Source organism: Protopterus annectens, chromosome 3.part1 (genome assembly GCF_019279795.1).
Source record: "Protopterus annectens isolate FY-2018-M chromosome 3.part1, PAN1.0, whole genome shotgun sequence".
Classification (NCBI taxonomy): domain Eukaryota; kingdom Metazoa; phylum Chordata; order Ceratodontiformes; family Protopteridae; genus Protopterus; species Protopterus annectens.
In genome coordinates this window covers 159287405-159425761 of record NC_056732.1, presented here as the reverse complement: position 1 = coordinate 159425761, position 138357 = coordinate 159287405, and the positions used below count along the sequence as shown (strand labels likewise).

Below are 138357 nucleotides of genomic sequence, written 5' to 3'. Positions count from 1 at the left end.
TGCATGAGACAGCCCACATCCCAGATTGTCTCCCTTAACATTTTGGCGGGAAACTTATAAAAACTTGGGGAAAACATTCTTTTTGTCAATAGAGTAAAATATTGTATTCGTAGAAATTATTATAAATCATATTGGATAGTTATGCAGATTCTCAGAAACACTTGCATTATTATATAAAAAAAAAGCCATCACACTCACACACACACATACACATACATACACACACACACACACACACACACACACACACACACACACATACACACACACACATATATATATATATATATATATATATATATATATATATATATATATATATATATATATATATCTGATCTCACTGAGTTGTGTCTTTGTTGAGCACTATCCTACTTGCTGTCCCTAGAATAAATCTGTCTGCTTTATACAAAATAATGCACAGCAAACACATTTTAGTAACCAGATTTTACAATCATGCTAACCTACTGCTTTAAAATATATCACATGACATTTCTTCCAGAATAGAATTATAAAATTGTTTATGCTTGTCAATCAGATGAATTAAATGAATTATAATAAAGTATATGTTTGGAACAGAAGTTTTAACACAGATTATTATGCTGCTGTTAAGTAGATTTTCAAAAACATTTAAATAAATGTTTCATTTTCTATGCCTTCTAAAATAAGACATTTACTTACTACAAGAAACTACATCATTTAAACTCATTATAACTGACATTTTATGAATAGAGTATTTTTCCTGAATCTGTGGTGTGTCAGTATGATAACTAGGTCAGAGGTTATACTAACTGCTTTCAGTTTCTCTGTGAGAATTCTGTGAGTTGAAGCTTTTGAAGTAGTTCCTGGACACTGTGCATGAAACAGCCCACATCCCAGATTGTCTCCCTTAACATTTTGGCGGGAAACTTATTAAAACTTGTGGCAAACATTCATTTTGTCAATAGAGTAAAATATTGTATTCGTAGAAATTATTATAAATCATATTGGATAGTTATGCAGATTCTCAGAAACACTTGCATTATTATATAAAAAAAAGCCATCACACTCACACACACACATACACATACATACACACACACACACACACACACACACACACACACACACACACACACACACACACACACACACACACACACATATATATATATATATATATATATATATATATATATATATATATATATCTGATCTCACTGAGTTGTGTCTTTGTTGAGCACTATCCTACTTGCTGTCCCTAGAATAAATCTGTCTGCTTTATACAAAATAATGCACAGCAAACACATTTTAGTAACCAGATTTTACAATCATGCTAACCTACTGCTTTAAAATATATCACATGACATTTCTTCCAGAATAGAGTTATAAGATTATTTATGCTTGTCAATCAGATGAATTAAATGAGTTATAGTAAAGTATATGTTTGGAACACAAATTTTTAACACAGATTATTATACTGCTGTTAAGTAGATTTTCAAAAACATTTAAATAAATGTTTCATTTTCTATGCCTTCTAAAATAAGACATTTACTTACTACAAGAAACTACATCATTTAGACTCATTATAACTGGCATATTTTATGAATAGAGTATTTTTCCTGAATCTGTGGTGTGTCAGTGTGATAACTATGTCAAAGGTTATACTAACTGCTTTCAGTTTCTCTGTGAGAATTCTGTGAGTTGAAGCTTTTGAAGTAGTTCATGGGCACTGTGCATGAGACAGCCCACATCTCAGATTGTCTCTCTTAACATTTTGGCGGGAAACTTATTAAAAACTAGTGACAAACATTCATTTAGTAGTGTAAATGCATGTAAACATGACAAAACCTTCACAATGTATTCCACAGACCATTACAGCCTCTTACTTCTTTTCAGAAAGAGAAACAAATTGAATCACAGCTTGCCATTAAATCTTCAGATATTTTGACTGGTTATGAAACAAAACATTATAACTGACATATTTTATGAATAGAGTATTTTCCTGAATCTGTGGTGTGTCAGTGTGATAACTATGTCAAAGTTTATACTAACTGCTTTCAGTTTCTCTGTGAGAATTCTGTGAGCTGAAGCTTCTGAAGTAACTCATGAACACTGTGCATGAGACAGCCCACATCTCAGATTGTCTCTCTTAACATTTTGGCAGGAAACATATTAAAAACTAGTGACAAACATTCATTTAGCAGTGTAAATGCATCTAAACATGACAAAACCTTCACAATGTATTCCACAGATCATTACAGCCTCTATGTAAGTGAAATTAAGCCCAAAATTACCAGCAAGCAATAAAACTCAACATTCTTCTCCCAACTCAATTTTCATACAAATCCTATTATTCACTGTGCCCACACAATCAAAAGCATTTCTATATATTAATAAAGAAAAGAAAAAGAGAGTAGAAAATAAAAGGGAGTGAGGCAGAAATAAAAAATGTAAGAGAAAGCTGTAAGAAGTATATACAATGGAATGTTACTTACTGTTTATATTAATAGAGTTTAAAATAAAACATATTATTTACTCTTATTTAGTTCTGATTATTATTAGTTAAAGCATAACAGATTATTTACAAACAGGCATAAGCAGTATAATCAAGAAAGTATAATTAGAAATAGCATTTGAAGAACTTATAAAAACTTTTACAAGGAATAAATATGTTATTATTCTATTAATGATATTTTCATTACTGTTCTCTCCCTGCCCTGCCCCACCCTTTACCCACTACATAATCTAAATAGAATGTCATTGTTTAAACAAAGAAAATAATAAAAGGAGAAGGAAAAAAGGTAAAGATAAAAAAATGTATCAAATTACTAACCTTACTTCTTTTCAGAAAGAGAAACAAATTGAATCACAGCTTGCCATTAAATCTTCAGGTATTTTGACTGGTTATGAAACAAAACATTTCTTTGCACATAGAGAATAACTTTGATTAAATCTTTTCCAAAATATTTGTGGCTTTCTGGAAATGCAGGAACTATATTCAAAAAGGTTAATAATGAACTAAAATGATGTGAGAGAAAAAAAAACATATAACAAATCATTTGTTTTTTAGTCTCTTCTTCTTCTCTGAAGTCTTCCACGAAGCTTCAGTTGCCAATCTCTTTAATGAAGAACTAGCCCATTCCATTTCTTCTATTTTATCCAAAATCCTTTTTTCTTTGACAAACAGTAAAGCAGAGTCTAAATCATCGAAAACCTTAGGACCATCAGGAAGGAAGATTTTAAGCTTGGCAGGAAACAGAAGGTATGTTTTAAACTGTGCTTTTTAAGCTCCCTTATTAGTGGCAGAAAAACTTTTCTTTTAGCTATTACCATGGAAGAATAGTCATTGTCAAAACACACAGTTGTCTCATTAATCTTAACAGGAGCTTTAGCCCAAGCAGATTTAAGAACCATCTCTTTATCAAAAGATGATAGAAATCTAACTATAACTGATCTAGGATATTTTTTGTTAGAGTTAGTATTAGCTATAGATCTATGTGCTCTTTCGATACCAAAAGAGAATGCTTCTGGTAAGTCTAAAGTTTTAAGGAGCCAAGTTGTTAAAAAAGAAGTAATATTGTTACCTTCAATATTTTCTGGCAGTCCAAAAATCCTAATGTTATTGCACCTAGATCTATTTTCCAGGTCATCCAGCTTTGTTTGTAAATGTGTATTTTGTTTCAGCAGAAACTCAATGTTGATTTCCTCTTCTTGGATTCTATTTTCCATGTCATTCACAGCTTCTTCTATGCCTGTCAGCTGGTTCTTCTGTTGTTGCAGGTCTGTATGTAACAGGTCTATTTGTTTTGTAGTTTTTTCTATGAAGGTGTCTATTTTAGTATCCATTTTATCCATTTTATCAGTAAGTTGCTGGATTATAATTATCAGAGACTGAAGTTCTTTCTTGATGCTGGAGTCTTGAGAATTTGTCTTACTGGAATTCATTTCAAACTGATAAACTGACAGGAAATTTTCCACAGTGATTTCTGACAGGAATATTGTTAAGATTTCCTTTCTTTTTTAGATATAGTTCAAGAACTATATAAAACAAACGTATTTAGAAAGAAAATTACTTCAAAAATTATTTTTTTAAGTAATTAATTCCTGTCAGTGTAATGAAATTGGTGGAGCTGAAGAAATCTGCTGCTATCCTGTGTTCATCCTTCACAGCTATGCTTTTCTGAAGGAAAAACAAATTATCTTCTGTGTTTGAATTTTGTGATGAGATCATTAAACTTTAGAAATTTTACACTGTCTCTTTGATAATATGTATGTATTTTTCTACATTTTGTCACACTATGCTTTTAAATGTGTTTCTGAGTAGTATTCCACATTTCAACTGAAAGCAGGAAGAGTTATGAGTAATCTGGTATTCACATTTTATGCTAATCAAATGTCTTGATTTTTTTAGCTGGATATTCATCTTTTTCAAAGTACTTTGTTCCTATTTTCATTGTCTTCAGGCTAAGAAGTATGAACAGACCCAGTATTGCTGCAGTGTGTGTTGGAGTCAACATTTTGATACTTGACACACCATCTATGCTGAGAGTTCTGGCTTAATGAGCTGAGTGCCAGGTAAAGTGTCAGACTGACTCAACTGGTAGACTCTGGTAGACTGCTAGGTGAGCTAACAGAGTGCTTTGGCCAGACTTAGCTGACAGACTTGAGTAGTGTTGTTCTGGGTGTCATGCCAGCTGGCACAACATACACTCCATGCCTGTTGAAGTCCTGGGTGGTATTCAGTTTGAACCAGCAGAGTGCCATGAACATGCATAAGGATTACATAAGTGGACCTTTAGGTACAGAGTGCTGGGTGGACCACCGATGTCCAAGTGGAATGCTGGGTAATGTTTAGGGGGGTGATATGTTGAGGCAATAGGTGGAGTGTCAGTTAACACAAGCACAAAACGACTAATGGCTGGTTCATATATAAGTACTAGCCTAGTTGCCCTTGCTAGCCAATTTAAGCCTAGTCAATTTATTTTCAAATATGAGACTCAATCTCTGTACCTTGTGACTGTGAGGTAAACATATTAACCATTATACCAACCCCCCATTTATGTGCCAGATAGAGTACTGGCTGACACTAGTACAGAATGTGTGCTGGGTGGAATGTTGAATGGCACCTACAAAAAATGAATGCCATCCAGGTAGATTCTGACTGGAGTGCTGGGTGGAAGCAGTAGAAGAGGAATGCCAGTGGGCACCAGCAAAGAAGGTTGTAGTGCTGACTATAGTGCCGGTCAGCACACGTTATACACAGAAAGAGTGTCTGGTGGACTGACTGTGCAAAGCAAGCTGGCACTGGTAGGGAAAATGTGTTGGAAGTGCCAGTCATACCTCTCAACCTCTTACAGCAAGAAATCTAGAAACCCCCCTAAATAATGCAGAGACAGAGATCATAAATATGGACATTTTTAAATATTGTCTTACAAACAGAAAATTGGTTTACGAACAGGTTTTGTATTAGCATGAATTTTGCCGAAGGATATGAAGTCTGAACCTTAAAAGTCTGTCATTGTTTTCTGACTTCATTCCTCAGTGATTAGCCCAAAAACCAAAATGTTGTGAGAAACAGACCAAAAATATGAGGCAACAATCTGGAGATTCTGCAAAAATCTGGACAGTTGAGAGGTATAGGGATAGTGTGTCAGAAATGCCGAGTACAGTGTCGGTTGGCATCAGCTGTTTGGGTAGGTTCATAGGTAGGTACTAGGCTATCTGCCCGAAGGCATTTATAAGCCTAGCCAGAATGTGTTGGCTTTTGCCGCCCCTTAGATTAGTTTCCTATGCCTCCGTCCAGCAGAGCCACTGAAGTGATCCCCAGGGTAAACTTTGTTTCTCATCCACTCGTCAAGGTTTCTCTTGAAGAGTGTTAGTGAGGAGCTCTGCCTAATGTAGATTGGAATCTTGTTCCAAAGCATGGGAAGTCTCTGGGACAGGAATCTATCCCTCCAGCATGTCCTATTTATTGTTGTGGTGAGGTTTAGATCCCTAGAGCATGTGGCTCAAGGGGATAAGGTTTTCTTTAGGTGGAGCATGTCACTCAATTCTGGGTTGTACATGGCCTTGTATGTCAGGCAGAGATCACCTCTGAGTAGGCAGTATGCAACCGAGTACAGCTGGAGTTTCTTCATTCGAGCTGCATAGGGCATCTGTTTGAGGCCAATGATCCTCTTGGTGAGGTACTTCTGTGGTCTTTCCAGCTGTTGCAAGTGTCTTGTAAGGTACATTCCAAATGGTGTGTTGTACTCTATGATGGGTCTGATGAGTGATGAGTAGAGGGGCTCAATGACCTCTTGTGATCTGGATGCGAACCCTTTTGTGATAAGGTGGGCTACGTAGAAGGATTTTCTAACCACTTTAGCAATGTGGTTATCAAAGGAGAGATTACTATCTACTTGGGTCCCCAGATCTCTTATTACGTCTTCCGTATTTAGGGGACTACCACCTATGTGGTAGTTTGTGGGTACTTTGTTTTTTCCAAAGGGGATGACTATGCACTTTTTGACATTTAGCTTGAGGCCATGATTTTGACACCAGGTATCCGTCTCAGTGAGACCCTTTTGGAGGATGTCTGTGTCAGCCGGAGAGTCAGTTATAGCCCCTATTTTGCAGTCATCTATGAACATAGTCAGCCATAGCCCTCCTGTGCTTGCCTGTACCTCTGAGAAGTATATGCCGAACAGGAGGGGTCCTAGGACTGAGCCCTGGGGAACACCGCTTGTAACTGGTTTAGAGTCAGACTTAGCTCCCACAACTCTTACCATGCGTGTTCTGTCCATGAGCCAGTTGGCAACCCATCTTGTGATGTAGGGGTTTATGTTCAGGTTGGTGAGCTTGTCTATAATACCAGAATGGGGAATGGTGTTGAAGGCCTTTGCGAGGTCTAGGTAGGCTGTGTGTACCACCTTTCCCTCATCTTTTAGCCTTGGTAACTGTCTCAAAGAAGTCCACCAGGTTTAGGAGGCATGATCTCCCCTTAACAAAGCTGAACTGGGTAGGGTCCAGTGTTTGGAGGCTCCTAATGTCTCTCTTAATGAGTTCCATGATGATGCGCTCCATAGCCTTGCAGACCAAGCTAGTCAGGCTTATAGGGTGATAATTCCCGGGGTCTGTTGTGGCTCCACCTTTGTAGAGCGGAATAACTGTTGCTGTGCACCACTCTATGGGTACGTAACCTGTGGAGAGGCCGAGTTTGAACAGTGTGTTTAGGTGAGGGGTTAGTTCGTCTTTGAGCTTGTGTAGGATGCAGCCTGGGACACCGTCCGGTCCCACTGATGCTGTGTTTTTGGCTTTGGAGAGGGCTGTTTTAACCTGAGTGTCTGTGATTTCAGGGGCTCTACATTCTTCTGGTATGGTTATGGGCCCTTTTGGGGGTGAGGGGGGGTGAAGTTTGCGCTGAACCTGTCTGCCAGGATGTTAGCGATATTGGTCAGTTTAGTATATTTTGTGCCATTCTGCACTAATTCCGAGCAGATCTGAGCATTGCCACTTAGATTCTTGACATAGCTAAAGAATTCCTTATGGCTATCTTTGGAGTCCTTGGCAATTTATCTTTCGAAGCTCACCTTGGATGATTTTATGAGGGATTGTAGTTTCTTGCTGATACTGATCAGGGATGTCCTCCCTTCTTGGGATTTTACTCTTTTTTTTCTATACTAGTTTCCTCCCTCTATTGTATAGCTTGTTTATGGCAGGAGTCCACCAGACTGGTTTCCTTTTCTTGGAGGAGTGAGTCTTGGTTTTGGTTGGGATAGCACGATCCATCCATTCTTGTAGGTGCCCATAGAATGCATTAGTAAAGGATTTTGCAGCTTGGACAGCATTATCCTTTAGCATGGGGTCTTTGAAACTTTCCACCTCAGTCTTAAGTAACATGAAGTTTGCTTTTGAAAAGTTTTTCACGGTGGTTTCCTTATCCGGGGGTGGGGGTGGAATGTGGATATCCAAAGTGATTTGTTTGTGGTCAGATCTAACCAGGGAGGGGTTGACCTCCGGTGTGGAGCACCAGTCACCCATGTTGGTGATGACCAGGTCCAATATGTTGTCCCCTCTGGTGGGAGTGTTGACCAGTTGATCCAGGGCGTTTGAGTTTATAAATTCTAGGAAATGTTGGGAAATGGAGTTAGTACTTGAGTAGTTCTCCCAGTTAATGTTTGGGTAATTGAAATCACCTAATATTAGGGTTTTTGGTAGGACCTTTATATTTCCCACTGTTTCCAAAAATGCGGAATGGGGGTCCTGGGACATGGTGGGTGATCTGTAGCAAGCTACAATTTGAAATGCAGTTTTGCCCGTTGTTAGTTGCACGTGGATGATCTCTGAAGCATCGTGCTGTGCCACTAACCTGGAGGTGTGGGTATCCTTGATGAATGTGGATACGCCCCCACCTTTTCTATTTCTGTCCGGGTTCTGTGGCCAAAATGTATGGTATGAGTTGTAGCCTGGTAGTGCTGGGGTGCTCTCTGGAGCCTTAAAACAAGTTTCTATTACTGCACATATATTGATTTTCTCCATACTGAGGAGCGCCTCGAGTGCATGCATTTTGAGGTTTAGACTTCTGGCATTGAGTAGCATTACCCTCAGTTTTTTTCTTACTTGTGCTATTTATGGCGGTGGGTTTGTCTTTTGAGCCTTGCCTAAAAAAGGCACTAAGGGGGTGACAAGAGCCTTGGCCAGTATTCGAAAGCCTAAGGGTGACAGGTGCAAGCCATCTCTAGCGAAGCAGTGTGGCTTGTCGAGCATGTCATCCCAGGTGGGCAGACACTGGATCCCCTTTGAATGACACCAAAAACTTAGCCACTTGTTGAAACTAATAATTTTTCTTTATACCGTGGCATCATTCTTGATGAGGGCAGGATGCTACTCAGGGTCAGGGTCATACCGGCCTGGGCTACGTGATCAGAGAGCTCTTCCATGTCTCTTTTCATGTAGTCCAGGGAGGTAGGGCTCAGGTCATTCACACCAACCTGGACAATGACAGAGTTGTATTTGTACTTGTTCTGGAGTGACCTGAGTGCTTGTGTTATGTGGCGGATCCTAGCACCTGACAGGCAGCTAACAGTAACCTTCTCCTTATTCATCCTAGTGAGTGGGACATCACTGTCCTGACTATAGATTCACCTATTACTAGTATGTTGGGTATGTTATTTTGCCTTAAGAGCTGTGATTGCATGGCACACTGGTTTTGTGAAGTATGTGTTTCATGATTTGTGTTGGGGGGTGGAGGTTGCTTGAATGTCTGCTTTGGAGGTCTCTTTTGCTTTTGCAGATTTTTATTTAGAGCCTCCGAGTATGTTTTCATGTATTTATGTGTGTTTTTTGCCAGTGTTGGTTTAATGGGTCTATGTGAGACTGGTGGTGTGATGCAAGTATTTCCCTTCTCCTCTTGACTGTCTGATCCAGCCTTGGGTTGAGAGAGCTTAGCCTCCAGTTTGGCTGTATAATTGCATCTCTCACATATATTAGTGTTTGGTAGTAGGAGGAGAGGGTTGTCTGCGTACATGAGGCAGTTGTAACATTTCCTCAAAATGCTCAAATTCACCAGTTGGACTGGAGAGTACGCCTGAAACTGCCCTTTGGACATGCCTGGATAGGTACAGTGAATTGTTTTACTGAATGGCTGGTAGGGTCGAATAGAGAGCCTTGTCCTTCTGTACAGTATAGGAAGGTCTAGTGCTAGGGTTTATAAGTGCTTGCTATGAGTTTTGAGCAAATGCTGGGCTGAGAAATGAATGGCTTGAGTGCTTAAGTTGAAAGTTTGTCTAGTTCCAAAGGAAAAATTGAAGAGGAGACTTTGTGGAGCTAGCAATACTTATACCCTAGCTAACCGCCGCTGCCCAATGCACAAGACCAGGCAAATATGGTATTTATAGCAGGGAAATGAAAGCGATAGAAATTAGCCCGAAATGGCCAATAAACTACTAATTTCTGGGCTGAAACCACTCCTCCAGTGACAGATAGGCTGCTCAAAGCTCCCCTCTCTCACAGGTGAACAGAGAAACTTCCTTCTATCCAAGTAAGGTATGGGCAAACACAGAGATTTGTAACACAGCCCTGAATTCAGCACTTAACCTGAAATATGGACTATAGTAGCTTAGAAAGGTGGGGAAAAGTACAGTTGTGTACTCTTACCATAAATGTAGATGTTCGAATATGTTCACTGTTACAGTCATTACTGTAGGGTTCTTCCTGCTGGCAGCAGACCTCGATCGGCCAGAGTCCCAAAGTCGGGTCCGACGTCGGCTGAAGTCGCTCCTGCCCTGACATCAGTGCACCAGGGGTATAAAGGCCCCAGCCGATGCCATTTTCCCCAGTATTTCTTGCCCCAGATGTCAGGTGCCCAAAAATAAAGGCCAAAAGCTTAATCAAAAGAATAAGCAAACATAAACCAGAACATTCCCAAATATCACCAGCAAAAATACCTCAGAGAAAAAAAAAGCGTCAAGGAGACACAGACAGCACTCAAAGAACAACAAAAGAGGGGACAGGAGGGAGGGTAACCCAGACTGTAACAGTGAATATACTCGAACATCTACATTTATGGTAAGAGTACACAACTGTACTATGTTCATCGTGGTTCACTGTTACAGTCATTACTGTAGGGTTGAATCCCAAAGCTAAGAAAGGGTGGATGGAGAAGGAACAGAAGGGGCGGCTACAAAACCCTGCAGGACTGCAGAGGCAAACAAAGCCTGCCCTAGATTTAGAATAGAGAGGGAGGTTGTAGTGCTTAGAAAAAGTATGCACAGAACTCCAAGTTGCAGCTTCTAAGATCTCCTTGGTAGGAACTCCACTGAGAAAAGCTGCTGAAGTGGCAGTAGCTCTGGTAGAATGTGTTCTAACATTAACAGGAACTGGTTTACCATTATGAGAGTAACAGAACTTGATGCAGTGGGCAATCCACTTAGAAATAGTTTGCTTAGTGATTGCTCTCCCCTGTGAAGTAGAAGCATAAGCCACAAACAATTGGTCAGATTTCCTGAAAATCTTGGTCCTGTCCAGGTAAAAACAAAGCTGCCTGTGTATATCTAAAGAATACAAAATACTTTCCTCTTCACTTTGAGGATTAGGATAAAAGGTAGGTAAATGAATAGTCTGATTCAAGGCTACTTTCGAAACCACCTTAGGCATAAAGGTGGGGTTAGTCCTCAGGGACACCCTGTCCTGATGAAAAATAATAAAGGGTTCCACAGCCATGAGAGCTTGTAATTCCAAAACTCTTCTGGCATAGGTAATAGCTAAAAGAAAAGCAGTTTTCCATGATAAAAACTTTAAATCTGTGGAAGCTGCAGGTTCAAAAGGAGACAAAGTTAACTTTTCCAAAACAAAGTTGGGATCCCAAGTGGGAACTGGTGCTCTTAAAGGGGGCCTTATATTCTTTGCCCCTCTGAGATATTGCTTAAGTAACGGATGAGAAAAGATTGGGGGATCGGTATTGTAATGTGCAGAAATAGCAGAAGCATGAATTTTGATAGATGAAAAAGATAGGCCCTTATGTAACATCTCTGTTAGGTATTGTAAAATCAGAGGAATGTTTGGAACTGCAGAATCAAAACCCTGGGCCTGAGTCCAGGAGCAAAATCTTTTCCATTTACCTGCATAAGATTTCCTGGTGCTGGGCCATCTAGCTTCAAGGATTACGTCCAGTACCTGTTTGGTAAGGGTAGAGCTGTTTAAAGACCATGGATCTGCCAGGCTGCTAGATTCAGAGTTTTGACATGGCTGTGCAGGATCTGGCCATCTCGTTGAGACAGTAGATGTGGAATTTGTGGCAAAATCCAGGGTGGACCCTGAGCCAGGTTCATCAGGGTGGAATACCAGAATTGCCGAGGCCAGTTGGGAGCCAGTAAAATCATTTGCGGTCTGTCCTGTTTGATTTTCAGAAGTACCCGTGGTAGAAGAGGCAAAGGAGGAAAAGCATATACTGAGAGGTGTTTCCAACTGAATGAAAGGGCATCTACTTTCCATGCTAGCTTGTGGTAGGTCCTCGTGCAGAACGTTTGAAGTTGATGGTTTTGGGGAGATGCAAAAAGATCTATGTCCGGGCACCCCCACACCTCCGTTATCATCCTGAATATCCGAACATCCAACATCCATTCATGTGGATCCGAAAGATTTCTGCTTAGACTGTCTGCCAGAGTGTTGTCCTTTCCTGGCAGGAATTGAGCTCGCAAGTCCACCTTGTTGGCTAGTGCTGTGTTCCACAGAGCCATGGCCAATCAGCACAGGGGGTAAGAGTGAGAGCCTCCCTGCTTGTTTATGTACCACATCACCGTAGTGTTGTCCGTCTTTATCAGTAATTGCCCCGGCAGAATAACATCTTTGAAGGCTGTCAGGGCATTCTGTACAGCTAGCATCTCCTTCAGATTTATGTGCAGATGCATTTGGTCCTGTGTCCAGGCACCCTGAAGACATTTGCCTTGCATGTGGGCTCCCCATGCATAATCCGAAGCATCAGTCGTTATGACTTGATTGGCTGGAATGGGACAGAAAGGCCTCCCCTTGTTCTGGAGACAGGCCTCGGCCCACCAAAGAAACTCCTGCCGGAGACAAGGCAAAATTGCGATCACTGTTTCCAAACAGTGGCAATGCTGAGACCATAAACTCTTGAGGTACCACTGTATTTTCCTCATATGTAGCCTTGTGTATGGTATTAACAGAATGCAGGATGCCATGTAACCCAAAGCCTGCAGAATTTTTCTTGCAGACAGCTGACTCATTAAAGCCAGATTTTTGAAATAAGAAGCCAGCTGGACTTTTTTGTCTGGTGTCAAATAAGCCATCTGGGTTGCAGTGCTCAGAAGCGCACCCAGGAAAGTAATCTGCTGCGTGGGCACCAGGTTTGATTTCTTTAGGTTCACTTTGAACCCTAGGCACAAGAGAAGATGCTACACCAATGCTAGATGCTGAAGTAAAGTCTCCTTGTTGTCCGCTTGAATGAGACAATCGTCCAGATAAGGGTATATTTGAATTCCCTTCTGTCTGCAAAACACCATTACTGGTGCCAGGCACTTTGTAAAGACCCTGGGCGCAGTAGATAAGCCAAAGGGCAGCACAGAGAACTGCTAATGCTTCGAGCCCACTTTGAATCTCAGGTACCTTCTGCACTCTTGCCGTATGGGAATATGCAGGTAAGCCTCCTTCAAGTCCAAAGTCACCATCCAAATGCTCTTGCTCAGCATAGGCAGCAGCTGCTACAGAGTGAGCATCTTGAATTTTGGAATTTCTAGGAAGGTGTTCAATACGGAAAGGTCCAGGATTGGTCTCCATGTGTTTTCCTTCCTGGGAACCAGGAAAAGTCTTGAATAAAACCCTTGCCCCATTTCTGAATCTGGTATCAATCCTATGGCCCTCATATCCATGAGGGACCGAACTTGCTGTTGTGCCTCTGCCCATTGATGCTTTGGCAGATCTGGCCATCCATTTGATTTTGGCAAGGTATGGAAATGAAACCTGTAACCCCTTGAAACTATGTCCAGAACCCATTTGTCTTGGGTTATGCGGCTCCAATTGTGATACAAAAGAGAGATTTTTCCTCCCAAAGGTGCATCCAGGAGGGGAGCCCCTGGAGCTAGTAAGGGAGAGTCATAATGACTATTTCCTGTAAGGTTGTGACCTATCTTCCCCTCCCTTGGGAGAAGGGGCACTCCACTGCTTATTTCTGAAAGGGGGCTGTGCCTGACCTCTACCTCTGGAATGCCGGCATCTGCCTCTCTGAGGTCTATCTGAGCTCGGAAAGGACCAAGGTTTAGCTGGCCAATTCCTGCTAAATCTAGGGGGTTGTACCTGTAGAAAATCCTTAACCATCTGCATAGATTTGTCTTTGTCTTCCATTTTCTTCAATACCTCCTCAGCTTTGGCCCCAAACAAAACATTGTGCTGCAAAGGGGCATCTAAAAGCTTTGCTTTAACCTGCTCAGGCAAACTTTGCTCCTTAAACCATGCACGCCTTCTAATAACTGCGCCAGTTGCTGCAGCCCTGCAAGAAGCCTCCAAAGAATCAAAAGCACAGTGCAGGGTATGTTTACCCACCTGCTCAGTAGCATGCAATAAATCCTGTAATTCCTTATTGTCTGTACCACCAGAAACAGCAGACATCTTTTGCTTTAACACAGACAAAAGGTATTGCTGATATTTCAACATATGAAATTGACAATTCAAAGCTCTAATAGACAATGTAGCAGAAGTATAATGTTTTTTGCCCCATCTTTCCAAGGCTCTGGACTTTGTCAGAGGGAATAGGATTCTTAGCAGAGGCCACTTTAACACCCTTACAGCCCTGAGAAATAGTTTCTGGATCAGCTGAAGGATTCTTAAAAAGATATTTATGGGAATCTGGAACCCTATAATACCTATCCGGTTTGACAGGAGCAGGAGGAAAAGAATCAGGAGAGAGAGATGCCTCTGTAAAAACATCATCCACAATGTCCAATACAGGAGGGAATAGCCAGGGGTCTATGCTGTGGGAGCAGAAGAAAATCTCTAAGCCTTTTCTTAGATTCAGAGTATTCCTGCCCTTCCCAGTGAAAATGCTCTCTCATGTCATGCAAAGTTTCCCCAAATGAATAATCCTCAGGAGGAGAGGCCGAAGGAAGGGATTCTTCAGCATCAGAATCCTCATAAGGAGGGAAGGAATAATCCTGCTCAGAGGAAGAAGCAGAAGAAATCGAAACTTGATCTGAGGAATCATAATCTGGCTCTAGCCTAGGTCTGTTGTCAGGAGGGGGGTGAGAACCTCTAATCATAGTTAACAGGTCTTCAGCCATTCTAAGCATCTGTCTTTGAGGTCTAGGGCCCTGAACAGAAGGTGCCTGTGCATGCTGCTTTGTCTTTGCCGGAGCCTTAGTCTTTGCCTTTGTCCTTGACTGCAAAACTGGAGTCATCTTTACATGAAGCTGTGTAGGCCTAGAAACTCCCTCAGAAGCCGGTGCCTGCACAGCGGCTCCGGACCCATCTGAGGGAGCATTATCCGGAGGTCCAATCCCTGAAAATTCTGAGGGCCCCATCGGCTCCTCACGGTACAGGCAACCGGTTCAAAAGTGGCAGACGACAGGGGCTGCGAAAGCACCTCACTGACGACCGACGAACTGGCAACTGGCTCTGGTTGAATAAAGTCGTCCACTTTGGACCTCGGAGGCCTGTCTTTATCCTTGCGCCTCTTATACACTGCAGTAGCCGGATAAGAATCCGACTACATATTGTAATTAAATCTTTTTCCAAAATAATGGAAGGCAAAATCGTACCTACGCCTAATACTGCGTTAATTAAACTTAGCACAAAACCTACAATTAGCTACGTCGTGGTCAGGACCTAAGCAAGGTATACAGTAAGAGTGAAAATCCTTATGAGGTATTTGCTTCCCACAAGAAATACAGTTATTAACTTTTTCTGACATCGGACTGGAGCAAGAAAAAGGTTTTCCCAACGGGGTACTTAGCTTAAAAGAATAAGTCTTCAATACAAAAGCCACCGACCGGCACTTGCGAACTGCTTGGCTACGGGCACCACACGGCAAGAAAGACTGGGGAAAATGGCATTGGCTGGGGTCTTTATACCCCTGGCGCACTGACGTCAGGGCAGGAGCGACTTCAGCTGACGTCGGACCCGACTTTGGGACTCTGGCCAATCGAGGGCTGCTGCCAGCAGGAAGAACCCTACAGTAATGACTGTAACAGTGAACCACGATGAACATCAAGTATATATATATATATATTTTTTCAGAAAATAAAAATAAAGCAGATACAATCAAAAAGACACTTTAAATGCACAAAAAAAGGATATTTATTGTTATATATCTCAGATCAGAGTTGTAGTGAATGCCCCTAGTAATAAAGTAGGAAGAAACACAAATACAGTAAAAGCAGATGAATAAAGTGCAAAACTTTTTTTTTTTTTTGCTTGCTGTCGTTTGGTTTACTGTCCGGAGCAAAATGCTGTTTGGAAAAAAAAACTAAAAAACACAGTAGCACACAGCAGCATAATTTATACAGCATACTACTGGAATCCCAATGTGTGGGCAAAGCCTAAAAAAACACACTGGCGCACCCAGAACAATAGTTAGTGGAAACTACTAGTAGTCACTTATTTCTAAAAGCAACATGTCAAATCCTTTTGCTGTTTCGGAATTGGAAACCGCTTGATACCATTGCGAAAGCAGTCTATACCGTGACGCGTGAGGACGGTCCCATTAGGGACAGCAAAACTAAAGGGCGGAGACTTACGGGCAGTGAAACCTAGACCAGGTCGGAAAGGCCTGATGGAAAGTACACGCCCACTACACTGTGAGATGCAAACAAGTCTTGGGTTACTTAGGGATTGTCAGTAAACGTTCAGCTAGGACCGGAGGCCTCATTAACTGCGTTACAGAGTTCCTGCAGTTGTCAAGGGCGTATCCTGGCATACTCTTTGTACTCTGCTGAGTACATTCTTCACATCGACATGAGTTTTTCAGGGCATGTTATGTGTACAACTGTCTAAGTGAAAGCTTTTAACAGCAGGTGAAATATTGCCAATCTAAAAACAATATTTTAATACTTTTAGGAGGAACAGCTGAAAATATTGCTTGCATTTATTAAACTGCTCGGGGCAGCATTTTGAAAGATGTGTCCATTTTTAAGTGAAAGAATAAATGTATTATATGTTACAGCATTATTTCGTATTCTCATGCTGGCCAGTAAGAAGACGTTGTCCTTTAAACAGTTCAGTCTTTCCTTGAGTAATGATGGATTATGTGATATCGTTTGCGTCCAAAACTCTTATCACGTCTCCCAATTACCTGTGATTTTGACTCGCATTCTAGCTCTGTCTCTCTTAATCCCTCAGAAAATGGATGACTTTTTGGAGAAAAAGCGCTGAATTACACTTAATAAATAATGACAGCAATTAGGGTTATAGACTTTTTTTACTTCACAAATGTATACCAATTCATGCTCTCCTATTCTGTCAGTATTTCTAGTTAATAGCACTATGATTATGACACCGTCCCTGAATAGTTCTTGGATTTCTTCCTGATTCGTTGAGAGCTACGCATCCAACCCTCTGACAGTTGTCGCCAGAATACATTGTTTAATTACTTCTGACGCATGGATTAAACCCTGACATCAATTAAAAGGTGAAAACCCAGTTGAACTGTTGCCCCACAAACCTGGCCCAGGTGGCGGACGTACTGAAATTCCGTAGTCAAGCTGCTATCAGAGGAAACCAAAAGTCGGGGGTGTCACATCAGCTGACGTGTGGGTGTGGAAACAGAATGTGCTCTGTGAGTAATCGAAACATAAAACTTCACTTCAGTTAATACTTTGGACTGCAGGCTTCAAATGGACAGAAACTCGGGGACTCAGTGACAGTCTCGGTTGCATGCTTTAGTGTCAAGTGTGTGTTAGTCTGCTACGACTACTTGTTGGGAGAAGTCTCAGGTCACCCCAAACGATGGGCAATAGCTGCAGCGACTGGAAGAAGAAGCTGGACATTTGGATTTGGTGTCTGACTCTGTCCCAGCAGGGTATGTTCTAAAGGGTCTCGGGGAAGGCGGGCAGAGAAGGACAGTGCTTACTTACCTTGTCTGAAGGTAGGATGTTAAAGCTGTTCAACAGAAAAGAGTTTTGCATTGGCTTTTGCTGATCTTAACGCACACGCGTGTTTAGGGCAGAATGTGGACAGAGCAGCAAGTAGACCTAAACCAGGGAGTGATACTGAAGTTGGTTGGACGACAATAACAAGTGTATTTTTAAATGGCTATAGAATAATTTATTTTACTGAAGCTTACTGCAAGTAATATTGACGGATTAGTTTTTGTGACTGCGAAGTGCTGGAGGAGTATTATGACCAGGTTCTTAGATCACGCATTTGGATCCCAAGTTGCACAAAGTACACCTCAGAAGAAGCTGTGTTGGTAAATGTCACGTGAACACAGCATCCCCAAGTAACTGCTAACTGCACATCGGCGGCTACCAAACCAATTTGTACCCGACCCTGTTATTATATATGTCGCGGCCCCTTTAAAGTTGAGACATTACTGTCTGAATCTGGTTTGTTTTAGTTGTAGGTACATTGTATTCCACGTTTCCCGTGAAGCCACTTGAGTCCGTCAGCTGATTATGTATATTTTGTCAAGGAGTAATTCAGGATAAGTCCTTATTTTGGGCAGCTGTATCCTGCGAGAAAAACATGACCAGCAAACATCCTGAGATTTTAGTGCAGACAATATTGCATTATTTTTTTCTTTTAATAATTGCGTAAAGTTTTTATTTTGTATCCGTAATCTCTAAAAGTTGTATAAAACCGCATAAATACCTTGCATTTGTTTTGTATCTGAAACCTCTAAATGCTGAAAAAAACAGCATAAATAGCGTGTATTCTACAATAATGAGTTTTTATTTCAGGGGGAAATTTTTTACAGCCCTATAAAGTCTCGTATTTCTATAAAAAGTGTCACTCTTCAGACATTTGAAAAGGTGGCAACCCTAAGAGTGGGATATTTCTTAAGAGAATGCTTTGAAAGAAAGCCTAAACATTTAGGTAATAAAATATTTTCACCGTATTGAAAAAAAAATGCTGCCGTTTTTCCATTTCCTTGCAAGTATTTTAGTTACAGCCATAAGTTTTCTGCAGTATTTATGAGAACCGTATTTGCTTTGTTTATAATGGACGTATCGGAAGCACCTATTCTATTTTATTTAAATTGTGAAATGGGGACACTGATAACTCTGCACTAGATGTGTTATGAGATTAATGGCAGAACTGTATTAGATTGTGAAATAGCGTTTTCCCGCAACTGTGTGCCTCGTACTGTATGCAAGGTTATTAGGACGGAAGGAATGTTTGGTATGCAGATTAACAGGGATTGTGGTGCACTATTTGCATAGTCAATACTACAGGATTTACTGGCTGATTTGCATTCAAAGGGAGGAAGCTGCCAGGAGGTGTCACTAAAATGTTCTCATCTTGTGTAACAGTTCCCAGGCAAGCCTGCATGCATTTGTAGCAACATAGCAAAATCACAAGGTGTGTTCACATTGTTTTCTGGTGTGTTGCTAATGGTTTGGACAGTGAGGATGGGAATTGAGTTCAGCCTATTAGGCTATTTGCGGCAGGGCTTCGGAATTTTTCTTGTCAACATTTGGATGTTATCTGGCACATCCACTGTACTTGCACCTCTCAATTTATACGCCTTCAAAATCATAGCAGAGGGCCATCAAAAATCGTAGCACGTGAAGTTTGCATATCTCACTAACACTTGCGTGGTGTGGAATGTCACACCTCTAGCAACCTACACACATCTTGTTTTCCAGAGCATTTCTGAAAGTAAACTTAAAATGCATAAGTCGAATGAATGTATTTTGTGAACAGTAAAAGTTATTACAACTATAAATAGCAAACTTATCGGTAAGAAGTATACTTTACAGTGATAGTAGTCGGTGCATTCTTAGTCTTTTTCATAAATAATATAGTATATTATAATTCACACCCCCAAATTATATTTTTTGTAAAATGTTCAGGAACAGATGTTCATATTTTGAAAACTGTACAACCTAGACATATAGTGACTTCTGCGGTGGTGCAGCTGTAGCGTTGTTGCCTCACAGCAAGAGGTTCTCCCGTTCGATTCTCGGCTTGGGTTGGGAGTGCCTTCTGTGTGGAGTGTGCATGTCCTCCCCGCTGTCAAGTGGGCATTCGAAAGACATGCGTTGAATGGGCATGCCTTCGTTGAAAGTTGGGCATTGGACTAGCAACTCGACACCATAAAACCAATTGACATTCATTAGCAGACCGGAGTTCCACTGTGGTGACCCCTAACCGGGAAAAGCCGAAAGACAAACAACAACAACATAATGCACACAAACCCCCAAATTATATTTTTTGTAAAACGTTCAGGAGCAAATGTTCTTATCTTGAAAACTGTACAACCTAGACATATATTGTTAGGACATTTTTTTGTTAAGGAGACATAAGCTTCTACATGATAACTGGAAATCCCTCCATAAGTGCATATTTATTGATGAATTTACAGAAATATGAAAACCTATTTTTAATTGTGTACTTAGCAAAACAGTACTGTATACCTCTCCATTTGCAACTTGCAGTGCAAATAGAGGCAGTTTTCTTTAACAGTATCTAAAGTTTCACTTAATGTCATGAAACAGTTTGTAAGTTATTGAAGTATTAGTACATATGGGAATATTGCTTATTTTCTTAATTGCTAGCAAACAACTAGCAATATTTCCAGTATAGTGTGATGTAAACCAGTATTGACAGTGAATTGTCCTGTATCCCTCACTGGTGTTTTTCACTCCATTCACCTCAATAGCATGTAGGTCTCTTAGTTATGAAAATATGAACATAAATTTGAAAATAAGAATAATAAATGATAGACAAAGATTAATTTCTCCACTGTAGGACATCCTAGACTAACAACCTTAGTGTCATTTTGTTAACAACTCTTTGCTGTGTCAAATACTGCCTACTATTTTCAGGTAAGTCACTTGGTTAAAGAAACCAAACCCCAAAAAGTTTTGGATACCATAAGGCGGTATGGGTGTAAACTGAAGTATATAAAATGGTGTTTTAAGCTTGTGAGATACATGTAAATCAACCCTTTTACGTGGTATAACCTGTAAAATGAAAACCATTGTGGTGCTAACAGATGTATACTTACATAGCTGTACCAGAAAAATGTAGCCTTACTGCACTGTAAAAAGAGACAGATGCCTATTTCCTTGGGCTGGTATATGTTGGGAGGTTGGTATAATGGATAAACTGTTTACCTTGTAAAAGAAGGTGCAGGGTTTGATTCTTGCATAGAATAATTTGCTAGGCTTAAAATGGCCCACAAAGGTAGTTAGCCCAGTACTAATCTATGAACCTATGTGTCAGGAGTAACTGTAGTTTACTTTGCATAGCATAATTAGTGTAACCTTTGTGTAGTCTTATTTGATCAGGATATCATTTTGGAACTTTCATTAAACACACATTTATATTGTGGATAAATAAAAACACAGAAGACACCTCAGCCTAAAACTGAACCTAAGGTGCAGTCATTAACAAAGCCACACTTTTTTCTGTGATTTCCCCCATCTCCAGAAAAAAAAGATGTTTTATTTTAGTTTCACTCAATATGTAGATCATTTAGATCAACATTACAAATTTGTTTTGCCACTTGAATAAAATATTTCCAATAAGCCATTACATTTTTTTAAATAATGCATTGTATTTTTCACAGCCCTGTATATTCCTTGCTTATCATAACACTGTAAAAGTTTTACAGTGTATGATTACACACATACCCAGGTATATACACTCCTGGCATCAGTTACAGCCACTTTCACTGTATATGTCTGTTTGAAATCAAATTAAGAAATAAATGCATAAATAACAGTCCAGAAATATATTTTAGTTTACTATTGTCAGAACCATACAGTGTAACCCACTGTATCCCCCATGTCCTTTCAACCACGTAGCTCTACAATCAGTAATAAATACCCAAAATCAGGGACATATTTTAAATATTGCTCTTCTATTTACAGCGCCAATGAAACCATTATGAAAACAATTGTGTCTATCATTGGCTACATGAACATTACTCCCAATTCCACCACTCTCGCATATACATTTCTTTTCTTTTCAGTTTTATTCAGTTTCTTTGTCAACCTTGATACCGCTTTCAGAAGATGGCACCTTAAGTGTTTTTTGTCCCCTCCCCATTGACCATAACCCTGCCCTCCATGAGTGTCAGTGCATTCATTACATAATGGTGATTGTGTGGGCACTGACTCAGGTTAGAGCTGACTTAAGAGAGCTGTCATTCATTTAGCTATGAAAGTTGTTTATGCTGTGGCTGTCTGTGGTCCATCAGCTTTCTCTAGATGTGAAAGTTGTTTGTGCTGTGGCTGTCTGTGGTCCATCAGCTTTCTCTAGATGTGAAAGTTGTTTGTACTGTGACTGTCTGTGGTCCATCAGCTTTCTTGCAGCCAACCATGTCACAGACTTTCTGCCCTAAAAGGCCAGGTTTCTCACAGGGGAGAGCTGAAACACCATTGATCGTCTCCTTTCCTTTCTCATGCACCCACTGCTGCAACTTCTCTCAGCCTGTCCAAGAGCCTACAGAAAGCCCTCATTCGCACAGGCAACCAGGAAATTTTTAGTAGTCCTTAACCGCTTCCCTATGTCTCTGGTGTGAACATCAGCAGAGGGGGCATATTATGTCTTTTATGAACATATGTGTTATCACATATTCACAGTTTACATGTGCATCATATTTTGGTCTGGTTATTTATTCATTTTTTCTGTATAAATGTATCTTGTGCTATATGTTTCTGATTTTGTATTTTGATTTTGGTCTGTTCCTCATAAAATTTGTGTTTTTTCCTGGAAAATCAATGGAGATTGCAGACTTAACAACCTTCCAAAAAATAAAAGAATACTAATGCAAGCCTGCTATTGTACCAAGTTTCTAAATATATAAAGGCAGTCACTGTTCCTGATTTTGGTCCTTTGTCCACCATTATTTGTAGCTTTTTTCTTGATTCTTGAGATAAAAGGTTTTGACAAATGAGTGGTTGTGCACTATACTGACAGCATTGAGTTGAGAAGATAAATTTCTCTGTGGTAGTGTTTATGTATTTATTCAGTGATTTAATGTAGACAAATATCTGATAAATTTAGTCACAGTCCTACAAGTGTCTGTAATTGATGACCATATCTGTGTGTTTTAGTATGTGTATGAGCACAGACGTGTAGGTGTAGGAAGGTAAAATAAATTACTATTGCCAATGATTACTTTTTATTTTATAAACAAACCAAGGAAAACAGCAGACAAGTAATATAATAAAACTGCCACGAGAAGAGCGAAGAAACACCACACAGTTTAATCAATGAAGTAAAATAACGTGAAGCGCTTTTCGTCCAGTCAAATGATCGGACTTCATCAGATAAAACCACTAAATTCAATACAGTTTTTAAAGGCATAAACTCTCCACCCCATATGGTTATCCACCAATGAGTTTCACAGAACACAATAGTTTCTTAAAAGCATAGTAACAAAGTTAAAAATAACCATAAACCTGAATGGATATACGTCCAAGCACACATCACCACTTGAGTTTATAAAATAATGAGTGTATATACAAAAATATAACTCATAAAAACATATATAAATGTATACAATACATCATACTAAAACCAGACCGGTTATACATAATCACCTGTACCTAAGCTGATCAGTATATACTGTAATATATTATTCACCAACCCCCAAACAGTACATCTCTTATACAGTCAACCCCTTAGCCCCATGTTACCCAATTTTGGGCTAATTATAAAAGTTACTTCGACAAACTTTTCAATTCAACTCATTGGTGGATAACAGTATGGGGTGGAAAGTTTATGCCTTTAAAAACTATATGGAATTTAGTGGTTTTATCTGATGAAGTCCGGTCATTTGACTGGACGAAAAGCGCTTCACGTTATTTTACTTCATTGATTAAATTGTGTAGTGTTTCTTTGTTCTTCTTGTGGCAGTTTTATTATATTACGTTTTATGACATTCTGGCATCTGAGCTGTGTGTAGTTAGTAACATTGGCTTTAATTGCTGGGTACAGTGGTTTTGTGTGGATGAAAGTGACTGACTGCTGTAATTTGTTCAAGTTAAGCAGTCAGTATTCTGGCTTTGCTTTATGTGAAGCCAGCTAGTGGCTATTTTGAAACGATTGGATAACTGAGGTGTGCACTTTCAACAAAGTGACTTTAATTGATGAATAATGGGATTATAATGGGATTATCTCTGATCAAAATGACTGAATGAGCATGGAATATGGTTTGCACTAAACAGCAAGTTGGTTATGCTGTTTTCACTTTTCATCGCAGTTAAACATCAGTATTGTACTCAAGTTAAGCGGCTGTCTGTGGTAGTGTGGGCTAGTTACATGTGATATCAGCTGATCACTGGCAGAGAGTGTTGCACTGAACAGCAGTCAGCATTTGAAAATGCTTGGCTCTCTGGTTAAGTTTTTGGTTGTTATTTTTTCAGTGTGGAGTCTAAATGTATTGCCTGTTTGTATGTGGGTTATATCTATGTGCTTTGGTTTCTTATCTCAGACCTTCAGCTGTGCAAGGCCATTTGTACTTACTTTTACTTTCATCCCCACTCTAACACCAGAAGGGTACACAGAATGCAACTCTCTCTCTCTCTCTGTCTGTCGTTGAGGGGCAGGTACTGTTCCCAGACAGGATTTATATATCCTTGGACTTGTCTTCTCAGTTTATTGGGGAACTACTTTTTTTGTAAGCTTTGAACAATAAGCTTTACACACAACTTATTTTTCCTTGAAAGCAAAATAAGACTGAACATTTTCCCTTACTCAAGCTATCATTAAATCAAAAAGTTGTACAAAATCTCTTAAGATGCACCTCAAAGCATTTAGAGCCCTATGACTTCTGGGTGTCTAGCAGGCCCCAGATACCCATCTTAATTGAGTTGAATCCTCCAGATTTAATTTCAGCTATTTAGGGTGTGTTAAAAGCACAAGACTGGGCTAAAAAATATGATATCATATAGTTTGGGGACAGAATGAGGAGAAACAGTAGAGGCACACAGGGGAAGTGCACTGGAAACAAGTGTGCAGCAGAGGGGCCCATGGAGTCCCTTTTCTAGGGCTTCTTATCACCTAAAGCTGGCCCCACTGATTGCAGTCAGACATGTGAGATGTATATAGTGGATAAAATGGCTATACTGAATGGGTACTTACTGAAGCAGTCTATGGATGACAACGAAAAATGGCGTCTGTTGTTTTGTTATGGATAATGATCATTGACCTGCTGTAATAGAGCTCTACCCTATTCTGGTTATCCCTACCTATTCATCTTATTCCTGCAACCGCAGGTTTGAGGTCACCAGCCACATAGGATAGAAGATACCATTTTTTAGTGCATGTGTGTAGCTGTGTAGCAATGCTGTTTCTGTAGACAGCCCTGGCGTGAGTTATGGCTGTCTTCTAACTGCATTAGGATTCATATTCATGGTGTAGGGCATATCTGCGTATTACCTGCACACCAGCTTCTTGCTTGCTGTGTAGTAATATACTACTTTTTTGCAACCCTAGCCCATAGCAGTCTGTAAATCAGAACTTAACTTTTAGTCTGTTTTTTTTTTTTCTGTGTAGTGACTCTGTGCATTTATTATATTTTATTACTTATTCCTTGTTTCATTGATAGGGGATGTGCTGGCCAAAAGTTATTTTCACTGGAGTTCTGGAGTGAAAAACTCAAGAAAATATTTAAAAATGTGTTTTTTTGCCTTAACCCTCCAACCTGAAAGCAGGGATATAGCTTGCAGTGGAAACACTCAGGATGCAGACTTACAGTCTCCTTCACATGCCACCCTATACACTTCTCCTTACACACTGCTGCCTTGGGCTTGCATCTTGGGAGCTGACTGACTCCCACCCATCATTCGGTATCACTCTCAAATCAGAATTTTTCCTGCTTCCTGTCTGAGGCACGTGAGCAGCTGTTAGCCACTCAATCTTCCCTCCCCTGGCCAGCTATCCAGCACCTAAATCATTAATCAAACTTGGGTACCATCATTGCAGATAAATACCGTAACTCCCTACTTCTGAACTAATTTGCTTCCAGTGTTTTTAGCCAGCTAAACAGTTACATGTATTTTACAAGATGTCAATGTAGTTTAACCTGTCCCTCTCCTTAGGCAGTGTCCAACCAGCATTCAGACACACAGGTACATGCCTAAAGTCACTTCTAATGGGCTGAAGGATTATAGACCAGAGAGTGCCCATGCTGTGGAATAGATTTCCCATACATGTCAAGCAGAGCACCTCACTGGCCCTTTTCAAGAGAAATCTTGATGAGTGTATGGGAAATAGAAAGTTCACCCCGGGGATCACTCCAGTGGCTCTACTTGATAGAGGCACTGGGAACTAACGGCAGCATGATGCTAGGGCACTTCTATGGGCTAGACTTGTAAAGGTTCCAGGGCAGTTGGCCTAGTACACACCTAAGAACCTATTTCTACCCAGTGTAGGGTTACCAAAATATGTGAAAAACTTTTATAGAAGCAAGCACCTAAGCACATTAACAGCTATGACCTGTTATGTGATGCACAGAATGGCTTTCACAATGCCTTCTGTACCTTTCCTGCCCTGGTAATGGCCACTGATAGCATTTATTATAATCCGACTGAGGGACTTACTACTGCAAGTCTCTCTTTGACATGGCATGGGCTTTTGAAGCAGTTACCCATATCCTTCTTTTCAGTAAACTCAAAAAACTTAACTTTGGATAGAATACTCTTTGCTGGTTTCTCAGTTATCTAAAAGACAAAACTTTCCAAGTCCATAGCAGTATCTCATCCTGTACTGCTGGTATACGTAATATAGGTATAGTAGGTCCTTTTATCTTTTCTTTCTTTATTAATGATTTCCTCCAGAATTAGCATATCTTAAATTAATAATGCATGCAGATGATATGCCACACCTGCAGTCCAATACAAGCCACTCTGACCTGCAAACCAAATTACAGGACAGTTTTAGTCGGGTATGCACCTGGTCCACTTTTAACATGCTACTGCTTACCCCTAAGAAAAGTAATGTCAAAGTCTTTGCCTCAGCCAGGAAATTACCCAGTATCCCTTCTGTTCTCTTAACAGATCTTAATGGAAACATGTTACCTAATGTCACTCCACAAAAGTGCCTAGACATAATACTGGGTCCCACCCTCTTCTTTAGCATGTATGAAAATGTTGTAACTAATACAGCCCATGATCTGTTAAAACTATGTTGCAATATTAGTCACCTCCTTTCACCCACTGCTAAAATATTTTAATACCCAAACCAGAATATGGCCTTCCTTTCCTCATTATGCATTCAGCCCACAATACTTGCAGAATCTGCATATTCATTCTATTAGCAGCACCCCAAGTGCATCACTGCAATTTGTTAAACAATTCCAGTTGGCTTTCAGTGGCTCATAGCACCACTTTTCTTCAGAGTACTCTAATTTACAAGGTTCTAAAGTACAGCCAGTGCCTCCCTTGAAGTGCAAAACTAATTTCTCAGAAATATGCAGGACAACAATGTCTCTCTAGTACACCTTCCATTTAAAACTCTTGTAGGTAAGAGAACCTTTTCTAGATTGGAACCTGCTACATGGAACCACCCACTGACATCAAAAATCTAGAAGTCATTAAAAGTTTTAAAGATGCATTTAAAGTGCATCTCTTCAGAACCGGATCAAGCACTAGGCGACCTAGGCAGTCAACAAGGGCCCAGTGGTTGGGGGGGGGGCACTGGGCAGGGGGCTTCCACATACCTTTGAATTACTTAAAAAATGTAAACATTTTTCAGTGTCATGTTCTCCTTTAAGAAGGAGCATGCACTCACCATCTTTTGTTTGTGTGTCTTGATTCACTCACCAATGCAGACGTAATGTAAATATCATCTCCACTTTAAAAGAAATGCACTGACATTTTCTTGTAGCCATTCCATTCATGAAAGTGTGTGTGTGTGTGTGTGTGTGTGTGTATGTGTGTTAAATGCCCTTGTGAAGAATGGCAGGCTAGTCTTACTTAGGCTCAAATCCTCTACCTTAGTTACAGAAGACAAGAGCCTGAATCCTTTACTCCAACTACCAAACTGCTAAAGGAATTCTGAGTTTGAGTGCATTTGCAAGGACTTGTGAGATTCAAGGAAAGAGAAGTTTACTGCTGCTCATGCAAAGCCTATTTTCAGTGCATTTTCACAGAATTGTGAGCTTAAATGCATTTTTAAAGGAATTTTAGTTTCAAGGGAAGAGAAGTTTACAACTGCACATGCAAAGTCTGTTTTCAATGTGTAACCATTGTTTAGCAAATGGCAGACAGTGTTTGTGGTGTAGAATTTGAAAGCAGTATTAGTAGCACAACACGTAGCATACTTGCCTTTGGGGCAGAAGGCTGTGGGTTCCACTCTCACATCATGTGGTTTGATTGCTGATACTGTTGGACACTCTAAGGGGGAATGGGGGTGCTGCACTACTGAGTGTGTCCTCCTTTTGGATGAGATGACTAGTAACTATGAACTTGTTGTTGGTTTGCCAGCCATTCCCTGTTGCAGTATTCCTGGGTTACCAGCTTTTTTTAATGTAACATAGACAATTAAATGTTCAGGGACAGCATTTTTTTAATGTAACTTAGTTAATTAACTCTTCAAGGGCAGCATCACTGAATTTGTAGATGAAACACTGAAATGCAAAGTTGTTTGCAAGTGGCAACCTCTTTATTAGCTACAGATCTCCTTAATGTGGAATTATTCAGATGACCTTTAGTTCTGCAGATATTGTGCATATTATAGCAATAACCCATGCCTGGGTGTGGGTAATGCGGGATTTAACCACGGTTGGCGTGGTTTGGTCCCGAGGGCGAAACAAAGACAACCGTGGTTAAATCCCGCATTACCCACACCCAGAAGTGGGTTATTGCTATTATACAATGACATTATTTAAGAAAAGAAATAATTACTTTTCTTAAATAACGGCATTGTATGATGCCTCTTTGCTGCCCTTCCGCAGCTGTCTGGTATTCCGTGGCAGTTCTGATGTACTGCGCATGCCTACGCAGTACATCAGAGCTATGGGCAAAAGCAACGGAGAACGCAAGATCTCCGTTGCTTTTTACTGTTTCGCTATGTTAAATGGGTTTAACATCTATGTTAAACCCATTTAATATAGCGAGACAGGTTTAAAAAAGAAAGCAACGGAGATCGCAACATCTCCGTTGCTTTTTACACACTGTGTCGCTATGTTAAAGGAGTTTAACATAGTGAGACAGCTTTAAAAAAAGCAACGGAGATCTGCGTTGCTTTTTTTAAACCTGTATCGCTATGTTAAACTCTTTTTTAACATAGCGAGACAGTGTTTTATGCTAACGGAAAAAGTCCGGGCGACCGGACCTTTTTCCGTTAGTATATTGAGGGATTTACAACGGGCACGCTGGTTGGGCTGGCCAATCAGCGTGCACGTTTTAGAGGAAGAATTGTATAATGACTGATATTTGTAGACTGTAATGATAGAAGTTTGAGTGCCTTTTATGGTTGAAGTGTTCTGAAATGGGTAGTTTTATCATTATTGGTTCATACATTTTGTTTCATTGCTTACTGGAAAATGTTAAAAACTACCAATTTAAATCACTCCCTAACAAGTGGTGCTGATTATATAAAGAATATAATTTAATTCAATGTAATACAATCAGCAGGGTGAATCAAAGGACACAAGCATGTATGGATGGTCCTAAAAATGTGCAAAGGGCCTATGGTTGAAAACAGCCCAAAGGTAAACTTAATCTGCCACTGGCCAGATGCATCTTCTTTGAATGTGTGCTTCAATGCCATTTCAATGATTGTGAGTTTCAAGGGCCAAGAAGTTTATTGTTCATGCTAAACATGTTTTTATTATATGACTGCATGGTCTGTTTAGCAAATGAGTATCAGTATTTGTGCTTTAAAATTTGAAGCAAAAGTCTTAAATGAAATACAAATATCTAAAAACAGCAAGTGGTGTAGAGAGTGGTCAAAAGCTCCAATAACATCCAAAACAACCACTCAAAAGGTAGCCAGTGACCAGACTCAGTTGCTCCAATATAGCAAAAGTTTTATTCCACACACACAGATAAAAAGGTCAATAAAAAAACACAGTCAAGCGCTTTCGTCTTCCAAGACTTCTTCAGAACTGTGTAAAACAAACAAAACAACAGCTTATATAAAAAGTTACTCCCCCATTTAACCCTACTAATTGAGTCTTAAAGTCCTACACCTTACTTTAAAAATATAAATAAATATTAATATATTATAGTCAGAGACTGAGGTTAAAATACATAACTAAACAGTATGTTAACTACTGCAAAAGTGTTAATTGACAAGAAAAATAATATATTTGTATATATTGAGTCTCTTGATGTTATAATTTGGTTGCCCTATACTTCAGCTCAGATTTGATACAAATGTGGTCGTTTATACCAGAGGCTACAGTGGCATTCAGTCGTAACTGCCATCTCATTTCGACCCTGTCCAGTTTGTTAGTCCAATCACCCCAATAATTCTTCTCCAGAACCTCCTTTCCGTCTTACCTATATAGAAATCATGGCAACCCTGACAGACAGCAATGTAAACTACTCCATTGGTAATACAAGATCCTGTAGCCAACCTCACTTCTAAGCCATTGGAACCTATGCATACAGTAGGGGTTGAAATAATATATTTACAATAGTCAAATGCCCCACATTTTGTAGTTCCCTTCATTATCTTGGTTTTACTCTCGATGGGATGTTCTAGTAAAGTTTTCAAATTCCTGTTTGTCCTATAGGAAAAAGTAGGTTCATCACCTAAAACAGCCATCAGTTCTTGATTACCTTTGAATAATGTCCAGTTTTTCTTTATAATTTCTCTAACTAAATTAGAAGTTCCCCTGTAGGTTAGTACCATAGAGTATGAAAAGTCATTAGTTTGTAGGTGTGTAACTTCAACCTCCTTATTCTGAATAACTCCAAGTAATGGTTTGTATCTATTGCCTCATTTACTTATAACTTGGTCACTAATGGTTACAACAAATTCCAATGGATATCCCCTAGCTACAAACAGTTTAGTCAGTTTGTTATTTTCTGACTTTGCTATATCAGAATCAGAGCACATTCTGGCTATGCGGACCATCTGACCTTTCACTATGTTCCTCTTTACAAAGTGGGGGTGACTGCTTCAAAACTCAAGATAGTTGTTCGAAAACGTAGGTTTTTGGTAGACACAAGATTGAAAACATTTTTTACTTAAGTCCTTCCAAAGCCGTACATCCAAATAATTTATCCTTGAATTGCTACTGTTATGAGTCTTATTTCCACACCAAATTCTTGGATTCATTTTCCAGTATTGTAACTGCAGTGCAGGATAAGGGGGTACTGCACTCCTGAAGTGCCGTTCTTCAGATGAGACATTAAACTGAGGCTCCATCATCCCGAACTGGTAGTATCACAGGTAAATGTAAAACAGTGGAAGTAGAACAAATCATTGAAGACCAGCTAATTCCAGGTCTTTTTTTAGGGACCCCGACCCAGTGCTGTTAGATGTGCAGTGAGTTGACTCTTGATGAACTGACTTGTTCCCCATGAATCCTATGGCACTCATTAAAAAAAAAAAAAAAAGAGTACTGGCATTTCCAGGGTGACCGGACCATATATCCCCTAGTCAGTGTAACCACTTGTCCAGTACCCCAAAAAAGCAAACCAAAGCAAATTAAACCTACCCATGTGGGGGTAATGCCCTAACTAAATATACCAACTCCGAGATTGCACTATAGTGGGGAGAGGGGCAACGTTCACCATGGTGGCCAAGTGGTTTCTTTCCCACAGTAACTTTCCGGTCATTAGAGTGTTCGTTAAATTGTGGTTTTGGCAAAATCGTCTCTGTCTGTAGACTGGTGTTTTTCATTTTTTTCTAGACCCCATACACTCCAGGGATCTAAACCTTGTCATTACAATGAGCAAAACATGCTGAAGGGATAGGTTCCTGACCCAGAGACTCCCTAGACTGCCCATGCATGTCAAGCAGAGTGCCTGTTTGGCCCTCTTCAAAAGGAACCTTGATGATTGGATGGGAGATAGGAAATCCCCCGGAGAGCATGTTAGTTGCCCTGCTAGGCAGGTGTCCAGGGAAGTAAATATTGTGGGAAGAAATAGCCAGGGAATTGTTATGGCTAGGCTTATATAGGCCCTAGGATCGATAGCCTAGTATCAACCTATGAACCTATATATATATATAGAGAGAGATATGTATATGTATGTGTGTGTGTAAAATATATATATATATATATATATATATATATATATATATATATATATATATATATATACACACACACACGCACACAAATCCATAAGTAAACAAACAGGCAAGCATATATATGTGTGCTTGGGCGATTCATGCAAAAACCAAAACAAACAACAAAAAAATACCATACTTAAATGAGTAATGCAAGATAACTTGCAAAAAGGTACAGTTAGGCATCGAATGCAAGTGATGATGGATACAGAAAGTATTAAATGGGAAGTTCTTAAACTGAGGAAGATAAATGTTTAGGGATAATCAAGGCAGAAGTGAATTAAAATGCATGATGGTCTGAAAAGTATCAAACAGCATTGAAAGGCAGTGTGATAATGAGCTGCAGAGAAATGTTGCTAAAAATTGGGGAATTTTATACCCCTAAATGAGAAAAATAGAAGGTTATACAAGGGTAGGAGTAACATTTCGTATAGTAATGGATGTCAGTACAGAGATATAAGGAAGGACATTTAAAGATGGTTAAGAGGCTTAGACTTGAGTATAGGTAATAGACACTATACTCAGGTATGTATAAATGGTAGTTAAAGAGCTTTAATTGACTATTGTGGTAGTCAGATTAGTAACAAATCATTTAGGTTAGATGTATATGGTGTGCACAACGATAGCAGGTAAATAAGGAGGAAAACATGATAGGTCAGATTATACCACATGGGAACATTTGGTAGAGCTGCCTCCAATTTTCATGCAGTAAATAGCAGGGAACTGTTAAAGAAGTGTATGTTGTTAACTGTTCTGTCTAGTGTATTATGTTCACATTTATTTGAATATAAGCATGCACTCTGAAGATGTGTAAATATGCATTCTTAACTTTCCATTTTTAGGTGCTTATTAACCATAAGTAATGGATTATGTGAACACAAACACCATTGAAAATTTAAGGATTGAATTGCTCTTAAATGTGGACAACATCAATATGATAAATATGATGGAGCAATTATACCCTCTGGAGATGACAAGCCTGTACAAACAGAACCTGATGTCTGCCGCTGAAGATGTTAATGAACTTGAAGAGCGCTTAGAGTCCATGGTCCTCAGCAATCCAGCCACAGTGTCTACTGTTACATATGGGACAACAGATGATATACTTTCTTTTGTGAATTCTGTGTCGGACTCCTTCAAAGCATTATATCCACATGGAAGCCAGGAGTCAGGAGTTCTGGTTAATAAGGTATGAAGACTCATTATGCTTTTGTTAGGTTTGCTGAATTAATGTGGTACACACAATACTTCACTCACAGCTGAAGAGCTTTACTTTCACTACCTCTACTAACTTCCTTAGCAATGTTCATTTCTCCTTTTTGATGGAGATACTTTAAAATACAGTGCAGAGCTGAAAATAGTCAGTTTTCTGTGCAACAGTAAGTGGAAACATTTTATAACCTTGTATTTTTTTTTTACAGTAACTGCACCCAATTTATTTCAGTTTCTGCTGTGTATGGTATTACAACATGCTATGTGATATCTGTGCCCCTTTGCATATTGCCACACTCCGTACAATAACCTGAGCATGGAAACTAGATGACCAAAACAGAGTGGCAGCTGGCAGATATTAGAAAAACTGTGAGGCAAACAAGAGCACTCATTTTCTCCCATCCATGCTGGCTGATTGGAGTACTGTAACCTAGGTTTGCACTAGACCCATTCCATTAACCAGTTAATAAATCAGTATGAATACATTTAATTAAAATACATGTATTCACAAAAGTAAATAAATCAACATCAATGCATTACTACTAATGTGCTTATTATTTTCTTGGCATGGTGCTACATTAGCAGAACAGAAAGAAGTGAGGAGGACCAATGCCATTTGAAGCCAGTTACAAAGCAGAGCCCTCAGGACCCCATGAGCAAAAGCGTGGCAGCTACACTTTGACTGGCATCCACTAATAAAATACTTTGTTTTATGGCTGAAATACTGACCCATTTTTCCCGTATTGTCAAGTGTTCGTCATTATGACAGTATGTTCAGTAAACTAATAAGTGACCCCTGCATCTGCCCTGCAGTCATAGCAGGTTATTTACAAAAAGCCCAGGTTTTCAGCTCTAATACCAGTAAGTACAGTACAGAGGAATCCTTCTGGTTTTGTGCACATTGTAAGGAATAGAAATGCTTACTGCACAGATTCATGTAAACATCTGAAACTAGCAGCAGCACTGACAAGATTTTCACATCAGTAAGCCTTGCATCAACTCAGTCACTGTTTTGCATATAAAGGAGTGACATGCTGCCCAGATACTGACTGGATTTATAACTTTGTGTGCGTGTGTGTGTGTGTGTGTGTGTGTGTGTGTGTGTGTGTGTGTGTGTATACGTGTGTGTGTGTGTGTGTGTGTGTGTGTGTGTGTATATACGTGTGTGTGTGTGTGTGTGTAAGTAAAATGAGGCTAAGATTTAACACACAGGCATTTCTTCAGCACATCTAAAGGCATGTAAATCCCTTATTTAAGCTGCCTTGCAAAACATTCGATACCTATCTCTTGCTTTTAACATTGGTATTTCCTGTTGCTGTTACACGTGTGAAGGTTTCATGGCTATGGTTGAATCCCACCAGTGTTGTTTATAGCTATTTTATGGGGTAGGTTAAGACATGCATTTACCATACCTTTTTTGTTGGTGTATAGAGTAGGCCATCTTTCATTGTTCTGCAGCTTGCTATTGTTAAATCTTTCCTGTCAGAGCACTGTGTGTGTTTCAGTGCTTTCTCCCCCACATACCTTGTTTATACTCCCTTTGGTGCTTCATTCTTTTCTATCATGTGATTCATATTAGGCCCTTCTGTCTTCTGATATAGGTCCTCCACTATGTGAACACAGTAGATTTGCTTGTGATACAAGGCAAGATTCATGAATGTTTTCTGACTGGAGTACTTAAGGTGAAAAACACTTATGCTCTTCTGTTCCATACTGGCAGCAAATGCATCAGAGTGAACATTTCATGAACCATACAGCCTGATGGTTGTAAAAATGTATAGCAAAGCAGAATGCAAGTAAACACTGTTGTATGTTACGTTCATACCTACTCCTGAACTGTATGGAACTGATGTGTGCCATGTGCCATAAAATTATTGGCTACAGTATCGCCTTTTCAACGATCACTGTCCTGTTTGTGATTATTTGGTGCTGCTGTTGTGGTGGGTGCTGCATACCTATGGGTGCTTCTATAACTACCCCCCTTTTGCGGACCCCTTATCTTGTTGCCATGCCTCCACTGGTTCTGTTCATGCTTACAAGGTTATGTCATGCATGTACATATGCCAGCTTGGCAGAATGTCAAAGCCATTTAAAATAGTTATGTAGGCATCGGATTAGGAGTGACTGTGCAGTGGCACTTTCAAGAGGGTATTCCATAGTGACTCAGAGTAGCTTCAGTGCTACTACTGTCTATACTGGGAGTGGGAGGAAGTTGTCCTTGGAAAACAAGCATCACATTTACATTTTCAGGAGCTAGGAATGATGTGCTCTGGACATTGAGAATTGTGCAGCACTGTTGAATATTGGATATGGTGCATGGCCAGTGAGCATTTTATAATGGGGCCTCTGGACAATGAGAGGTACTTTTTTTTACAGTTAAACAGGGAAGGGCACTGAAATATTTTTGAAAAATAGATCATAAACAATGAGCATTACTTTATTTACAGAGAGGAAAGAACGAGGACCTTAGACAAAGAGCATTATCATGTTACCTGAAGGAGGAGGACCCTAGGTAATGATCATGCTACACATCCATATTAAAAGGGAAACAAGGCAATAGACCGTTAGTATCTGTTGTACAAGTTGTTGTACAAGTTGGGTTATGGGAGAATAGCATAGACAGTGATCATCACATTGTTATATTATGTCTGGAAGGGGACCCTAGACTAATTCCACTTGAGTTGTGCACTGCCTGTACACACTGCACCATTGCAAGCTCTCTCTGAGTTCTGGTCACTGCAGGGAGGGGCCATCAGAATGCAGAGTGGAGACTAGCACTGTGTGCCACCATGTAATATGTCAGTGGCAACAGTTATAGCAGTTCTCAGTTACATAATGTGGACTTTACTATATCATGAAAGACAATGCCAAGGAATACAACCGTAGCATCTTAAATCTTTTGGTCATTATAGTAACTGTGGTGTGGTTGACAAAAACTAGATTTATAGCAAATCTTGGAGGGAAGGAATAATACTTTAATATTTCAATCTTTCTAGCTTCTTGTTCTTGGATGTGCATTTAGTCAGAATGTTTACTCTTAAGTAATGTCTTCAGTTTAGTATATGAATACATTTCTGTGAAGGCAGAAGCCAGTATTCTTGTCATAATCCTGACTGATTTTGTAATTAATGAGAACTGCATCATATTTTCAGACAAATGGAAAATGGAACAGGAATTATTGTGCCTATCTCATAACTTTTGGGAGAGGGCAGTCTGAGGATACTGATGTATCAGTAATGCATTCTATGAACCTGAACCCAGTGTCTGTGTCATTTGGAGGCTGTTAGTGCAGGAGTGCGGCATCTGCCTATGAACCCAGTATCTGTGTCATTTGGAGGCTCTTAGTGCCGGAGTGTGGCATCTGCCTATGAACCCAGTATCTGTGTCATCTGGAGGCTCTTAGTGCCAGAGTGCAGCATCTGCCTATGAACCCAGTATCTGTGTCATCTGGAGGCTCTTAGTGCCAGAGTGCGGCATCTGCCTATGAACCCAGTATCTGTGTCATCTGGAGGCTCTTAGTGCTGGAGTGCGGCATCTGCCTATGAACCCAGTATCTGTGTCATCTGGAGGCTCTTAGTGCTGGAGTGCGGCATCTGCCTATGAACCCAGTATCTATGTCATTTGGAGGCTGTTAGTGCAGGAGTGCGGCATCTGCCTATGAACCCAGTATCTGTGTCATCTGGAGGCTCTTAGTGCCATCTGCCTATGAACCCAGTATCTATGTCATTTGGAGGCTGTTAGTGCAGGAGTGCGGCATCTGCCTATGAACCCAGTATCTGTGTCATCTGGAGGCTCTTAGTGCTGGAGTGCGGCATCTGCCTATGAACCCAGTATCTATGTCATTTGGAGGCTGTTAGTGCAGGAGTGCGGCATCTGCCTATGAACCCAGTATCTGTGTCATCTGGAGGCTCTTAGTGCTGGAGTGCGGCATCTGCCTATGAACCCAGTATCTGTGTCATTTGGAGGCTGTTAGTGCAGGAGTGCGGCATCTGCCTATGAACCCAGTATCTGTGTCATTTGGAGGCTGTTAGTGCAGGAGTGCGGCATCTGCCTATTCTGCTGGAGATCATAGAGAGAGAGAGAGAGTGAGTGAGGCAGAATATGTGCATTTATTCCCCCCCCAAAAAAATAAATGGTTGTGTAAACCGGGCATGTAGTGTTTATACCCAGGGATGCTTGCCAGTTGTATATATTGTTGGGAATACTTCTTGTGTACCTGTGCTTATGATATTGCATGATTGGTGAGAAGAGTCCTAGGTGATGGTCTGCTGTCAAAGAGCAGGCCAATATTGACCTAAAGCTGCTTTTTTGTATTTACCTATTTATTTTTTATGTGAATTGCAGGGGGTAATTAACAGTATAGAATATCATTTCTGTCTTCATTGAATCCTAAAGGGTATCAGCAACCCAGAAAATAGGAGAAGAGTTAGAAAACTGCTGAACCAAAGAAAGTAAATTGCACAGATAATGTTTTCAATTTAATGTAGAAGCAGGTTGTAATTTCTGTCCCAGTGGTAGACAGTACATCTAGCTCCATGTACTTTTATTTTGTGGCACAGGAAAGGAAATTCTGTGTCAGTAAGCTGCTACTTTAATACTTAGTTTTTCATCTAGAAATAATAAAATGTTTGGTAGATGCATGTTTATTATTATTAGCGTGTGTGTGTGTGTGTGTGTGTGTGTGTGTGTGTGTGTGTGTGTGTGTGTGTGTGTGTGTAGCTAGGTGTATGCAAAGAGATTATCTGAGCCTGCATGCCTGCATGTAAAGTAGAAGTAGAAATGGGGAAAACTTAATCTGGAAATAATTACACTGGCTTCTTCTGCCTGGGCTAACATTCAAATTTGTTGTTGTTTTTAGGTGGATATGAGCATTAATAATGGTCGCTACAAAATTGATTCTGATGTTTTGCTGTTCCCATGGAAGCTTACTTACAGGAACATTGGATCAGATTTTGTTCCTTGTGGAGCATTCGGGAAGGTTCATCTTGCTGTAGACAGACAGACAAAGAAACGTATGGCATGCAAACTGGTATGTGTCTTGAAAATGTTTACATAGTTAGTAAATGGCTTGTTCAGATGAATCTTTTATAAAATGTTCAAACATATCTTAGCTTTCAGCTGGTTCATATCTTTCCTGTAAAGTCACAGTATGACCTTACAGGAATTTCTTGGGCTGATAGCTTAGTGAAGAAGTCTAAAAATAATTTGCTGTGAATGAGACTTTTCTTTCTAGCCTTACTCAGCAATGCATCTTAGGCTGCTCAGAAATACCAAGTTGCACTGCTGAGCAACAATGCAGTTTCGAGTCTTGCATGCATTGCATGATTCTAAGCCACATAAGGACCTAATCTGCATGACTGTTAATTGCACAACTGTGGACAGTCCCCCTACCAACAAACAGGTATGTAGAAAGTCTGTTAAATTCAAACACACATATAAAGTTGCCACCTTTTGTTGTGGCCAAAACCGGACCAAGGCCACACCCTTCACACCTCCCATAACCCTTCCCTTCTTCTCTCCTCTACCCTCTCACTTTCCTCTCATTTATGGAATTGTTTTCATGTCAGGTGAGGAGGAACGCCCTGTTTTTCTATTTGTGATGTTTTTTTCTGCCACTTTACTATGTTTTTCTGTAAAAGGCATAGTAAATCCTACAATATAACTAACTCCTATAGTTTGTTTCTTTTTTGAAACTGAATACTGGAGTTTGTAAAGTGTTTTCCAGACTACTAGACAATCAGTTTGATTTTTGGATAGTCTGGAAAAGAAATAGGCTGAAACTCTACCTTTCCATCATGCCATTTCCTGACAAGCAAGCCCTGCTCCTGTGTGATCTGGCCACACCCCCTGCATGTGGGTATCCCCACCCCATTTATCAAACCACACCAAGAATCAACATTCTTGACTTCCACAGTCCACGTGCATTTATTGTATGCAGCAGTGACTGTACAATGAATCAATGAAAGTATCTAAAAGGAAAACATTTTTTTAAAGTTGGTAGAACAGAGGCACATAGAATTGCATTGCCTGCTGTGTAGAATGCTATGTGATGTGTGTAGCTCTCCATGTTTATACTTAGTTTTGCAGCCTTTAGAATCATAAGTGACCATAAAACAGATGTAAAATCTAAAAAAGTCTGACAAATTGCTGCTTCACAGGTAAACGCCCCTGCTCAGAGAAATATAAAAAAAATTGTAAAACAACCAAGTACTGAGCAGGAGTGAGAGTCAGAAAATAACAGAAGATAACAATCCAAGATGTAAAATCCACGTAGTTTATTGCAGACAAGAACAAACGGATAAGCGCTTTCACTGTATCAGCTTCTTCAGATCCATGAAACAAACCTCCTAACACAAACTAGTTATATATTAAAAGCACACTGAGACAATTAAATAATTAACCTATCAAGAAGATGATCCAACACAAATCTCTATTTAAAGGCATAGCAAACTGCAAAGAACAGAAAAAGAACAGAAAAAAAGCTCACTACAAGAATATAAATGCATAAAATAACTTAAAACATCCGTAAAATGACTTTAAACACTCTATAGAATATATAAAAGATAAACTAATACATGAAAACATTTTATATATAAATACATAAAAAACTTTGAGACATAAGGACATAATGTAGGCATACACACACTTTACATGCCTGCGCTGCCTTAGGCTAGGTTTTATGGATGCCCTTTCATTTAAACCCAGTCCCCTATCAGCCCTTAAAAGTGTTATCCAGTTGTGTATATCCTAACATCACCACCCCTCTGATTTGGGGTGATGACCTCTAACACTCTAAAGAAAAACTTGTGGTCATGACCATGCGTGACCACGTGTTTAGCTAAAGCATTATGCAACGTACCCTTCTAATGTGGTAATTATGCTCTCATCCTATCTCTGAGTGGGGTTGGTCACCACGAAAGAGAACACAACTGACACACTGCCAAATAGGCGACATGTCATACAATTAGCCTCCACTTTAGTATAAAACTCTTCTCAAATCAGGATGAAAAACTCACATTGCTGTCTATAAAGGGCAAAAGTTGCAGTGACCACAGGGTCTGGTACATCCTACCTTTTCAGGATGTCTATCGTCTTGGATAGCACAACATCCTTTTCGTTGTTCTTATTCCTAAAAAAATGTGGAGCTTCACCTACTATCTGCCTAAGGTCATCATCGACCTGCAGGACACCCAAATTACTGACAATCTCCATGATTTCAAACTGATGTGATGAAAAGATGTGGAGAACTTAACACGATCAATCTTTATCTCAGCAACACTAGATATATGGGTCCAAAATGGACTGGCTACAGTCAAGCGTGATGTACTTCATCCAGATGATGGTTGACCTCGTTCATTATACCCCCTTTCTGTTAACCTCCTTGTCAGGTTATCTAATTCACTGGTAAACCCTATATCCATATGGATATAGGGTTTACCAATGAATTAGATAACCTGACAAGGAGGTTAACAGAAAGGGGGTATAATGTGAACGAGGTCAACCATCATCTGGATGAAGTACACATCTACGTTTGACTGTAGCCAGTCCTTATTTTGGACCCATATATCCTAGTGTTGCTGGGGATAAAAAGATTGATCGTTGTGTTAAGTTCTCCACAACTTTTTCATCAGATCAGTTTGAAATCATGGAGATTGTCAGTAAGTTTTGGGGTGTCCTGCAGGTCGATGATGACCTTAGGCAGATAGTAGGTGAAGCTCCACATTTTCTTTTTAGGAATAAGAACAACTTGAAAAGGATGTTGTGCTATCCAAGACACGATAGACATCCTGAAAAGGTAGGATGTACCAGACCCTGTGGTCACTGCAACTTTTGCCCTTTTATAGACAGCAATGTGGAGTTTTTTCATCCTGATTTGAGAAGAGTTTTTTATACTAAAGTGGAGGCGAATTGTATGACCGTACATGTCGTCTATTTGGCAGTGTGTCAGTTGTGTTCCTCTTTCTACGTGGGTAAGACCAACCGCCCACTCAGAGATAGGATGAGAGAGCATAATTACCACATTAGGAAGGGTACGTTGCATAATGCTTTAGCTAAACACGTGGTCACGCATGGTCATGACCACAAGTTTTTGTTTAGAGTGTTAGAGGTCATCACCCCAAATCAGAAGGGTGGTGATGTTAGGATATACACTGAAGGAAGAGAGTGACTGGATAACACTTAAGGGCTGATAGGGGACTGGGTTTAAATGAAAGGGCATCCATAAAACCTAGCCTAAGGCAGCGCAGGCATGTAAAGTGTGTGTATGCCTACATTATGTCCTTATGTCTCAAAGTTTTTTATGTATTTATATATAAAATGTTTTCATGTATTAGTTTATCTTTTATATATTCTATGGAGTGTTTAAAGTCATTTTACGGATGTTTTAAGTTATTTTTATGCATTTATATTCTTGTAGTGAGCTTTTTTTCTGTTCTTTTTCTGTTCTTTGCAGTTTGCTATGCCTTTAAATAACGGTTTGTGTTGGATCATCTTCTTGATAGGTTAATTATTTAATTGTCTCAGTGTGCTTTTAATATATAACTAGTTTGTGTTAGGAGGTTTGTTTCATGGATCTGAAGAAGCTGATACAGTGAAAGCGCTTATCCGTTTGTTCTTGTCTGCAATAAACTACGTGGATTTTACATCTTGGATTGTTATCTTCTGTTATTTTCTGACTCTCACTCCTGCTCAGTACTTGGTTGTTTTACAAGATGTAAAATATAATGTAACCATTTCATTTTGCAGTGGTGGCATCCAAGCCAAAGAAGCACTTGCTGTATTAACTCATTATTACCACGAATCACTGCTGAGTCTTACCACTCATTGCTGACTGGTTCCATAAGTTTAGTGCCACCGTAACTAAGTACATATGTTATTTAACATAATGCATAAAAAGAAGTTGCTCTAATTATCAAGACCAACTATGGATTGCTGTCAAAATGCTGTCCGGTACCAGCAGTCAAAACATATTCAGTAGTGCAGAAGGAAGCACTGTATGAACATCTGTGGAAGTATGTACAACTAATTTTAAACCAACATGTGCCAGTGTGAGTAGGTTGTTGATGGCAGAGATTCTGTCAGAAAACAAGTCATGGATCCAGTATATATTAGGTCACTAGGCTGTCAGATTCTCTCTTGCTGTTAATGTCTAGCAAATGAGTATATGCATGATAAGGCAAACTCACTATGAACAGAGAGAATCCACTAAGAGATAACAGTAGACTTTCTTAAAAGGTTTTATTAACATCACACATTGAAAAGTGATAGGAGTATACCTTCAATTATAAAAACATAAAACAAACCATTACAAAATTTCCTTTGTATACGTTATACAAGTATGTTTTTTGTCCTAACAATTATTCAGTTTAACATTACATACCTTGCTTAAGTCCTGCATTCCCTGAAATATCCTTTGTGAACATTATTCTGTATGTATTGTTCCAGCATATTCTATTTATTTTTATGTAGTTTATGGTTTTCTTTTTCTAAAGATGCCTACTCCAGCCATTGCATCTCCTTTACAACATTAAAACCCAGTTACAGTAGGTTGTGCCTGTGATTTCCTTTTCATAGTAGTTGCTTATTTTGGCAGCCAACAGCAGTGATTTACTAGAAAAATCCAAATTTTGCTGAGGACCGTTCCAAAGAAAATAACATAAAATCAGAAACAGTTGAAAGCTATGTACTGCACTACCAGCTCGAGGCTAATTACCAGCCTGTATTTCATAGGAGGTGGTGAGGAGATGTGACTCTGAAAGTGTTACAATTGATTTAAATAAGAAATTAAAATGCTAATTTTGGTCAGTGACTGCTTTAACAACCAATTGCAAAGCCACACATTACAAATGAAAGAGATGTGCTTTCTCCTGTCTGTTGAGGATCCCTGCGGCATTGCATCGAGACTGGGATGGATTTAGGCCAAGGACCACACTTCTCAGGTTTAGTGCTGCAAGCTGATTTACTTTAAATGATGCTAACAGAGTTGTCATTTGTTGAAAGTCTGTATATACTGAGGTTTAAGGTGTAGAGTGGTACTTTGTTTATTTATTTAGTTATTTTTTATTGTCATTTTTTAACCAGGATAATCCAATTGAGCTGCAAGCCCCTTTCAAATTATATGTGACTGTTGAAAAATATTAGAAAATGACATACATAAGTAGATGGCAGACACCATTTATAAAGAATGCCATCAACATCCTGCTCAGCAATCCAGATGACATTTAGAGCAGTGGGAAGGATTACTTTGGGATATGTCTGAACAAAGAAAACCCTGCCGAAGGTGTAATGCCTCATGCATAGCCTACAATGAAAGAGGAAAGCGACCCCAGTCTAGAAAAAGTAGAGAGTACACTTAGGATGATGAAGTTAGTGAAAACAGCAGGCTCAGATGGAGGCATATGATCAAGATGGTGGGTGCTTTAGGGCAGAAATTGGTCCCGAGGGTATTCATTGCAGTATGGAGGGAAGGGGTATCCCAGATGAGTGTACAATAAACATTCTTTTGGCAGTGTACAAGAAAATGTGGGATATTCACAACTGTGGGCAGTATAGATGTATCACATTTCTGTCACACTGCAAGAAAGTGCTGAAGAGGATGACTGAAAAATGAATACACAGTGTAGTAGAAAGTAAGATAATAGATTTACTGTTTAGATTCAGCTCAGGATGCGGTATAACTGACCCAGTGTTTGCAGTGAGACACATACTGGAAAAGAAGCTGGAAATGAGGAAGACTCAAACTAGACATTCCTAGACTTAGATAAAGCATATAACAAGGTCCTCAGAAAGCTGTTTTGGACTGTCCTGTTATGACTCAGAGTCATGAAACATTGGTAGCATTAGTGCAGACTTTGTACAGGGAGCCAGTGACAAAAGTGCAATTAGTATTCAGACTCACAGAAGGGTTCCCAGTGGGAGTGTTTGTGCATCAGGACTCAACTTTAATCTCTGCTCATACAGGTGATGGATTACACCAGCAAACAGGTTGGTGAGAACAGATCAACAAAACTGCAGTATGTAGATGATGCAGGATTACAAGCAAACTCTGAGCAAGAACTTCAGCAAATGATAGGGGACTGGAATGCACATCTGAAGGCACATGGTGTGAAACTGAGTAGAGACAAAACAGTGGTCATAACAGCAAATGGGGAAATCAGAGGAAGCTTAAAACTGAGACTGAAGGAAAAACAGCGGAACAGGTTAACAGCTTCAGGTATTTGGGAGGTATATCTGATGGGAAGGGAAACCTAAATGAGGATGTCAAAGCTAGAATCAGAAGCACTGCAGCCAACTGTCGCAACATGTCAGCAGTTATGCACAGCAGAAAAATGCCAAAGAAATTGAAAAGTAAGCTGTACCAAATTTATATAGCACACCTGTGTCCGGGTGCCTAAAGTTATTCCTGCCCAGTATGTATTTGTACTGATTGCAACTGCGACATGAAGAAACAAGACCCTACATTAGGATAGCAACTAGTGAACGGGTGGAACGAAGCAGGCCATTTATTAGAAGTAAAAAGAGGATGGTACTTTCATATACCAACAAGAATAAGAGTATTACTAATGTCATTAGAAAGAACTGGGGTATCCTACAGTTGGATGATAGGCTTAGAGCACTTGTAGGTCCTCACCCCAGTTTTTCCTACAAGAATACTAGATCTTTAAGGAACATGTTATGTTATGAAAGGCGACTTCAAGATCAACCACTTACTGTTAGAATGGGTACCTTTCCATGTTGCAGTTGCAATCAGTGCAAATACATACTGGGCAGGAATAACTTTAGTCACCCGGACACAGGTGTGCTATATAAATTCGATCATTATGCAGACTGTAGGACAAGGAACATAGTTTATTTAACCATCTGCACCAAATGCCAGGCTTTCTATGTCTGTATGACGAATAGAACATTGAGGGAAAGTGTTAGAGAGCATTTTTATGCGATCAACAGGGAGAATTGACAGGAATGCACTGGCTAGACATGTCCTATCGCAAGGCACCACACGCACCTTTGAGTTCTTAGTTATTGAATTGATACACACCACATTGAGATTAGGCAATGTAAGTAACTTCACTGAAAGGGAAGAATGTAAATGGATCATCAGAATGGAAGCAGATGAAGGACATGGCCTCAATGAGAGGGTTACTTTGAAACCCTTTCTAGTCAGTCATCATCTGAAGCATTATTTATTGCTATACATTTGACTTTTTCATGTTTCTTGGTGTTGGTAGGAATATGTATCTCTTGAAGTTTTTCAGTAGTTTCATACACTTGAAATGTTTTTATTACATGCTGTTTTTATATGCTCTTGTATTTTAAAATATTTATATGCCATCTGAAATGTTAATAACAGTAATAATCTATTATTACATCCATTTTAGTGTCAATGTTGAATTTTTAATTTTTAATTTTCACAATATAAGTTTCTGACTTTTTATCTTTTTAGAAGTTTCTGACTTTTTATAGTTATGTATTTATACAAAGGCTTTCATTGGTTGACTGTTTAATTGATAAGTGTTTAAATACAGAAGTGATGAAGTGTTTTATTAAAGTCTGAAGAAGCGTCCAGAGTAGACGTGAAAGCGCTAACAACCCATGGAATAAAGTTCTTTTGCTGTTCAAGTATAAAAAAAATTTTATTGATTTTTGCTTTTTTGGTTGATGGTTGGCTTCAATAGTCATGGAGTACCTGCATCTTGATATTTACCAGAGAAGATGCATCACATTTTATGCAGTTAGTGTAATAGAGAATGACTTGCTCCCAAGGCCTAAAGTGGTGCCTGAAAAACGAGCAAAAGACAGTTGCATATGCTCTAAGGAAACAGAGTGCAGTAAGCTATTGCTGGATGTCTGCTGCTGCAGCCAGGACATAGTGCAAATAGTGAGAATTTTTAGAGTTGTGTAAATCTGCTGCTGGCTGGCACATGCTGAAGGTCTCTGATGTAGCTCCACATGATTGGTTCTACCCCTTGATTACTGCTAATGATAGGAAAGCCATGTGTTTTGCAGGCAGATGTTCCATTTGGATAATAGTGAATTCTGTTGATGTCTGTTCTGCTATTTACTTATTTTTTTTTTTTTTGTTGTTGAAGGCATTATTACCCAACTGTGTGTCATCTTTTTGTTTCTTACTTGCTTGTTGATATGATACTATGCTGTTAAGGGCACAGAGGAACTGGACTCATTACTTTTGTTTCATACTAAAGCCTAGGGCAGTAGTTGCATAAGTGGATGTAAGGCTGAGAACTACCTGAACATGTGAGTCAAAAATGTATACAATTTTTTGTACATGGGATTGCATCTATTTTTTTCTTTTTTGTTAGTTATATGTGTGAATATGTTTTCTTATATACCGTCAAGTATTATTATTTGTGGGTGCTTACATTCAGACTTGTTGGCATATTAAGGGATCCAAAGAAGCCTTTCTGAGCTATTCATGTGATATGATTACTTGACATTATGCCAGTAGCCTACCTTCTGCTGCTGCCAAGAGGCTTTTGTTAGCCTGGTATGTACAGTAGGAATTGATGCCTGGAGGTCAGTAATTCTCCATTATAGAGTCTAAAGACCAAGGGCTTGCGTGACCTTCATAAACACAGCTGGCAGCAGCTGTAGACATTGATGAAAGCAGTGTATTATGCCATGGCAGAGGAAGATGTGCAGGTGGGCTTGTGCAGCTCAACCCACACGTGACATTTTGTAATTGCTAGTACAGCATCTGCATTTGTGGAATGGTATACTTTATTTCTCTTTTGGCCCCCTGTGCTGACCCCAGACCATATGGGACTCCTTTTTGCCCTTACCCTGATGCCTTCACGTTGTATTTCGGAGGAGTTCAAATGTTTTACCCATTGTATATTGTGCCTGTATTGGAGGCAGTATATGCAGTTTAGTGCAGTTCTTTGTAGGTACACATTTGTGTATGAACTTGTTTGAGGGTCCACCCCCACATAGGGCTTATCTTTTTCATATCGGTGAATACACGCCTCCCAACTCTTCATCACCATCTGTGGTCTTGGAACCAATGTCAGTAGCACTGGAGAAAAGACACTTTGTCCCCAAAACCCAGTACGCCTTCATTGTTAGATGGTTCTTTGATGATCATTGGAATTTTTTTTTTTTTTTTTTTTTGGACAAGGGACAAATGAAGAAACTGATGAAGTTAAAGTTGTGAAGCAAGAAAGTTTTATGAAAATTCAAATCTGTGATAGCTGCTCTTGTGGGCTATTTTAAGCCTATTCAATTTCCTCTTCAAAGGTGAGACGTGAGGTTAACACCTTAACTAGTAACTTGTTGCCTTATTTCTAACTAGCTCCTTAAATGTACATGGTATCAATACTTTCCTTAAATGTGTATAATGTGAATATTCCAAGAGATTACCACAACATCCCCAAAATGTCATAGTTCTACTATATAGTTTCTTGTTAATGTCTCCTTATTCTGCATTTTTATTAAGTCATGTGTCACAAGTACCAGAGCATTTATTCCAGTAATGCAGTAAGGCCTGTTAAGCAACAGATTGCAGTAGACAGTTCAGTAAGGAACTGTTTTTTTTTCTACTGCCTTCCCAACATACGAATATGCATCAAAATAGGAAGTGAATTTACTAAAATAGCCTAATTTATACAAGTTAAGAAAGACACTGCATGAAAATTATGCCAAGGACATTTTTTTCCTTCAAGGCAGCAGCTCCTTTTGTTTACACTTTCTCTATATTTTGTTAATTAGCCTGATAAATGCCTGGTGATTGCCCAACAGTCTGTGTGTTAGAAAGTGTGCTCAGACAACTCTGCTGATATGGTTGTATTTTGGTGCTCTCTAAATTTAGTGTTTCTGAATGACTTGGTGAGAGCAGATATTTGAGATGCACACTGGATGTCACCTGTCATTGATATATTTCAATTCCATCTCGGAACCCAGAAATTGGTATACATGTCTTAAGTTAGCTGCTGGTAGCAGATGTGGAAATACTTAAAAAAATCTAAAAACAAATGTGTGGAATTTCAAGCCACTGCTGCATAAACATCATTTTGATGCCTAGAAACAAAGGGGAGATACAATTCTTATTTATTAGTACTCCACAACTTAAAAGCCTGGATAACCCATTCCCCATAAAATGATTTGTTGGTGTCCATAGCTCTAAGTAATGTTTATCTGTAACACTATTAGTAAGCATAGCTAAGATGTGTCTACACATTAATCTGTAAAGAAAAGAAAAATAACTGAACTCCTCCTTACTCACTGGCTCATTCTGCTGAGTTTCTCTCCATCAGCAGACTGAATCCAGTACTGTCAGTATGTACAGGCAGCCAGAAGTGAAATTATGGAGATTTTCATGCAAATACCCTACTAGTAGTGACTGAAGAAAAGTAAAATGTGTTGGGAACAATATCTGTATTTTAAAACTTGATCACAAGACTGGAAGGTGTTCTTTAAGCATGCTTGACAGCTAGCTTGTTTGCACAGCAGTTACATTACTGCTTAATCTTTGGTGGTTTGTGATTGGAATGGACTTGGCCTGAATGGAAGCACTTTTGACCTACTAAGCTGGTTCATTTCTTCATTTGGAGGGATAAACATGGTTTTGTGCTTTAGACTGTTTGGAACAAGGAAAACCAGTGACAGGGGCATAGGCAGAGATCATGTGCTAATAACTGCACATAGTGTGATTGCACTTTCTGTTCCTGTATTATAAGAAAACAGGGTTTTCCCAGGTGACTAATAAGACATCTGCAAGTACGGTACAGTCAGTTATAGGCATGATCTGACGGCACCTATGCTGCACCTTACTTGCTTTGTGAAACTGAGCTTCTGTGTCACTAGCATTCTTATAGAACTTTTTATATGTCTGTTTTCAAGTAGAAAAATGGCAACAGAATTATGTTATTTACTGGCAAGCTTTGCTTTTTCCTGTGGTGGTGGTGCTGCGGTAGCGTTGTCGCCTCACAGTAAGACGTTGTCCTGTTCGATTCTCAGCTAGAGCGTCTTCTGTGTGGAGACATGCATGAATGGGCATACCTTCGTTGAAGGTTGTGCGTCAGGGCCGGCAACTCAGCACGTAAAAATCTACTGCCAATCATTAGCGGACGGAGTTCTGCTGTGGCGACCCCTAACCCTGAAAAGCCAAAAGACACAACAACAACTGGCAAGCTTTGCTTTTTACTGTCAGTCAAATATGAGAATGCAGTAAGAATTTTGCCATGACTTCTTTGTAACGGTTTGCTGTTTGCATTAAGTTTATTAGCCAAATAATGTTTAAGCTAAATTTAGTCCATTTCTAGCAATACTTTACAACCTAGCAGAGAAAAATGTCACTGTCTGAAAGGAGTGGAAGTAGTTATTAGTCATAAGAGGATGTTAAAATACTGTGGTTAAGTAAGGCCTGAAGGAATAGTTGGATAGAGGAGTCTTCCAGACAAACGAAAGAACAAAAATAACTTGTGCATTCATGCATAATTAAATGGAAAACTACAGATTTCTTCTGTACTTTGCATATTCTTGATTACAGGAACATCCTAGAATAAAAGTTCAGGCACATATTTTGGATTTCGTAATGTAGTTAAAGGACTGACTGGTATAAATGCTGTAGGGCATTGTTTGTTCAGTCCCTTTGCTGAAGCAGTTGTCGTAACTTATGTACAGGGGAGTGCATTTGACTTCAGGCCTATACTATCTGACAAAAGATCTTTGTTAATGGCTGGGCATGACAGCAAAACAGTGTGCTGTGCAGGATGAGTTGCAGCATGGATCCCACTTAAATGGCCATATGACCCAACTCAACCTGACTTTTTAAATGGGCCAGATGAAAGGTAAATGTTAACCACTTCCTTCTGAAGTTTTAGTAGATCTTTGTCTCTGTGCTTACTGAAATGATTGAATGGAGAACTACAAACGTCTGACAGCTATGAAGATGTAACTCACATAAATTGCAATGGGAAAACAGTTGCTAGTGTAGATTGTCGGTAGTGGGACATTAATGTAAATTAGAAGTTATTCAGGATCCTGATAAGTTTTGCCAAAGATTCTGCTTTACTCTTTGATTTTATTGGTAAATAGGAGTAAAGGAAGGATTAGAGTGCATTTGTTTATAAGAACGTCAAAGGCTTTTGAGGGTAGATACAGTGGGAAAGGAAAAGACCCTACACTTATAAGAGTAACCAGTAAAATACAAGAGGGGTGTGTGGTCTAATAGTTGGGAACTCATGTATGAGCACCTGGAACAGACAATGCATGCAAAGATTCAGTGCAGGCATTTGCTTGCAGTATTACATATGGCAGGGGAGGAGCAGAATGACTTGAGAGGTGATCATTGGTGACCCAAGGAGAAACATTTTAATTTAGACTTGTAACAGTGCAAGAAAGTCAAACAAGATGCAAGCCTGCAAAAAATGTCTGATTAACAGGAGGAGAAAGAAAATTATGGTGTCATTATGCATAACTTTTTAGGGTAGTTGTCCTTGTGGGACATTTTAAGCCTAGTTAAACTTCCCACCCCAATGGTAAGAATCAAATCCTGTACCTTGTGTTTATAGTGTAAACACATTAACCATCATGGCAAATCCCAGCCCCTTTAAGATGTTGAATTATACTGTAAGTCCATGCTTTTTTGATTGATCTGTTAAACTCATTTGTCAGCAAGTTTGTTGTTTTTCTTATTAGAAAACACTTGGTGGAAATGAGTCCAACACAAATGGTCAGACAATAACGGATAAAAAAAATCCTTTCTGTGTTTAACATAGCTTCCTTTTAACAATCAATAGCATTTGTATATTGGATAACAAATTTGGATGAATAAGGTTTAACAGTGTGTAACATTGGTAAATATTAGGCTAGTTGCCCTTTCAGGCCAGTTTAAGCTTAACCATTGTGTCGTCCAAGGTGGGAATCAAGCCCTGTACCATACATCTGTGAGATAAGCAACTTTAACCATTATGCCATTCTTCGACTTATGAAAGAACATGAGTTAATAACAAGACTGTAAACCTGTCATTGAAAGGGATGAGTAAGGTAGTAAAAAAGATGGTGGCTTTCAATTGACTGGTAACCTCTGCAAAATAATTTGACAGAATACACCCCTTTTCCGAACCAGTAGCATGAAAGCTCTAGCCCTTCACTGAGGTTGTATTGTGTCCTTTGCATGAATTCTCTCAACTGTTCTGAACCTTCTACTTCCATAAAAAGATTGCCATATGTAGCTGATACAGTGTGTGTTTGTGTGTGTGCGTGTGTATGTTGTTTGCTTGGTTGTATTTATGTATGTGTGTTTGTAAAAAAAAATGCTTTAAGATTGACTTAACAGTCCACTGCATTTGAATTGAGCTGTGCTTCCTTGCTGCTCAGTATTAGTAGTACAGAAAAGCCATGCAATTTATCTAGATTTTTATGTTTCCCCTGAAGTACATGAACCATTGTCTTGTGCATCATTGACTTCCTCCTTGCTTCTAGGATGTGACTGTTAAGTATGGGCTATTACTTCCAAAGAAAGTGAAGCCAAAAGCCTTCAAAATTTAAGATAAGAAACAGTTTAACTTCACCAGGGCAGTTACTTTAATAAAAACAAATTAGATGTATACATACAAGCTTTCATGTTCTAAAAATGTATTGTCTGCATAAATGACTTGCTGCGAGTTGCGCAGCAGGTAAATGGCAACTGAGGAAATCATACTGATCAGTATAGTGTGTAGTCCATTGGCAGCTCATAGCCTTAATTACCTGCTGTTTTCTCCAAATGCTTAGAGCATTGTAATGCCTGTATAGGAATGGGCACTGTTCCTATGTTATGACCTTTTTGCAGTGTATGAAAGTACTGCTTCACATTTTTATTTTCTGAAGAACACTTAGTACTTATTTCACTTAAATGTCAAACAAATACAAATTATATCAACTCATGTCGACCTATGGGAAAAGAAAAGGCTATGTATTCACTTTCTAATGCTTGTAAGTACTTGGCCTACCAGACACTTATACATGTTTGCAAACATTGTCTAAATCCAAGCAATAAAACAGTAACACCAGTGATGCAACAGGTAGCAGCTAATAACTGCAGTGCAGCATGGGGGGGTGGGGGAGTGCTGTGCTCTTGAATGTGTTGTCATTTGGGTGAGATCTTAGACTATGGCCCCATTTACCTGAGTTGGTGGGAGCTTAGGTAGGTGTAAAAGATCTTATTGCCAGCTGTTGAAAAGAGTAGGGGAAGATCCCTGATGCCCTGGACAAATATCTCCTAATAGTATAAATACCACCTTGGGTCTCCCCTGAAAAGGGTTCACTTAACTAGTGCGACTAGGCAATCAACTGAGGATAAATAAAATAAACATTTTGTCTTTGAACAAATAACAGTGTAGACATATGTGCCTCTAGTTACTGCCGTCACTGATGTTTGACAAGATTGCTCTCCACAGCAAGTGCACTGTACTCAAGATTGTCTCTTTCTAGAGTTCATATAGGACAGCCTAAGTAAAAATGCTAGGAAATTCTTATTTTTTGTTAGTTTAGTTGCTACCAGAAGCACTGGAATTGTATGGGTGTAGCTGTCCTACACTTGTGTAGTTTCTTCTTGTATATTACTTAATGTCATGCTGTCAGTGTGCAGGACAGTGTCTGTTTCATGCTGTCAGTGTGCAGGACAGTGTCTGTTTCAGTGAGTCATGTTTTCTGTAACACAGTATATACGTGATGAGTCCAAAATGAAGTCATAAAAACAGGAATGACTGACACCCCTAGTGGAGTGTTCTGTTTGCACGATTATGTTGTTTGGTTCTATACATGTTTACATCTGTAGTCAAATTGTGACTGTTTCTTTAATGTTCGCAATCTCTAGTATCGAGAGTCTTTCTTTTTCCAGCGATTAAAATGAGCGGGAGCTATTAAGAAATGGGTTCTTCTCTCTGTCTGATTGTTCAGTTCACTGAATCCTGTGGTTGAGTTCTAGCTCTTTAGGATGAGAGTTTCAGCTCTTACAAGTTCATTGCTTAACAGTTTCCTCATGGTAAATAGAATAAAGTGTTTCTCTCTCCCTCTCTCACTCTCTGTCTCTTTTAGAAAGGGAGATTCCTGTATGTGTTTTCCACACTTCCTCTTACCAGAAAGCTTTACATTTAGTGTAGATACAAGGGGCCTTCCTTTGTTTTGCTATGGTACGTTATGACTTTAGCTGCTATGTGCTCCATTCTCACATCATTTAGCAGTAAACTATGTGGTACATCTTTATTTGTGAACAAAGGGGTTCAAGGTGAACTGAAACATAGTCATTGTATGCAGCATGCATTATTAAAGGAAGTTATATTTTGCCCATTTGTATTTCCCCTGAATTTGCTGATAGAATATACTCTTACAGCTTATACATAACCTGTAAATAACTTTAAAATGGATGTTAGCTAGTGTAACTGGTTTGAGGGTTGCACACGTTATAAATGAACTGTTTAAATCTCACCATCATTTTATTGGCTATACATAATGCATCTGGCTCCTACTTCTGTTTTATGTGCATCGCTTGTGCATTGAGTGATTCTAAAATTTGTTTGTTTCTTTATATTTTTACATCTGTGTGCAGTACTGATCCATATTGAACTTTTTCAGCCTGAGAGCACTGTCTGGTTAAATAATTTGCTAGGAGTCCCACACTAGGCAAATGGAGGTGGAGGAATCAAACCTTGGACTAAAGGAAGCAAGTCATTAACAACTGTTAGCCTTAATCCTCTGCAGTTTCGGACGGTTTCCTATCTAGACTCTTTAGTCGAATTTTAACTCTGTCTTAGAGCTTGAGATTTTGAGCAACTGGCGCTGTCACTTTTACCCCAGTCATAGTACATAGGTGATTCTTTTCTGCTATAGAAAAATCTAATTTTGGTTGCAGACAGTTTATTTTAAAGGATTTTTGAGCTGCAGTCATAACTTAACAGTCACGTGTTTCACTTTCTTACTGAAAATGTTTTATTTTCAGGACTACAGTGATTAATGGAAAGGAGTGTAGTATTTACTTTTATATGAAAATTGGCTATGACGTAATCAGCTGAATTCTGATTGTCTAGGAATGGAGATCGGCATAATAGTTAAAGAATTTACCTTTCAGACCCAAAATACAGTTACCTGTGAGAGAAATTGACTAGATTTAAAATGGCCCACAATGACAGCTAGCCTAGTACTTACCTATGGTTAATTAGCTGCATTCCACTAGAGCATTTACACTGTAGGCTGGTATAATGGGCAAGGTGTTCACCTCACAGACAAAAGGGGCAGAGTTTGATTCTTAAATTTGAAAGGGAAATTGACTAGATTTAAAATGGCTCCCAAGGGCAGCTGTCCTAGAACTTACATATGAACCTATAGAAATTGGCTGTAGAGTGATCAGCTGAATTCTACTTGCCACATCCTTTGATCACCAACCCCCACACTTAACTAGATACATCTTTTGCTGAGATATGAGGAATCCTTCATATTGTGCATCAGCAAAAAAATGTGAATGAATCCCGAAATTCTGCTTGGTCAGGGATGCTTCCAAGTAATTATATTATGCACCAGTATTAATATATTTTGCCTTACAAGGCCTCAATTCTTCAAAGAAATCTACATAAAGCATTAAACATACAGGGCACCTAAGACCAGACACACAGCATACACGTAAAGTAATTCCCCCTCCTTCCAGACACACACACACACACACACACACACACACACACACACACACTGCATAATTCATCAAAAAAGATTTCACCAATTTCCTTTCAGTCATGTGCAGTTGACTTGTTTCTCACTAAAATGTGTTATGTGAGCATCAAACCTACTCCCTCCCTTACTGCTCTACTTGTGTAACTGAGGCTTTAGTGCCTCCCGTACCACATATTCTGCTGCTGTGTGAATTACATCACGGAAAGTTAAGAAGTTCCTTCTTGCTGTTTGTTTTGTTCCATGTCTGGAAGTAGGGTCTCCACATTTCTAAATGGTACTTCTACGAGTGTCTTGTACAACGTATTGAATTCTGCTGTGGCAGTCTGGTTAGTATTTTTGTGAGAAGAGGAACACTGTACATCTGATATTTGTTACAGAAGTAAATGTGCTTCTGACCTGTGTGTTGCATTTGTATAGAGGACTGGCCACAGAGTCACTTGGAATTAGTTTGTCATAAACCTTTTCAGTTTGAGTTTAATGTACCAGTAACTTTGCAGTCCTGTATAGTTCATCTTTAATTTATTTATTTATACATACATACATATGTTGTCTACTGGCTAAGTGAACTGTTCCATGGACCATTGTCAGCCATAACCCAGGCTACAATATTGAAGAAAAAAACAAGTAAAAATGCACTTAGGAATACAAAGAAAGAAATTAAGGCACTTGGCAAATATTGGATGTACAACATACAGTAAAGTGTGACACTGAATAAGAGTGGCGTACAGCAACGGTGGTCCCTCTCCATAAAGGTGGTGCCTCAACAGATCCTGGAAACTATTGCCCCATAAGCCTGACTAGCTTGGTCTGCAAAGCTATGGAAAGGATCATCATGGACCTCATAAATAAAGATATTGGGGACCTACAAACACTGGATCCTACCCAGTTCGGCTTTGTTAAGGGCAGATCCTGCCTCTTAAACCTGGTTGATTTCTTTGAAACAGTCACCAAGGCCATTGACGAGGGGAAGGTGGTCCACACAGCCTACCTGGACCTCGCAAAAGCCTTCGATACAATACCCCACTCGGGCATTATAGATAAGCTCACCAGCTTAAATATAAACCCCTATGTCACTAGATGGATTGCAAATTGGCTCAAGGACAGATCCCACATGGTTAGAATTGCTGGAGCCATGTCAGACTCCAAACCAGTTACAAGTGGTGTCCCACAAGGCTCAGTCCTGCGACCTCTCTTGTTCGGTATATATTTCTCGGAGGTACAGGCCAACACGGAAGGACTGTGGCTGACCAAGTTCGCAGATGACTGCAAACTGGGCGCCATAATCGACTCTCCAGCCGACACAAGCATCCTCCAAAAGGGCCTCATAGAAACAGACAACTGGTGCCAGAGCCATGGCCTCAAGCTAAATGCCAAAAGTGTATAGTCATCCCTTTGGCAAAACAAAGTGCTCACAAATTACCACATAGGTGGTAATCCATTAAGTACAGAAGAAGTAATTAGGGACCTGGGGACCCAAGTTGATAGCAATCTCTCATTTGACAACCACGTGGCCAAAGTGGTTAGAAAAACATTTTATATAGCCCACCTAATCATGAAGGGATTCACATCTAGATCAGGGAGGTCATCGTGCCTCTTTACTCATCCCTCATCAGGCCCATAATTGAGTACAATGCCCCTTTTGGGATGTACCTTACCAGACACCTGCAGCAACTGGAAAGACCCCAAAAGTACCTCACCAAGAGGATCAAAGGGCTCAAACAGATGCCATATGCTGCCCGGTTAAAGAAACTCCAGCTCTACTCAGTGGCATACAGCCTGTTCAGAGGCGATCTGTGCCTGACGTATAAAGCCATGTCCAACCCGGAATTAATGGACATGCTGCACCTCAGAAAATCCAAATCCCATCGAGCTACGCGCTCGAGAGACTTGAACCTCAGCAGTGAAATAAATAGGACATGCTGGAGGGACAGATTCATAACCCAGAGGCTCCCTTCACTCTGGAATAAAATCCCAGTCAAGGTTAGGCAGAGTCCCTCATTTCCTCTCTTCAAGAGGAATCTTGATGAGTGGATGGGAGATCGTAGGTTTACCCGGGTATCACTTCTGTGTCACTGTTAGACAGAGGCACAGTATACTAACCTCGAAAAAGGGCATAGCAAAATAAATTTAAAATGGGTGGCGAAAGCCAAACACTTTCTGGCTAGGCTTATAAATGCCCTAGGGCAGATAGCCTAGTATGAACCTATGAACCTATGAACATAAAACAATATTTGACAAAAATGTATACAGTATTAATAGTTAAATATACAATGTGTCACTATTAATACAGACTTGTATATAAGCATATTGCACATCTCACAGCACTGCACAATGTTACTGCAGTGTAATGGGTTATGCTTCATTAAGTAAACATTGCATGGCTGTGAAAAAGGGGGAGTTACTTATATTTGTATCACTTTTATTGTCCTAGGGTAGTATCAAATCAGGCTAAACCTACAAATTTTGAAATGGAACCAACAATACAGTGGAGCCTCATTATTAGTATAACTACATTGAACCTCATTTCTGTATTTTTAGGGCGGTGTAATTTTACTGTTAAGCGTGTTCCCATGGATAAGATAGTCATATTTATTTATTTAGTGCATTTATTGTCAGTAGGTCCTACTTGGCCTAAGATCCTATTATAAGGGGCACTCTGGGTATTAAATAACCCCAAATAAGACTGTAAAACAAAAAATAAAAGCATTTATTTCTTTTCAGTTTGTAAAAAGAATCAGACAAGCACTGATTTTTGTAACTTCAGTAGCTGTAACAATCATTTCCAGGTATGTCATCTGAAACTTATGAGAAGAGCAATATATATATATATATATATATATATATATATATATATATATATATATATATATATATATCTCCACAATGAATGACCGGAGAATAAATTGTAGTGCAAGTATTAAAGTTTAAGTTGAATGTAATTAACAGGTAGGCACACCATTCCTATAGGTGTCTTCTAATGGGATGGTGATGAGTTTAGTCTGAGTTACTCATGGGAATTAATCAAGTATTAATGAAGCAGCAGTGTTTCATAAATGCAAGATTAAACTCAAGTTATGTTTGAGAAGAAAAGGATAAGCTTTATGTCTGTACAGGAAGATTTTTCCTGTGAGTCGGCGTGAGGATGCTGTTCCCCTAAGGAATAGGTTAAACACAGTTCACTGGCAGAAAGCATTAGAGCTAAGGGTAGATAGAGATACCTAGCGGTGGATGCAGTATTGTTATGAAGAAGTCTGGAGATTGTACTGAACAGCATGTGTTACAAATGTTGTCAGAGTTGTGGCTGTTGTAGAAAACACAGCACCGTGATATTCCCTGCCATAAAGGTCAGCTATCATCCCCTGCAGATGGCTTTTATCGAAGATGGTAGGCAAGTAATGAGAAATTGTGAGTGGCAGTAGTCTCAGGGAAAGGCAGTGGTTGATTGGAGAGAAAGCTGCAGTTTTCCCTGATGAGTTTCTTTTACAATTCCAGAATGGTGTTCAGCTAAGGAAAAGCAGCTCCAAAATAGCAGAAATGCAAGGTTCTACCAGGTTTTTATTTTATGTTAAATGAGTAATACAATTGATGCTATATGCTCAACAAGCCAGAATTTATAGTAACTTAAAATATTTATCTCTTCAGGGATCTAGCATTTTTTAAAATATTGTTTTCACATTTTCTGATAATTTATGGTAAAATCTCTAAGTAGAAAAGAGGGGAGGGGGCTGCACACCCCCTCTTTCTGCATCTCTTTAAAATATATTTTGTTCATCTTGGCTCTGTAGACCTTCCCTCCATAGCTCTCAACCTTCCATCTCCAAAATGAGGAACATTAGCCCTCATAATGTGGAACAAATGGGAAAAATGTGGAACACATACTAATGGCTTACTAACAACTTCACCTAGGAAGGCCATACGATGGTTAAAATATGCTGGTTTTACTTACAGAGATCTTTTAATGAATTGATATGATTCATTTCTATTTACCATGGATTTCACTTAAAAAAAAAATTCCTAAAACTGAATGTGTGACTTTCAATGTAGAACTTTGAGGAACATGAACTTTTTAAGACCCCAAATGAGGTACGTTCCTCGTAATGAGGTACACTTGAGATGTATGCCTCCCTCCCCTTCTTTATGCCTCTATTATATATATATTTTGTTTGTCTTGGTACTACAGTCCTGACCATAGTAGATTTTGCAGTCTACTCATTTCCTGAAGTCTGAATTGATAGAGTAAAGGAATTTCCCCACTGGCCTGGCTAAATTCCCCCCAGACTACACAGTATGAATACTACCTTGGGGTTGGACTAACCAGTCAGCAAAAGGTTAAGTAAGCAAAGACCTCCACATTATCTCATTATCTCATTTTAGCTTCTTGTTTAACTCCCCCCACCCCCACCCCCACATGCGACATTTTCTAAACTGGAATCAGTCTTACTGCTGCTGTCTCAGGCGTGCTTGTTTTCAGTGGTGGTGTTTTTTTTTTTTTTTTTTTTTTTTTTGTGCGTGTGTGTTTTTATATTATGTATCCTTCTCTATCCCCAGCTTCAGGCTCCTCCTGCAACTTATCAGTCTAGTCATAGCTCATTCATTCTGCAGTTGGGGTGAGGTCATACAGCCTGTTCATTCACCAACTGAGGCAAAGACCTATGAGGCGATTCAGTTCAACTTATTGTCGTATATAGGCACACAGGCTGGTGACAGTAACCTTTAGGGATCATGTGTGGGGGAACATGCACAGTTTGGGGGGGGCATTACTTTTCTTGTGGTCTACATCACTACTAGGGCAAGAGTTTGGGTGACGTTAGAACAAGGTGAAAAATGCTTCCTCCACATATGAGGGAATGATGCAGGTCCCTTAATGGAGGAAGTACTTTTCCAGTAGAAAGACAGGTCTCTCTTCATGGTCCCAGTCTTGAGGATTAGCCAGACTCGCAGAGTAGGTGGAATGGCAAATCCTTAGTCACAGATAGAGATCAGAAAAAGTAAGTCTCTTTTGGGCCCTGGTTTGGGGGGGGGGTCAGGCACATTTGGCCATGGTGGGGAGGTATCTGCTGCTGTTAGCTGAAGCAGAAGAATAGATGGGGAGGGATAAATGTATCCATGTGTATGCCTGCATGAAGGCCCCTTTTGCACAGTTCGTGCTGTGAGCCTGGGTGAAATTCCCAGTTAGGAGAACAAATGGGCAAGTCTGAATGTGGTGCTTGATGGTTGGCAGGCATGATAATAAAAAGCATTTAGAATAAAAACATTGGTGATATCTATTATGTATATGTAGCTATGAAAAACAAAATCTATGGGTCTTGCATATGATGCAGCTACATTCTGCTGATCCATCCTTCATTCCACTCCTTGTAAAATTACTTTTTGCTATGTAGGAGCTTTCTTGGGCTTGTCTTGCAGGTTGAATGTCCGTATAGCCCAGTCCTGAATCTGTGCCACCAAGAATGGATTGCAAGGTGGTACTAGAAAGGAAAGTCTGTGTACTTATTTCCTGTAAGTTTCTTGCTGAAGCAAAATACAGATGATGTGTGTGTGTGTTTGTGTGTAGGTGGGTAGGTATGCAGTGTGTGTATATTTGTGATGGTCTGTGTGTATGCTTTGTTTTACACTCATTTATGTGCATTGTGTCTGTATATCTTAATACATTTTCTAAGGTGGTGCTAACAGTATTTCTGTTTGTTTTGCCTAGTTGTCGTACTTGGACATGACACCACTTGTTGATTCCCACATAACAATTTAGTAATGACTTACAGGAACATTCCACTGGCTGAATATGGTGAACTGGGTTTATACATACTTAATATTATTCTCTTTATATTTTGTTATTGTTATTATTTGTTTACAACTGTCTCACAACTAGGTCAGAACCTAAATCTTTATTAAATTACATTAAAGTGTGCATGCCTGAACCAGTGAAACTTGTTATTTTTGGCTTCAAAATATGTTAGCATTATATTATTCATTTTGTAGACATCTGTAGGTTCTAATGTATACTGCCAAACTGCCCACTTACCTGTACTAAGTACCTACTAAAGTCAAGTCCTCTGACCTATGTGTAATCTTTAGCTTTGAGTCACATTTACATAATATATTGGATGTTTCTTCATGAATTACTTCTGCTGGGACAGTGTTTTTTTCAGTGCACTCAGGTCACGACAGTCTTTTAAATCATGAAGTGGTTTTATTACACGGTTGATGGACTGCATGTAGACATTATACCTTTATTCATGCATGTATGTTCCAGACTTGCTGTTGTTTGGTATTTGCTACATTTCCCCGATGTGCAAATGTGTACATCTTTCAGCTTTTCACTGTGTTGGATTACAGATGGTCTTTACAAATCTTTTTTTTGCCTATTTATCCAACCTGTGAAGTTCTTATTTAATATGCATTTCTGCCACAATTAAACATGCCTTACTGTAAGAGATTTGTGGAATTTTTCAAATAAAAAATGGAGGACATTGGGAGATGTTAATCTGTGAGGGGTGGTGCATATGTTCCCTTTGTCCGACTTTGGTGTGTTTGGTTTTACTGTAGAGTCATCTATACTGCATGATGGCATTATTACTTCTACAGCCTTCTTTTTGGGGTGTTCTTCTATAAACCTTACCTAAGTATAGAAGGAGGACTTCTAGCTAGTTGTTCTTCATCCATTCTCCTTTTAGAGGCACATAAAGAAGTAATTATTTGTTTGTTTTTTCATCAAGGAATGTGCTTCCTGAATTTGTGCATTTTTCTTTAACTTGCTGGTGGTTTTCTCTCCACACAAAAACGTTTATTCAACACTGAAGAAGGCAGTTTATTGCCGAAACCGGTCTGTTTAATAAAGTCTTTTCATCCACACTACTGTTTTGGTGTTTGTGGCCTTGATTGCTGTATCTGCTGGCCAACTGTGTTTTTGTATGGTATCTTCCGGCCGTGCAGCACCCACGCGCACAGCGTTTGGTTGGTTTTCTCTCCACAATATGCTGTAAGAATTTGTTGATTCTTGAGGCACACTAATTAATAAATATATATATATATATATATATATATATATATATATATATATATATATATATATACATATACACACACACATACATATGTGTGTGTGTGTGTGTATATATAATATATAATATATATATATATATATATATATATATATATATATATATATATATATATATATATACTGGGACAGACACATTTCACAGACAGTGTGTTGAGGTACTGAGGTATATTTCTTTATTTTCTTCATGTTATAATTTGGTTGGGTACCCTGCTTGTGGTGAATAATTTCACATAAAAGCCATGTGATGTAGTTCAAGACTGACTTCTCTCACTGTCCTCTGCCTCCTTCACTGTAGGCACAAACAAGGTATACAAGTTTTCCTATTTTCGGGTGGGGCTGCTGCAAGCTGGATTGGCTTGGTGAAGCTAATGATGCCCCAGTGTAAGACTACCTACAGTGTCTAGATGAAGCAGGTGAACATGCGTCATCAACTGTCTGATGTCAAAATTCACCTGCTAAACATAATGCCCTTGTTTTATTGGAAATGCATAACGACCATTTGGGGATGTGCAGTACATGGATGAGATATTGGATATCCAAGGCAGTGACTTGTATTTGTAAACTTGAGACAGTTGGAAAGGCTTTGGCCTTGATAGTGGTGCTTGAGAGGTGAATTTCTTGGCATCCATGTTGAAAACTCATAAAAACAGGTTATGATCAGAAACACAATCATAATTCTTTGTAGAGCTTTATCTACTCCATGTAGTACCAGTTAGAGAGAAGATAGAGAGAAAAAGAGAAAGTGTAGGATTGCAAAGTGTTTTACCGTAGCTGATAGGTTGTAAAGCAGTGCTTTCAGACAGCAGCAAAACTCTCACCTTCATTGCTTAGGAATTTAGGACAAATCCAAAAATAATCTTTAAAAGTCATAGTGATAACTTCTGTGCCATACCGTCTTATGTTGGCGACTGTATATATATATATATATATATATATATATATATATATACACACACACACACACACACACACACACACACACACAATGTTTACCTGCTGCAATATCCACTTATAATGCTTAGATGATTTATTTTAGATAGATTATTTCAGTCATTCATTCCCTATTAACCCACTTACTTTACAGCAGGTTTGTGGGGAGTGAGGCTGAAACTGTTCCAGCACGTAGAGGGCACAAGGCTGTGAAATGATCCTGAAATGGGCAGCAAACCCATGACAAGATGAGTGCATGCATGCATGTGCACACATGCATGCACACCCACACACACTCTGTCTCTCTCTCTCTCACTTACGGCACACACCTGTGGCATGTCTTTGGAATGTGGGAGGAAAGTGGAGCAGCTGTTAAAAATGCACACAGACACAGGGAGAATGTACTCACTCTACAGAGAAGGCACATCAAGGCCTGTACATGCACAAAAGCATCGTGATTCTGCAGGTGAGCCATTGCTCTGGTTCCAGTGGCATCTGTTTTGTGTCAATTTTTGTTTTATAGTACTTTTAACAAACCTTTATCAAATCAACCTGCTGTTTTATTTTTTTTCATTTTAAAATGTTTTCTGTTAACAAAGCTTGCTAGAAGAATTATATACACTTTTAAAGTAATCTGAGGGATACCTTTAATACTTTGCACTCCTGTTTTTTGTTTCTTAGATTCCAGTACAGCAGTTTAAACCTGCAGATGTGGAAATTCAGGCCCGATTCCACCATGAGAATATTGCAGAATTGTATGGAGCTCTGCTTTTTGACGATACAGTTTATCTTTTCATGGAGGCAGGTGAAGGTGGCTCAGTTTTGGAAAAGCTGGAGACCTGTGGACCAATGAGGGAGTTTGAAATCATTTGGGTGACCAGACAGATTCTTAAAGGACTTGATTTTCTTCATTCAAGAAAAATTATACATCATGACATAAAACGTAAGTTTTTTTTTATTTTTGTCTATAAACTAGTTCTTCACATAAGTCCGATCACATCTAACCTTTCAACATACTTCGACCCATTTCCTATTACATTCTAAAGCATATATAGAAGAACTATAGTAAAATTATTCTCCTTAACTTGCAATTATGTTTCAATATCTTTCCTCTAGTGCATCTCTTCCTACTACAGGCTAACAGTCAGTGTAGTATTTCTATGAAAATTGCTCAGCTGCTGATTGCTATTAATCCGTAGGTTCATAAATAATATAATAAATATAATAAATTATATATAATAATAAATCCTGGTTTACATTCTAGAGGTCACGCATTTCCTGATAGAATTCCTCACTTTGTTTCATCCATCCAGCCTCAGCCCCTTTTCCCACTGTTGCACATGGAGTCGGGGTGTCACTTCAACAGTGACAGTCATCTCAAGCCAATGTTTACACCACTGGGTGGCTATCCCTGCAGTGGTAGTTCAGCAGTACCACTCACTCACACCTAGGGCCGGTTTAAAGTGTCCAATTCACCTGCTGCATGTCATTGCAGAGTGGGAGGAAACCGGAGCACCTGGAGGAAACCCATGCTACTGCAGGGAGGACATGCAGATTCCTCACCAAACACACCCCAGTCAAGAATCAAACTGGAGAACCTCTTGCTGCGAAGCAACAACACTAACCGCTGCACCACCGAGATTTCCTCACTTTGTTTATTTATGATTAATTCTCTCAGTTCCTGTACTAAACTATGCAACAATGCCATTAATAAGTTTGTTTGCATTAATGTATTTTTATCCATTGTTACATGCTTCATATCTGTATTTCTGTGTGAGAAATGTCAAGTCATGTATATGTAAACCTTGTATTTGTAATTATAATCATTGTTTCATGTTAAATGTGGAACTTTTTTCCCTGGGCCTCTGCTGAAAAAAGGATCTTTGTCCAGTCGGACTTTCCTGGTAATCAAATCTAAAATAATTAAAATAAAAACTGCTTTATATTTTGTTCGTGTATGTTGGTATTTTACAAAGGCAACGACTTGAGAGAAGACTTATTTTAGCACAGAAACAATCAGTACTAAGTTTAATATCATATAAATATTCCTGTTTATCTTAAGATCTTCAGAAGCATATGCATTTTCTTGTATAATCCCTGAGCTGGTAATACAGAAAAAGCGCTAAAAGACTTCTGATATGAGAAGAAATGAAAAGTTTAGCTGTCAGCTTTGTCAGTAAAATCCAAACTGTACAACTGAAAACTGCCTCTTGCTAGAATTTTTGTATCCCTTTTTTCCACACAATCTTCACATCTAACAAGAAGCAACATTTCTGAAGGAGTTTGAGCAACTCTGAATAAGAATTAATAAAGTGCCAGACACACACAATTTGCAGTTAACCTATGTAGTCTCAAAAATAAAATAAAATAAAAAGTAATAAATATCCACATTTTCTTTCTTTCTTTCTAATTAGGTACTGTTCTTCAGTTTTGGTAATGTTCAGCAGAACAAGTAGGGTGATTGATGCTCTGTTATGTATTAAACAGTTGGTGGACTGCTTCTTGCAGGTGATTGTATTGAATCTTCTCATCCTGAGTAACCTCAGCAATGATCCTGATATCAAGGTGCAGTCTTTTTTCAGAAGTAATTTATTATGTTTAATATCATCCACTAAGAATCACTTGCTCTCTGGCCCTCTTCTATAAGGGGTACCTTCACAAAGAGCTACACCAAGTGTCTCTGGTTGCTTGGCACTGAGGGTATCCCTTAAAACTTTCTTTCTTTTGAATCAAAGTTTAAGTCATTAGGCACCACTTGTGAGACCCACTTATCTTGGGTTATGTCTCTTCACCTTTCTGCAAACATGGCTAGCCTAACTCCAATCTGCTGTACACTGGAAAGGAAAGGAGGAATCTGGGGATACTAAAGGCTAAACTGGAGTATGACATATGGCTAGGGAGGGGAGGGAGTCCTGATGTAGGCATTACTTCTCATTTTTGGTGGTGTAGCCCTCAGGCCTCACCCCAGGTTTCCCTCTGTGATTTGTCTGCCATGTTCTATTTTGCATTGTCTTTTAAGCTTTGCCCGCTTACCTTTTCCTTGATGTTGGTAAGAGGGCCAAGTTGTAGATGGGTAGCTGTCATGCCTGGGGATAGCTGGATGAAAAAGTTGTCTGATTGAATGTTTTTCCCCTTCCCTTCCAGTCTAAAATATTTTATGAGCTGGTGTTCCAGAGTGCACATCCTTGTCTAATGGGGTTTAAGGATCTCTATCTTGACATCCTCTTTCAGGAGCTATGTCCTGAGCTAGGTACATGTACAATTGATGGACACTATGGCAGCTGCTTTGGATACTAAGTACACAGCATCATATCTCTGCTTAATAGCATGTCTGCCAATCTACAAATTTATCTAGACCCACTGCAATCTGCTGTCAGAGCAGCATCAGTTATACTCTTAGTCTCTGCAATTAATTGTTTTAGGACTTCAGCCTGATGCTTAAACCATGCAGGTCTGACAGTTAAGATCTTTAAAAATAAGTTTGACTTCCATATATTCTTTCTTTTTTTCCAATGTGGTCTAGGATGGTTACTGGGAAGAGTGTTTAGAAGCTGGAACCAGTGTGTACCCTTTTTCAGGATCAGGGATTGATCTGCAACAGGGGGGTTGTTGTAAAGAAAAGAACAGGACACAGTGGCCTTGTAAAAGCAGTTTGGCTTTTTTGGAGAAAGTGTCTGGTTCCAAAGAGGCTACAAAAAACACATCCTTCAAATATTCCAAGACTGGAGGAATGGGCACAGGTGTAGTTGATTCTAGGCCCTAAAGGTCATGATCCTTTGCACCCTGTAACTCCTCCTAACATTTTGTTTTTCCTTTTGTGGAAAAAGTCCCTTTCACAGTGTCCTGCCATAGTGTGCACATAAACAAAGGACCCATGCTTGACTATATAAAGTGCTTCACCATCCAGTACCTGTTACCCAAAGAAGGATCACACTGAAAGATCACTCATTCTTCAAACCAGAAAAGACCTCACAGTCAGAAAGAACTGATTAAAAGTGTAAATATTGAAACAAATAATTTAAGTAACCAGTATTGTCTAATGTATGTAACTTCATTTAATGTGTATGCATATGTGCATACTACTGGAGGACTCCAACCCCAAAAGGTATCTTGTTCCATAATCCTGACTTCAGTAAAATAAAATCTCTGTTGTGTAATAAATATTTCATCCCCCCACACACACATTGTGTCCTGCCACCTGAAGTACCAAAAAGTGGCATAATCCTTACTAATTATTTAACATAGTATGAAGTAAGGTGTCACTGCACTTCCTAACAAATAACATACTGCAATAGCAACCGCTTTTCCTCCTTTACAAGTAGCAGTGGTTTTCCCTGTAAAGGCCCTAAAGTGGTAAAATCTGCTTTTTTGCATACAGAAAGTATTTCTGAGGAAGTCCAGCATTTGCCACTTTTCTTACCTTGCTAGAATAGAATGCTGCTCCATTAATTGTAGACTTCAACCAGTGTACTAATTACCCCCTCACTAAATTTCCGCCAAACAAAATAATTTCCTCTTGTACAAACCCCATTCCCATCATTCCTCCCACACTTCAACAGACTTTACTACAAAATAATTCTAACCCTCCACAAACTGCCACCATCACCAAGCATGAATATTTTGCATCCTAGTACTAAGCTGTTCACTCTTAACATAGTATACCTCTTTATTCCAGAAACTCTCCCTCACTAATAACAACCTTACATCCATTTTATCTACACTACCTTTTTTTTCCAACTACAGTCAAATGATGTATGTCAAAGTACTCATAATGTCTATTCTAATCTCACTTGCATACATCACAAGCTTTTATACACACATCTACCCACACAAGCTTTTATACACACATCTACCCACACAACAATTCACCAGGTATTTACAACTCACACACATTCTTAAACAAATCTTATTTTTCCTCATATCACCTGAACTCTATCCACACTCACTACTGCACTTGTATGCACACAAATACATAAAAAATAACTATAGTATATCCCACTCAGTACTAATTAACATAACTAAATCCAAATATGACCACCCATTGCATATTACTACCATCAAACATACATTTAGTGGTGATGCTAATCCCATACCCTGGCCCCAGAACCCATACCAAATACCTCTTCCCAAGCAGCCCTCTCTCATCTCTTTTACACACTAAAGGCCGCAGTCTTCTCTTACTTAACACAAACTTCCAAAGCATCTGCAGTAAAACTCTAGACCTCCGTGCATGCCTAGAACACTACAGACCTGACATAACAGTAGCAACCGAAACCTGAAAAAAAGTGATAATGAAATACTCTTCCATGGATTTAATATAATCATATCTGATAGACAACAGAAACATGGAGGTAGCTGAGCAGTTATATTGAAAAGCTCACTAGAAATAGCTGAATATCTTCACAAGCTCTTTGTTGAAGTCCTAGCCAAAGTATTAAAAAAACAAGAACAAAAAATCCATTTGCATTACAGGACTCAGCCTTCCCTCAGGTAGTAATACAGCCATACTCAAAAATATCCTATGTTGGATAAACATTGAAATAGCTCTGGAAACTGTAATAATGGGAGATACAAACAGTGACTTAACCTCACCTAACATAAGCTTATTTGCCTTCTCACAGCTAATAAATACCACAAGCCACATACACAAAAAATAAATTGAGAAACCACACTTGACTGGATATTTACAAATAAACCAGATGCCATAACTCCAGTGGCAGCTTGCTAGACACCATTAGCAACCACTTCCCAACTTGTATAGTAAAACAGAGACAATATATTCCTAGACAAGTAATCTATAAATAAGCTTGCAAAAAATATATAGAACTATTTAACTCGGTCATCTCACAGTATAACTAGAACCTACTAAAAACTCTACCCCTAGAAGCATTCACTCACTTTAACCTGATATTTCTAAAAGTACTAAATGAACAGACCCAGTCCTATGGTTAACATGCAAGACCAAAGATATAATGACTAAAAGAGACCATACTTGAAAGGAACAGCCCAAACCAAAAATTAAAGAGACAGAGGAATATAGAATTATACAAAACTTATCTAAGCAGCAAATAACCAACAACAAAAAATCCTGTTTCTCAAACCTTGAAAATTCACATCAGAACAACTACACTCTCTTCTAGTTGTCTATTAAAAAACTGTTACACAGAAGGAAAATCTCCACTTTCTCTCCAACAGTTAGTAAGGACTTGGACAGTATTCCTACTCAGTTTAATCACCACTTCATTAACTCAGTCATAGCAATCACTAAACAAAACTCAACCTACCATCCCAAACAGCCATAATACTGCACAGCAATGCATGCTCACACCTATCCCTACTGCAGCAATAAAAAGTATTTACTAAACATAAATCCGAGAACCCTGGCAGCTGATGACCTAACAGAATACCTAAAAATTGCAGACTCATCCATAGTCGTCCCCATTTTCATCCTAATCAACAGATCAGTACATGAAAACTATGTCCTGACAATCTGGAAAAAGCATTCCTAACCCCTCCTCCATAAAGGTGGCAACTTAACAGACCTGACTAATTACCAACCTATTGCGAGTCTGAAACCCTATCCGAAATTCTGGAAAGATGTATACACCCCCAACTAATCAAATTCCTCAATGACCATAGGTTACTTTCACCCACACAGCATGGATGCTGGCCAAATTGCAATACCACAACTACCCTCCTCAGCTTTATCAACACTGTCAGTCAACACAGAAACAATGGGGACCTAATCTCATCTATTTTTCTCTGTCTGTCAAAAGCCTTTGACACAATATCATATTAGAGACTATTATATGAACTAGCATCCATTGGTCTAAACAAATCCGCTCTGACCTGGTTCCATAGTTTTCTGTCAAGTAGGCAACAAGCAGTTAAGTAGAATCAAGACCTCCCAATTGTCCTACCAGTTGCAATCAGGGTTCCCCAAGGTTCAGTACTTGGACCTCTCCTTTTTAACATATTTATCAATAAATGTCATACTGCTTCTCAACAAGCAACCCTTGTTTAATATGCAGACAATGCAACACTCATTTGCTTTGCATGATCACTACACACCTTACAATATGTCATTCAACAGGCTTTCCCATCTACAGAATCCTGTCTCACCAGTGCAAACTTATTCCTCAACCCCCAGAAGAAAAAAACTAATGCTCTTTACCCCCAAAAGTCTCGCAGAACAAAAACACCCATTCCAGATCCTGTCCCCCAACAACACAAAAATTGAATGGATACCACAAACGAAGCTACTCTGAGTTTTACTTGATGACAAACTTAAATACGACAACACCTGCAACAGGCCATCAGAAGGACCCACTTGAGAAACTAGGATCACTATACAGAGCAAAACATTTTCTCATAGTGGCAAGGAAATCCATAGCCACTGCCTACCTACTGCCAACCATTCTATATGCATCCATATCTTTTCATGCCTCAATACTACCCTTAAAAATCAACTCAAAACAAGTTACAATAATGTAGTGAAATCTGCAGAAAATACCCCATCAATGCATAGCCGTTCTAGACTTACACTGGCTAGAACTCACTCCTCCACTCCCTTACATACTCACAACTTCATTTCCCAGAAGAATGTCCTTCATTGAAAATATATGCTCTTAGCATTCTCCAGTTGTAGACTATTATGGTCAACTAACATCTCTCTCCTCTCCAGGTCCAAAACAAGCAGCTCAGCTGGGGATTCTCTATGTTCCCATTAAGTCACTAACAATTGGAACTCTACCCCATTGCAAATAAAACACAAACAAGACACATACCTTCAATTTACTACTAAAACAATATCTAAGCAAAGGTTGGCTCTGCTATTGCTCATCTGCCTGCTACAGTACATTTTGTGGCCACACTTGCTACCTTTTCTCCTAATGTTTTTTCCACTTCCTCCTTTTTCTCTATCAGACCAGAAAGGTACTCACTAAATGACAAGATGTAACTTTGCTTACAGAAATTGTATCAATCACAAGCTCTAAAAGTGACAAGATTCAATCTTTTCTCTCTCTAATTAGATAAACCGCTGCCTCGCTGTCTGTCCTCGGTCACAGATTAATCACCGTCTCTCTCCTCATCTATTCAAAACGACTGCTCCTTAAAAGAATCGTAGTAGCCCCAACCATTCTCCCACTCATGATTATTTCACATCTCAGTCTTTAATGTAACAATACTTTCTTACTTGCTGTACATCTAACTTTATTGTATTTCATTATCAATTCCCTGTTTTCTAACAGTTCCATAGTTGAGCTGCATAGCATCATACTGTGAGGAACTGAGCATTTATTTATTTACATTGTCTTACCCTTAGGCCCATCCTGGCGACTGCATTGGAATCAGAGGAATTGTAGGAAATACAAGGCTATTAGGCCAGAGACTACACATACCTTGGCAATATTCATCCTCGGGCTACATCAGCCTTTTTAAGGAGGGCAAAGCCTGTAAGCCCCAGTGTATATTTTAGGGTACCCATCTGATTTCTAAGCTATGTGTGAAGGCAGACAGGGAAACACACTGCTTGACATGCAAGGGGAGTCTATTCCAGAACAAGAAAATGTGCGGGGTAATGAACCTATTTGTCCATGGAGTTTCATTTATTCTGTAATGTAGATTCAGATCTCTCATTCTGTTGTTGACTGTACTGTGTGACATATTGAGGAAAAAAGAAGTGTTGGATAATGAGATCCCTGAGGGGAGATAAAACAGAGCACAGGTCTCACCTCAAGAGTCTATATGACACTGAGTACGAGGAGAGTGTCTCCAGCCTTTGCTGATAGCTAACATTTTTGAGCCCCTAAATTATTTTTATTAGGAATTTCTGTGATCTTCATTTGAGTTTATTGATGCATCTAGTGATATACATGCTAAAGGGTGCATTGTATTCTAAAATCTAACCAGAGCAGAGTACAGGGGAAAATAAGATCCTTGGTTTTTGGAAGAGATTCCCTTGGTGTTAATTTTGATATATTGAAGGCCTTCTTGACTATGGTCGCCACATGTTGATCAAAGGAAGAGGAGCCATTTACTCAGGTTCCCAGACTCGCTGAAGAGTGAGGTATCATTAATATAGTAACTGATAGCATTTTGTTATTTTGCAAAGGAGATGATACTGACTTTCATATTATGGTTCCTTTCTTAGTGTACTGTACGCTAACATGTGATGGTTCTGTGTGAAGGGAATTTGTATCATCTCTTGATTTGACAATTTCACCCAGTTTGTAATCATCGATGAACTTAGTCCACCAGAGATCCATGTCATAAATAAATGCCAGAGAGGAATGTGTACTGTACATACCTCTGGTAGATGTCACTGATCACCTGTGTACAGTATATACCTCTGGTAGATGTCACTCCTCACCTGTGTACAGTACATACCTCTGATAGATGTCACTGCTCACCTGTGTACAGTACATGCCTCTGGTATATGTCACTGCTCACCTGTGTATGGTACATGCCTCTGGTAGATGTCACTGCTCACCTGTGTACGGTACATACCTCTGGTAGATGTCACTGCTCACCTGTGTACAGTACATGCCTCTGGTAGATGTCACTGCTCACCTGTGTACAGTATATGCCTCTGGTAGATGTCACTGCTCACCTGTGTACAGTACATACCTCTGGTGTCACTGCTCACCTGTGTACAGTACATGCCTCTGGTAGATGCCACTGCTCACCTGTGTACAGTACATGCCTCTGGTAGATGTCACTGCTCACCTGTGTACATTACATACCTCTAGTAGATGTCACTGCTCACCTTTTCTTTAGCCGAGGAGCATTTACCCACCCTGATAATATATGCTTTGTCCTTGAGCCAGTTTGTAATCCATCTTACTGCATAGGGATCTATGTTTAAGGACTGTTAGTTTGTTTACAGTCACATCATGTGGTATGGGATCAGATGCTTTTGCTAGATTCAGGTATTCACCTTGAACAGTATGACCACAGCCTGTGTGACCTTTTCAAAGAAGTTTCCAAGACTGAGGTGGTATGACCTGTCCTTAACAAATCCCAATTGTTGCGGCTTGAGTATGATTAAATTGTTAATGTCCTGGTTATGAGGCCTGTCATGATGTGTTCTCTGGCTTTGTAGACAAGACTAGGAAGACTAATGGGTCTATAGTTGCTTAGGTTAGTGGTGGGGTGCCCTTTGTGAAGGGGAATCATCATTGCAGTGTGGCATTGATCAGGAGCATATCCTGTGGCAAAGCTTTGGCTGAACAACTTATAGAGGGGATCAGCAAGGGCCTGCTTGAGACTGTTTATAAGGCAATGTAGAACATTGTCAGGATCCGGTGAAGAAGTAATGTTTGGTCTTAGAGAGCACTTTAAAGATATGGTTTTTGGAGATTGTGTGTGTGTGTGGGGGGTGGATGAGGGGGCTGTACTAGGTTTCAGATGTGTATAATAGTTTCCGTGGACATTTTCAGCACGCCTGTTAGCCAATATGTTGTGGATGTTATTCCCATTTGAATAAGAGGCATCATTGTAAATACGTTCTGAGCAGGGCTGTGAATTATTCCTTAGGTTTTTAACCTAGCTGAAGAAGAACTTTGCAAACCTATGTTAATGGGGGGCTTTACTAGTCTTAATAGCTGCCTTCATTTTATTGGTGATGCTTTTTATATTTTTATTATGATAAGGGGTCTGGCCTTACAGCCTAATGTAAGCAGTTTCTTCCTTCTGTTGTAAAATTTACTTACAGTAGACTCCCTCTTATCCGGTCTTGCTGGTCCAGACCTTAGGCTGGATAAAGGAATGTCTGGTTAATCAGAAAATGCATACAAAATAGCATTTATAGGTTATAAATCAGATAAAATAACAGGATTTGTGTTGGTATGCATTTTTCTAATGAATTTGAATTTTAAAATTTAAATATCTGTCATTATTTAGCCCAGGGAAGGCGGAAGTGCTGTTCTTCTCTGTTGTATTTTGCTAGGGCTACAGCAGAAATTTGATGGCTGGTTAAAGAGAGGCCAGATAATAGAGAGCCTACTGTATATCTACTGACCAACAAGTGAGTCTGTCTTTGAATGTGCCACTTTATTTGCTCCTGATGGGGATAGCCCTATCAGTGCATTTATCTAAGTGAGCATAAGGATCCTTGGCATATCCTGGTTCCATTTTGGGGTTCACTTAAGAGAATTTTGCAATTTCACTGATTCATTGACTAGATTAATCTCAATGGCCATGTTTCAATTTATTTGCTATGATGTGTCTGACCCTAACATGTAATAAAAGCATATAGGTTTCTTTAGACTGTCCCAGAAGCCATTCCAGCAGCATCAGTGTCTTCTACACCTGTGTCCTAAAAGGTGAGTGAGCTCTGCATCACTCCTCAGTCACCTCTCACCCATAGGCTTCTTCAGCTGCATAGCTCTCTATTGAATTGGGACAAATATCAACATAATCGGGCATAAGTCCAGAAATAATCAAGAACAATCAGGAATACTTTAAAATACTGGTACTATTAACTTAGACTTTGAAAAATAAGAGGATGTGAATTAATATACATTTTCTGAAGTAAAAAAGTCTATATCTGTAATTATTGTTATTATTTATTAAACATAATTCACCACCTTTTCTGCAAAAGTCACCAGTTTTAGGAGGGACAGAACTAAAATTTGAGGAAAAAAAAAAAACAGGGACGTCCATGAAAATCCTGGGCAGCTGAGGGTTAGCAACTCGTTCTCCTGCAGTTAGCGCTATCACAAGGGGATTTGTGATATCACAAGGAGATTGCTTTGAGCAGCACACCCATTTAGTGTTTCCTGTTGCTTATAAGTAATTATGAATAAGAACAGTCTGATAGTTTAGAAGCTGTCTTTGACAGCTTGTAAAGTGATAAACACTGTGTTTTTTTTCCTTAAATAGCCTAAGTGCCTTAAAAAAAAGAACAATTTGACACTTAACAAAACTGCTTATAAGCATTTATGGACTCTTAATGACAGCTGGTAAACCTTTAAACATTTTTTTATTTTTAAACCCTGGGCCAGGCGCCTCATTTGCTCTATCCTTCTTATGGTATTGCCTGTAGTGCTAGCTAATGATATACACTCCTGCCAACAAGTCTTACTGTAGTAGTAGTTGGTTGATGTAGATTTCTTCTGGATGAAGGAAACATTTAATTTAAATCAATATGAAGTCGTTAGGAGTTTTTAGTCTTCAAATTTTATCAAGTCAGGGGAACAACTCGGATGATTTCAACCATGCTTCACTGCAAACCTGTATTGTTTTTGTTTTAGTAGTCAGCCATTAATGCCTCTGCTCTTTGCATCTGGTTCATCAGAGAGTTCTGCAGTTGTCACTTTATTTTATAAGTAAGAGCTTGCTTTCTTGCAGCACTTCTGAAGCTATGTCCTAGTAGTTTTCATGTGACATATGCTTAGAACAGTGTCGCATCATAATGCTTTACGGCAGTGCACACGCTGAGTGGCTACTCAGGGGCCAGTTATCAAGTATTTACTGGTGTACTATGCTGATTGGTCATGTTAAAAAGATGTTTTGGGATCTTGACAAGTAAATTTTTAAAAAGAATGGATTTTGTGAGATGCAAGAAATAATATTATGATTGTGTTCACTGCAGATGATCTGTGGTTCTAGACTTGAAATTGTTAAGCATGTTGTACTGTCATTAAGTACAGATTTACATGGCAGCTGTGATTGATTGTTTTAGTCTTACTTAGCCCTTGCTGTCTGATGATAATCTATCCCTGTCCCGTCCAGCTGGGCCATTTCTTTCTTTAATGGAGAAAGGTCTACCTGAAAAGTGTACTCCTCTGGCAGCCATTAGGAGTGGTTAGAGATTTTTCTGTTTGCCCTACTCCCCTCTTGCATACATGGGTAAAGCACCCTCTGGTGGCAGTGGCCTTGGCTTAACAGCACTGGGCGGCTGCCAACACTTCTGTGTGCGTGTATTCCAGCAAGGAACCCGTCCTTGTGGTGTAATGTGCTGTAGGCTGTCTTTCCTTGTCTTCACCACGAGAACATGTGCCCATTAAGCATGCACAACCCTTCCCTTCCTGAGACAGGAGAGTAGGCTTCTTCCCTTCATTCCTCACTCTGACTCACCCAGCACTTCCAGTGTCTGATATGCTAAGTGTACCCCGGGTCACCTGAGTCATTATTAGGATTCTGTCCCTCTACACTACGGAACCAGGTTAGTTATGAATTAATTGTTGTAGCAGATCACATAGACATTCATGCATGATATATCAAACAGATGTTTATGTATATATAGAAGTGCAGGTGGTTAGTCTTTACTGTAACCTGTGCAGCTCCATCCCTGGATGTTGGTATTCCCTTGAAGACTTACTGAAGTGTATGTTGGCACAGGGTGTTTTCCATTCTACTGTGCAGGCTGTGTCACTGGGATGGACTGTTTCTTAACCTAGGTTTGCCTTATCACTACCTTTGTTGTTTAAGCAGCTATATACAATTTTCCATTGCATGTGGATGCCCTAATTTTACTTTAATAGTGTTTTTCTCTGTGCCCTGCCATGGGTGATAGCATACTGTGGTGCACTGCCCTGTTCTCTCCATACATTTTGCTTAACCTTTGGTGTCTCCACCTGCCATATTTGTCTGTCTCTTTGTCAAGAGTGTAAAGTGCAGCATGCATTATCTAATGGTATATATACCCACACGCATGACATTCATTATTTTAACTTGTATTTTGTACAGATTTCCTGATTATGGTTAACTAAAATAAATGTATGTGTATTTTCAGCCAGCAATGTTGTGCTAATGTCAACCAAAGCTGTACTGGTAGATTTCGGACTGAGCGTGCAGATGACTGAAGATACTTACATTCCAAGGGATCTTCGAGGAACAGAGGTAGGACAATTAAAGGATTTTTGAATGTAACACTATAATCATAAATAGGCTCAGTACTCTTTAGTAACCATTTGAGATTTCACAAGTCTTGCACTGACTGTTCTGTATGTAGAAAACTCATCCCTTTGTCTTCTGTATCTTATCCATTTTCATCCTTTTGTTTTGTGTTCATGTATTTTTCTTACATGCTTCTGTGTTATTTCTCTTTTACCAAACTGTTTTGTGTTATTTATCTCATAGACTTCTGCAGAGTCCCAGGACCATTTCACTTAAGCAGCTTTTCTTCATATCCCTCGTGGACTTTTCATATCACTTTGCAGTTGTTGCATTTTGTAATAGACTCTGGCATAAAGTGGCTTTGACATCAGTCATTTGTTTGTTTGTGTTAAACCCTCTTGTAGGATGTTGTCATGGGGGTACCTATGATAGCTGCCAGCTTACAGTCATCTGTTAACTTGGTGAGCCAAAGGCATTTGGCATTAGCCTTAATTTCTGTGAAGTAGATGTCCAACAGGAGCAGGCTCATCATAGATCTCTGGGGACACTCTGGTCATGACTTGTCTCCTGCTGGAGTCCTTTCTGTGAGCCAGACAGCAATCAATAGACTTACGTAGTGATTTATGCCTAGTTCTCAGAATTTATCAACAATACACATGCAGGGTATGTTAGTGAATGCCTTGGCCAAGTCTAGGAAGGTGGTGTGCACCATTTTCCCCTCATCCGTAGCCTTGTCTACCCTCTCAAAGAAGTCTACCAGCTTGAGTAGGCAAGACCTTCTTTTAACAACGCCAAAATGGGATGTGGCCAGTGTTTGTAGGTTTCCAATGTCCTTCTTTGTCATTTCCATAATAACTTATTCCATGGCTTTGCATATTAGACTTGTCAGAATGATGGGTCTGTAGTTCCCGGGGTCAGTTGATGGTCCACCCTTATGAAGAGGGATGACCATTGCAGCCCTCCATTCACTCGGCACATAACCTGTTCTGAGGCTCTAGTTTGAGTGAGTGCCTCAAGTGGTCCTGCTAGGTCATGTTTTAGGCTATTTAGGAGGCAAGGATATTATTGTGGCCCATTGAAGCAGTGCTATTGGTCTTAGCGAGCAGCAGCAGGACCTGCTCGCTGTTGATAGTAAGGGTTGGGGGGGATATGCTAGAAGGGATTTCACAGGCAGTATTGGAGGGGAGAAGTTTGTGAAGTTAGAGCTAAATTTGTCAGACAGTAAATTCGCTATGCCACCTTGGTCAGCGAATGCTGTGCCAGTTACCACCAGTTATGCACACTGCTAAGTGTTGCTTTTAATGTTCCTGACATAGCCAAATAAAGTCTTGTGAATGTCCTTAGTCTAGGAGGCTATCCTGACTTCATAATTGGCCTTGTTGGACTTTATTAGACCTCTTAGTTTTTTGTTTAGTTGAATCAGGGAGCTCTTGTGTCTGAGAGTTCCTCTCCCCTATTTTGGCCTTGACTTTTTTCTGTAGTTATATACCCTGTTGTTTTTTTTTTTTTTTTTTTTTTTACTGTTAGATCTGGGCTTACTTGTGGTAGGTACAGCAGCCTAATGTAGCCATTTAGATGTTTATAAAGGGTTTCTTTAAATAATTCTGCATAATTAGTTGTGTTCTCAGAGTTTGGGGGAGCCATGAATTTTGACAAACTGTCACTTAAAAGGATGTAGTTTGCTTTAGAATAGTTCCTAACTGTTAGAGGTTGAGTTGGGTATTCTGGGTTGATTTTTATTTTGAGGGAGACAGCTTTGTGGTACAACCTCGCCAATGAGGACATGACAGTGGTGGGTGCCACACTCTCCCGTGTTGGTGAGTACTAGGTCCAGTACCTTTAATCCTCTGGTTGGAGTGCACACTATCTGGTACAAGGTGTTTGTGTTGATAAAATCCAGGAAACGTGTCTGTGAGTTAAAGGCAGTGTATGTTTCCCAGTCTATAGCAGGGTAGTTAAAAACTCCCATGAATAGGGTATTTGGTTGGATGATGAGTGACGCCTGTAGGTGTAGGCAAGAGTTATGAGCTACGTGGCTCATTGAGGGTGGCCTTAACTGGCCAGGACATGGTAAGGAACCTTGTCTGTGGAGACTTGGATGTAGATGAACTCCAGGGCATCATCCTTTATAACCAACCTGGAGTTTTTATTTATTTATTTATTTAACATTTGTTGACTGGGAAAGTCAGGGGGGGAGTTGTATTTGCTGCTAATGTAAATCGAGACACCTCCCCCTTTAGCCCCTGTCTGTGTTGCCGTTGGTCTGAATGTGTGGAAGGCACTGTAGTCTTGCAGTGCCAGAGTACTTTCTGTGATTTTAAACCAAGTCTTAGTAACAGCACAGATGTCTACATTCTCCAGAGTGAGGAGAGCTTGTAGGGTGTTGAGTTTCTTGTGTAGACTCCTAGCATTGAGCAGTAACACCTTAAGGTTGCTTTGAGAGTTTTTTTTTCTGCTATGTTGGTAGTGTTGTCATTTTGAAATTGCCTAAGGGGATGGATAAAGTTTAGCCAATATCTGAAAGCCCAGGGGGGACAGGTGCAGACTATCCTTGGCAAAGCAACATGGTCTGCTAATCATGTCCTCCCATGCTAATAGATATTGGATTCCCCTCAAGTCACACCAGAAACTACGCCAATTATAAAATTCAATCATTTTCTGTTCATACTGTGGCATCATCCGTGGTGAGTGTAGAACGGTGTTCAGTGCAAAGCACATAGCTGTCTGTGACACACATTCAGAGATACATAATGTCATTTTTGTATAGTCCAGTGAGGTATGACTCAGGTCATTTACACCCACATGCACTTTAATAGAATCATATTGTTACCTGTGGTGCAGTGACTTGAGTGCGTGCATGATATTTCAGATTATAGCCCCAGATAGGCTATTAAATGTTACCTTCTCCTTGTGAAGCCTGGTGAGAGAGGCATCTGTATGCCATACAATAGAATCCTCTATGACAAGTACTAGGTAAAGTGTTGCTTGCCTTATGGGTTTGTTTTTTTAGGATCATTGGGTGTAGGCTTATGTGTATTGTTAGGTGTTGCATTTGGTGTGTGTGTGTGTGTGATTGCTGAGGGTAAGTGTTGCTATTTGAGAGCTTACAAGGCCTTTGAGGTTTGGAAAGGTTTCTTGTATGTGCCTCAGCATAAAAAGTTCTATGTGTGTGGTGAGCAGTATGTGTGAAGAATGCAGTGTATGTGTTCCTTGCAACCTTGTTTGTAAGCGAGATTTTTGCCTCCATCTGTCACATACTGTGTTAGTTTCTTTAAGGATCAAAATGTTGTCTGAGTACATGATACAATTGCTCAGCATGCCCATATCTACCAAGCTGGCCACAGAGAAATTAGGAAATTGTAAATCCATGTTGTCAAGACCTTTTTTAGGGTTGGGCTATTATGGTTTAGGGACTTAGTTTTATAGGAGTCACCTGAATGGTGTCTAGGGTTAAGACTAGATGTTAGATAGTGCTATGATGTGATATTAGTGCTGTTTGATATGCTAACTAGCTGCCCTAAGCTTAGTTACATGCAAATTCTTTCTGTGTTACAGATTAAAGACGCAAGTACTAGCTTTATAGGTTTGCTGCTATACAGGGTACTGCTAGTTGCCACAGCGCAATGAATGGCTGCATTCAAACGTGCCTAATTTATAGGCAGACAGAAAAAAGCTGAAAACTGCCATACCCTCTGGCGAGTAAATGACTACCCTTTGAGATTCATAGAGTGCTTCCCAACTCAGAGAGATTAGGTAAACACCTTCTCCCACAGGATGGATGATCTGTAACTTCTTAATGTAAAAGCACAACAAAAGTAGTTCTCAAGTACAAATTAACACCAAAGAACTAAGTCTCTAAAAAGCCATCTGGCTGATGAAACAGTCACATTTTAAGACACAGTGTGTGTTTCAAAACTCAAACTGACCAGGCTACTTTACTACTGTCATTAGAACAACAGTCCCAGTCTTCTTAATGTAGAAACACACTTTGGTTAGTCGAAAGTGAAAAGGTACCAACTAGCTACAGCAAGTAATTGTCCCTTTAAGCCTCCTTGTGTGGTTTTATCTTAGGTTTTGTATGGAAAAATCTCAGATTATTTTTGCTGTTAGTAACAAATGTCTCTTATGTAATAATTGTTTTGCCAAATTGTTATGTTAACATTGTTTGGCCAGAAACTGCAGATTGCTGCAAAAGTTTAAGCATTCTGTTTTCCTCAACTGATGGTGATCCCAGAGTTGATACCCCGCCCCCACACACAGAGGAATTTGTATTTATGTAGTTATGTATTTATGTATTTTTTTTGTTGCTGCCTCACAGCAAGAGGTTCTCTGGTTTGATTCTCGGCTGGGGTGCCTTCTGTGCGGAGTCTGCATGTCTTCCCTGTGGTCACGTGGGTTTCCTTCTGGTGCTCTGGTTTCCTCCCACATCCCAAAGACATGTTGTAGATGGATTGGACACTCCAAATTGGCCCTAGGCATGAGTGTGTGCTTGCATGTGTGCCTTCCGTGGAAGGTTGGGCGTCGGGCTTGCAACTCGACACTGTAAAACTCCGCTGCCAATCATGAGCGGACAGGTGATCCGCTGTGGCGACCCCTAACCAGGAAAAAGCTGAAAGAAGAAGTTGATTGATTTAATCTCACTAACCATATAGCCATTTTGCTGTGGAGAGATTTATACAATCCCTGTGTAGCTCACTGAATGCTATTTCATTTGTTTGTAAGGGTGGAACTGCATTCATATCAAAATAGGTGTCGATTATCTGATACAGTTGCGTTAGACATAGATGTAACTTAGCTTAAATACATTTGTATTAGTCTTTTTCTTCTCTATACTTGCTTACCATCAGCCTCTCATGTCATCCTTGTATACCCATTCATTCTTTTTGTCAGACTGACTGCTATACATAGTAAAAGTCACTTCAAGAATTCCCACTTTCTGGTAGAGATTTTTAGAGCCCCAGTTGTAATGACAGCATTTGCAGGGAGATTAGAGCTGTATGGGCTAGTGTTAACGTTTAGCACTCATGAATAAAGATGGATGGGGAGGTCACATCTCGATGGATGGGGGGGGGGGGTCACATCTCTTTACCACAGTAATCGTGTGTGCAAACCCTGACTCTAACACTGACCCCAAACCCAACCCTGCAGTTTACCTTATGAACAACTCCATCCATAATAGTACATAAGGCAGTGGCACACACACCTCACTTACAGCAACACAAGCAGAAGGCACTAAATCTGTCCTCTTATCTAGCCCTTCCTCTGACCTTAATCCTGAAAATCTTGGAAACACACACACACACACACACACACACACACACACACACACACACACACACACACACACACACACACACACACAAAATCCATCCCCCTTGCCTAAATACACTTGAGCACCCACTATTACCTCTAATGCCAAAACTTTCAGTATATCCTAAAGCTTTGTCATTAGAGCAAAGCCCTACTTACCTTCATACAAACACAGCACCCCTACTGCAGGAACATTTGATGTTTCAGTCTTCGACATTTCTACTACTCAAAAATAAGCATTTATGATGATAAAAAAAAAAAAAAAAAATCAGTAAACTTTGTTGACTGAAAGCATATGTGACAAAATTTACTAAAACTGTTTCTCGCTCACACACACACACACACACACACACACACACACACACACACACACACACACACACACACATTAAGCTGAAGCTTGCCTCATGTTAGGCTCCTGTGCAAAAAAAAAAATTTCATGTGCTGTGACCTTGAGAACGTCCTGGTTTTGACTAGTAACCTCAGAGTTTTAGGTTTGAATAGTTGTGTGTCAGTCAAATGAGATGTAGTTATTCGTAGTGGACCTGAATGGAATACTTTATTTGGCAGCCTTCTTTTTTTGTGATATCTAATCTTAGATAAGGGGAGTATTTAAAACAAGCTTCCATTTGTAAATGCTGACAGCAGCTATACAGAATCATACCTCCTGACTGTATTGATATTAAAAATAATAGTGCTGGCCTTAAAAAAAAATCATAGTAGAGAGCCCAAAAGAGGAACACTGTATTATTTTTGGGAGTAGAAGTTCTCTAGATACTAGACCCCATATAATTAGTATCATGACAAGAATGGGCTTATATCTTTTATTTAGTAATATATATACCCTTGAAGGGTCTATCTTTATGAGAAGAGTCCAATAGAAAGCCCATAAGTCTAAGACAAGTGAGGCAAAATCTGTGCCCAAAATGCATACATTGTGCCTGAATCATAGCAGTTGAGAGGTACGTTCAGAACCTATATGAAAGAAATAATCTAAAACTAAAAGGGTAATATCTCTTTTGCATATTTACTCCCTGCTGATTCTAAAAATATGCAGTGTTAACGGAATAGTATGTAGACAGAAAGCATTTAATTTTCTATTCTTAGTCATGTGACATGCGATTAGTGTTTCTGGTCTGTTATGTGTGCATGTTTATCATGTGTATCTGTGTCTGCACATGTATGTGTGTGGTTGTGATACCTCTCAGCTATCCAGAATTTTGCAGAATGTCCAGATTTTTGCTTCATATTTTTGGTCTGTTCCTTATAAAGTTTATGGTTTTCAGGCAAATCATTTAGGACTGACATTACTAAATAGACATTTAAGCTTTTGACTTCGTATGCTTCAGAAATGCATGTTAATGCAAATTTTGTTGTTTTAGCAACTTTCTCAGTTTGTAAGAGTAATTTTTAAAATCTATCCTTGATTTTGGGCCTTTGTTCCCCCTCCCATTATGTTTGGCTTGTCCAGAATCCTTACATCACGAGGTTGAGAGCTATGTGTGTGTATGTGTATATATAGATATACATATATATCTATATATATATATATATATATATATATATATATATATATATATATATATATATATAATCTTTCTATATATATATATATATATATATATATATATATATATATATATATATATATATATATGTGTGTGTGTGTGCATATATTTTCATACACACACGCATGTATATGTATTTCTGAATAGTCCAGAAGAAAAAAATAAGATGGACTATATTCTTTCTTTGGGGCTATGCAGTAGTGATTTTCTCTGCAGTGTATGTGTCTCCTGGGCTAAATTACTGTAGACTTAGTATGGATTGCAGAGAGGTCAGGCATGTGGTGCAAGATGTGTATAGTATTATATGAACTCTATGAGTAATATGCTGTGATTTGTGTCCTTTAATGCATATTATTATTTTAGGGACAGAAACTGCATTTCAAATTGTTTGCCTTTTGAGGATCATTAGTAGTGCATTTTGTTTTATTCTTAGATGATTTCAACCAAATATCAATTAGTGCCAGCACAATTTATTGGCTTATCTTTCCACGCTGGTGTTATCAAGTGTGTGTGTGTGTGTGTGTGTGTGTGTGTGTGTGTGTGTGTGTGTGTGTGTGTGTGTGTACGTACACGTATGAGTGTGAGCATGTGTGTGAGTTAGAAGCTTGATGGTATTGTATGCTGACTCTAAAGGAAACTATAGACGGACCAGCTGGGAAAAGTTGTTTGCAAGAGGGATAGTGAAGAGCATAAGAGAACAGGCATGTATAAAAAAGGAGTCTGTATTATTACCTCAAACGTGCAGTATATCGAATGCAACTCCATCGACACATATCGAATGCAACTCCATCGACACATAAACGCCGAACCACACATTCAGCAAACCACCAAACCATCGAAACTGACAACATCGAGCGTGTTTGTTCTCCAGCAGCGTGATTGTGGGGATGAGGAAATATATAATTTTCCACACTGTAGTGTGGTCTCGGAGTTGGTATATTTAAGTAGGGGGGTGTGGAGGGTGCAGGGGGGCTTGCCACCCCTGCAAAAAGTGTGTTAATTTAGTTTTACTTCGTTGGGTTTCACTTACCTGAATGGCGCTTTTGATGACGTGATACGTTCGATGTTTACATTTTCGATGGTTTGGTGGTTCGATGAATGTGTAGTTCGACGTTTGTGTCGACAGAGTTGTATTCGATATACTGCCCGTTCGAGGTAATAATATAGATGCATAAAAGAGTTTAATATTCATGTCCTTGATGCATGGGAGGAGATGGTGTTGGAAATTTTGTGTACCTTAGGAAACTGAAAGTATTCCAGAAATGCAGCCTATCTTATAAGAATAGAGCTCCAAGAATAAGAAGTTATGGTTTGTATGTTGAGATTGGGCGACTGGCTTCCTGGCAAGTGAAGAAGTCTTTTCTGCCATAGGGTGATGGATTTGGTTATATGTTGCCTTCTGGGAAACGGTGAGTTCCAACAGAGTGGAAGGGTAAAAATATGTGGGACAGACAGCTTTGCTAAAGGCCAGGAAAACAGAGGATGCAGGTGGTCTAGGTAATGATGCCTTTGCTGTAAGTCAGGGAGATGTACAGCCTGACATGCCTGAGCTCTCCTTGTCCTTAATGACATGTTGTGTTTCCCTGTTTCATGTTTGCTGTCCATTTCTTGTGCAGTTTATACTGAATGCTCATAGTACTGTAGCTTGCAGATTAATATGTGTTTATTGTTAACAGATTTATATGAGCCCTGAAGTTGTCCTTTGCCGAGGACATTCAACCAAAGCTGATATCTACAGTGTTGGTGCTACCATGATCCACATGCAGACAGGCAGCCCACCTTGGGTGAAGAGATTCCCGCGCTCATCTTATCCATCGTATCTGTACATTGTAAGTGTCTCATAGTAACTTGACTGTGATGTACAGGAGTGGTTTGGTTTACTAGACAGAACAAGAAAGTATGACATAGTTTTCTTAACTGTATTATATGGAAAATTGCATCAGTTTCATTACACACAGTTGTTTTAAGCAGTCTGTTCTCGTTTCATAACTGCTTTGTACAGGTGTAGGAAGCATTCTGAAATCCATTGGGTTGCTTTCCTGCAAGTGCCAAAAGTTCAGGTAGTAACATCCTATAGTTTGTAACGCATCTTGCTGTGACTGTAGATACTAACGTTTGACAATGCCCTGCATGAGATGTTTTACTGCTGAAGAGCCAGTGTTACACAAAACTGTATGGTTCCACTATGAAGCCAACTCTTCAATGGAATGAAAAAAAAATGCCCGAAAACCAAGAGGGCAAAAATCTTTTTTTTTTTGCAGGGGGGTAAGCCCCCAACACCCCCACATTTACATATACCAACTCCAAGGTCGTACTGACTCAAAGAAGGGAGAAATATCCCTAGAAAGTAAATCATTGCTGGTGCACAGTTAGAAATTGCTCTGGCAATGATTTCCTATGGAGTAAAGCATTTGGAGTTATGCCGTTCATCTGCTTTTTTTTTTTGTGAGTTACTGAGCTCAAAGACTTTCTCCTCAAGATTGTGTAGGGAAGCCAGCTGTACTAGTAGTAACATTTTTCTGTACATTTTAATGAGTTTGATCAGAACTGCATGCAAAGAAGTTTACATAAAATACAAACGTTAAGCTAAAGTGGGCCTTTCAAGAGTTCTTATGACACAAGAAAGGTATTCAAAATATATTGAGGTTCTTTCCTTAAAAAAAACAAAACAAAAAAAAAGGAACGTGACATTTGAACAGGAAAAGTAGTATTAAGGGTGTCAAGTCCCATCCAGTCAAACAGTCAATTGGAAAATTACTTTGCTGTTAGTAATATTTTATGCTTCAGTTCATGAACCCTTGGCACAAGGGTCTTTACAGCAGAAAAGATACAAAGCTTTTGGCTTTCCTACACAATCGTGAAGAGAAATTCCTCGAGCTTCAATAGCTTGCAAAGAAAAGAAAAAAAAGACAAACAGCACAATGCCAAACACTTTCTCCGTAGGAAATCATTGCTGGTACGATTTCTAATTGTATGCTGGCAATTATTCACTTTTTAGGGAGAGTTCTCTCTTCTTCATGTTGATGCAACCTTGGAGTTGATATAGATAAGTTTGGGGGTGGAGGGTGCAGAGGGCTTGCCCCCTTGCAAAAAATCAATAAACAAAGGAGTTTTTTGCACTCTTGGATTTCAGGCAATTTTTTTTTTCTTTTGGAAGCATCAGCTTTCAGGAAGTTGGTGTTTCACGGGGGAACCATTTTTATATACTAAACACAATGATATTAGTGAAGAGTACACTTGTGGCTAATACCATGTTATTGAAAGTATTTTTCAGCCTAGCTGTGTGTAGGAGAGAAACCGGTAGTAAACTTTATACAGAATCTGCAAATTGTTTGTAGAGGGGATCTTGTAAAGGGAATGCATTGTGCTGTAATAGCCATAATGGTATAGCATTAAAACAAGACTGCATATAAACATTCTGGTGGCTATTTCAATAGTCGTTAAAGATCCTACCATAGTTATCCAGAATGTCTGTATTTGCATTGTATTTTACGTGCTTTAAAATAGTCAGTAGCTTTGGTAGTGTAATCTTGGTTTCTTTTAGCAGTCCTGTTTTACATGATGTGTCATGTAGCTGTCATATCTGTATCAGTGAAGGCTTAATAAAATGTATCCTCGGATGGCAGTTACCTAGCACTGTGTGCAAGTTGTGTAGTTCAGCATTACCCCGGTCAGCATACCTGATCAGACAAAACAAGAATCTGTACTCTTTATTAACTCAGAAAGCAGACCTTATAAATGTCAGAGGTTTTCTGCCTCCTCTCCTGACTGAACACTTTTTGTGGTTGTGCTTTTAATCCATTTTATGGGAACTGTTAACTCTGTTATGAGCAAGTTTACCCAAGGATATTTTATGGTTAAGTTTGTATACCTTACCGTGGACACTTTTTAATTTTGTGGAATGTTTTGTTGAAGCTTTTACAGCCATCCTTCCCTAGGAATATTTAACTATGGGTTACTGCCCAGTAATGCAGCCAAACAAATATGGCAGCCAGTGTACAGCTTGTGCAATCCTTAGAATGACGTGGAAGAAGCAGTATTAATAGTAACAATAACAACAGTAATAATAAATAATAAAAAGATCACCAATGGGGCACCAGAATTTTTGGATTCAGACCTGACAGTTGTTCATGTGCTGGATTGTTTAAGTAGGGATAAGAAGCACTGCATTTAACAGAAGCTTGCCATTTTGAAAGGGAAACTAGGTAAATACTGTTTTTGCTGCCTTTTCTGGGTAGTTTTGGATTTGACAGAGCTGTGCAAAAAACTATAAAGAAAGTCATGTTTGCATACATAATTTGATAATTCTAATTCCATAGTTAAATGAGTAAATTAAATTAAAAACGAGTCCTGTAATGCTTACTGTTAAAGATCCAAATGACATTTGAGTCATGTAAACTACTAGCAAATTCCCTGACTGAATATTTTGATTAATTCATTTATTAACCAGATAATACCATTGGGTTACAAATGCTGATCTGCTCAGGTGAACAGTTTATTTAAATTATTTGCTCAAAATCATAAATTTTACAAGTATAGACTGCAGTAATCAAACCGGGATGAAGCTTATTAGTAATTCATAGTCACAACCATTAAGGCTAAATTGCTAGAAATTAGCTAGTGGCTGTAGCTTGTAAACTTGTTTATAGGGTGTAGGCAAAGATATGAAAATAGTAAAGAAATGCCATCTTTGATTGGGGTGCCAAGCATATAATATTTAGAAACATAGGAACAATATTAGTCAAGCAGTCATGGAGACTGTAAAAGACCTAGCCATGTATACCTTTACGTAGGCATACTTAAAAATTCTTTCCACCGTTTATTATACTTAAGTGTCCACCTCCCAAAACAGGTAGGCTACCCATATATTCGTGATGTAAATTTGTCTACCCATTCAATCATCAAGACTACTTTTTAACGAAGACAAAATAATATTTTGCTTGACCTGTGGTGGTGACTTATTTCTTAGGCCGGGCAGTAAATAGATAAGAGTGCTCATCTTCCGGTCATCAGCAAACCTTTTCAATCACACTTCAAGTATATTGGCTTGGATATCTGCAAAATAAATGCCAAACGGGAGTATGCCCAAAAGTGATGCATGTGGTATCCTGATAGTTATAGTTTTTCATTCGGAGAGAGAGGGTAATGGCATCTCTTACTGCTTGGGATCTGTTTGATAGCTAGTTTGCAATCCAGCAGATAACAGTGGGATTCAAACCTCTTAACCTGCAGACACTGAAAACTGGTAGATGCAGTGGATATAAAAAGTATATACACCTCTGTCTGTTGAAATGCCAGGTTTTTGTGATATAAAAAATGAGACCACAATAAATCATTGCAAAACTTTTCCCACCTTTAATGTGACCTATAACTTGTACAATTCAATTGAAAAACAAATCTGTTAGGGGAAAAAATATAAAAAACGTACAATACACTGGTTGCATAAATGTGCACACCCTTAAACTAATACTTTGTTGTGTGTGCACACCCTTAAACTAATACTTTGTAGAAGCACCTTTTGATTTAATTACAGCATTCAGTCTTCTTGGGTACACACCTGCCATCAATTAAAGAGACTATGATTAACCCCAAATAAAGTTCAGCTGTCCTAGTAGGATTTTCCTGACATTTACTCAGTTGCCTGCTACAGCAAAAGCCATGGTTCACAGAGAGCTGACAAAGCATCAAAGGGATCTCATTGTTGAAAGGTATCAGTCAGGAGAAGGGTACAAGAAAATTTCCACAGCATTGGTTATACCATGGAACACAGTGAAGACAGTCCTCAAAAAGTGGCGAAAATGTGACAACAGTGACGTTGCAAAGAACTGGACATCCCTCCAAAATTGATGAAAGGACAGTACGGAAACTGGTCAGGGAGGCTGCCAGGAGACCTACAGCAGGACTGAAGGAGCTGCAGGAATTTCTGGCAAGTACTGGTTGTGTACTAAATGTGACAATAATCTCCCATATTCCCCATATGTTTGGACTGTGGGGTAGGGTTGCAAAGCAGAAGCCTTTTCTTGCACAGAAAAACACCCAGGCCCGGTTAAAATTTGCAAAACAATACATCAAGTCTCACAAAGCATGTGGGAAAATAATGAGACCAAGGTTGAACTTTTTGGCCACAATTCCAAAAGGTACGTTTGGCAGAAAAACAACACTTCCCATCACCAAAGGAACAACATTCTCACTGTGAAGCATGGTGGTGCCAGTGTCATGCTTTGGAGTTGCTTTTCTTCTGCTGGAACTGGGGCTTTAGTCAAGGTGGAGTGAATTATGAACAGTTCCAAATACCAGTCACTTTTGGTCCAAAACCTTCAGGCATCTGCTAGAAAGCTGAAGAAAATAGGAAGTTCACCTTTCAACACAACAGTGACCCCAAGCGTACATCCAAATCAACAAAAGAATGGCTTCACCAGAAGAAAATTAAAGTTTTGGAATGGCCCAGCCAGAGCCCTGACCTAAATCCAACAGAAAATCAGTGGGATGACCTGATGAGGGCTGTGCGCAAGAGATGCCGTCGCAGTCTGACAGATTTGGAGCACTTTTGCAAGGAAGAGTGGGCAAATATTGCCAAGGGTGTGCACACTTATGCAACCAGCTTATAGTACATTTTTTATTTTTTTATATTTTTCCCCTATCAGATTTGTTTGTTTTTCAATTGAATTGTACAGGTTATAGGTCACAATAAAAGTGGGAAAAGTTTTGAAATGATTTATTATGGTCTCATTTTTTATATCACAAAAACCTGGCATTTTAACAAGGGTGTGTACACTTTTTTTACTGTAGGCCCTTAAAAAGAAGGCACATCCAGCCAAAAATCTACATACCCAGTTAGCATAAATTTTTTAATACCAAATATCATATAACTCTTCCTGCTTCCAGTAAGAATATGGGATACTACTCAGAAACATGTTTCAAAAAACAGAGAGTGACAAAAATGTTGGAAAACTATAAGTACATTATCAAAGAGAGAGCATAAAATCTGTAGAATTCATAGTGAACAGTATTGCAAAATTATGTTATACAAGCTTATTTGTTTTGGCTTCTGCAAAAGGGAGATGTAAGATGTATGTCCATTTTTTAAATTACTATTGTCACTAACATGTTAGTCATGTAGTTAGGTTTGTTTGTGTACTAGGCAGCTTCAGAAATCACGTGTGATGAGGGAGATTCAGAAAATAGTGTGAAGTAGTAAATCAAGCCTGAAAATGGGAACATAACTCCAAAATAGGTACATCATGTGCAAGGGTAATCGGGTGTAAAAACTGGTTCATTCTTCCAACATTGGGACAGTTAAGTCTGATGGGAGATTACATTATGTTTGTATAGGTTTTCAATAGTAGCATCATGGAGATAGTATCAAAAGCCTTGGCCATGGCCATGTCAAGAAAAGCAATGTCCACATCAGTAACTTTTTTCAAAGAAGTTTACTAGGTTTGGGGACAGGACCTGTCCATTACAAAATCAAACTAAATAGAGTTTCTTGTGTCTTTCGGCTTTTCCCGGTTAGGAGTCGCCACAGCGGAACTCCGGTCCGCTAATGATTGGCAGTAGATTTTTACGTGCTGAGTTGCCAGCCCTGACGCACAATCTTCAACGAAGGTACAAACTAAATAGAGTTTAGATCAGTTAAAGTGCCTTTTTTGCATAAATATGTTCTGCTATTTATGAACATTAAGTATATATATGAACTATCTTTAGAAATGTTGTTAGTAGCTATGCTTCTGTCATGCCGAAAATGTTTTCAAGTTACAGACATTGAAAAAAAAATGTTAGCTAAATATTTGTACTTATCTGTATATTATGTATATGTAATATAATCTATGTTAAAGATATGCTAGATGCAGTTTAGCAAACATTGAGATAAGTAAATCCTACGTACTATAAAAAATGTATGTAGCTATATGTAGAATATGAATACAGTACCACTGTTTAGTCCAGTAGGCACTAATTGTCATTTTGGTGTATCTGATTGCCTGAAATTTCATTTCAATGAAACAAAAAAGTCTTCATTTGTTTTGCTTTGGGGGTCAAAGCACCCACACATCATATACAGAGAGAGGCCTCCTTTTCTCTCATATTCCAGGTTGCAGAAGATTCAGAAAAGAACAAGTCCCCCAATTGGATGAATTCACATTCAGGCTGTTAGGTGGCTTTTCTACTCTTGACAGAGCTTAAAGTGGATGAACTTTCAGTTGAATGAGGCTGTTAGGTGGCTTTTCTACTCTTGACAGAGCTTAAAGTGGATGAACTTTCAGTTGAATGAGTTCATTTCCCTGATGTGTCACTTTTCAATTGATGTTCCCTGTAGGAGATTACTATGGTGTCGTCTTCTTGTTTTGTTTTTTTGTGTGTGGATCAGCAGTGATTCATAGTTTTTGAGCTTTCTTTGTTCTCTGTAGTTGTGCAACCATGGAGTTAGTATATGTAGGTGCAGGGGTGTAAGTGGGCAGAGACTTCTTATTTGGGGCTTGAAGAGGGACTTGACTCCTGCACAGGGCTCTTTTGTATTCCTTTAATTTAGCTGAAGCTTCAGCCAGTTTGTTTTGCCTGATTTAAGCTTTGATCAGTGTACTCCTGACAGAGGTTAGAGAACCCCATCAGATTCAGTGCGAGTGGAGTTATTTAGTCTGGAATGGATCAGTGATATGGGTACACTATACTAGAATCTGCATAAGAAAAAAATAAGATCTGCAATATTTAGTGGTGTTGCTTTGGAAGACATGAGATGGGGAGTATGTTATCATTTACATATGGGCCGTGAGTAGCTGTTAGTATGGGAGTAGTTGTGTGGAGTATGTTATCATTTACTTTTGGGCCGTGAGTAGGTATTAGTGAGTAGTCATGGGGAGTATGTTATCATTTACTTTTGGGCCGTGAGTAGGTATTAGTAAGTGAGTAGTTGTGGGGAGTATGTTATCATTTACTTTTGGGCAGTGAGTAGGTATTAGTAAGTGAGTAGTCGTGAGGAGTACGTTATCATTTACTTTTGGGCAGCAAGTAGGTATTAGTAAGTGAGTAGTCATAGGGAGTATGTTATAATTTACTTTTGGGCCGTGAGTAGGTATTAGTGAGTAGTTGTGGGGAGTATGTTATCATTTACTTTTGGGCCGTGAGTAGGTATTAGTAAGTGAGTAGTCGTGGGGAGTATGTTATCATTTACTTTTGGGCAGCAAGTAGGTATTAGTAAGTGAGTAGTCGTGGGGAGTACGTTATTATTTACTTTTGGACAGTGAGTAGGTATTAGTAAGTGAGTAGTTGTGGGGAGTACGTTATCATTTACTTTTGGGCCATGAGTAGGTATTAGTGAGTAGTCATGGGGAGTATGTTATTTACTTTTGGGCCGTGAGTAGGTATTAGTAAGTGAGTAGTCGTGGGGAGTATGTTATCATTTACTTTTGGGCCGTGAGTAGGTATTAGTGAGTAGTCGTGGGGAGTATGTTATCATTTACTTTTGGGCAGCAAGTAGGTATTAGTAAGTGAGTAGTCGTGGGGAGTACGTTATTTACTTGTGGACAGTGAGTAGGTATTAGTAAGTGAGTAGTTGTGGGGAGTACGTTATCATTTACTTTTGGGCCGTGAGTAGGTATTAGTGAGTAGTCGTGGGGAGTATGTTATCATTTACCTTTGGGCCATGAGTAGGTATTAGTAAGTGAGTAGTCGTGGGGAGTATGTTATCATTTACTTTTGGACAGTGAGTAGGTATTAGTAAGTGAGTAGTTGTGGGGAGTACGTTATCATTTACTTTTGGGCCATGAGTAGGTATTAGTGAGTAGTCATGGGGAGTACGTTATCATTTCCTTTTGGGCAGTGAGTAGGTATTAGTAAGTAGTCAGAGTAACTATAGATGGAAAAGTGGGGAGAATGGTTAGAGTTTGGTAACAGTGGGTTGGTTTAATAAGGGAGAGAGAGTTAAAGTTGTCATGTTATCACATAGTTAAAAAAATGTGGGAAAACTTTGTGCCATCATATTTTTCTGTTTTATAGATAATATGCAAATAGCGTGTCACTGGGGATTCCAGTGTGCTTCACTGTAAAAGAATGTCAAACAGGTTTTTGTGCTGACTCAATTCACATTTGTGCACTACATGTGGGAATTAAAAAGTGTTTCATGTTTACGATAACTTTAGATAAAATATATCACTTCCTCTGAAACTGGTATGCTGTCAGAAGTGTGACAGATGAAAGAGTAGATGAAAACGATGCACAAGTAAATATGCAAGCAGCAGATATTAAACTGAGATAAAAGTGATACCACAAGGTGGTTATACTGTTAGTGAAGCATAAAGCTGTTAATAGTTTGTATTTGTTAACCATGGTAGATCTCAGCGGACCATTTTCTTGGGAGTACAAACTGAGTGCAATAAGCAAAAAACAAGACAAAGTAGACCATATTTGCAATCAGTTTACTTTACTACATATCTAATTTCTGTTATTGGTTCCTTCATTCATCCAGAGGTCTATATTTGCTTTTATTTAATATTTGCAACTTGACTAGAAATCAGTAATTAATATGTGAGGTAGAATAGTCGGAGTACAAATCTAGTAAAAGTGAATCCTTTAAAACAGACAATTTATACTACAAGAGCAGCAATCAGAACAGTGTAAAGGACAAGTTGTATGGAACAAAAGGGCTGTTGGACATAGATGTATAGAAGAATTTGTGCAAGAATGTATAACAGATTACTTTTTACAATAGGTAGGAGAAGGGTAAAGACACTTATTGCCATGAATTTATAAACCTGTTTGTGACTGTCAGCAGTGAGGGCATGACAGATATTACAGATGAAGTCCTAAATGTTACTAGGATGAAACCACTCAAGTTTTGTTAATGAATAAACTAGATTTAAACATTTAATGGTTATTTCTTATCCCTAGTGGATGTACGTTTGGCAGCTGACATACAGCTTATACTTCTTCAAGGCAGACTGGTGTACATGTGTTTTCATGTGTTGGTTATTAGTTTTACAGTCTCTCCACTGCATTTCATCAGTTGTATATTACAGATGAACATATTAGATGTAGAGCGGAGATGAGGTGTACAAATTTGGGAATTTAGGGAGGAGTTAGTGGAAGGCGACTGAAGGTGTGCAATAGGAGGATGAGTTATGTGAAAGTTTGTTATATGGCGAAGGTAAAGAATGGAAAAATTTTTTTATTTAGAAAGCAGTAGGTCCTTCCTACATTGACTTTGTATTATAAGATCATAGTTTGGTAGGAGACAACATGGAGGATATTTTTAAACACATTTTTAAGTAACTAGTGTAATTTGTGCAACTACAGATGTTTATAACGTGATTTTGAGAAGTATAAATGATCTTTTTCACCTTGTGCTACAATGGAATGCACCCAGGGAGTTGGTGGAAGGAGAAAAAGTATATCAGTAACATAGTTAAGATATACAGGAGAGGCTTGTTCGTTTAGCACAAAGGATTTATTTGCATAGTTATCCTTTTTTGAGCAGATTAGTCCCACTAAGCAGGTAGCCTATTTTCAGGGGAGTCCCAAAATGGTATTTTTGTACTACTGGGGGAAATTTGGCCAGGGTATCAGGGAACCTACCCCTGTTTTTGATAGGTGCCACTGGATCTTTCACATCCACGTGAGCTACTCTGGTAGATGGGGGCTCAGTTTAATGTCTCATTTGAAGGACAACACACTCAGAAGTACAGCACCCCTTATGCTGCACTGCAGTGTCAGCAATCCAGTCACCTGGTATGGGAATAGAACCCACAACTTTTTGCAAAAAATGAAAGTGTGCTACCTGTTGCACCACTGACACTCCTTAAGGCTATGAGCTGACAAGCTTCATTTTATAGTTCCGGATTTCATTCCTTTCATCACCATTAAAACTATAACTAGGCAAGAGATCTTGTATAAGAACCTGATGACTTAAACTCATTGAAAATAAACCCTCTAAACATGCATATTAAGCTCTTAAAGACCCTTCCCCTCTTTCTTAAATACACTAACTTTACAACTGTGCAACTGTGGGCGTCGGGGGTCTTGCCACCCTACAGTCATTCCTCTGAGTTTGGTATTATTCTTTACTTTGCATGTAATTATAGTTGCTGTTGGCTGAAACGTGCCAAGTAATTGATTTTCCCTTCTGTCGTGTTAGTTTGCATACTGTCTACTCCCCAGACAGCAAACTGTTTTGCAGAACTCCTAGACATAGTTCTGAAGATCTTCTAGGACATCCCTTGCAGAAAGAGGATCTAAAATCCTTTCAGGCTATTTCTTTTTGTTTGTTTTTGCATGTGGCTTTTCATATGGCATTCAGTCCCGTAGCCTGTTGAAGAGCCTAGCCCAATTCTCAAAAGCACTATTTGATTAAGTGACTTTCTCAAGGTCACACAAGTAGGAAATGAAGGCTGAAAGAATCAAACCCTGATCTAGAGAATCTAGCTTGCTAATAGTGCTTAGTCATAATCCTCTGTTACAACTGATTGATGGTTTTGATGCTGGTGAAAGATGTAGGTGAATACCAGGCCAAGTTATCCATTTTCTGCATTACTCTTCCATTAGCTATTTTCCAGTAGCCGTAGAGTAACAAAAGTTTTATTTAACAGAATCGCATTGTAGAATCATAGAATCATAAAATGTGCAAGGCAACAGGGTCATGTGGGCATTTGCTGTTTCAGTACCCACCCTTAGATCTAATCTCCTTTATCAAGGCGCGAAAGGTTAGTTGTACCAGGAATGAATTTATGAATACCCATCCAGTTGTCTAATTCCTTCTTGAAGGAAGAGAGTGTGTCACATTATTTGATCTAGAGAGGAAGTTTGCTCCAGAGAAGATGTGACAAAGCTATCTCTCTACCAGGATTTCCTTTATTTTCTGAAGCAGACTGAAATCTTTGGTTGTTGAGTTCACGGGACTATTTGATTTATTGGGAAATAAGAAGTCTTAGACTGCTGGATCCCTAATGGTTCAGAAGGCAAGGCACAGATCGCCTTCAATTTGTTTTTGGGCACTGATTACAGGGTCAAAGCCTCTAGTCTCTCTTGGTAGCTCAGATCCTTTAGGCCCAAAATCATGTTTGTCAGAAACCTCTTAACTGCTTGGTATGTTTAGTAAGCTGGGTAGAGGGTTTGTTTGCCAAATGCAACAGTACTGCATTTTTTAGCATTTAGTTTTAGATGGCTTTTGGAGCACCAGCTGTTAACACGTGTAAAGTTCACAGTAGATTCTGTTTATAAGAAGAGGTTTTAAATATGACACTCACTTTCCAATAATCTGCAAACTTGGTTAACCAGAGTTCCCTGTTTCTAATATGGAGATCAAAGAAGTATGTCAAATTGTAGAGGTCCGGGGTCTTACTACCCTGCAGTCACCTCTTTTGAGTTTAGTGTTGTTCTTCACTTTGCATGCAGTTATAGTTGCTGTTGGCTGAAAAACACAAATAATTGCTTTTGCCTTCTCTCATGTTAGTTTGCATATTGTCAGATGTCTACTCCCAAGTGAAGACATGTCTGCATTGATCCTTGTAGTACCCCACTGGTTCCTTTCATGCTCTCTGAGGACATGCCTGCCACCCCCACAGTGTGGATTCTGACAGTCAGCTTTCCATCTAACTACATAGAGGTCAGTTTAGAGCAAATTTAGCTTTTTGATGATGTTGGCATATGATATAATATAAAATCCCTTGGTGAGGTCAAGATGTGTTGTATGGACAGCATGACCACTGTCCATGACCTGTGCTATCCTCTCAAAAAATTAACCAAACCTTGGGGAGAAAGCTGGTCGATAAGTTTAGGTTGAATAGTTGTTGGAGCAGCTCCACCAGCACATTTAGTGCTGTTCACCAGGCATCCTTTTATGTTAGCAGCTCCCATAGAGATTGTATTTTTCTTTTGTTTTTGAAGAGTACTTTTAACAAGCAAGTGTTCTTTTTGTTGATAGGGTTTGGTATATGTGGATTTTGTATGGATGTCTGTAAGTTTGAAATGTGTTTTGAATTTGTTTGCTGATATATTTGCTATATCCGCTGGTTGTCAGCCTACGTCATAGGAAGCCTTTGTTTTCTAGATGGCATTTTTCAATGCCTTCGATAGCCTTTTGTTGTTGACCTAGATTTGTGGGTCTTTAATTTTGCTTTATATTCTGATGAGCTTTTTTCTTTCATTGTAATGTTTATTTATGCATGGGGATCATAAGTCTGGTTTGCTGTTACTCCTCCCTTCCCTTTATGTTTGGTTTTGATAAGGACCAACACATTTATACAGTTTTCTAGGTGAGAGTAAAATTTATTTACATAACTAATTACGTCAACAATTTTGGCAGTAAGGTTATGCTTGAACATAGATTCTTCAAACATACAAACTTTCCAAAATTCTTTAATGAAGTCTTTGAATAACTGTATTAGCTGTATCTGCTACTTTAGGGATTTTAAAAGAGAAGTTTACCAGTTTGTGGTCAGACTTGATTTGGGAAGGGTGTACAGTGGGATACTGCATATAGATACCATTTTTATAAGGATCGGGTCAGGAACATTTTGTCTTTTTCTATTTGATCCAGGGAATTCTTGTTATGAGAAGTATCTAATGTGCATTGCTTTCTTATCAGTTGTACATATTACTCCAGTAATGTATCTTTTTTTGAGTATGCACTTTTGTCTGTGATAGTTTGTATCTACTGACAGACTTGCATACTACCATATATATAGTAAGATTATTCCATACTTTATTAAGCTGTTTTCCTACACAGCTGACTGTCAGCAGATCCTAGTGACTCTCCGTGATTGCTGGGTTTACCTATCTCTCCTGTCTCCTCCGAGTTAATCTCCTGTCACCCTCAGACTTTCTCCTTAGGATTCAGGTCACTGAGAAGCTCAAGCTATCCTGGGACAGCATCACACTGCTGCCATGTGAGTATTTTTGACGTGTTATTTCCCTACCTCTGTGCACACCCACTAGCACCCCAAGGATGGGGCTTGCACTGAATATCAATGCTGACCACCCTTCATTTTTGCAGGGGGGTTGACATAATCAGGACACCCCTCAGGTAACACTTTGTGATTGTTTACCCTTTCTCTACCATGGAAATAGAACTAGAACATGTCCCTCTGGCACATGCCCTTCCCCCCAGGATGGGAGCAGTCATCCTCCTCCTGCTGCTGCTTCACATATCCAAGCCACTGATTGAACCCAGAGTGCATGGGCTATAGTCAGGGCATCATCCCTGTATGCCATGGCACTTGCATGCCTGGGCCATAGTCAGGGCATCATCCTTGTGTGCCATGGCACTTGTGTGCCTGGGCAGTAGTCAGGGCATTATTCCTGTATACCATGGCACTTGGGTGCCTGGGCAATAGTCAGGGCATTATTCCTGTATACCACGGCACTTGGGTGCCTGGGCCATAGTCAGGGCATTATCCCTGTATGCCACGGCACTTGGGTGCCTGGGCCATAGTCGGGGTATGTCATGGCATTTGGGTGCCTGGGCCATAGTTAGGGCACCATCCTTGGGTGCCATGGCACTTGGGTGCCTGGGCAATAGTCAGGGCATTATCCCTGAATGCCATGGCACTTGGGTGCATTGGCAATAGTCAGGGCATTATCCCTGTCTACCACAGCACTTGGGTGCCTAGGCAATAGTCAAGGCATCATCCATGTATGCCATAGCACTTGGTTGCCTGGGCAATAGTCAGGGCATTATCCCTGTATACCATGGCACTTGGGTGCCTGGGTCATAGTCAGGGTATCATCCCTGTATGCCATGGCACTTGGATGCCTGGGCCATAGTCAGGGTATTATCCCTGTATGCCATGGCACTTGGGTGCCTGGGCCATAGTCCGTGCATCATCCCCGTTTGCCACAGCACTTGGGTGCCTGGGCCATAGTCAGTGCATCATCCCCATTTGCCACGGCACTTGGGTGCCTGGGCCATAGTCAGGACATCATCCCTGTTTTCCACGGCACTTGGGTGCTTGGGCCATAGTCAGGACATCATCCCTGTATACCACGGCACTTGGGTGCCTGGGCCATAGTCAGGACATCATCCCTGTATACCACGGCACTTGGGTGCCTGGGCCATAGTCAGGGCATTATCCCTGTATGCCATGGCACTTGCTAAGAATATTTCATACTTCTTTCATCTTGGCTTAGTAGAATGTTCTTATGTTATTCTTTGACCTCCTTTCTGAAGTACATGCAGTGCATAACACTTTATCCAGCACTGTTTTTAGAAGATACTTTTCTTCATTGTCTTGTTTATTCTGCAGTTATTTAGAGATCTCTGCTGTGTTTGTGCTCTTGTTTCTGTGCTCATGTGAGTGATCAGAAGGGCTTCCACATAAGTTGGAGACTGTTATAGGCTCTTTCCAAGTGTATGTGACTTTGGTGTGGAACACATCTCCACGTCTTAGCTTAGAGATATATTTCTGTATTTTTATATTGTCTTTTCAAGCTGGTTCTTTTATTCGGCCTGTACAAAAGTGTATGTTGATTCTATGCAGAACCCATTTTTCACATTGTGTTAGTGAAACAGTGATCTGCAGTCGTAGAAACTTGGTAGTTCTGACTTAATTATCTTATTTCACTGATTTAAACCTCTTTTACCAGGAAGCTGTGGGATATGTTGGTGTCATGTTCAGTCAGGGTCTCTTGTATAGCCTCACCAAATACAAAACACCAGAGGAAACTTATCTCCTCATCAATTTGTTAGCCATGAGCCATGACTGCTTTCTGCTAGACACTCCGAGACTGTACAGAGAATGTTATGACAAATACATTTTTTAAAACTATTATGGACAATTTAACAACTCTAAATTTGAAAAGAAATGATTGTACAGAGAATGTTCGCACCATTTTGCAGCACAACATGCATTTGAAGCTGTTTGTTCATTTGTCTTTCCTGGTTTGAGACACACCCGCATTGCATTAAACTCAACCTCTGTTCTTTAAAATTATTTGCATCTTGCAGTTGGGAAGGTGCTGTTAAATGTCATTGTTAATACTGGTCTGAAATCTTTCTGATCGCAGTGTGTGAAGACACTAATTTAGTTTTACATTGAAGTAAGATTTTTGTTTTATATGTCCCCATGTTGATTCCTGAAGTTGTGCTTTTATTTACTTTTGAGCAGTTAGTGGACCATAAAACTAGACTACTGGCAAAGCAAGAGGAAAGCTGTGCAGTTTCTGTTAGAATATTAAAGCAAGATTGTTAGTTACTCTGTACCAGGAAGAACGGGAATTTTAAACAATCCTTTGCGTCTTTTACCCCGGAGTATAAGGTCGGCCAAGTTCTTCAGCATGTTTTCCCAGCTTATTTGCTTATTTTCTGTTATCAGTGAGTTGACAAAGGCAAGCTTCCTGATTAGGTTAAAGCGCTTTCCATGAGACACGAATTATAATGATAGAAAATGTAATTGGAACAGTAGCTGACCTGTATTATTTCAGATCATGTCAGCTTGCTCATTACTTCACTGACTTTTTTATTGGCTTTGGCAGTGTATTCAGTTTATCATAAGTTTCTGCAGGCTCATGCAACTTGGTTTGTACACGGTAGGAAACTGATGCACAACTTTGTGACAACACATTGGACAAGCCAAGCTCACTGAATACCACACATGTATAAACTGGGTGACGAGAGTGAAGCATTTTCTGCAGACATGCAAGTCCTACAGAAACCTCTATCTTAGAAGCTTTACTCTCACATTTATTTATATGTAGTAACTCCAGGGCTGCTCAACTATGTGGAGAAGAGAAACACTCCACAAGGGAGAAAATTTGCCTGCACAAGTGCAATCTTTGAGTCCAACCAATTGGTAACAAAGCATTCTGAGACTTGTGCATTTTGTGAGGTGAGATCAGGAAGAGTGTCGTTAACTCAATACTGATCTTTGAGTGGAAAACATTGTAGTTTATCATTTTTACATCTCTCTGTCTCTCTTTCTGAAGGAGTTACACTTTGTATGCTGTTTGTAGTGTCTGCTGTTAGCTTTCTTTCACAGACAAGATGTTTTTTTCTTTCCCTATCACCTGATTTTTTTTTTCCATTTGCAAACATACTTCAGCATTGCCTGTAGTGGAAACCACTCAGAAAGCAGAAGGGCTCCCTGGATTTCTGTGTTTGGGCATTAATGTCACCACCCTTGGCCTCTTATCTTTGGCATTGTTGGTTCCCCAAAGAAGCAGTGCTGAGAACTCTGTATTGGAGCTGTTTTAGCAACTGGAGTCTTTCTGTTAACCATGCCCTGCTCTGACATGTTCTTGTTGATGTACTGTTTCTTAGATCATTTCAAGCCATTATTTTCTTGTACTGCTGTGGAACTGCAGTGGTGGTGCTGTGGTAGCGTTGTCGCCACATAGCAAGACGTTGTCCCGTTCGATTCTCAGCTAGAGCGTCTTCTGTGTGGAGGCATACATGAATGGGGCATGCCTTCGTTAAAGGTTGTGCGTCAGGGCTGGTATAAAGGTTGTGCATCAGGGCTGGTAACCCAATATGTAAAAATCCACTACCAATCATTAGCGGACCGGAGATCCGCTGTGGCGACCCCTAACCGGGAAAAGCCGAAAGACACAAACGAACATTTTCTTGTACTGCTGTGCCTTTTAAAGCATGCATACCTGATGTTTTGTTTGTGTGTGTGTGTGTGTGTGTGTGTATGTGCGCATATGTGTACATGTGCATACACTTGTGCTGGCATTGGAGTATATATTTGTATGTAGTGACACACAGCTAATTCACATTGTTGTCATGCAGAAGAGTCTTATGTTTGGCTTCTCCTTTTACAGTTGCCCAGAAGTGTGAGCACATTGTTTTGCTTGATCTTGTTGTGTAGGTATGTTGTTTAGAAATCCTTGCACAATGTTTAACTTCTGTTCGTTAGAAACCAGTAATAAGTGATATAATATTGTAGTTTTTTGTTGAAGTAATCTATACAGGCCTGATGAAACTGGATATGCAGAATGTACCATATGTTTGCATGGTGTTCAGAAGAAATGAGAACGGTTAAATTGTTTTTTTCAACTTCCATGCTTCATTCAGAATGTCTGCAATCTTGTAGTATGTATACAGGGAGATATGGGGGTGCAGTTGTTTATAGATGTGGGGGGTATAGGGTATTTACCCCTTACAAAAACATGTTTTATTTCAATCTTATCTTTTTGCATTGCTGAATTAGTGTTTTCATTTTTCTTAGTTACTTTTAATCCGGTTTCTTTGTTTAACCCAAGATCTGTTTCTTTGCCACTGGCTATCTGGCTATTTATGCTGACCTTGCTGTTGATGCATACAGGCAAATTATTTGTCCTTCAGTGGCTTAATTGCAATGTTTTTATTAGATTCACAAGATGGCGCCACCTTTAGAAGACATTGCTAAAGACAGTAGTCCAGCCATTAGGCAGTGTATTCATCTGGCAATGGAAAGGAATCTAAAGCATCGGCCTACAGCAGCAGAGTTATTGAAACATGAAGCTTTAAACCCTCCTCGTGATGAACAACCAAGGTGCCAGAGCTTAGACTCTGCTCTTCTTGAAAGGAAGAAAACAGTGTTGACCAAGGAATTAAACCTACCTGAAAATATATGTGGTATGTGTCAAGCTGCATCCATCTTGTGCATTATTGTATGTATATTTTTGGAGCCATTAATTCCATACACTGCTTTGTGTTTTAAACTATGTTCTTGTTTGTGCATACATGCATGGGTTTTTATGTGGACACTTACACATGCTGTGTGTGGCTGTGTGCATGTGTATTTTATGATCTGCGTATGGTAAGATACACAGCTAATGAGCATTTCTTGCTTGCATTGCACAACTCCTACATAAATAGTACATTGATTGCCAGCTTCATTGGCATACAGGAGTACATTCCTGGCTTAGTTCCAGATGACACCAGTTCACTTACTGGTTGAGGTATCTGCTGGAGCCGGGGTAAGAATGAGGAGAACAATGGTGAGTCTTAGCCCACTCACCGCTCCTCAGGGGCAAGGTGTGCTTGTGTCTTAGCATCCTTCAATGGTAGAATCTTAGCATCCTTCTATGGTAGAATCCCAAGTAAGGAGAGTTCACATAAAGTTGCTGTCTGCCAGGTGAGTGGCCCATGGTTACCTTGATTATGTCACATGCATTGGTATGCCATTATATACTGTGGGAGTGCACAGGGTATGGTAAGAGTTTTCAAGCAAAAAAAACTAAGAAAAAAACCCTGGTCTCTCAATACTTGAGTGACAGCTTCCTCTCACACTTCACTTGATTCTCACCCCAGGGAAAAAACAGGACCTCGTTGTGAGGGATTGAACAAATCCATTGGGCTACTGGGAGGGATGGGCTAATCCCATGAGATGCTTTATAAATTTAAACCTGCTAGTAAACTGTTCATAACTTGAGTGATCAATGACAGACTGAGTTACAGTATTAAATATTTTAGGGCTGAAGTAGAGTATTTATGCATCTTCACTGTTTCCGCTGTGCAGAAGTTCAAATCTGGTTTTACTACATTAGTGTCTACATTTCTTTTACTAAATGTGGGTCTTAGGGACAAGTTTGTATGTTTTATTTAAATTTAATTCATTCATGCATGAGTTGAATTAACGAAGCAGTCATTCTGGAACATTTTCAGCCGTGACCTAGACCACAAGGGGAAGGGAAAATGCAGCACATATGGATGTTTTAGAGCAGCCAATCAACCAGCATGTTTTTGGAAAACAGAAAGAAATGAGTAGCTATAGAAACCCATGGAAAGAACATTTAAAATGCATACAGACAGTGACCAGAGAACAGGAGTGAACCCTGGATCATAAAACTTTGAAGCAAAAATCTTAAGAACTGAGTCACTGTGCTTCCCATGACACAGTCCCTTACATTTTCTTGTAACATTTATGAATTAAAATAAGTAAAAGAATACTGCAGTCAACCTGATTATGCATGATGCTAATAGAATAGAGAATACCATTTTACTCTGAAAAAATAATAATAACATGAAATAAAAAAACAGCCTTTATTTCATTCACCCATTCATGGGTGAGGGTGTGTGGGAACTGTTTAGGAATCAGTAAAATGCCACATTCTGGTTGAAAATGTGGAACAAAATTAATGAAGCTGCATGACTGCTTAGCAGAATAAATACTCAAATAACTTTGGTTGTCTACAAATGGTCTTAAACAATTTCAGGTACTCTCTTTATGGTAATGCCTTATGAGCTATGAACAAAAGTAGTAAAATGCTCCTGTTTTGCTCAGATAGGAATGCAGGTAGCAAGCAGCAAATCTTATGTTTGGGATTCAGAATAAAAATTAGCAAGGTTTAGCAAAATGTTGTCTTGGGTCACATGGTGTCCTGAAACCGTGTTGATAGTAAACAAATGAATAGTAAAATTGTGATGGATGCAGCACTGCTTACTTGATGATACACAGTGGCAGAATGTTTGACTTGTCTAAAAAAATCATAACTAGGTTATGCAGAACATAGACTTTAAAGATGGAAGATGTGATTCATTGAGATGATTTACATAGGTGCACAGGACCTGTGCATGAAGCGAATATTATATGGAATGAGAAACACTTATTACAAGTGAGTATCCTGGCCTATCAGTTAGCCCTACTTTGCTCTATCATAAGGAGCAATAAATCAAGTAAATGCAGTTAACTGTAGATCTCCCCATTGGATGTAGCAGAGCATATCAACAAGAACATATACTACATACCCATGCATAGGTAGCATGCTTGCTAAGTAATGTGCTGTGATAACAAAAGATGGTCATATACAGCCCAAGTGACTGTTTGCACCAGTACGTGGTGCTTCATGTGGATAAGCAGTATGGAGCATGGTGATTTTTGAAAGTGCAGTGAATGAATTTTGCTCAAGATGTGGCTAAAATCACATGGCCACTGTTGTCATTGTTATAGGTGGAGGAGAATGGTCTATATTATTTCATTGAACAAACATATCATTGTATGGCATTTCATTGGAAATGGCATTCATCAACCCCCTCCCCCCAGCTAGTTATATATACCAACTCCGAGACTGCACTACAGTGGGGAAATGGAAAATTTCCTGATCCCCACCATAATACAATCTCAGTCAGAACGGTTCAAGTTCAACAAAATGGAATCCGAAATGACGTTCAATGATGTGAAGTTTTGATGAATTAAAGGTGTATTAAGACAAATGTGAAAGGGAGAGAAAGAGTAAGCAGAAGGAAGCTTGTAAGGGGAACATTTAGGACACTTGTACAAAGGGGACTTAAAGGTAGTTGGAAGGATAAAGTAATTTTTATTTGTATGGAAGGATAAAGTAATTTTTATTTATATAAGGAGAAAGGATGTAAGGGATATAGTATACACGAGAAAACTGAGTATGGAAAGAGAGCACAGGATAGTGTAAGGAGGTAAATAAAGAAGCACAAAACAATACAGACAAATAGGTGAAGGTTTTGCACACAGAATGACGGGATTGACAGTGGTTTGACACAAACATACAGAGACTGGGCAAATAGTGATGGGGAAGGTAGGACCGCATATAATGAGTGGGACTGGTCACACCAGTTAAGAAATATGGTGGGGTGCAGGCAACATGGGTGGTGTCAGGAATCTGAGGGCTACCCAAATAGAACTGCCATCAGCTGGTGATCCCATGTAGGCACTGCTAGATGGTGCCTGTCCCTCTGGTTACCCAGTTGTCAGGGTTTGCTGCTCCAGCAAATCTGCAGCTCACCAGAAGAGGGAGTTTATATAGCCAAGACTTTGGCTAACATAACAGGACAGCATCCTCCTTCATAGCCTCAACCTTCTGCCGCAACTGCAATTGTTTAACAGCTGGTGGGACATCGATATCCACTTTAGAGTGGTCTTCACCCCTTTCTGGTGAGATATCCACACCCCTATCATTGGAGCCCCCTCATAAGCCACACATTTGAGAGACTGCTATGAAGGTGCCTGGACCTGCGTAAGTTATGCTTCCTCATTAAGTAAGCTTGCGCAGTAGAGATGTAATGGGAAAGGTAGGATAAATACAACATCTCATTGCAAAAGAGTGAACTATGAGGCAGATTGCAGTGATACATGCCTTATTTTGTAGTCGGCAATTCCTGCATCCTGTGCTACACCTCTCATTTGAGATGTGTCCCTGATGAGCCAAAAGATAAAAGTGCACATGTTGTTAATACCTCTTTGATGGCTACATATTTGTTTATCTGGGGGTACTCTCTTCATACTTTAGATTCTCATTCCTGCAGAATTTCAGGACCTGTTTCTTATGGTCATCAGAACAGTGCCAGCATTGCTTACCAGATGGCTGGATATCTTTTGGCTTGGATGAGGCCTGGGTCATGCCAGGCAATTCCATCATATGAACTCAGAAGTTGCTGATTGACATAGGTATGAAGGAGATGAAGAAATATCTTTAACTCCTCAAACATTGTGCAGGAGCTGTGTGTCTGTATATACCACCAGCCTTCTCTGGCACCCTGGATAGCAAAAGCCAGATGGTATACCAAAATGGTAGCAGCCATTATCAATACTCATGACTATGACTATTATATGCTGCTCAGCTGTGCAGAGCATGTGCGTGCATCTACCTCGTGTGTCTTCCTTGGGAAGTCATGAAAGCAGTAAGGCTGTTATGGATGCATTGTTCCTTAAGGCTCCATTGCATGAAAGTGGAATTAAGTAATTTATAGTCATTCATGATAGTTGACCTTATTTGTCTCTGTAATCTATAAAGTGGATTTGCAGGTAAGAAGTGTATTTTCCATTCATACAACTGCTCGGATATCAGAGGCAGGTAGGCTGGCAGTCATACTTCCTAGGGGTGTGTGTATGTGTAACATAGTAATTTATTGCTTTTCACTTGTTTTTCCTGCATGTTTTAGTGACTACAGCACCATGCTGTTTGGGTTGGGGAATACTATGTAACTATTTCAAGAACTATCCTCTGTCAAGAACTCGTACGTGGTACTGTATTACCTTGTATAATGTCTGCATATGTTGTTTTTAGGGTATGCATGCTCTCTTAGCAATTAGATTACTGACTATCCACTTTTGGGAAGTGGTACATGGTACTGTAGTATTGTGTTTAATGCCTACATTATGTGAATGTACTGTTTGGAGGTGGTTTACATGTACCATATCAGACAATGGGTTTACAGGCTGTCCACTGCAGGGAAATACTACATGGTATCATAACACAGGGTAGAAGTCCTGCATATTGTGAACATGCTGGTTTTGGTCAGGGATGCTACACATGCAACAAGTACATTCTTATTACCTCTAGGTATATTCGTAGTGGTACATGCTCCTGTTTTCATCGGGTATAAACAGGATTCTGCATGTCCAGAGGATAAGGCAGAGACGGGCTGAATAATTTCAGTAATGCTGAAAACAGTGTGCTGGTGTAGGCATTCAAGGTGCTTGGCTTTCGTGTGATGGAGGGGGGCACAGATCTTCCATAATGACAACAGGTGTAACTGCCCCCTTTGTGGGGCATAAATGTTGTCTGTGGGCTGAATGAGCCAGGCTCACAATTGTTTGGAGAGATATACCCAGCCATGCCAGGCAGAAGGTACAGGAGACAAAGGAGGAGTGTTCGACTTTAGTGTGGGGCCCATCAGGGTCAACATGGTTGACCGATATGGAAGAGTTCCTTGTATCACTGGAAGGAAACAGGATTTACCTCCGTGGAAATGAGGGGCAGGGAGAAGGATGATGAGCTGTCTCATTCCTTCCATGTCTCAGTTGGTGGTAGACCAGGTTAACACTGTACAGTGACGGGTTTGCATAATACACAGTTTTTACACTTATGGAGGTACATTAACAAAGTGCAGACTCCTTTTTAAGGGCACATCAGGTGTTCAACAGGTTGTTGCTACCAAAGGTGGTAATGCTGCATAAAAAGGAATTGGCTACATATGGAATTCTGTCCTACATATCATAAGGGCACCCTTTTAACATATTATAAGGTGTTTACTACAGTGTCTTCTGTATTATGCATTTACAAGTACAAGCAATAGTAGACAACACGTAGAAATGGCTGAGGCTGAACAAGTTGCTGATGTGCATGCACATTTATGTAAAGTCTGGTAGTGATACCCAGATAACTGAAGATGTCACAGTGATAGGGCATGGTGACATTACTGTCTGTTACAGTCCTGAGCAATTCCTGGGTGGGGATGAACCCTCAACAGAGGATATATGTATAGCTGAAGAGAGTGGCATCTGTCTTGGTGTGACATTTTAGTGCATACTATTCCCTGTGCAGAAGGCCTTACCTGCAGCTGAGACGCTCAGATGTGTGTCAGCTGTACCCAAAAAACAGCTTTGGAGTTGCACACCACTTCCTCAGTGGACATACACACCATAAGCTAAAAGTACAGGGTTACCTCATGTCATTAGACATCAGGGTTACTCCCTGAAGTATAGATGACATTAGGCATTAATCAACAAGTGTGTATGAGTGTCATTCAGGAGCAGTCTGCTGCCACGTAGTCCTTAATGGGTCTGGTAGGTGTGCTGCATGTCCAGTTTGCTGTCCAGTTGCATGATTGCATGGAAAATAGCCATTATGAAGTGGTGATTAAAGTGAGGGCTATGGCAGCACACAGTGCCTATGTAGAATTGTCAGTATCCTCATTTCTGCTCAGATTGGAAGTATTGTCCATGGATGGGGTAGGGCAGGGGCACGGGGTGGCTATGTGGACTATTGCAGGGTACATGCTCAACAGACATGGCTGGAGCTGTCAGACGCCCTATTACTTTTTGACATGGATGGCCAGAACTACCATCCTCCAGCAGTGGCATCCTTCACTAGCAAACGCTGTCCACATCCGGGTCATGTAGTAATGTATCATCCCTGCTACAGGAGGTCATGAACTCTCCATACTCTGACTAGCAAGGGTACAGTAGACCAAGGTCACCAAGTACAACACTATCCGTGTTGGGTAGTTCTTGAAGTCTGCCCCCTCTCCACAACAAAATAAAACCATGAGACAGTCACACAGTAGCTTGCTATCCATGTCCCAGAAGGATATAATCACTGACACTATCTATCCTTCCAGTTATCTCACCCCCCATTATCCTATCCCAGTGGCATGTGTCCCACACCCATTTCCTGTCCGTAGTGTTGTGTTACTGTATCCTCTGGCTCTTTTGCATCTGCTGCCATGTACCCATGCCTTCCTTCTGACTTCCCCCTACCAAGTTTGTGTTTAACTGTCTTCTGTTGCTATGTCCCCAGGTGCCCTATGTAAATTATTAGAATTGTGATCCACACCACCCTGCATTCACCAACAAAGCCTAAATGGATGACTGTATGCTTTTGTTTGGGCTTGTACATGGTGTGACCAAAAATTGTTAGCCAGATACCCCTTTGTCAACTCTGTTGTGTGTTGCTTCTGTTTCTGCCTAAGGCCTGTTGCTCACTGTACCCTCACCCTGTTACTAATGATTGTTATTGACCTCACCTGTTGCTGCTAGATGGTGTAATACAGTCAGATAGATGGAATGTTGACTTGGCCTCTGCAATATCATACTGCACAGTATAGAGCAGACCACGGACATGTTACTGGATATAGGGGTAATTACTGTAGGAAATGCCAGACATATCCAGGTACTGAAGTCATGCCTTCAGTAGTCCAAACATATATTCTATGATTCTTGATGTCTTTGGATGAACAGTGCTGAAAGTGATCTCAGCAGCAATTTTAGGGTTGCACACTAAGGCCATGAGCAAAGGTTCAAAGGAGTAGTCAGGATTATCCACAAAACATAACCCAAAATTTTTTGATCAGTGAGATTGGCTGCATAGTATATACCAGCATGTATTCTGCACACCTTGCAAACCCGATACCGTAAAAAGTCACTGCTAGTCATTAGCGGACCGGAGTTCCGCTGTGGTGACCCCCTGACCAGGAAAAGCCAAAAGACAATTTGTTATTCTACACACCTTGCACATACCAACAAGATGGCCCTATGGGAAATCACCATTCTAGAAGTGGACATAAAGGTCCAATGTATGCAAATGTGAGAATCATGAGAAGTACCCGAATGCCACATGCACACACATTGGTAATGATCTCCTGTGTATCTCAAACTACTTGGCAGTGGAGTATCTCTGAGATTAGAGGCCAGGAGGAAGTTTTTTATAGCCACATGAGTGCAGAATGCAACACAGTATCTGAGGGAAGTAAGCGATATAAATACCATACACAGTACTGGACCCCTCCTCTTCATTTTGGGGAATCATGTTTACTCATTAAAGTGCATCAGCATAACATTGAGGTACTTATTGAGTATATGTGAGGCAGAAGCCTGGGAACTATCCACTATGTCCCCTGTTGTACACTCAAAGGTCACTGTAGCTGGAATAGTAAGAGCTATAAATATGTTGGTATGAGTAGGTATAGGAAGACCATGCATTCTCTGACTTTCAGCATGTGGGTGTATACATCAACCAAACCCCACATGATGTCCCTTTCAGTCTACAGAGATTTACTGCCTGGTTATCAGTGAGAACATGGCATGTTAAACACTGTGGTAATGCTTATGAGCACTAGGTCTCTGAGGACACAAAACCAGGTCATTACAGCTAGCAGCTGAGACAAAAAAAATACTGCCAAACACAAACTTCTGCAAATGTGATCATGGCTATGTCCTGTGGTTTTTCTCTGTATATTGTGGTGTACAAGCAAGCTGCATGATCTCTGTGCTGATGCTTTTGAATCTCAGCACTTTTGTTAACTTGGTTGATACAGTTTATTTACCTGCATGTTGCAATTTACTTTTGTTTATACACCCATTTGAATGTGTTGCACAGTGACTGTGCAATGTTTTGTTAAGTTGTGCATCTAAAGTCTGTGAATTTGAAATGCCGTGGGCATTGTTGAGAATTGCACAAAAGTCCCTTGTGTACTATACAGCTTGTCTGTGAATTCCAGCAGAAGTCTTAATGCACTTGTAAGCTCCTTAAAACATAAATGTTATCAGGATACCTCGAAAGACTTTATTTCCATTTTAGTAATTTCACGGCACACAGATTAATTAGCTTGTGAAATGTTTGATGCACATGAAAATTATAACTGCTTTATGTGCAGTATTTGAAAAGACATAATACTTGTTAAAGCTATTCAACTTTTAACATTTTTCTTCTAGATTCTTCATTATGTATCAGCGAAGACTCGGTGATGATGAAAAAGAAACGCTCTCTGTATATAGATGTGGGAGCCATAGCAGGCTATTTCAACATTGTACGAGGGCCACCAATGACTGAATATGGCTAGTGGCAGTGAAGCCTTTCACAGTCTAAAATACAAACATTTGCCATAAAACTGTTAGACTGTAAGGTCTTGCTGGCTTAAGGGCAGAAGGAGTGAGCGGGCAGTGTGACCTTGGAAGCTGCTTTAAACGATTTCAGCATCGCCTAAGGATGCCAGTGACTGAATATGCTTGTGGCTGCCACCTCATGCTGTTGGTGGGAAGTGTAGGGAGTTGCTTCATAACAACTGCTATAATGATGATGATGATGAAGGCAGTGTTGCAAATGCATTGAAGCTACAAAGTGTTGTATTTCTAAATGGATTCAGTACAGTACTAAGTTGCAGCTAGAAAATATTTTTTCTTACGTGTATGCCTCAGTAGTAAGATTGACATTCAGCTGCACTGAAGATGAAATGTAATCATGAAAAAAATTAAGCTCAATGCAATATTTACTTGTGAAAAGTATGCAGGTGACTTCAAAGTGGCAGTAAACTGAACCAAGATAATGAGGAAACTGTATTAATGTTTTAGATTAATTTATAGTGGAACAGTGCTAAAATCTGTATAAGTAAGCAAGGAATGATTTTTGACTGGCAGTATCAGTGTGAGGTACAGAAAATGAATGCAGATTTTCAGGAATAGCTGTAACCAAGTACCTCATTGCACTGATGGTTTCAGAAAGCTGAATTTCAGATTGAGCCATTAATATTGCACCTTAATTGGAATTTTGTTCTCAGTGACAAGCTATTCGTTTATTGGATTGTGTTATTTCCTATGGAAATGTTTGTAATTGCTGTGCATATGACTGAGTAGATGTTACTGTGTACCCAGTTGTGTACATCCTGTGGTATGAAAGCAATCGAATATACCCAGTGGCACTTGGGTAGTTCTTTTATTTAAAGTGATGGAGTTCGAATGACATACAGTGTATGTTAAACAGCTAATGCTTTTACTGTAGTAATACTTTGTATTTATATTCATGTGTTAATAGCTTGACATTTGTTTTAAAATGTTCTCTTACACCATGCTGAACTGTTGACTGCAGGTGTAACCTGCTGTTTATGGAATCATAGTAATAAAACACATTTTTAGAAAGCACATATTTGCAGTGTGTTTGTGAAGAATAGAAGTACTTGTTTCTTTTCTTTTTTGACACTGTATAGACTTAATTTTGAGAATCATAAGTTGCAGCCATGAGAAATGCATAGATACTTGTAAAAGAGAATACTATTTGCTTGAAATTTTTTCTTCCATGAACACCAGCTATGAGCCAGCACTATTCACAGTCTTTATAGGAAAAGCTTTACCTGTCTTGTGGTCTGTTATGCTCATGGTGTGAAGTCAGTGCTACCCTGTTCTTGCATTTTTATTGTACAAATATTTAACATGGAATAGGAATCTGTTGTGGAACCATTTTGTGGGAAAGTGAGAATTTTCACAATGCTGTTTATCCTTATTTAGTTCCAGGTGAACAAACATGTTCTTGTGATTTCAGGATGGGCTTAGTATCAGGGAGTATCCATTGACTTTAATAGATGTGCCCTGCGCGTTTGTAGAGGCACATCTATTAAGGTCTGTAGATGTGTTCTCATGCTAACTCTACAGTGGTGTCCGCAAGAGATGTAGTAAATGTATGGGGGGATAGCCTCAATAACATTTTATGCATAAATTTAGAATGCTAACGGGAAAGATGCACCATAGTACTTACTCACATACAGTGATGCATAATGTAAGAGGAAAATGTGAATGTTACACTGAAAAGAGGTCACTAGCCTAGCGAGACTAACTAACTTTGTTAACAAAGGATGAATAAATGAAATAAATAAACAAGCCAGTACAAAAGAACTTTAGATGTTATGTAGTCCAGTCTTGCCTACATTCTTACCCGTGGGTTCGGAGTAGAATACTTTTAGCTGGAAGTCTTTCTGTTGGCTGGGCTAAGATGGTATCCCATGCTGCACTGCTCTCTATCCCCAGATCTCGTTTGCCGCTTGTGTAGCTCAGACATGGTCTCGCTCTTGGCTGTGGGTAAGTACCTTTTCTTCTGTATAACAGAGAAGTGTTTTGCAACAAAAGCTATTTTCATAGCTATTTGTGTGTGTTTCTTGACTGTGTTGTGGAAAAGTTGTGTTTTTTTTCTTATAGCGTGTTCTTGTGGTATCCCACTAGCTGTTTCCAATGGGCTAGGCCCATTTGAGTTAGAGGACCTAGTCTGTCCCCTTGCTTTCCTTGTGTGCTAACTTTTCCCTTGGGCTAAAACCGTTTTAATTAGAGGAATTAGTCCTCCCCCTTGTACTTGTGTCTAAGGACCGTTTTAGTTAGAGGTCTTTGTGGTGCACTGTTTGTTTGCCCTGTTCCCGCGTTTGTGGCTGTTTGACCATTGGTCTAGTTTTGAGTTAGTTACTTGGTGTTTGTAGTAACTATGTCTAAAGATACTAAGGAGCATAAGCCCTCAGGCTTTAAGAAGTGCTCAAAGTGCAGTTATAAGATGTCCATCACTGATGGACACTCTGTTTGTGTGTACTGTCTGGGAGCGATTCACCTCCAGGAATCATGTAGTTTCTGTCATGCCTTTAGCCCGCATGTTCTTCAGGAAAGGAAGACCAAATTGATTTTTAAGGGATTTCTGAAACCCTCCTTCAAGGAGGGTTTGGAGAGTGCTTCCAGCTTTAAGGCTTCTCCATCAAAAGCTAAAATTTCCAAGGATAAAAAGCGATCCCAGGCGCCATCAGTATCCTCGGAGCCACCGGAGAAAACAGCAAAATCTTCAACTACATCCTCGGCTCCATCGTCCTCGGGGCCGTGGGAAGTGTCAGTGGTTATGGAACCTGCTTCGGCTCCAATTTTCTTGGAGCCTGTTCGGAGCTGGTCACCTAGCATTAGGCCAGTATCTCCTCCTCGCAGGTCTTCTTCAGAGAGGAGGTCACGATCTCCTTCCCTATCCTCCAAATCCTCCAGGACCTTTATCAGATGTGGACATTGTTAAAGTGGTGCAGAGACTTCTTCAGTCACCGGTACTGGCAAAATTGTTTTCGGCTCCAGAGCTGATCCCTCAACCTTCATCGATACTTCCTCCTCCGAGCACATCTCAGCTTTTGGAGCCAGAGTGCTCGGCTCCGTGTGATATCCCTAGGTCGGTTCCGACAGCCCCTCCTGGCTTATCAGTTCCAATGTCAGCTCTGACCCCGTCAGCACCATCCATGGAGTTCAGGACTCAGGATTCATTGGTCGGACCTGAGGGAGAGGCTTTGGGATACCTCTCGGCTCCTAGCCTCCCTCTCGGTGCTTTGGCGCGGGGAAGCCTGACTCCTGTCTCTGCTTCGGAGGCTGGTTGATCTTCGGATCTGGGAGGACCAGCTTTCTAGGCCATGCGGAGCATGCTGGCCAGGTCGTCAGTGGCATCATACGGTTTGGTCACTCTGTCCTCTACAGCACTGGTGCGGGTCTCTGATTGCCATCTATCTCTGGACAGCGGAGCCCCAAGGCATCAGGGTACCCCCACAAGTGGTCCCCGTATTTCTTGTGGGCCTCTCAGACTTTTTGCCTGAGGAGCCACCCAGAAAGAGAATGTGCAAGAGGAAGCACATAGATTCCCAATATGAGTCTCTCACATCAGACACTGACCTCGAGGAATCGGAAGGGTCCCCCAAGTCATCCTCTGAGGATGTTTCTTTCTCTGACATCCTAGAGATTTTGAAGCAAAGAGGTGACTGGCCATCCAAAACCCCCTCTGAAGAGGAGTCTGTGTTCCTGAAGGCCTTTGGTGCTCAGCCCTTTGCCTCCTGGGTGTCTCCACCCTTCGAGCTTCTGGATCTGGTTTGTTGAAGAGAGTGGGAAACCCCTGACTCTGTGGAACCAGTCCCCAGGAGACCTAATACATTTTTGTCTGCCCCTCCTGATAAGGAATTTCTATCCAAGGAAGTCCCTGTGGATGCCATGGTGGTGGCAGCAGCCACCCAGAAGGAATTAGCTATGACTCCTTCCACCGTCCATCCCCCTAACAAGGAGTCTAGACTGGTACAGGAAGCATACGTTTTCTTCACCAGCCTTTACTTGCGGTCACTGAATTACTTATCACACTTTACATGGCTCCAGAGAGATCTCCTAAAGGAGCTTTGAGATACTCTAACGGGCAACGTTTCTGAGGTGGTGGCTCAGAAGGTCAACGCTCAGATGTCTACTGTCAATTCTATTGTGAACTCCTCCATGAGGCTGATCTCCCACACAGCCGAGGGAGCGAGTAGGGCAGCAAGTTCAGGAGTCGCTCTTAGGAGACAGGCCTGGATGCGCCTTTGTCATTTTGCAGAGGCCTTCAAGTCTTCATTCCCAGATGCCCCGTTTGATGGTTCCTCTTTGTTCTGAACCAAGGTGAAAGACACTCTCAGTAGGTGTGAGCAAGAGGGAAAAACTCTGTCTGCCATAGGAGTCCATTTTTCCCTTCCCTCTAGGCCTTATCCCAAGGTCCAGAGGGGTGAAAAGATGTGGTTCAAGAAATCACAGAGGTTTTTTCCCAGTGCACAAGGTGAGCCACCCTCCAGGGGCAGGGGAGAGGGGGTGGTTATTCAGGTAGATGCCACCCTAGGGGTAGAGGAGGCCATCGCAACTCGGGAGTCTGCAATTCCTTTCATGGTTCTCCCTACCGCCGCTCCTGATTGGAGGCCCGACTGTGCATTTCCGGAGCCAGTCGGGGGTCGAATCTCATTATACCCGGAGGCCTGGCAAGATATCACCCAGGACCAATGGGTTCCATGAATAATTTCTGGAAGATATGTCATTCCCTTGTCGTCAAATCCCCCTCCAATCAAGAAAATCCTGGATGTTCCACCCAGTCAAAGGGATTCTGCAGCTTCAGAAGTTTCAAAGCTACTAGAAAAAGGAGCCATCCAACATGTCCCCTCAGTCCAGATCGGATTAGGGACTTACTCCAGATTCTTTTTGGTGCCGAAAATGACAGGGAACCTGAGACCCATTTTGGATCTCGGCCAATTGAACACCCATGTGCAAAAGTCCAAGTTCCGAATGGTCACGTTGCAGTCTATTCTCCCATTGTTGGGAAAATAAGTGTGAATGTGCTCCATTGACCTCAAGGATGCTTACTACCACATAAAGATGGACAGGGCATCCAGAAGTCACCTAAGCTTCCTGCTGGGAGCCAGTCACTTTCAGTTTCGAGCCCTGCCCTTTGGTCTCACCACAGCCCCCCAGGGTGTTTACCAAATGCATGGCAGTGGTGACTGCTCACTTGAGACGTCAGGGATTCCAAGTGTTTCCATACCTGGATGACTGGCTCCTTACTGCCACCACCAGGCATCTGCTACTTCAGACCAGAGATGCTACTATCAACCTGTGTCAACAGTTGGGCATTACCTTGAACTGGGAAAAATCTGCCTTATTGCCCTCACAGCATGTCACTTTTATAGGTGCCGAATTAGACACTGTCCTCATGTGAGCGTTTCTACCACTGAGTCCTACAACAACAGGTTTGCGCCTTGCTCCCTCTGAGAAGAGTGAAGGCAAGATTGGGCCTCCAATTGTTGGGGGCGATGGCTGCTTCGATTATGTTAGTCCTCCTGGCAAGATTACATATGAGGCTCCTTCAGTGGCTACTCTTCACCCAGTGGTCTCTTCACCGTCTTCCACTTTCTCACCCTATTCTACTCACAGACAGGTGCAAACAGGATCTCGGTTGGTGGCTTCACACCGACAACCTCAATGCGGGAAAGTCTTTCGTTCCTTCGCCTCCGGTTGCCACGGTGACCACGGATGCCTCCCAGATGGGGGGGGCAGGCATTATCTAGGCAGGACAGTCTAAGGCACGTGGCAAGAGCACGAGATTCATCTGCATATCAATGTCCTGGAGATGAGAGCAGTGCTACTAGCATTGCAAGCACTTCAGAGCTTTCTTCCTCTTGGGACTATTGCAATCCACTCAGACAATATGTCGGTGGTATGGTATCTGAACAAATAGGGAGGAACCAAGTTGTACCCCCTTTGCAAAGAGGCCATGCGAGTGTGGCAGTGGGCAGTGTCTTCCCAACATTTTCTGGTAGCAACGCACATTCCGGGGAAGTCCAATTTGATCGCAGATGGGCTAAGCAGAGCTATTCTGATGCCTCACGAGTGGTCCCTGAACTGTCAAGTTGCGGAGCAGATTTTCTGCAGGTGGGGTCTGCCTTGCTGCAACCTTTTTGCCAGCCCCCTCAATGCCAAATGCAGCAGCTACTTCACCCTTATCCCCTCTCAGGGGGAGTCACCCAGGGACGCTCTAGTCCACAATTGGCCGTCTGGTCTACTATATGCCTTCCCTCCGGTTTCCTTGCTGTCAAAGGTTATTCAGAAAGCGCAATCCTTGGGAAGCAAAATGATTCTTATTGCCCAACACTGGCCTCATCAAATTTGGTTCCCCTTTCTCCATCCCTGTCTCATGGATGCTCCTTGGATTCTGGACCCACAACCAGACTTAATGACTCACATGTCAGGGCAGCTCCATCCCTCTCTTCGGACCCTCCGGTTGACAGCCTGGCTACTCCACTTCCGTCATTAGTTAGGCTTCACCAATTATCATCGGAGGTGGTTCATATTCTATCTTCCTCTCATAAGCCTTCGACCAGGAGGATTTATTACAGCAAATGGAAGAGGTTTTCCATCTGGGCACATGCCAAAAAGATTGACCCTTACACAGCTCCAATCTCGTCCGTATTGGAGTTCTTTTCTATGCTTTTCAACCAGGGTTCAGCTGCCGCAACCATTAAAGTCCAGTTGGCGGTGATTTCTACCTTTCATGTCCAAGACGAACCTAGCCTAATGGCACATAGACTCTGTAAGGCTTTCCTGAAGGGCACTTTGTTGCTTCGTCCTCCTGTCTCTGAACCTGTTATGCCTTGGGACTTAAACTTTGTTGTACAGGGTCTTACCTCACCCCCCCCCCTTTGAGCCTGCAGCCACTTGTGATTTAAAATTCTTAACTTGGAAGACTGTCTTTTTGGTAGCCATCATGTCAGCCAGGCACATTTTGGAACTTCAAGCTTTATCAATCAAACCCCCTTATTTGATTTTTCATAAGGACAGGGTTTCTCTCAGACCGAATCCCTCCTTTCTTCCCAAAGTAGCGTCAGTTAGTAACCTTAACCAAGCCATTGAATTGCCAGTGTTTTTTCCTCAGTTCTCAAACAAGGCAGAATTCAAATTTCATCAGTTGGATGTGCACAGACAATTACGATTTTATTTGCACAGAACGAAGGACCTCAGAAAATCTGATCAGTTGTTTGTTTCATTTTTGGAAAACAGAATTGGGTCTCCTGTTTCCAAAGTCACGTTGTCCAGGTGGATTTCCATTTGTATTTCTTTCATTTATACTTCAGGGGGAAGAGATTTACCATTCCGAGTGAAGGCTCACTCTACTCAGTCTGTATCTACATCTGCAGCCTTTCAGGCCAGATTGTCTATGGATGATATTTGTGCTGCGGCTGCTTGGGCATTTCCTCACACCTTTGTTACTCATTACAAGTTAGATGTGGTATCTAGAGGCAAGTCTTCCTTTGGTTCCACAGTGCTCAGGAGTATTTTCCACTGAGCCTCCCAGGATTTAGGTGCTGGGGACGCTGTCCCATGGGTAAGAATGTAGGCGAGATTGGACTACATAACATCAAGAAGTTATGTACTCCCCATAACGTTTGATGTATGTAGTCCATCTCGCCTCACATTTTTTCTTACCTGCCCACCTTCCCCCATCCTGGAGGATCCGGAGATTAGGCCTAGTTTCAGAGCTCCCTTCATTCTTGGTTTGTTCTTCCTTCCTTAGGTGTTGTTATGCATGGAGAATGAGTGCTGGTGCTCGCAGCGAACTAGATCTGGGGATAGAGAGCAGTGCAGCATGGGATACCATCTTAGCCCAGCCAATAAAAAGACTTCAAGCTAAAAGTATGGCCAAGTCGGAGTCGACATTCGGCTCCGAGCCCACGGGTAAGAATGTGAGGCGAGATGGACTACATACATCGAACGTTATGGTGAGTACATAACTTCTTGTTTCGACAGATGTAAAATGCCAGTAACCAAAGAATAAACGGCTAACAATCAAAACTTTAAATTCTCAGACCTGCATTAAATTCACTTATTCGAATTTTAAGCATTAACATTTTAATTTATTATTTCATTTTTTGTTAAATATGCTTATCAGCAAAATACCTCATTGCTGAGCCAGCTCACTGTACAGTTTAAGTGGCATGGCTGTTTGTTGTAAAACTAGGAGGTTAGGTGAGGAGTTACCTGTTGTGTAGCAGTAGGAATTGGAAATGTTTAAAAACAATGATATGCAAGCCTTTTTTTAAACACCTTTATTGAATTTATCAGTTTTGACACAGGCGATCTTACATTTATATAGAAGAAAACAAACAATGTGACACAGGCAATCTTACATTTATATAGAAGAAAACAAATGATATTAACATGTTCACAGTTACAAACATTATACATAACATATATTCTTTTATACAATTATCAATCCAGCATTACATAAATTGGGCAATCCCTGCCTTTACTTAAACCTCATACCTCTTGCAAAACATTTTTCTGCATGTATTCCCACAATTTCCATTTTATTTTCTCTGTAATTTGCTCCTAACCTTTTCTAAAGATCCCACTTCCAGTTCTTTTGTCTCTTACAAAATTCACTATTTCAAATACAGTTGACTTGGACTTTATTTCCATTTTCTAGTATTTACTTTTTTGCCAACCACCACAGTTAAACTTAACAAGACCTTACTATGTCTAGGCAATTCATATCCTATATCCCAGCTCAAAAAATGTCCTTAGTTACACCCATTTGCTCACTAGTATTTCCGACAGAGTACTCTGTAATTTCTAGCCCCCTCATGCCTAGTCTCTGTACCACTAATTGCAGTCATCCCAATGGTCAGAATTTCCTTTTGCCATTCCTGTGTTGGCTTAGTTCTTAGAATACTTTCTGCTACTTTATGAATATAATGTTCTGTATGACTGTTGTTACTCTACTTAAGGACTTTCATCCAAAACCTCAGTCTCTTCCTATTTCTCAAATTCCCCCTCCCCCTTGCTTCATCATAACTCCTTTCCACTTTGAATTGTAGCTTTGCTTTAACTGTGTAGCTGTAAACGATTCCTTCAAATCAAGTAATCCTAAATCACCTTGTTCTATTTGAAGGATCTAACTTATCCCACTTAACTCTTGCCCTCTTCCCCTACCAGATAAATATGTTCATCGTGTTTCACTGTTGCAGTCATTACAATTGGGTTATCCTGCTGGCAGGCTACCCACAGTCGGCCAATTCCAAAGTCCTGGTCCGGCGTCAGTTGCTGTCGCCTCCTCCCCGATGTCCGTGCGCCAGGGGTATAGAAGATGCAGCTGACACCGTTTTCTTCAGTCTTTCTTGCTGTGCAGTGCCTGAAGCAAAAGCAGTTCACAAGTGCTGGTCAGCCGACTCCTGAGATTTTCAAGTTCTAATTTCAGATCTGAAGTCTTCATTAAAGCTAAGTACCCCGTTGGGGAAACTTTTTTTCTTGCTCCAGACCGATGTTGGAAAAAGTTAATAACTGTATTTCTTGTGGGAAGCAAATACCTCATAAGGATTTTCATTCTTACTGTATTCCTTGTCTAGGCCCTGACCACGATGTTGCTGGTTGTCGGTTTTGTGCTAGATTTAACCAATGCACTATTAAGCATCTGTACGATTTTGCATTTCATTATTTTGGCAGAAGATTTAATTATATAATGCCATCGGAACAGCCGACTACCGGAATTTATAAAAAACGCAAAGACAAAGAAAAGGACAGGCATCTGAGATCCAAAACCAACGATGAGGCTTCGGCTAGGCCAGTCACCGGTTCGCCGGTTCTCAGTGAGGCGCTTTCGCAGCTCCTGATGCCTGCTACCTCAGGGCCACAGGCCACTTCCGACTCCCACGTGGAGCCGACTAGACCACTGGAAACTCAAGGTATTGGACCCTCGGAAACTATTCCCTCAGGTGGGACTGGAGCCGCTGAGCAGGCATCGGCTTCTGAGGGTGTTTTCAGGCCTACACAGTTATATGTAAAAACGACTTCAGCTTCAAAGGCAAAGACTAAAGCACCTCTAAAGACAAAGAAACAAGTACAACATTCCCCTGGACAGGCCTCCATGCCTAATAAACAGATGCTTAAAATGGCCAAAGACCTAATTACTTTGATCAGGGGTTCCCAACCCCCTCCAGATAAGAGACCTAGGCAAGAGACAGAATATGAATCTTCAGATCAGGTTTCCATTTCCTCTGATTCCTCTTCTGAACAGGGATACTCTCTTCCTCCTTATGAGGATTCTGATGCTGAAGAATCTATCCCTTCAGCCTCTCCTCCTGAAGATTATTCTTTTGGGGAGACCCTGCATACTGTGAGGGAGCATTTTCATTGGGAGAGCCAAGATTATCCAGAATCTAAGAAAAGGTGCAGAGATTTTCTTTTACTACCTCAGCACAGGCCCCTTGCTATTCCTACTGTTTTAGACATTGTAGATGATGTATTTATAGAGTCCAGTCTCACTCCTGACTCTTTACCACCAGCTCCTGTTAAGCCAGACAGATACTACAGGGTTCCTGATTCACATAAATTTCTTTATAAAAACCCTGCTGCTGACCCAGAAACTACATCTCAGGGTCCCAAAGGGGTCAAGGCGTCCACTGCAAAAAGCCCTATACCCTCTGATAGGGACTCAAGGGCCCTGGACAGATGAGGGAAAAAAGATTTACACTTCTGCTACCTTGGCCTTAAGGGCTTTAAATTGTCAGTTTCATATGCTTAAATATCAACAATATCTTATGTCACTACTACAACAGAAAATGTTGACAAATTCTGAATGTGCAGAAAACAAAGAAATGCAGGATTTATTGCATGCAGCTGAACAAGTGGGAAAGCATACTTTGCAATGTGGTTTTAATTCACTGGAGGCCTCCTGCAGGGCCGCTGTTACGGGTTCTGTCATTAGGAGGCATGCTTGGTTAAAGGAACAGAATCCGCCTGCTCATGTTAAAGCAAAATTATTAGATGCTCCATTATAGCGTGATACCTTGTTTGGTGTTAAAGCAGAAGAGGTGTTGAAGAAAATGTAGGACAAAGCTAAATCTATGCAAACAGTCAAGGATTTCTTACAGGTACAACCTCCCAAATTTAGCAGGAACTGGCCTGCAAAAAAATTGGTCTTTTCCAGTGTCAGACAAGCCACAAAGAGGCAGATACAGACATCCCAGAGGCATATCCCAGCCCCAGGGCTCATACAGGTCTAAACAATGGGGTGCTTCTGCCTCCAAAAGTGGAGAAGATAAATCACAGCCATACAGGAAACAGTCTCAATGACTTTCCCCTGCCAGCACCAAGCACTTATCTTCTGGCAGTCCCTTTAGGGGGGAAAACTAGCACTTTTTCACAAAATTGGCACATGATCACCCAGGACAAATGGGTCCTGAATATAGTTTCTCAAGGCTACAGGTTCCATTTTCACACCCTGCAAAGGGCAAATGGAATGCCAGACCTGCCACAGAGGCTCAAAAACAAGTTTCAGCCCTCATGGACATGAGGGCCATTCAGCGAGTGCCACAGCAAGAGCAGGGACTAGGATTTTATTCAAGACTCTTCTTGGTGCCCAGAAAGGACAATGCATGGAGACCAATACTGGACCTGTCTATTCTAAACACATTACTGGATATTCCGAAATTCAAAATGTTGACTCTGCAGCAGCGTCTGCCCATGCTGGGCAAGAAGGCATGGTTTGTGACTTTAGACCTAAAAGAGGCATACCTGCATGTCCCAATCTGACATTCATGCAGAAGATACCTCAGATTTATAGCTGGCTCAATGCACTACCAATTCTCTGCACTGCCCTTTGGCTTATCTACTGTGCCCAGGGTCTTCACAAAATGCCTGGCACCAGTAATTGCATTTTTCAGACAAAGAGGAATAGAAATTTATCCTTACTTGGACAATTTCCTTATTCAAGCAGAGAACAAGGACATTTTACTACAGCATCTGGCGTTTGTAAAAAGATTACTAACATGCCTAGGGTATACAGTAAACAAAAAGAAATCAAAACTAGTACCCTCACAAGAGATCATATTCCTGGGTGCAAGCTTAAATACAACTGCCCAGATGGCTTATCTCACGCCAGACAAACAGACAACTGACTACTTATTTCAAAATGTTGGCAACAAAGACCCAGTTATCTGCAAGAAAAAATCTGCAGGCTTTGGGCTTCATGGCATCCTGCAGTTTGCTAATTCCATATGCAAGACTGTATATGAGGAAACTACAATAGTATCTAAAAAGTGTTTGGGCTCAACATTGCCACAGCCTGGAAACAATAATTACCCTCATTCCCTGCCTGCAGCAGGAGTTTCGATGGTGGGCAAAAGCTGTCACCTCAACACGGGACAGCCATTCACCTTACCCACAGCCAGGCAGACATTGACAACAGATGCATCAGATTATGCCTGGGGGGCCCATATGGCAGGAAGATGTATTCCGGGCACATGGTCCGCAAGCCAAATGCATCTGCATATCAATCAAAAAGAGATGCTAGCTGTTCAAAATGCCCTGACAGCCTTCAAGGATCTACTTCATCCAGGACAACTATTGATAAAGACGGACAATACTACAGCCATGTGGTACATAAACAAGCAGGGAGGCACACATTCCTACCCCCTCTGCAGACTAGCCATGACTTTGTGGGACACAGCATTGACTTACCAAGTACATCTGCAAGCACAATACCTGCCAGGAAGGATAAATTCTCTGGCAGACAAGCTAAGCAGAAACCTAATGGATCCCCACGAGTGGAAATTGGATCCACAAGTCTTCAGCATGATAACAAGGAACTGGGGATGCCCGGACATAGACCTATTTGCCTCGCCTCACAACTGCCAACTACAGAAATTCTGCACAAGGACTTATCACAAGCTAGCATGGAAAGTAGATGCTCTTTCAGCTGCAAAAACTTAACAGTATATGCCTTTCCCCCGCTGCCTCTCCTCCCCAAGGTACTCCTAAAGGTCAGACAAGAGAAGCCAAAAATGATACTGATTGCCCCAGGCTGGCCCCGCCAGCACTGGTACCCAATCCTAAAGAGCTTGTCTCAGTGCCCAGCCTGGACATTGCCTCAAATTCCTCACTTATTGACTCAACAAAACAGTCAGATCCTGCACAACCATCTCAGGACCTTAAACCTGGCAGCATGGCGGATAATGTAACCATTCAAAACAAGTCTCTGTCTAAAGCAGTGATGGATGTTATTTTGAAGGCCAGGAGGCCTAGCCCCAGAAAATCTTATGCAGAAAAATGGAAGAGATTCTGTGCTTGGAACCAGCCACAAGGAATTGACACGATTGTACCAAATATTCCTCAGATTTTACAATACTTAACTGAGATGCTGGACAAAGGCCTATTATTTTCCTCAATTAAGATTCATGCCTCTGCCATTTCAGCTCACTACAATACAGAACCATCTCTATTTTCTCATCCATTACTAAGGTAGTACCTCAGAGGGGCCAATAAGACCTCCAAGGAGAGCGCCAACACCTGCATGGGACCTAAATTATGTCTTGGAGAAACTCACACTGCCTCCTTTTGAGCCAGCCTCTACAGCTGATATAAAATTCTTATCTTGGAAAACAGCTCTGTTCCTAGCAATAACCTCTGCAAGATGAGTCTCATTGTTACAGGCACTCATGGCTGTGGAACCCTTTATCATTTTCCATCAGGACAGGGTTTCTCTGAGGACAAACCCGACATTTATGCCTAAGGTAGTGTCCAGTGTGGCCCTGAATCAAACAATTCATTTGCCTACCTTTTATCCAAACCCACAGAATAAGGATGAGAGACTTCTGCATTCTTTGGACATTCACAGGCTGCTACGCTTCTACTTGGACAGAACCAAAGCTTTCAGACAGACTGAGCAACTTCTAGTGGCATATGCTGCAGGATCACAAGGAAAGGCTATCTCAAAGCAGACTATTTCAAAATGGACAGGCCATTGCATTAATTTCTGCTATTCACAGCAAGGCAAATCAGTGCCTAAGGGCATTAGGCCACATTCAACCAGAGCAGCAGCCACTTCAGCAGCCTTCCTCAGAGGAGTACCAACCAAAGACATCTTAGAGGCTGCAACTTGGAGTTCAGTGCACATTTTTATAAAGCACTATCACTTACCTCTCTACTCTAAATCCAGAGCAGGCTTTGCCACTGCAGTTCTGCAGGGTCTCATAGCCTCTCCTAATCCTATTTAGCTGTAGCCGCCCAACCTTAGCTTTGGGATTCTACCCAATTGTAATGACTGCAACAGTGAAACATGATGAACCTAGTACAGTTGTGTACCTGCCATAAATATAGATGTTTGAGTGTATTCACTGTTGCAGTCCAGGTTACCCACCCACCATCCCCCTTTCCTTTGTTGGGCCTTATCTGTACTTCTCTGTTCTATACAACCTATGTGGTGTATTTGCTTATAGATAAAGGTGGAGTTTTACTTTACTGCATGCATGTTTATTGGCATAAATTAGCCTACCCTTTTGGGGGCACCTGACATCTGGGGCAAGAAAAACTGAAGAAAATGGCATCGGCTTCATCTTTTATACCCCTGGCGCACTGATGTCAGGGAGGAGGAGGCGACAGCAACCGACGCCGGACCAGGACTTTGGAATTCAGGCCGACTGCGGGTAGCCTGCCAGCAGGATGACCCAATTGTAATGACTGCAACAGTGAATACACTCGAACATCTACATTTATGGTAGGCACACAACTGTACTTTCTTCAACTCTTTATTAATTACTATTCACAGCTTCTTCTCTAGATAATAAAAATGTGCCAGATTTGTGTAAACAGCTAAAAGGACTAAAAACATTTTTACTGCTTCAATCTTGTTATCCATATCCATAGAGAAGACTGTGCAATTTCTCTTTTATTACATTATCTTTTGTTTGTTCTCTTCCCATAGGTCAACTTCAGAAACCTAAATGTTCACTTACTCGACTTTTATAATGGAGATGAAAAGGCCGATGACCACACAACACCAATCTCCCAGAACACCAGCTTTCCACTTCTGGTAAGTAACCACTTGGCCATCCTGTTGAACTTTGCCCCTTATCCCCGTGGTACTGCAATCTCGGAGATGATATATTTAGTTGGGGGGGTGTGGGGAGCACAACCCCCCACATTGGGGGATGTGGAGGGCAAAGCCCCCCAATAGGTGGGTTTGCTTTTCTTTGGTTTACATTTTTGTTTAGGATGGCCAAGCAGTTACTTACCTGGAGTGGTAAGTCAGTGTTCCGGGATGTCGGTGTGGTGGTGCTGTCAGCCTTTTCATCTCTGTGTTATGAGTTTTGGGTAAGTGAAATTTCATTCTTGTAAAGTAGACCCCCTTCCCACATATCCTTAGCTGCCATAATAGAATACTTTATAACCCATACTCCTAAATACATCATTTTATCTTGTCTCTATAAATGGGTGTTGCTGATCCAATTCATGTGTGGGTACATAGTGAACGTCTATAGCGTTTGTTTTATCTTCATTAATTTTATATCCTGAAAAAAAATTTAAACTGTCTCAGAATGTTCCATAACTCTGAGATGTCCATTTTTAGTTTCAAAAGGTACAAAATAATATCGTCTGCAAATAAAGCCAACTTTTCTTGATTACCATACCAATTATACCCTTGAATTTCTGAGTCCTTTATTTTCTTTGCCAGTGGTTCTTAATAAAAGGCAAATGGGGAAAGAGGACACTCCTTCCTGGTTCCTTTGTTCAGATACAACTTATCAGGGAGGAACCCTCCCACTTTGATTTTTGTCTTCAGTCCGTCATATATCCTCCTAATTAACCTTATAATTGACAGACTTGGAATACTGAAAGAGGTAACTGCAAAAACAGGAATGCAGGCAAGAGGGCTTGAGGCACGCACACAGTAGTAGTTTCCAAAGTTTATTCTTCAGACTTTGCTTCAAACAAACGATAAAAATAATAAAAAAATGGTAACCATAAAGCGGGATAGGGAAGCATATGCATCTGGCTCTGCTTATCCTAACCCCCCACCATCACAAACTGATCAGGCCCTTGGCCGAATTTTTGGATCAACGAACGGTACCGGTTATCAAGCTGGGGTCCACCTTGGGTTAGATGGCAACAGGGGCCAGGGTCCGCCCCTATGTGAGCAGGCCGTAGGCACCTCAAGGGAAACTACACAAGGCCGGAATGAAACTGGTAACCGATATAGGAATAAAAACAACAACTTTGGAAACCATCAGAATTTTCGGTCACAAGCCTCGGGGTACAACCTGAGACAGGGTCTTCCCAGAGTGAACTACAGGAACTTGAACAGGTATTAGTATCGGACCCACAACAACCCAGTGTGGAGAACAACTTTGAACTGTTATACAACAGCCAAGGTGACTTTAAAATTTTTAATTTTTCCACACTGAAAGTGAGCATTGAGCTAGCGGATTTATTAGCGAAAGGATTAACCTTTGTTCCATCTCACAAAGCCTCCTTTGCTGAAACTATAATTGACTTTAAATTATTCACAAGGAAGCTTAACTTTAGTTACTTGTTTGGGGCTAGACAACAACCTCAGAATCCGTTCTATGTACATAGTACCTATTGCCCCCCATTACACCCGACATTAACAATGTTTGAACATGTTTGTGAAGTGGACTTATTCAATTGTATTTGTGTACAAAATCAAAGTAAAGGGAAGGGTCATAATGTTACTAAGGGAGAAGAACTAACACTTAATTTGGTTCAACAGGCATGGGTGAGGGGTGATGCAACCTGACAAGGTTGAAGGACTGGTTATAATGAATAATGATGAATATGTCAAAATAATGGAAAGGATAGTAATGACTGAAGCATACATGGAGGTGTCCCGTAACAAATTAAATATCGCTTATGGGAGAATTTGTGCTAAGTTAGAAGAACTGCTTATTGAGGCAAGGATTGACATGGATATATACAGTTTCTTATGTATGCCAGCACCTAGAATTCCAACTTTGTTTGGCATCCCCAAGATCCACAAGAGTGTCTCGGACCCACCACTGAGACCTCTTGTGGACTCCAGGAATAGCATCACTTACTCATTAGCCAAATATATTGACCATTTTTTGCAGAAATATGTAAAATTACAAAAACAGATCTGCAAGGACTCATGGTCCTTTTTAAGGAGTATACAGGATTTACAGTTTAATGAGGGCTTCAATTTCATAACTATAGACGTTAAAGATTTGTACAAGTCCATCCCACATGTTGAGGGTGTAGAATGGCTCAGCCTGTTACTGCTGGAACTGGAATTCCCTAGACGTTTAACTTCTTTGCTCACTGAACTGTTGGACATAGTGTTGTCTAATAATTATATTACCTTCAACAACAGGTTTTTCGTCCAGTCCATTGGCGTAGCAATGGGCTCCCATGTGGAGCCAGCTTCGCCAACCTAGTGATGGCTTCTTGGGAAAGGGAGTTTATTTTAAATGTACCTGAAATTAGAAGCCAAATACACTTTTATACAAGATACCTGGACGATATCTTTATGTTGTTTAAGGGTGATGAGGTGGAAGCTAACAATCTAGTGACATACCTCAATAATACCACTGGTTTTTTACAGTTCACACATACTTTCCACATGGAAAGAATAGCTTACCTGGATGTTGATTTAAAAAAGGACCTAATTAATGGTTGCTATACAGCTCGTATTTTCAGGAAAGATACCTATTCGAATGCTTTTTTACATTTTGACAGTTGTCATCCACTATTTCAAAAGCATTCAGTGGTAAAAGGCCAACTGGTACGAGCAGCTCGGATGGTTTCCACACAAGAAGAGTTTTTACTAGAATGTAATCAACTTCAGGATATGTTTATCAAGAGGGGATACCCTCTACCTATGGTTAGGGAACTGGTAAGAGAAGTACAAAACAAGAGGCATAGGGGCATGTACCAACCTATACTGGGGGTTAAAATTAATGAGGAACAAATGGAAATCCACCAAGTTCGGATGGTTCATGATGATGCTCCTTTAGTAGGGTCCACTTTTATTACTACTTTTAGTAGCAATAGTTATGATATCAAAGGCATTAATAAGAACTGGGATTTAAGTGTCCTTGACCACAATTTATATGCTAAATTGAGGGACCCCCCTAGAGTAGTTTTTAGACATGGCAGGAATTTAAAAAGCTTATTACAGACTAGGAAGGAAGACAATTTTGGAAGCAGGAGGAAAGGGATGATAAAGTGTAGCATGTGCCCCCAATGCCCCTTCATGGAGATTGGGGTCAACTTCTCGATCAGAGGAGTGCCCTATGTGTCAAAGGGTAAATTTGACTGTAATACTAAAAGTATAGTCTATTTGGCCCAATGTCAAGCCTGCCCAGCATTTTATATTGGGAAGTCGGACAGTAAACTAAAAGAAAGGGTTTACGAACACCTTTACAGCATCAGAACATCAAAGCAGGAAAATGCTCTGGCTAGACATGTGAGTGCTTTCCCATTACACTCTTTTAAATTTTGAGTGACTGACCAGGTTATGAGTGATGGAAGGGGTGACCCTAGTTCATTATTCCTAGAAAAACTGGAATTAATATGGCACCTTCGTACTAGGGCCTGCTACCCACCAGGACTGAATGAAGTTTATTCCATATCTTGCATCCTTAAACTAAAGAGTTTAATGAGGTGAATATATATCTTATTCACTTCAGCCTACAAGAAAGGTTTCATACTTCTGCTTAAACAGGGTATGTTAAATATTTATCTAAATAGTCAAAAATGTACTTATTTGTTCAGTTAGGTATATACATGTTTATACATATACATGGTTATTCACATTCACTTAGTTGTTATCTACACATGAATGTGTTTGCATTCAGAGTTGTTTTTGTGAATGTGTACACTCTTATTTCATCTTTTATCATATTCACCGGACGTCCTTTACAGGATGGTTTTCTCTGCTCCAGTCTTTATAGCTTTTTAGCTTGATGGTTTTAAATTCAGACAACATGGGGCTAATATAAGTGTTTTGTTATATATTTCTTCATCCTACTTTTTAGAACTGTCATTATTAACTACTATTGAAAGTTATTTAAGATATTAATACTTTTTCACACAGTGGTAAAGTATTTTATTTTATGCTGTTTTCAATTTTACACTTCATTCTTGACTTCTCACTTTTTACTGTTACCTTAACTATTGGTTTTAATGTTAGCATAGTTTTTAAATATTTCTGAATATACTTTTAAAAGGTCTTTTAAGAGTGTTTTTGAACTGATGAGCTATGTTTATATTTACACATATACAAATATATTTACTGCATACATATTTGTTTTACAAGAAGTTGGATTTTTAAGGAAGCATACAATGGGTTAATTGTTCATTCCTGCTTACCTTGGGGGCGGGTTTGCCTTTTGCTTGGAGGAAGTTGATGTGGTTTGAACTTGTATATACTGTTTGAAACATTCTTGTTGCAACTGTCTGATGAAGTCTCACTAAGGAGTGAGACGAAAAGCGCTTTATGGTTACTGTTTTTTATTATTTTTATCATTTGTTTGAAGCAAAGTCTGAAGAATAAACTTTGGAAACTACTACTGTGTGCGTGCCTCAAGCCCTCTTGCTTTAACCTTATAATTGCACCAGGGAATGCAAATGTTTCCATTGTCCTTCTCATAAAATTCCAGGTTACTCTGTCAAATGCTTTATTTGCATCAAGACCCACCAACAGCAGCAGTATTTTCTTACATTCTGCTTCCTTCTGGATCATTGTTGTTGTATTAATGTTGTCAAATGTTTTCATCCCTTCCAAAAATCATAGTGATCCATATCTATCAACTTTGGTAACACCTTTGCCATTCCTTTAGCCATTACAGACATAATTGTTTTATAATCTTGGTTCAAAATTGAAATGGGCCTTTGCCATCTTTAGGTATTACACTCACCACAGCTTTTTCCAGAATGTTGGTGCTTCCCCTCCTTTTAAAACACAGTTAAACAAAACCTTTCAGATCTTCATCACTTTATTTTCTCTTAGTAATGATATGCACATTTTTGGAAATATGCTGGCAAGCTGTTATTCCTCAGTAATATGCTAAGATAGCAGATCCATATGATATTGAATGTAACAGTTCAATTTCCAAAAATATATTCTGATAGTGCTTAATAAGGCACCTTGTGCAACAGATTTCACACACAGCCTATTTAAGTTTAATGTAGTTAAAACTGCTTCAGAATAAATCTTTTAATGGTATTCCAACTGGATATAATAAGGAGATGCCTGATAGTTTTAGGGCTATATTTCCAAAGGGCCAGAGTACCTTGTGATTCTGAAATTGACATGTTTCCTGTGTGTTCATCAAATTGTGTAGCAGGTGTCTTTTTATCTCGTCATTGTGTTACTAAGGTCATTGGGAATCAGAAGTCAAGCATATTCATGCTGCTAAGGCCATTTTCAGCACAAAATGTAAGGAAAAATTTAAAGAAACAACATGAAACTGAGAGTATAAAAATGTTTCTTGAGTGGATGCCTTGGGAGGATGATGCACAGGGCTGTAGTTAGTATGGAAAGGGGAATGGCAGGAGATATTTACAAATAACGGAAGGCTTACTGAAATGACTATTGTAGTTTTAGAAGTAAAAACGTTTGCTTTTGATTAGGTGGAAATAATAGCAGCTAGGGATATGATATGGATCCATAAAGCTGTGGCATGCGAAGAAGTTCAACAGCAATGGGTGAAAAGGGAGGAAGTTGAGGGGAATAGGCTTCAGCATGTATATATGTGAGTACATCACTGGAAAGGTAGTGGAGAAGTGGAATGAACTACTTACATTTGAGCTGTAGAATAAGAACAATAATGATTTCAAAGCAACATGGTACAGGCGGGAGAGTGGATAGGAAGAAAAGGGGGGGAACTGCCAAGTGCTAGCTAGAACAACTGAGTAGCATAGATAGACCTTATACTCTTCCAGAAACATGAATGAATGTATGTATGTATGTATGAATGACATTTTCTTTGGAACAATGTACAAGTAATTTAACAACTGTTTCACAGCAACTTATTGTAACCACACCTGGAAAAAGGAAGAACTAAGCAATTTACAGTAGTATGTAATACACTCTGAAGGCATTAAGTCAAATTTCATGTATTTATTTGAACATAAATAGAAGGCTGGAAGGCATTAGTGAATTACAAATGGTTGAGTAATGCAGTTCACAGGAGTCATTTCTCAGTTTTAATCCATGGTAGATACAATCCCTTGGAGGGAAGGGGAAACAAACAAGGGTGACAGGGCGTGGCAGGGTAATATTACTATGTAGTATAAAGAGCATGGGGAGCAAGGTGAGGGAACTGCAAAGTGTGATAGAGGCAAGAGAAGACAGTGCTGGTTTCACAGAAAAACAAGCTAATGTCAGAAGGGAATGGAACATGGAGGTGCAAAGGTATGTGTTGTTCGAGTCACAAGGAAGAAAGGTTGGATGGAGAGGTCATCATAACTGAAGTCAGAGGGGAGGGAAACCTCACCTCATGAAGAGGGCAAGACAGTGAAAAGGGGTGCCCTTGTTGTTAAAATACAAGAAGGAGGTGGAAATTTTCAAATGTTTTCTTTTGTTTCATTTAAGTGTTTAATCTTATCCTGAAATTAAAGTTTTTACCCTTCTTATTCACAAAAATAGGACCTCCACCCACTATTCTATTTACTTCTGGAAAACTGCTTATAATTTTCCATTTTCCAATTTTCTTTCAACAAATTTTAATCTGCCCACCATCTATGAAATAAGGTATTACCATTCCTAAACCATAATTTTTATGTTTAATTTTCTTATTATTTTCCTCTACTTCTTCCATGTTTTTGACTATATTGGGCGGTTCATTATCTTTTCTTTTTTGTTCAACCACCTTCAATTCCTTTTTCAGGACATTTTCTGGGTAACCTCTAACTGCAATTTACTTTCTTCTGCAAATTTCTTATCACAATCAGTTAAATCACTCACCCTTTTCAATTGTCCTTGGACAATATTGTTCTTTATAATTAGGGTGCATACTATCATATCTTAAGTAAGCCTTATTTTGAACACATTTTTTATAGATTTTCGTGCAAAACTTATTAGACAACTTATAAACCTCCACATCCAAAAAACAAATACTAATTTCACTATACATCCAACTAAAGTTAAGATATTCACATGCATTGTTTATCTCTTCTAAGAAACTTAAAAGATCTATCAAACTGCCTCTCCAAACAAAGAAAAGGTCATCAATGAAACAACCATAAAAAATTACTTGGTCATAATATTTACTCGTTTTCAAATACAATTTCTCCCACTTCATCATGAAAAGATTGGCATCGCTTGGGGCCATCGTGGCACCCATAGCTGCTCCATTATTTTGTTGGTAAAAACCACCATTGAATTCAAAAAAATTATAAGATAATATTGTATCTAAAATTTCCATAATGATAAGAATTTCTTCATTATCATAATACTTGGATTCAACTAGCTCCATTCTAACAAAATTTAATTTAATGTCATTGAGTATAACAGTGTATAAAGAATTTACATCCATTGTTACCAAAATATCTCCAGCTTTAGCTTCTAACATTTTAATGCTTTTGCTAAAAGAAAAAGTGTCCCTAATATATGCTTCACCTTTTTCCACTACTTTTTGTAATTTTTTATCCACATATATAGCCATAGCCTCAGTCTTATATCCCCCCACTGGCCACTATAGGTCTAAACGGCAGACTTTCCAATGCCTAATGCACCTTAGGCAGGCCAAATAATTCGCTAATCATAGGACTATCCTTAGCAAAAAAACTTGCTTCCTTCATACTAATCCTACTTTCGCATAACCACTCTTCTATCATAGAATCTATAAAACTATAAGATTTTTTAATAAAATCTAAACTTACTTTTTTATAATAATGTTCATCTTGCAATAGTTTAAAAATGGTATCTAAATATATATTTTTATCCAACAACACTATAGCATTACCTTTATCTGCTTTCAAAAATACAATGCTATCATCATTACTTAAATTATTAAATGCAAGACGTTCCTCCTAAGACATATTATAATACTTTATTGGTTTGTCGGACAAAAATTTCCTAAGTTGTTTTTCCATAACATTTTGAAAAGCCTCTAGCTCTGGCCTCAATGGGGGATTAAAACAACTAGGTTTAGAACATATATTAGACCCTACAATGCAAGAGACATTATCATATTTGTCATACATACACTTAAGATTCAACCTGCGCACAAAATCTTTTAAATTGTTTAAAGTCTCGCATATATGTGCTCTAGTAGCAGGCACAAATTTCCATCCTCTGCTTAGAACCAAAACATCAAAACGATCTAACAACCAGTTATGAAAGATTGACAATTTTAAAATCACATTCAGGAACAGTACCTTTGTGTTTTAATAATTGTTCCTTCTTTTTTTCTATGTTGTATTCTTCTGAAAGAACTTACTTTTCTTTTGCTGGTTCTTCTTGCTGGGCGCTGAGGCTATTTGAACCCACAAACGCTTGCCTGTACCCGTGTCCTGATATACATTTATCCCTTGAAAAGGATGTTGGTTTTGGGCAAAAGTAGAAGGGATAGAAGGATTAACAAGAGCTTCTATTTCTTTTTCTTTTCCTGTACCTCTTGCTTCCGTTTGTAAATTAGCTGGAACTGCACCTTGCCCTTGCTGTTCTTCAATGTTCTGCTCAGAACCCTGCACATCCAGCATTGCAACAGAAGTTTGGAATACCTGTTCTGATACTTTTTTAGTCTTTATGAGGTCATTTGCGCTTGAATTAAAGACATAAGCACCGCCTTGTTCATAGTCTACACAATCTTTTTCCTACTTTTTAAGTTTCCTTTTTCTAAGAATATCATTTTCTTTCACCAATCTATCTTGAATAAGACCAATTTTAGTCTCAAAGTTCTCTTTTAGTAGAATAATTTTTTATCGCAAAATACTGTTCTTTAATAACCTCATTTAACTCATGTATTTTTTGTTTGTTATAGTCAACCAGCATAATCATGTATTCAACACCTGTCTTTTGGTTCAACTGAATCCATTTATCGACAAGTTCATTAGGCAAATCATTCCCTATTGGCAGCTTATTAATTATCAAGCCTTTCGGCACCCTGCTGGCTGCAATACTGCTTTCAAAAAATAACATATCCCATTGCAGCCATTTAAGTTTAACCATATTCTTTTCTAAAGCTCCAAAATGTTCAATGAAACTTAAATGAATTTGCCCATTACTTTCAAGACTTCCAACAGTTTGCATACTCTCCTGAAAAGGATTCACAGGAGCAGCCAGACAGCCACTAAGCAATTCATCTCTAAAAGCAGCAAACACTGGTTGCGAACGACTTGAAGTATTTTCATAAGCCGGCTGACTATTATTTACTGTCTTAATGTTACTCACATTCTCTTCTTTATCCAAAATTACAGATCCATTGGGCGTATCATGGAGCGTGAACCCAGATGGTAAAACCAAAAAACTGCTGTCCAGTTGGCTGCCCATATCTCCGATCCCAGAAAGAATAAAACCAAAACAGAGTATTCAGCAAAAACAGCAACAGACCAATAATCCACACTGGATCATAAACAACGCAGCCTTTATTCACCAAAACAGCAGCACTTATTCAGTAAGCGCTTTCATCTTAATAATGACTTCCTCAGACTGAATAAAAATCCAATTTACTAACCCCATATTTATAAGCATCTGCTTATGTACAGTTGTGTTCGTTTATGCTGAATATTATCCTGATTTACACCTCTCTGCATGCTTATGCTTACGGTGCCACTGTTGCTTTGATTAAAGTTTATTGTTTCTTTAGCTGTACCATGCTGAACCGGTGTAGAGGGATCAATGCTCTACCTTGGTGAACAAACTTTAAATAAATAACTATCTTCGTAAGTAAACAACTCGACACACCCGTGTCTTTGGGAGGTGCTGCAGATAACACCAAGCAGACCTTGCTAATACGAATCAGGCTCAGTTTGAAGCATGAAACCTAATAAAATCTTTTGACTCAACTCGTCCCCAGCTTTTGTTTCTCATGCCCAGTGTCTCTAAATGCCGGGAGTACTAAAGAAATGAGTCAGTGGAGCCGCACTTTAATGGATATGGGAAGAATGGAGGACCAAAATGAGCTTGAAACATTTCTAACCTTCATTATGCATTCTTATCTCTTATTTCCCTTCACAGGCTTCCAGTCGTATTCCTCACTTCCTATGAAGGATTGGAGTTCCTTACCTAGTTAATTCTCCTACCTTGTTACAGTTAAATATATTTCACCAAAACCACGTAAAATGCTTGAACTTCCTCAAAATGCTCAACAATAATAACTGTAATAATCTCATCTCCTTAGAAAGACATTATAATAGTTATAACTATTTCTCTAAGTTTTATTATTTGTTAAGCTAGGAAGTGAATCCCAGGTCACAAGGTCAACAGTAAGGATTATGTGTAGGTATAATTTAGAGTAGTCGCATAGCATTATGCTTTGGCAGGAGGAATGGAATCAGAATGCCTTTAGGAATTCCACATGAAAGCAGTAGGAAGCACATGTAAAACTCACACAATTTGTTCATCTTATATAATATGCTTCTCCCAAAAACTCCCCAGTCAAGTATAGCCATTTTCTAACTTTATGTTTCTGCTTGCCATTTATTTTTTTAGATGATTCTGAAACTGATACCCCTGCCAACATTTATGAGTCAAACTGTTTTTCTTACTGTTTTCATATTTTCAGACTTGTCAATCATTTTTGTAGTCTCTTTTGCCTCTGGCCACTGAACACATGCACCTGATGTTTCACCTGTCTGGGATTATTTTATTCATATGTGACTAAAGAAAGCATTTCTCTGCCATACTTTTGAATTAGTAACATGCTGTCACAAGTCTTACTATTCACATATCACCCCCACACCAAAATACCTGTTATTTTTAGGTTCATAGGTTCATAGATTAGTACTAAGCTAACTGCCCTTGTGAGCCATTTTAAGCCTAGCCAATTATCCTTTGTGAGACTCAAACCCTGCACCTTGTGTTTGTAAGACAAACACCTTAACCATTAGGCCACCCTCCCAACCTTGATTTATTATGCTTACTAGTGTTTGTTTTTGTACTGCCTGAAACAGATTATTCTACATTTATTTCCTGTAATTGTATAAATTAATCACCAATCCGAACCCTATGTCAACGAGAGAAGCCAAAGAAAATATTGTTCCTGTCTATCAGTCATCAAAGTAAGCCTGGTCTTATTATCTTCTGTGACAGTAAATGGCATGGTACATAAAACTAGATGGGTAATGTTACCAGTTTTGTATTAAAACCCCTGTTGAGCACTCAGTAACAGCAAATGACTACTGTGGAAGAGCGAGCAGCTAGCACTGTGAGCTATGTAAGAGATGTGACGCTACAGTTACTAATAATACAGGACTATCCACTAGTGCAATGCATGCTGAGAAAGTCATATGTTCCACTATTGAGACCTGCAGTGATTAGGGAGGAAGATTACCAGCAGGAAAATTCCTTGTATTTTAATGTAGTGACTTTCAGGCATATCTCTGGGCCACATAAGGCATCATGACCCTGTCATAGCCAAGTGTGGGGGCCCCCATGAGGAAAAGGGGCCCTACTGGGCCAAATATGTCCAATTTGCTTAAGTATGGCCTTGCAAAAATATTAATTAAAAGCTATATATTAAAAAAT

The 138357-nt window shown here is 39.9% G+C and overlaps 1 protein-coding gene across 2 annotated transcripts; it reads left to right on the top strand.

The window, feature by feature from the left end:
* The first annotated feature begins 17227 nt into the window (after positions 1–17227).
* MAP3K8 (mitogen-activated protein kinase kinase kinase 8) lies at positions 17228–112721 on the top strand. 2 transcript variants are annotated; one of them, XM_044066679.1, is made up of 8 exons: positions 17228–17488; positions 32679–33025; positions 37907–38077; positions 63383–63644; positions 76443–76549; positions 85101–85253; positions 102718–102964; positions 111519–112721. In XM_044066679.1, exons 2-8 carry the CDS (start codon positions 32699–32701, stop codon positions 111644–111646), a joined length of 1395 nt encoding a protein of 464 aa, XP_043922614.1. In that variant the 5' UTR covers positions 17228–17488; positions 32679–32698; the 3' UTR covers positions 111647–112721. The 2 variants fall into 2 exon arrangements, with proteins under 2 accessions (XP_043922614.1, XP_043922613.1); XM_044066678.1 differs by having other exon boundaries at positions 17228–17554.
* The last annotated feature ends 25636 nt before the right edge of the window (positions 112722–138357 follow it).

Coding starts and splice junctions, on each gene's coding strand:
- MAP3K8 (XM_044066679.1), top strand. CDS start 32,699: ATGGATTATGTGAACACAAACACCATTGAAAATTTAAGGATTGAATTG. Junction 38,078..63,382: donor AACGTATGGCATGCAAACTG/GTATGTGTCTTG, acceptor TTTGTTTCTTAG/ATTCCAGTACAGCAGTTTAA. Junction 63,645..76,442: donor TATACATCATGACATAAAAC/GTAAGTTTTTTT, acceptor GTGTATTTTCAG/CCAGCAATGTTGTGCTAATG.